The sequence below is a fragment of the Hemicordylus capensis genome, chromosome 4, assembly GCF_027244095.1.
Source record: "Hemicordylus capensis ecotype Gifberg chromosome 4, rHemCap1.1.pri, whole genome shotgun sequence".
In the NCBI taxonomy this organism is placed as follows: domain Eukaryota; kingdom Metazoa; phylum Chordata; class Lepidosauria; order Squamata; family Cordylidae; genus Hemicordylus; species Hemicordylus capensis.
In genome coordinates this window covers 276,635,321-276,779,499 of record NC_069660.1, presented here as the reverse complement: position 1 = coordinate 276,779,499, position 144,179 = coordinate 276,635,321, and the positions used below count along the sequence as shown (strand labels likewise).

Here is a 144,179-nt window from a genome sequence, read left to right as displayed (position 1 = left end):
TGAAGAGCAAAATGCCCAAACAGGGCTCATGTTTCCGTGGGTTTCTTCACATGTAAAATGCAATGTTTGAGGCTGTGCTTGAGATATGTAAGCTCTTGATGTGGGAACAGTTTTACATTCCACAAATGTGTGAGATATGAACGCTCCATATTAAAATCTTTGTAAATAATTAATTTGAAGCAAGAAGAGAGAAGTTTTAAAAATATATTTTCATTCATATCTACATTTAGACAGGAATTACTAGGATAAATCCAAGGGCTGTATTATGTAGGCTGTCAGAATAGATGATTTAGCAATGCACTGGTTTTCACCAGCTAATACTTTAACTTTATCTTTAACCTTCTAGCTAGAAGGACCAGAAAGAAAGAAAGAAAGAAAAGAAATTTCAACCCGTATAAAGATATCCATGATTTGTTCACTGTTGGCCACTTGAGACCATCCAAAGAGATGGGTTCGGGATATAAATCAGACATAGAGTGATAACTGTGAGACTAATAAACTATGGGAATTCATGCAGTGTGTTCTCTGTTCCTTGATAACTTCAATTTATTACTGGTTTTATTATAAAAGATATCTCATTTTTAATGCTGCAATAGTAAACTAGGTTCCTATGATGAAAACTAGTACACATGATTGAATTTGATTGTATTTATTTTGAGTTAATAGTCATAGAGTTTGGTGCCCACTAATGGACATTCAGTGCCAAATTTACTTATGAACTCTATATTCCAGGCATCATCTGAGTCCTGTGAATATTATATTTATCTGTATATTTGCCATGTCTAAACACACAGACAGACACAGTTCTACTGTATCTAGATCCTAAAACCTTCATTGTCATAATTTTATATTATTACAGCCACTTGATGATTGTACTTCTGTTATACAGATTGCTGGTTAACAATCCAGAATAGTCAGCTGATGGAAGGTCATGGTTTAGGACATGGTATCCTGATACCAAAGATCTCTCTTGAGTGATTTGAAGGAGATCACCAACACAGTTGATGGTGTCTTTGGGTACAGAATCTCTCTGCTGATTGATATAGGGTTGTGTGTCTCTCCTGTACAGTTAGAGGTCCAAGCAACGCTTGTGCAAGATATTGCACTAATTGTGCACTTGGACATGATGCACTACAATAGCTTCTCATGCTAGTGAAAATTCCTGACTTCCATGACTGTAATAATAATAAATACGTGCCAACCTGATAAGCAGCCCCCATGCCATTGACAGTAGGGACCCCCTGGGGCTGATGCACTGCATAAAAGGCAGAGTCAATGGTTAGCAATACAGCTAGTATGGAATGATTTTAAACCACTGCCAAGCAGCAGTGCAGAATCTTTTCCTTTGGAAACAATGGAAAGGAATGTGCTGCTGCTGCCAAGAAGTGGTTCTGCAGCAGCACTGACTCTACATTGTCGGGGCTGCCTTTTAAGTTTTGTAGGAGCCCCTGTGGGTTCCTATGGTTAATGGAGCACTACTTGTCATTGTAGTGGGCAGCCAGCCAGCAATTATTAGGTTAACATATCAAGTGGATTCCCTTGATTGACAGTATGTTGACCCTAGGTCATGACTCAATTGGTTGACAAGTTGGGTGGGACGAAAGGGCTCCTGAGGGTTTTCTGCAAAGAAGAAGGGTGTGCCTAGGTGAGGGGAGAGCAATGGAGTCTTGCCAATGTATCTCAGGGTGAGTTTTTGCAAGTCCCTGGGATCAGGGGTTGCAGGGTTGGTCTCACTTAAGTTCTGGTGAGGTCCAAGAGAAGGAAGCCTAGGCATATGGCTTTGGGAGGTTAGACTTAGGAAATGTATTTTAGTAAGGCTTGTGTTAGAAGTTGTGTGTGTGTGTTTGCAAAGACCCTCTATCTACTTTATAAGTAGCTCACTGCAACAACAGCCTAGTGATGATTAAGTCAAGTACTGCCTATAAACATCTGGGTGATAGAAAAAACCTTTTGTAAGCACTAAAAAGCCAATCTTATTTGCAACAACTATGCTTCAAATCCTGAACCAGCTTATTCTTTTTTGTGTGTGTGTGGTAGTAAATCAATAATTTGTTTTCTTTGTTTACAAGCCTTCTCAGAATGTTTGACTGACTTGGGGGGGCGGAGCTTCTAGTTCCCATGGCCTCAAAAAAGAATGCAAAGCCTGCTATCTCCCCACTTAAACATAAATAAGGGGAACCACGTTTTATATTTGCCTGCTTGCAAAGTAAAGAGAGGAGTGGAAGTTTTATTACTCTCTTCAAGTCAGGGAAAATTCTGCTATCTAATGAGCGGTTGGTGGCAGCAATACAATCTACTGGATTTAAAAAAAAATTAATTTAAAATCCAGTCAGCCCATGAGGCTCAGAGAGGGGCGTGACAAAGCTGTAGTCTCCTCTCAGGTGTTCTGGGCTTTCGTTTGGGTTTATTACACTCATGCAAGCCAAAAAATTTTGAATAAAGTAAATATGACCCAAACACTGCAAGTGCCCAGTACTCTCTCATCCAGTGGAAACAAAATCTAATGATACCCCTAGAATGACTAGTGAGGGAGCTGGATAGTATGCAAGAATGTTTATTCACATGCATCACATTTCCAGGCTTGTGAATTCATGTGAACCTACATTTGGCTACACTGAGCACAGCCCATTTGTTGGGAGAAGGGTACTTCTTGCCTTGAAGATAATTTTGAACTATCTTCTTCAAAAACGGTGAGCTTGTGGGGTTTTGTTTTTAAAAAGATAAAGAAAAGAAGGAGCAATCATCCTTGCGTCAGCTTTCAGGCTTCAGTTCCATTGGAATAAGCTGGGCATGAAAACTTGAAGTTTAACTAACATCGTATTAGGAAATACTAGAAGATGAACATGAACTACAGGGCCAACCCTCTAACATTCCCTTAGCAGGTGACTGCAGTTAGTAGTTTCTCTCTTAACAAGAAATAGCTGAACGACAATAGTTCCAACTGGAGTCAATGGAGTTGTAACTTCACGTCCTGTTCTTCCATCCAACATGAATGGCATATGCCACTCATTTAACAACTGGAAATCGGATGCATTAGAGGTTGTACTCCATTGCATGAAAAGGACATTAAGGCAACAAGCAGTGCACTAGAGATGTTATCCTTCACCCTTTCCACCACTGGATGAAGACTAGAGGCTGCATTGTACAGCAAGACCTGTACATGGACAGTGTCATCTTTAAATTCCAGCCACAAGGTGAGCTGAGTGTACCCTGCCCTTCACCTAGTTACTTAGACTGGTAGAACTGTGATAATGTGAAACAAAAGATGCAATTCATATTGTTAGAGACCCTAGTCCTAGTTTTAGAAATGCATTGACCAGGTTAAGAATACACCAAATGCTGTCTGCAGTTTTTGATAGCTGCTTCAGAAAAGTAGTTCATGACACCGTTCTCTGTCCTTGTGACTCTGCAGAAGATGTCCCCAATATCTCTTTCATTGTTCCAGTCCATCAGTAGTTTGTCTAAAATTATTAGATATCCTTTTGGAGGATCTGAACTTCGGAAGATTGATATAAGAACAACAACAACAACAACAACAACAACAACAACTTTATTTGTTAGCTGCCCCATAACAAATTGTTCTCTGGGTGGCACACAACACAACATTAAAACATCAAGTAACAGATAACTCATGAAATCACAACACACACACACACACCCCAAAATACAATACAAAACCATTTTAAAACTGTTTTTAAAAGTCAGTTTTTAAAAGCAAATTTAAAAATCAAAATTTAATTGGTCTCTCATGATAAGGTGACTCTGTTGACAGTGGTGGGCTTTGTCTGGGCTTCCGCAAAGAGCCAAGTTATATTTTTTTAAACTCACCTTGTCTGTTTGAATTGTGAACATTTTATTTTTCTGTAAATTGATTCATGTCCTATTTAAAACAACAACAACAAAAGATTTTCAAAAAGTTAAAATCAACTTAGCTGTTTTATGGCACAAATAAACCAATGGTGAAAGAAAATGCAAGCTTTCAAGTTACAAAGATATATTCAGCAGACAGAAGAGAATGGTGGCTAACATTCTAACTAACAGTGCATGTGTGCTTTTAAGAAAAGCATGTGTGCAGCACAAGGCTTGCTGCTTCTGAAGTGCAGGTACTCTTGTGCTAGAGTGTGGCAATTTTTGCCACTCTTCCCTGGCTCCAGAAGCACTCTTTGACCAATGGAAACAGTCCCCAAGGGCAGTGTGACCCTCAGAGATGTTTCCAGTGTCAAAGAGAAATTCCAGAGCAATAGACAGGATTCTATTTTTGTGACCCCAAAGCTTGCATTTTCTTTCCCTATCAGATATTTGTCCGATAAAATAGTGGAGATATTATCTTTACAAAAAATACCTTTTAGTAGAGAACATCAGTGTGACAATACTATCAGTTCATATTGAAAAGAGATCTGAAAAATCATGCTGTTGGATGATATAGAACAACAGGGAAAGTTATTCTGAGAAAAGACTTTTTGAATCTATAGTTTAAAATGACTTTAAAAAAACATTTCGTTATATATTATAAAAGACTAGTTTTTTAAAGAGAACTCTGTAGCTATTTAATATCACAAGAAGTCTTGACAGCCTGAAAACTTTTCTTTTCTTTCATATTATTTAAATTTCCTGCATGGAGTTCTATACCAAATCCCTAAGAATGCTTTCAATGTGTTCATGAGTGAGTCAAATTCTGATTGTATCTGTAAATGTCCACACAATGGACATGACCTTAAAGAGAGATAGTGTATGATTTCAATAGGATTTGGTGATATCAGCAAATCTTACACTTGTTAGTTAATTATTGCTGCAAGGGAATAGAAATTGCTTCTCTTTATTTTATCTTGTAGCTCAAGATTAAAGTAATAATAATTTTAAATGATTCCCCCCGCCCCGCCCCTGCTAAATGCACAATGAATTACCAAGGCATTTTGTAATGTTATTTTTTCCCCAAGAGAGATGCTTGGATGGAATTTGATGTTCAAATAGGATTGTGTGTGGCACTGTTCATGAAACATGTATGGATTTATAATGCCAGGATGTTCCCATAAACTATTCTCTTTCCTTTAATCATTGATATCTTTTTGGTCATGTATGTTGCTTTATCCACTGAAATTTACATACTGTCAAGGTTTTTGAAACTGTTGCATTTATCCTAATTCACTTGTAGTCCCTGTTAGTCATGCACCAGACGAATACACAGATTTCTAAGTCATTCACTACTAGCTTGCCACTTTCAGCTTTCACCTCTCCCTTGAAGCACCTATGGGTAGAATCATACTTGAACATGAAGACCATGTAGTGGCTTAGTGGTCACAGCACATTGGGGACCACTAAGCCACTTAATCACAATATGTGGTTACAGAGGAGTGAAAAATTGCACACAATACAATTCTCTTTCAACACATTGAAATAGTTAAATTTGAATTTGGGCACTGGTGAATGAACTCAAAAGGGGGGGGAAATGTGGGTTGAACAAAGTTGAATGTTAAAAAAACAAGATGACTATTTCCCCAAAGGAAACCAGAACACAAACATACTGCAGACATCTGGAGTTTCTCACTACTTGGGGGAATACAGCAACTGGAGGAAGTGTAACAATGGTGTTGTCTATAGTGGGATAGGAGAGAGAAACTGAGCTGGTTTGTCTGAGCAAGGATGGAGGAGAAATATGAAACAGTAAACCCAGAAGTAGAACTGCCACACACAGCTTTAAATTATGGAAGCCCAGTTATTAACAGCCTGCTTGGCTTGGAGAACTCAGTTCATTGTGAAGGCCCTGGGCATTGTTCAGCAATGGATCAATAACTAGTGGGAAGAGACTGAACATCAAGAAAAAGAGAAAGCAGTCTAGCATCAGAAAAAGCAGCAGCTGAAAAATCTGCAACAGGGAAGGAGAGTCTGAAGGCTACACAGAGAGAGGCGAAAGATTCAGTGATTTGCAGCTACAAGAAGTTAGGCTTCATCCTGTAGCCTAGCAGCAGTATGCCCAGGAATGGCTGAAGAGGTCCATGGCATGGAACAGCTACTGTAGGAGCTTGAACTGTGAAACTTCACGGCAACTTTACCTGTCCAGGTGCCTGCTGGTGATGTGGAGAGTGGAGAACTAGAAGAAACATCTTAAGACTGGCAAGGCAGCATGGCACAGTTTTCCAGAATCAAGTATCTTCTATCTAATGCAATCAAAGAGTGACCCCCTAATTTATGCCATAACTGTACATGTGGTTGAAATGTCAACTTTTAGAACAAAATCTGAAATTTGCTTTTTTATATTACCGTGCATTTACTGTGCACAAACATTCTGTTTGTGGATTTGCAATTAGTTTTTCATCTCATTCAATTAATCCCTTTCAAAATTATACATTTTTGATATTTTGCTAGACACTTTCTGTATATTAAACATGAAACATGAATAATTAAATTATTTGAGAAAGTAAATATGAATGCATTTGCATTTTAACTAAATGAACTTGTGAGCTTGTTGGTGCAGTAGTATCAGGCGACACAACCTGCCATGGAGAACCGCAAGCAGGATGGGAGATCCCCTGAGGCTTTCTAAGTAAGGCTTCACAGAAAGCAGGATGCTGGGATGTAAAGTGCCATGCCCCATGGGAGGGCTGGCAATGAAGCAATGAGTATCAGGGTGACACTTCTACCAAACTGCGTCCCATTACATGTGCAGAAGACTGAGACCTTGTCTGAATATAAACTCCTGCTGCCACTGAACTCTAATCCCATCACAACTCTGTTTTCAAAAATCCAGACTAGGAGCCAGCCATTAAAAGATGAAGTTGTATATTAAGAACATAAGCACAGCCCTGCTGGATCAGGCCCAAGGCATCTAGTTGAGCATCCTGTTTCACACAGTAGCCCACCAGATGCCTCTGAGAAGCCCACAGGCATGCCCTCTACTGCTGCTCCCTTGCAACTGGTATTTAGAGGCATGGAGGCTGGAGTTAGCCTATAGCCACTGGACTAGTAGCCATTGATAGACCTGTCCTCCATTAATTTGTCTAAGCCCTTTTTAAAGCCATCCAAGCTTGTGGCCGTCACCACATCCATGGCAGAGAATTCCATTGATTAAGTATACTTCCTTTTGTTGGTCATCAGTTTCCTGGCCATCGGTTTCATGGGATGACTCCTGGTTCTGTTGTTGCGAAAGAGGGAGAAATTTTTCCCCTGTACAGTCTCTCTGCTCCTGGCATAATTTTATATACCTCTATCATGTCTCCCTATAGTCACCTCTTTTTCAAACTAAGAAGCCCCAGATGCTGTAGCCTTGCCTCAGAAGTAAGCTGCTCCAGGCCCGATTATCTAGGTTGCCTTCTTCTGCATTTTTTCCAGTCCTACAACGTCCATCTTAAGATAAAGTGACCAGAACTGCACGTAGTACTCCAAACATGGCCACACCATAGATTTGTACAGTGGCATTATAATATTAGCATTTTTATTTTCAACCCCCTTCCTAATGATCCCTAGCGTGGAATTTGCCTTTTTTGCAGCTGCCATGCACTGAGTTGACACTTTCAATGAACTGTCCACCATGACCCCAAGATCTCTCTCCTAGTCAGTCACTGACAGCTCAGACCCCATAGGTATATATGTGAAGTCAGATTTTTTTGCCCCACATGAATCACTTTACACTTGCTTATACTGAACCACTGACCCAGTTTGAAGATATCCTTTTGGAGGTCCTCATAATCTGTTTTGGATTTCACTAGCCTAAATAGTTTAGGGTCATCTGCAAATCTGGCCACTTTGCTGGTTACTCCAGCTTTTAGATCATTTATGAACAATTTAATGCACACTTGTCCCAGTATGGATCCCAGTAAGAAGCCCACTTCTTACTTCCCTCCACTGTGAAAACTTTCCATTTGTCCACTCTGTTTCCTGTCCTTCAACCAGTTACCGATCCAGATATGAACCTGTTCCCTTGTCCCATGACTGCTAGGTTTACTCAAGAGCCTTTGGTGGGGAACTTTGTCAAATGCTTTTTGGAAGTCCAAGTCAACGAGATCACCTTTATTCACATGTCTGTTGACACTTTCAAAGAACTCCAAAACGTTAGTGAGGCAAGACTTGCCCTTGCAGAAGCCATACTTCAGCAAGGTCTGTTCTTTTATAAGTTTAACAATTTTGTTCTTAAGTAAGCTTTCCATCAATTTACCTGGCATGGAAGTTAAGCTAACTGGCCTGTAGTTTCCCAGATCCCCCTTGGATGCCTTTAATTTTCCCAAGACATTATAATAGATCCTCTCTCATTACCTCAAACTGGCCCAGTTCTTTAGCCTCTAAACCTGAGAAGCTACGTTCCCGAGAGGGTTTATGGTCAGTATCTTCCACTGTGAAGACAGATGCAAGGAATTCATTCAGCTTCTCTGCAATCTCATCCTCCTTATTAATCCCTTTCGTGCCCTCATCATCAAAGGGTCCCACAGCCTACCTGGGAGGTTTTCTGCTTCTGATATGTTTAAATAAGTTTTTGTTATTCCCCTTGGCACTTATAGCTATATGTTCCCCAAACTCTTTTTAAAAAAATCTCTTATTGTCTCCTTGCATTTCTTTTGCCAGAGTTTATGTTCCTTTCTGTTCTCTTCATTTGGGCAGGACTTCCATTTCTGAAGGAAGTCTTCTTCCTTTCTTTAGCTTCCCTACTTGTAAGCCATGCTGGCATCTTCCCGAACTTGGTGGTACCTTTCCTCCTTCTTGGTATACATGCCAACTGAGCTTCGATTATTTGAATAAGATCCATGCTTTATTATTTATTTATTTATTTATTTACACAGTCAGACAGGTGTTATTGACTGGTTTGTTTTATCCAGACATTGAGTCCTTCCCAAGGACCTGGGATGGCTGAATTTTATCATCAATGTGTTGCTGTTACTATAGATATCGTCGCAGGATATAGGCTGCTCCCAATAAAGTTGCTTTTTGTAATTGGCTGATGGTGATTTCTGTGGCCCCTATGGTGTTGAGGTGCTCATCAAGCTGTTTTGGAATTGCACCTAGGGCGCCAATTACCACTAGGATTTATTTGGTCTTCTTCTGCCACAGCCTTTCAATTTCAGTTTGTAGATCTTTGCATTTTGTTGTTTTTTCTATTTCTTTTTCTTCTATTCTGCTACCCCCTGGTATTGTTATGTCAATTATTTTAACTTGTTTTTCTTTCTTCTCGACTACAGTTATATCTGGTTTATTGTGTGGCAGATGTTTGTCTCTTTGTAATTGGAAGTCCCATAATATTTTTGCATCTACATTTTCTACAACTTTTTCAATTTTATGGTCCCACAAATCTTTTACTACAGGTATTATTATTATTATTTCTTGTTTACACTGTCAGATAGGTGTTATTGACTGGTTTGTTTTATCCAGACATCGAGTCCTTCCCAAGGACTTGGGATGGCTGAATTTTATCATCAATGTTGTTGCTGTTATTATTATTGTCGGAGAATATAGGCTGTTCCCAGTAAAGTAGCTTTTTGTAATTGGCTGATGGTAATTTCTGTGGTCCCTATGGTGTTGAGGTGCTCTTCAAGTTGTTTTGGAATTGCACCTAGGGCGCCAATTAGCACTGGGATTATTTTGGTATGGTTGTGGGGCTTGTGTGCTCTGAGGAAGGTGAGAGCTATGCCAGAGTTCCAACCATACTGGACAGGTCTCACCACAGGAGCCAGACAAAGAGTGCCTCTCCCATCAATAATATGGTGAGACGTAACTTTAATAAATCTATACCGGAACAGTCGTCGCCCGGGTCAACAAGGACCGCGCCAGGTGCTGGAGTCCCTGGACATCTGGTGGCAAGTGGGCAACAGGACTCAGGATCTTCAGTTGAGCAACCAGGGCTGGAGACTGCAAGGTTACTGGAAGAAACGTCGCTTAACCGGAAAAAAAAATACGAAAAATGCCGGCAAGGAAATAATGATCTGCTATTACAAGTCTAGTCCAACTAGAAGAGGTTATTTAAAAAGAATGTACCAAATTTGGAAAGAGAAGCACCCAGACACAGAAATCACAGAACAAAGGCTAGCAGACCAGAGAAGATTCATAATAAGAAATAAAGTATTCACAGAAGTTTAGCTGGAAGAACTGCAAAGTGCAACACAAGCTCAAGATATGGAAGAAGAATTACCACCAACTAAAGAAGTTGCTCAGGCGCAGGTGGAGGAGGTGTTGGAAATCGAGGATGCCACTGTTGCTGAACCCTTCACCTCAAAAATCCAAATGCCGTTTAACAGAAAAGCAACAAGAACTAAAGCAAAAAATAACTGAGCACATGAACCAAACAACCACCAGGGTTCGACTTCCAGCTCTAAAAACAGTTGCCAAAAAAAAACTTGCTCAGGCATTAAAAGATGTCAATGCTGCACTTGCAGAAATAACAACCAATCATTTGCAAGAAACAAACCAACTAATGTACAGTGCAGCAACAATAACAACACAAGAGCTCGGATATAAGATCAGTGGACCTGTCAAAAAAGGAAGCAGTACATCACCTAAATGGAAGATTAGATTAGAAAATAAAATCGCCAGGCTTAGATCAGATGCTAGTAAAATGAAAGCTATGAAAGACAAGAAGCTGAAGAATGAAAACACCAAACAGTATCTGATCCAAAAATACCACCTAGATTCAAGGAAAATTAGAGAAGTCCTGGAAATAATAAAGCAGCAAATAACAGCAGTGTCAAAGAAGATTAGCAGATACGAAGCCAGAATTACACAACACAGACAGAATCTCCAATTCCAATCGAATCAGAGACGTTTCTACCAAAGCATAGAAGGAGAAACTACAAGAAACGTAGAAACACCAAATAAAGAAGAAACAGTGCAATTCTGGGGGCAATTCTGGGACAATCCAATAGACTATAACAAAAAAGCAGGCTGGATGAAAGAGGTCAAAAAATGTAACCAACAAATGCAAGATCTAATAATAACACCAGAATTAATAAGTGAAAGAGCAAAGAAAAATTTTTATTATTATTTATTCGATTTCTATACTGCCCTTCCAAAAATGGCTCAGGGCAGTTTACACAGAGAAATAACAAATTAATAAGATGGATCCCTGTCCCCAAAGGCCTCAAAATCTAAAAAGAAACATAATTTAGACACCAGCAACAGTCACTGGAGGTACTGTGCCGGCGGTGAATAGGGCCAGTTACTCTCCCCATGCTAAATAAAGAGAATCACCATGTTAAAAGATGCCTCTTTGCCAAGTTAGGAGGGTTTGATTTACTGAATCAAAATGTTCAAAATGTCTGAGAATATAATTGTTTTTAGTGAATCTTCATGGGCATGATTTATAGACCACGAGCCTATTCCCACGATCACTAGAAAGTTTGCTAAGGGAGCCTAGCCTACTTTCCAGTGATGGTCTAGAAAGCTAGCCTGCCTAAATCCCTCTCCCCTTAAATGATGTTAACAGAGTGGGTGCTCTGTTAACCTTGTGGGTTTTTTTTAATTGAAGGCACGTGGTGTTTTAACGTGGTGTTTAACGTGGTGTTTCTCTTTATTTAGCAGGGGGAGAGTAACAGTCTAAAAAGAAACATGAGATAGACACCAGCAACAGTCACTGCAGGTGCTGTGCTGCGGGTGGATAGGGCCAGTTACTCTCAGATTATATTCTCAGACCTTTTGAACATTTTGATTCAGTAAATCAAACCCTCCTAACTTGGCAAAGAGGCATCTTTTAACATGGTGATTCTCTTTATTTAGCATGGGGAGAGTAACTGGCCCTATTCACCGCCGGCACAGTACCTCCAGTGACTGTTGCTGGTGTCTAAATTATGTTTCTTTTTAGATTTTGAGGCCTTTGGGGACAGGGATCCATCTTATTAATTTGTTATTTCTCTGTGTAAACCCCCCTGAGCCATTTTTGGAAGGGCGGTATAGAAATCGAATAAATAATAATAAATAATAATAATAAATAAATAATGGTGAGTGCCTTATTTTACTTACAGGTCTAGAAGTCTATGGATACACCTATGGGTTTCCTGGCTGACATACGGAGCAAGTTTGTAGCAGTGCAGCGAGACAGCAGCCTAGCAGAACTTCCCAACTAACTGCATTGGTGCAGTGGGGAAGAGGCAAGTTTAGACATCCTCTCCTTCCCCTGGAAGCTCTCTGTGCCACCTGAAAACATGTCCCCAAGGGTTGTGCAGCCTTCAGAGCATGCTTTGAGGAAGGGGAGGATGTTACAAATTGCTATTTTCCTGCTGCACTGGTGCAGTTAGTTGCAAAGTTCTCATAGGGTGCTCTCCTGCTGCTCCTGTGCATCCTTGCTCTGTATATCAGTCCGTGGTTGTAATGTTACAAAATATTTTGAATATTTTTCATCAAATCCGTGGGGCTCTTCTTTAGAGGTTCTAGTTTACCTGGTTCATTTAATAGTGACCTGCGATTGGGCCTTCTCAGTTGTCACCCCTGAGTTGTGGAAGGTTGTAAAATGGCATCCACAACATCAGTACTTGTTTCTGTAGTGCACTGTGTCATGTAACTGTCCATATCAATAGGTATCCTGGATAATGCAACAGCATCCACATTCGGTTTTCATGGGTGAAATTGTATGCTGAAATTAAAATCAGCCAGTTCTCCTACCCATTGATGAGTTGTGGCATTGAATCTTGCAGTCGTAAAATATATGTTAATGGGTTGTTATCACTGTACACTGCAAAAAAGGGGGCATCATATAGATTGTCACAGAACTTGTCAGTGACTGCCTATTTCAGGGCCAGAAACTCTTGTTTCCCTAAGTGCATGTGCTAATTTTCCTTTGCTGCTGTTAATCTTCTTGACCCATACCCAATAACATGGAGTCAGCCTTGCTTTCTTTGACAGAGATCTGTACCAAGTCTTTGTTGGAGGCATTTACATGTAAAATTAAGGCAATGACCTATCTGTTTATTCCATTAGTGGTCAATCAACTAGGTGGTCAATCAACTCATTCAATATCCATTGGTGATGTTCAGTCCAAATGACTGGTTGTTTGGAGGGCATAGGCTCTGAGTTCCCTTCTGTTCTTGCCATCTTTGTACCGTTTTTTGTTGCTCTTTGAGAATCATTCATGTTGGATCCTAAAGGAGAATTTAACATGTCATACATAAGAACAGCCCATGGGAAGAATATCTTTATGAGTATAACATTCGTCTCTAAATAAATGCTATAAGTAAGGACAGCACAGGAGGTGAGACTTCTGAGTGCGTCCACACCATGGTGAGGCTTGTGGGCACACTCTTGGGACACTGTATGAGGTAGCGTGCCCCCCCTTTTAAACATCTGAAGAGACTAGAAAGGTGGAACTATTTTTTTAAAAAGCATGTGAAAAACAAAAAGAAGAGAGTCAGGTAATGTCAGCAGATGTCCAACTTGGTGAACAATTATATTAATTGAGAGTACATTATTTTGTTATCTTCTGGCTTGCAATGTTTGGAATCGATTAACAACTACAGTTCTTAAAATGATCTGAAGAATTATGCTCTGTAAACAAGCAGAACAATTTCAACTTAACAATAGATTTAATCAGTATTTCAGTGTGACAACTCAGAATTATCCTATTAACCTTGTTATTACAGCCTATAGCATCAGCAGCATATAGCTGTTGCCATATAACTTCATTTGTAGCTAAGTGTGAAAGAAGATGGATTTTCCCTTTGCTTTGTTTAATACTATCCTCTCTGGTCTTATAAATGCCAATGATTGTTAAATAACTGCCTCATGAAGCGGATAGAGCTTCATTTTTATTTGTAAAGAACACAAAACCATCTATTAGTGCTTTTTCTTTATTGTATAGCTCAAATAGAAAATTAGAGTAATCCAGAATTTGGGTGTTTGTTGTTGTTGTTCTGGTGGTGGTGTGAGTGGATAATTTAAGTTCTTATTTCTAACCAAATACAGAGGTTCAGAAAACAGGCACTGGGATTCTTTTTTCCCTCTTTTCCCCCTCTCCTAATAAATCTTATTGACAACGTCCATACTACTAGAAAATGGCTAGAAAATAAAAAACACAGTGACACAAGGAAACACAAATACACTAGACTTCTCCTGATATACCTTATCAAAATATGAGATAGCATAATGTATAGAATGACAAACTCTATTTATGTTATTGAAAGTAAAAATAGTTCATCATCCACACTAAGTGGCTCACATCCACACTTAGTGGCTCGTGGTACTGCCATTGAAATTAATGGGATGAGTAAGCATTAATTTCAGTGGGAGTACTCAGTGCTAATTTTCTAAAGCCTGTCAGTCAGGCTGAGGGGAGGCGTATGCTGAGCTTCAGCACAGTCAGCCAATCACTAGCAGGGAGGATTTTCACCTTCCTCCTTGCCAGGGGCATAACAAGACCCCTGGGGGCCAGGGGACAAAATCTTCTTCGCTCCCCCAGCACCCTAAGCAACCCCCCCTGCATCTGACAGCAATGCCCCCTGCATCTGACATCAGATGCAAAGGGCGGGGCAACCAACATCTCCCCGCTGCCACCCCTACTCTGCCTTGCGCCGCTGCCCCCCTGCTCCTCTGCTGCTATTTCTGTTTACTTCCGGCCGAGCGGCGGCGGGTATTATAGCTGGCTGGTCAGCTGGCCTCTCCAGCCAGCCTCTTCGGCCAAACGGTGCACCTGCACCGTTTGGTGCTCTCCTCAAACACATGTTCAATGTTTTAATTCTACATCCTTGATAATATTTTACTATTGATCTGATCTGATCTGATCTGTTAGTAAGTCAGTAGGACTTATTCATGAGTACTCCTGTATAAGACTGCAGTGCATAGCTGAAATCCTAAATGTGCTACCTAGGCACTAAACCCGAGGTACTTACTTTTCAGTTACATGGCCAGGACTGTATTGTAAAAGACTTTAAATATCATCCGCAATAGTGCATTTATTTCCCTTGTAGACAATCTTTGAATTCTATCTTTTGGGTATGATTTTTCAGTGACTGATCTATATGATCTGTTGGTAAATCTGAGTAAACATGGGGAGGATTGAGTTGGAAAAGACTTTTAAAATAATCATTAATCCCACATTTCTTTCACATTGTCGCAGTCTTGGAGTTCTGTGTTCTTCGTATGATTTTTTCAGCAGTCAAGCTGGTGTGAACTGTTGGTAAATCAGGCCTGTAATCTTCTAACGTATTCCCTGGTCCTTGAATCTAAAACCATCTGGACACTGTGACAGTGTTCTATTTATTACGTACAAATGCTTGGATACTACTGGTGCATAAACAGTAATTAAGCACACAAGGCAGCCATGCATGCCAGATTTGCTAGAATTATCCTTTGAGTATCTGAGATTTTCCATGCGAGTGAGCTTATTGAGGCATTGGCTGGTGATTAAACATTAATGATTTATGGTGCAAGCAGGGTTCATTTACTGCTTACTGAAATATGTTTGACAGCTTCTCTGTGATTTCCCAAGAATTAATACCTTCATAGGTAATTTTTTCCCCTGAGCCATTTTCCAAATTGCTTTCAGCAAAGGCATGACATAGCAACTTGTATAATAATTGCTTATATGCATAATTCTAATGATACTGTTGATTGATCAGAACTATGAAATAAATAAATAAAATCTTCAAGTTCAGATTTGTTATGATAGATTCATTACATCAGAGGCGTAACTAGGGAAAACGGCGCCCAGGGCAAGCACTGAAATTGCGCCCCCCCCCCGAAATTGCGTGAGATTATAAGAAAAAATACCTATCAATACTTTAAAAACAATAAGTTGTTTATATTCCTTCAGGGTTCTAGGACAAGCTTCTTCTCCTCTTTCCTCTCCACCCCACCTCCCAGCTCAAGTGCATAAAAGCCCCAAGTCACCCATGCTGCAAATGACAATACCAGTATTTTTATGTATGAGGAAACCACTTCTGATGTGCACAGACAGACTTCTTGAATAATATTCTAAGCACAGAGACAGACTTCTTAAAGCAATCTCTTGAGCATTTGATTGTGGAAATGCTACAAGACTAGCTGTGAGCAGGTTCCCTAGTTTTCCCTTCAATTTTGTTTTATCTATAGACAGAGCTCCAGAAAAGTTCTATAGATTGTTAATTCCCACATTACATTTTCACGTGGAAGCACCCATGTTGTGATTGCTCTAAAATATCTATCTGTGCACACAAAACATTTTGTAGAAAATATTCCTAAAATAACCTACAAAATAATTTGGTATCATGTGGAAGAAAACTACTGCTGTTATACAGTATTAATTCCTAATTTTTCACATGGCTGTAATTAATATATATCATTATTATGCTGGAATAATATAAATCTTAAGAGAAGGAAGGAAATTGGGTCAAAGAACTCTGAGTGAGCTGACAAAGCAAACCACTCCTCTTACCAAAAACCTCTAAAATCACAAGATGGTTCTCTTGATTCTTTAATTATTCTGTGTAAAAAGAAGTACCAATTAAGGTTGCCTTTCCAACTGACTTTGCACCCCAATGTGGCAGTACACAAATGTCACTGGTACAATCAATTAGATGTTTTATAGGTTAATTATATTGCCACCATCTCTTCTATCCACTTAATAATGCAAACAAAACCAAAATAAGTGTTTTGAAGCAAAAAGCAAGTTGTCTTCAACTGTACTCTGTGCTACTTTCCATGAAGTTTAAGGGCTATTATTATACTTTTACAAGATTCCTTCTAAGGGAAATAAACACCAAAGGTAGGATTCCAAGCAGAGGCGTAACTAGGGAAAACGGCGCCTGGGGCAAGCACTGAAATGGTGCCCCCCCGCACGCCCCCCCCACATACTACATTATACTTAGGTTTTTCCTCACAAGTGCCCACTGCCGCCGCCAAGCCAGGCCACCAACTGGCCGCCAGGCGCCAGCAAAGCAATGGGGGGGGGCGCGGGCGGCGCGGAAGGGACCGCTCGTGGGGGAGGGGGTGCCGACGCGCTCCCTTGACTGCTGCAGCACTGCTGCACTGAGCAGGAAACATTTGTATTAACAAAAAATAAAAAAAATTAAAAAAAAATTGTCATGGTGGCGCCCCCCCCCATGACCAGAAAAGATGGCGCCCGGGGCACGTGCCCCCCCTGCCCCCCTATAGTTACGCCTCTGCATTACATCCATTCAGGAGGTGTTGGTTATATTCCAGCAAGTTGAATCGTGCTTGAGAACAGTGTGTTAGTATTGTCTGCTGTTTTAATCTGTACCCTCTTCATCAACTCTCTCTGCCAAATCAAAAACTGCTTTTTAAATCTTCGAGATAGGTCTCTGAAAGGAATTGTGGATGTAACTCACCTTGTGATGACTTTCCCCCTTCAGAAATGGTTGTATAAATAAGACAGTGGAGGGAGAAGAGATCAGTATGGATATGATGTACAGCAATAACCTTAACAAATGTATTTAATTAATATTAATAATATTTTTAAAGATATATATTGTCTAAAAAAATCTAGAGTCTGACTATAATGCTGATGTCAAGGGTAAAATTCTGCTTCCATTAAAACAAGAGTAAAATCCAGTCGCTCTCTGAATATTATAATTTTGCATTATAACATAATTCATTTCAGTTGTTTATTATTATTATTATTATTATTATTATTATTATTACTACTACTACTACTACTACTACTACTACTACTACTACTACTACGACAACATTTATATCCCGCTCTACCTCCAAGGAGCCCAGAGCGGTGTACTACATACTTGAGTTTCTCTTTCACAACAACCCTGTGAAGTAGGTTAGGCTGAGAGAGAAGTGACTGGCCCAGAGTAACCCATCTAGTTTTATGGCTGAATGGGGATTTGAACTCGGGTCTCCCCGGTCCTAGTCCAGCACTCTAACCACTACACCACACTGGCTCTCATATTGGTGTTTATTCAACATTAGTCATGGAACTAGATGCTGAGGCAAGACTCGCCGGGAAGGGGTTTGCGGGGAGAGGGGGCTTAGCCCGCTCTCCCCGCAGATGAGCAGGAAAGCAGCCCTGGGCGGCCGGATTGACCGCCCACACAGCTGCCAGCTCCATGACAGAGCCGGCGGGGGCTGTGGGGATCGGGGGGCCACGTGGCCTCCAGAAGTTCCAGGATGCAAGCACTTGTTTCAGCCTCCTGGCGGGGGTCTCCAGGAGGCTGATCTCCAGGGGATCTAAAAGATGGGGGTTAGCAGAGCACTCGCTCCGCTAACCTCAACTAAGAGGAGGGGGAATTAGGAGGGTTTGCTTCTGGGAGTCGTGCAACTCCTGTGGCAGCAGACCTTAGCCTGCTTTTGCCTGATTGTGAGAATCCCCTCGCTGTTCTAACCTATGTCTATACGATCGGATGACAAATTTACAGTTTCATATTTAATTTATGTACATGACTAAACAATAGGGAAGATATCTTCAATCCACCCAGAGTGAAACCATTGTCAACCCATGAAGCTATTTCCTATGAGTTGTTCACACTTTAGAGGAACAAATCACACAGCACTAAATTTTTGCATTGGCCCAGATCTCTGACAAATTAAACTGTAATAGTTTAATGGAATCATATAGGTTTTATAGTAATCTGCCTTATACTGAGTCAGACCATTGGTCCATCTAGCTCAATCTTGTCTACACTGATTGGCAGTGGCTCTCTGGGGTTTCAGGCAGGAGTCTTTCCCAGCCATACCTGGAGATGCCAGGGATTGAACCAGCAACGCAGCAGATGTTCTTCTACTGAGCCGTGTTCTTTCTTTCTGCTTTTGATGATACTGCTTTTGAAACAGCCCCCATCTGAGTTATACAGCAAGGAATTATGCTAGACTGTGGCACACTTATGATAAATATTCACAATTCCAGCCAGCAGTTAACTGCACGTTTATTTTCTTCCCAGAACTAACTTTGCTTTACCAGAATCCCAAACTAGTCTTTTGGATTGAGAGAGGCTAACTTTGTTTTTCTAATACCTACGATATCAGAAAATGGCATAATTCAGTTCACCATTGGATCCAGTGCAAGCCTGCAATTTTCCCATGTTTGCTGGAGTCTGGTATCAAAATCTTAGCCTCTAGAAATAAAAGTAATCAATCCATGTTTAAGTCATTTCTGTGGCCATCCTAAATCTTGAGTAACATTGATGTTACCTCCAACAGAATTACCTCTTTCCTTTTTTGTTTGTTTGTTACAGTCCCCTCCCACTTACATGTAACTTAAACTATAGACTTTTCTGAACAGAGGATTTAATTAAGATACAGTTTCCCCCAAAGTCAGGCACATGCCCCATTTGCTGCATAGAGAAACACAGTGGTGAAATGCCATGGATTATCTGGCACTTTTTCACAAACCAAGAAGTGGCAGAGACAGGAAACAGGAAGATAAAGTAGAGCAGGCGAGTTTGAGGTGCAGGTGAGACTAACAGGAAATGGAGCAGTATTTGGAAAGTGCAGGGAAATGGAACCTTTTCCTTCCACCTGCTGTTTAGGGAACTCATGTGCAGGAGGCCCTCTGCAGAACATTCTTTAGCTTCATTCCAGGGGATCTTCACACATTCAAAACATGTGGATCAAGGGTGCACAACTCAAATGCCCTGATGGGCCAGAACCAACCATGACACACCTTCTCTCCTGCAGGGAACAAGGTAGATTTTCAGCACATTAATCATCATCATCACCACCACCACCATCATCAATAATAATAACAATATTCTGTTGCTGCAGGATAGTCCTACCTGTGGGCCAGCAAAAGGTTTCCAGCAAGCCAGATCCAGCCCTGGGGTCTCATGTTGTGCAGGCCTAACAGCCTTGCTGGATCAGGCTCATGGCTTATTTAGTCCAGCATCCTATTTCCCACAGTGGCCCACCACATGCCTCTGGGAAGCCCACAGGCAAGAGATGACTGTTGCTCCCCTGCAACTGGTATTCAGAGGCATCCTGCCTCTGAATCTGGAGGTAATGTGTAGCCTTCAAGACCAGTAGCCATTGATAGACCTGTCCTCCATGAATTTATCTAAACCCCTTTCAAACCCATCCAAACTGGTGGCTATCACCACATCCCATGGCAGAGATTGCCATAGATTAACTATGTGCTGTGTGAAAATTGTATATGGTGGGGAGAGAGCTGTGACAGGAGGCTCCACCCTACCAAAGCTCTATTCACGTTATGTTAAATGCTTTGTGCAGTGCACACATGGACAGATATGTATGCACATATAGTTATTCACACATTATATCCAACATACAAATGCTTCTTATCTGTATGCTGCATTTGAGGGCACTTGTAGGCAGGTTCATTTTTAAAATAAATGGTTGTACAGTCATTCATGCACAAACATGTACATATGTACTAACACCTGTAAGCTAATGTCTGAATACAGTATATGTATGTTCAGAATGAGGTGTGAACAGATCCCATGTGCATACAAACTGTATACACAGAGGCTCTGTACATCCAGTTGGGAAGCCTATAAAAAAACAGTGTCCCAGTGGTGTGAACAGACCTTTGTGCATATAATTTGTACATTCTATGCTGAACACAGCTAGATCGGGGTGGGAACCTACCACTGTGATTCCACTTACACCATTCACTCTGAATGTATGAAAAGGGCTCAAGTCAGTGTCAGATCTTGGAGCAACCAGAGGCAGCAGTAGTGAAAAACCAATGCTGCTTGCTCTAGCAAGTAGCTATGAATATTCAGGGACTCTTGGCCCAGACTAGGGCTGGACCCTCTGTGGCATGCTAAGAAGTATAACCTTTCTCCATCTCTGAATGATGGCATTTTCACACCCAGTTCTGAAGCCTCTGACTTCTTGCTTTCATCTCTCTTCAGTACTTTCTGATAATCATCATACCAGGTAAATTCCAAACTGCCACCGATCTACTTTGCCTCTGCCAGAAGATATAAAAATGCACTAAAAGGTAAGCTGTGACTAATTAATAGGCAGAATGTGCCTAACACAGAACGTGACTAAGGCATGAGAATGTGCAATTGTATGCATAAAGACCATAACACTTGAAAATTGAATGTTACGTATCTTATAGGTAGGAAGCCATGGGAGCCACAGTTAATTATGTACTGTATGCAATGAGCCATACAACTTGGCCAACTGTGGCAGAATTTTTTAAAGGATGCAATTTTAAGGAAGAGGAAGCTAGGAACACAGGTAGCTGCCTTATAGGGAGTCAGATCATTGGTCCATTTAGCTCAGTATTATCTACACTGACTGGCAGTGGCTCTTCAAGGTTTCAGGCGAGGGTCTCTCCCAGCCATAACCCGAGATGCCAGAGGGGACCTTCTGCAAGCTAAGCAGGTGCTCTATCACCGGGCTATGGCCCCAGATATCTTACAGCAGACAGCGCTCACATGTAGTCATCCATCCAAATGCAAACCAGGGCAGACTCTGCTTAGCAAAGTGTACAATTCATGCTTGCTACCCTTCTATTAAACATGAAGTCCCACTTGGCAGCCTGCTGAGAACTAATGAGGCTCAGATACATAGAATTCATCCAATGTCTACAGGGCAGTGTAAATAGAACGACAACTTCTGTTGTTGCTAAGAAATAGGGATGCAAACACCCTTGCTGAGCCACTGCAAATACCTCAAACATCTGTATTTTGTTTGCTCCGGATATAGGTAGCTGATGGATAGCAGAATTCAAACTCCTAACAAATCTCAAACATGGAACCCTGGTGATGACAAGGACATCTCACCTTGCATGTAACTGACAAGTAGCATTATTTATCTGTGTTTCCTTGTGTATAACAACATTATACATGATCCTTGCTTACAACTGTAATTTTCTGGGTTGCCCTTTCCATTTGTTGAAAGAGTCTTTTCTCACGAGCAGTGAGAAAGGACAAGAGGGTTAGCCGGGAGGAAGCTCTAAAGAGCTTAAAGACGGTGTCCTCTTCAGTAGGTGGATCACCTGCCCAGATGACTACCGTCTCCTGCTGTTAGCTTGGAGGGCTGGGGTGCCAGGATGTGTCTTAGCCCTTGGAGCTCCAATAATACATCGCGTGTGCATGTGGTGCATTATGGGGATCCCTGTTCCCCTTCCCAAAGCTGCCCGGGATCTCCTCAGTCTGTCAGACATGGCAGGCAGACGATCACAGAAATGGGGTTAGGAGAGCGCTTCCTCTCCTAACCTCATTTTGGAGGGTAGCTGCCTCCGCAGGTTTGCCACTGAGGCACCGCCGGGATCGGGCCTGATCCCAGCAGTGTACACACACACACACACACACCCGAAAACCTGGCTGGGCTTCCTGCTGTCAGTTATTCACCTTCTATAAACCACTTGATTCATATTAATTACAAACTATCTCCTAATTCTCATTCCGCTGGCTGAACTGATAGTCTGAACAATTGAATAGTATAAATCAGTAGCATAGCCACCATTGGACAAGGAGGGAAAAATGTCCCTGTGCTGCTGGAGACCGGGGGGCTTCCACAACATCCCTTGCCCCTCCTCCAGGCTGTCCTTTGCCCCTCCCACACCCAGCTGGTGGATGAAGCACTCACTGGCTTGGGGCAGGGGAAGAAAGCATCCAGTTGCCGCATGAAGTGCTGTCTGGGAGTGGGACAGGAAGCACAGAGCACGTCCCAATGTTGGCCATGTCCCCCTGTGTCAGTGTGCATCTGCATCAAATGCATGCTGACACAGGAGACATGGCCCACATGTGTGTGGTGTTGGTGGGCGTGGGCAACAGCCTGTCCTTGCACTGCTGGCAAGCTCCTTACATCCCTGGTATAAATATGCTAAGTACTGCAGTGATATAGGGGTGTGAATGGATGAATGGTGAAATGGATTCATGCAGGGCTTCTTTACCTGGTGTAACAGCATTGCGTGCTCCAGCTGATCCAACTGATGTCAGAGAAACGATAATGATGTAATAGTTATTCATTAATTGTGACACAAAGAGCGAAAAGATAATAGTTTCTGAACTTTGCAAATTAATTATTCAAGACCAATAGAACATTATTTGACCGAATATACAACTGACACAACTAGAAGCACAAGGACATTCAGAAAAAAGAATTGTTCTCTTCTATTTAGCTGTCCCTATCCATCCCCAGCACAGCATCCCTCTAGTGGCTGTTGCTGGTGTCTACCTTATGTTTGTTTTTATACTGTGCTCCCTTTGAGGACAGGGAACCATCTCCTTCTTCTTCTTCTTATTTTTTATATGAACCCTTGTTGACAACTTTTGTTGTTGTTAAAAAGTGTTATCTTCTCTATATATAATTCACTAAGGCATACCCATGGTTAATCCCATGCGTGGCAGCTCTTGTGAGAGTTTGGAGAGCTGCTGGATAGGATAGCGATGGGTATGGGTGGGGGTAAGAAAAAGCTGTTGGCAGACAGCCGGTCAGTCGGCAGGCCTGGGAGTTAGCAGAGGCGGCCGATGAGCGGGTGGCTGGGAAAACGATGGCGCCGCAGCCGGGTGGAGAAGACGGGCTGTTGGCTGGCAGGCAGGTGGGCGGGTGGAGGAAGGAAGGAAAGAAACAGTGGTAGAGGTAGGGGAGGAAGGAAGGAAACAGTGGAGAAGGCAGATAGATGGGGAAGAAGGAAGGAAATAGTGGTGGAGATGGGTGGTCGGGCAGGAAAATGATGGTGCTGGCGGGTGCCAGCAGGTGGGAGCAGGGAGAAGGCAGGGGCAGGCAGGACTAGAGAGGGGAAAGGCGGGGGGCAGGTGAAGCAAAAATGGTAGCAGCGGCAGCAGGCAGAGGAAGGAAACTGTGATGGAGGCAGGCCAAGGGGTGAGGAAAACTAGAGGCGTAAATGCTCTGTGCCCGGCCCAGCTAGTATAAATAATAGTAGTAACAGTTTAAAATGGTAACAAGAGAATTGACCAAATCTGAGCTGTCAGGACTGACACAAAAGGAAAATTCCAGTCTGCTTCTCTTTGGGTACATATGTGACTTGTTTTGCAGTCCACTATTATTGGACGATAGTGCAGGCCACTATTGTGAGGGCTCAAGCCATGAAGTCGGTGGTGAAATGTTTTGTGTTTAGCCTTTTCTGAATGAATTCTTAATAAGTGGGTGAAAAAGTAGAGCATATATACATGCAATATGGCAAGACCTATTCAGTGAAGTATCACATTTTTAATATGTCAATTGTTATCATCTTGAAGTTAAAAAAACTTTGGCATCCGAATACTCACCAACCGAGATACATCCCCATCTATTTTGAAGTGTAGCCATGTGTTTACTTAACTTAGTCATGGCCATTTCTCCTTATGCTGCCTCTATTATCAGGTTGAATTTTAAAGATATACGTGTGCTAACTCCTGTTATACTTGGGGCTTACTCTCATTATCCCATGACAGCAGGGATCTGGGACTCAGGAGATTCACAAGCCATACATGCTCTTGATTTCTGATCATAAGAACCTGGAAATTTGGGGTATCGACAACCCTAAATCAAACCCCACTTTAATGTCGGGTTGCCATGATACAACCTGACATTGCTGAAAATTTCCGGGTTCTTACGATCGAAAATAGGAAGTGTGCATGGCTTGTAAATCTCCTGATTCTCAATTCCTCACCATCTTGGGGATTTTGAGAACCAACCAAAGTGTGACAGGAGTTAGCACACTTTTGCTTTTAAAATTAGACCACAAGGAAGAACCATGAGGATTGTGAGAACCAGTCCTTTGTCATGGGTCTTTGAACACCTGTCTAGACTTGTCTACTATTTGAAGAGCACCTCTCATCTACAGTATGATGAGCAAAGAACAAATGTTCTTTGTTCATACCCAGACTCTGACATTCCCTTCCTGAGAAGCCCATCTTGTTCCTTCTTTTGTTGGTTTTCCAGCTCCATGTTAAGTCATTTTTGTGCCCATAGGCCTTACTTGTCAGTTGCTAAATTTGTCCATCTTATAATTGTTTTAACTTGATTTTAGTAAATGCTATATATAATTTTTTATTGTTATAAGCCACCTTGAGTATTATCTTGACCATGGCAACATAGGTTAGAAATAATTAAAAATTAAAAATAAATAAATTGATTGCTACATATATTTAACCATCTTGGGACTCCACCATTCCTAGAAAGGCAAAGGTTTTAAAATGTTTATTATGGTTTTAATATTGTATGTTGTTTTGGGATGTCAACTGCCTAAAGATACAAGTTGTTGTTGTTATTATTATTATTAACATTTTATATCCCTCTCTTCCTCCAAGGAACCTAGAGCGGTGTACTACATACTTAAATTTCTCTTCACAACAACCCTGTGAAGTAGGTTAGGCTGAGAGAGAAGTGATTGGCTCAGAGTCACCCAGCAAGTATTATGGCTGAATGGGGATTTGAACTCGGGTCTCCCCGGTCTTAGTCCAGCACTCTAACCACTACACCACACTGACTATAAAATAAAATAAAATAAATAAAAAGGTGTACTGAAAGGACATGAAGGAAATTACCATACCCATCCCTAAAAAATAATAAAACTAGAACTTTCTTTTGCACTTTTATAATATTATCTATCTGCAGATATTTTAACTACCCTGTTTCCCCGAAAGTAAGACCTACCCCGAAAGTAAGACCTAGCAGTAATTTCTAATGTACCGCTAATATGCCCTAGTGCATTTTGGGGGGCTAAAATTAATATAAGACACTGACTTATTTTCGGGGAAACACGGTAGTAAAAAAACCAATTTCATAATAACTTTAGAAAGCTTTCATCTGACTGTCAGAAACTCCATTTTAATGAACAAAGCATAATTCAATAATTTTCCAATCAGGATTTTGACATTTTTGTGTGTGAAAGGCAGGCACGTAAGAGGCTCTGTAATTACCTCAACTCCAATGGCGTCCCATTGCTGTCTGAATTCATCTTTTGAGCTGAGCAACTATCTATTGGGCACATAAAACTTTACACCGCAAGTGAGCGAGTGAGCGAGCTTGGGCCTTGGGGAACATTGGTCTCTTCATTTCGAGTTACAGCTATTCAACGTGCCAGCCTTTTTTCTAATACTGCTCTTGGAATGATTAAATATTAATTTTCTTTTCCCTTTTTGAAGCACGTTAATTAAACCTTTGGATAGTTGTACACTTTACTGTATATCTCTGGGTTTTATCCTGCCTTGGAAGAGAACGTTAGTGAAAATGGCATAAAATATTTGTTTATTTAAAAAGCAAATACATGCACTGTTGAAACAGAAGATACACTCTCTTCTGGTATATTAAGAGCAGCCTGATTATAATACTTTGGTTTGAGTGATGTTCCATTGATTTCAGTTGAATGTGCTGAAATATGGAGAGAAGGCTATAATTTGATGCACCTGTATATGAGAAATCTAAGTTCCACTGAAATCCATGGGGCCTTTTGCCAAGGACAAAATTTATTTACTACTTTTATATTCTCCTCTTCTTCCAGGAAGACCAGATGAGTTATATTTGTCCTCTCGACAACCCTGTGTGGTTAGGCTGAGATATAAGTGACTGGCCCAGAGTCATCCAGTGAGTTTCATGATCGAGTGGAGATTTGAACTCAGTTCTTCCTGGTCCTAGTCCAATCCTCTAATCACTGCATCACATTGGACTGAAATGTCATGCCAGTTAAAATTCTATGCATACTTCCCTAAAAGTGTGCTTACTTATACTGTATGCACTGTGGGGCTGACGGATCATGTTTTATCTGCTCATACTGCCTCCACTCATTTGCTGTATCTAATTCCTATGAACACATGCCTATAATGATGGTCACAATTATTCCTCAAAATCTATACCTGTGTGATCACAGAAGATCATTACATGTGTAGAGACTGTATGCTCCTTTTATATGTTAGGAACATGAGAAGAGTCTTGTTGGATCAGACTCAAGGCCTATCTAGTCCAGCATCCCATTTCCAACAGGCGCCCACCATATGCCTCTGGGAAGCCCACAAGCAAGAGATGAAGGCATGACCCCTCTCTTGCTATTGTTGCTTTGTTGCATGAATATGGGTGCAGGACAGGTGGTGCCATCCCATGCCTATTCAACTCTTTGCAGAACATTTGTCCTGAAATTACTTTCATCACTGTAAAACTGTATTGATTTCACACAATGTTTTTGCATTAGAAAGGAAAAATATTAGCTAACATTTCAGTGAGGAATCTTCAACGATATAAAAGACTGGGTTCTGGAATGTAAGTCTATCTGTCACCAACACTCAGAGTACAGAGCTAAGAAAAAGTTTGTGAACCCTCTAAGATAGTTTGTATGTTAACACAATTCTTATTCGAAACGTGATTATACCCCAAACTAAACCCTGATAAGAGAGAAAGGCAACCCCAATGAATAAGTAACTCAGGCAAAAAGAATATATTTTGAATATTCATGCAACAGAAATATTCAACAACAAAAATCCTTGTGTGAAAAATATGTGAACTCTTCATTCAATAACTGGTGGCACCGGTACTCCTTGAGCAGCAGTAACGGCAACTAAACATGTTCTGTAACTGGTGATCAGTTTCTCACATCAGCTTGGAGGAATCTTGGTGCATTCTTCCATACAAAACAGTTTTAGCTCTGTGATATTTGAGCGCTTCCTTGCATGGACAGCTTGCTCCAGGTCTTACCACAACATTTCAATAAGAGTTGTGGTTGGGATTTTGACTTGGCCACCCCAAAACATGAAATCTCTTCTTCAGCCACCCTATGGTAGACTTACTTGAATGCTTAGGGTCGTTTTGCTGCATGACCCACTTTTAGCTCAGCTTCAGCTCACAGACAGATGGTCTGATGTTGTCCTCTAGAATTTTCTGATTTGCAGCTGAATTTATGGTTCCACCAATGATGGCAAGCCATCCAGGTCCAGATGCAGCAAAGCAGCCCCAAAACATGATGCCTCCTCCACCATGCTTGATGAGGTTCTTACTTTGGAAGCCTGTGTTTGGTTTTCACCAAACAAAATGTTTGTGATTGTGTCTGAAAAGTTCAATTTTTGATTCTGGATGACCCATTCTGGATTATACTGGGCATCTGGATAAGGTGTTTCTAGAAAAAAAGACAGATGAATAGAAAATTGAACTTTTTTTATTTTTCAAGGGAGAGTCCACGCTTCCATGTAATTGGTTCCATTGTTGAAATGTGCTTATAATTAAGATGTTTCTCCTAATATTTAGTCAAACTTTATAAAGCACATTAGATCTAGTCCTATCATCTGGCAGCAGGGAACAAGTTTTGTCCTCTTTTATGTGGCAGCCTGTCTGGTATTAGATAGATTCTTCAGCCTTAACATTCCTTTAATCTTTCCTCATATCCATAGACCCCTGGCCATCCTCATTGCCCTCTAATGAACCTGTAGAATTTGTCTATATCCTTCTTAAAATGTGGTCTGATGAGGTCTAACTAGTGTGGAATAGGGCAGAATGATTTATTCTTGTGATTCTTGTGTAGTGGGTCCCCTGCTAACTGAGCACCTTTTAAAAGTGGTGATTCTCTTTATTGAGCAGGGGGAGAGCAACTGGTCCTATCCATCCCCAGCACACATCCTTCCAGTGGCCCCTGCTGATTTCTTTTTTTAGATTGTGAGCCCTTTGCAGACAGGGAGCCATTTTACTTATTTATTTTTATATCTATGTAAACCACTTTGGCTACTTTAGTTAAAAAGCGGTATATAAATATTTGTCATATTTGTAATGTATTCATATCGGGAACTATTATCTAGTAAAGCTGCTCAATGTCCTATTTGCCTTTTTTTTTTTTTGCACCTGCATCATATTTTCATATTCAGATTGACTTGTGATTGACTGCAGTCTCCAGATCATTTGCACATTTAGTACTGCCAAGACAGCTCTCATCCATTTGAGCATTCCAGAATAAACAAATTGTGTCCATTATCTTAATCGCATACATATAACTGGAATCAGATACTGGGCTCTTACACACGATCAGAAGTAGGTGGTTTTGGACTGGAAAGGGTTCTTACCATATTTATTTATACGTATTTATTTATCACATTTATATACCGCCTGATATTTGTATCTCAAGGTGGTGTACACAATTTAAAGCAACAAATAAAAAGCAGGGTAAAAATGAAACAATTTCACAGAATAGAAAAATTAAAACAGTTTCATAGCATAAAAAAAATTAAACAGTTAACAACAGTTTTAACAGTTTAAAATTGATTTCAGTTAAAAGCCGGAGAGAACAGGTGTGTCTTTAGGGTCTTCCTGAAAGCAAACAGAGATGGAGATGCTCTTATTTTGACAGGGAGCATATTCCAAAGCCCATGGACAGACACAGATAAGGCCCAGTCCGAGTTGCCACCAAATGAGCCTGTGGCCAGAGGCGTACTTGCTACGGACCTTGGGGATCAGGTCCACGGCCTCCTGTCTCTGGGGGGGCCTCAGCAAGCGGCCTGCCACAACCCCGTGCCCACCCTACTTCTGACCTCGATCTTTGCCATTTTCGCCAATGCCCCCCAGCTTCTGGGGTTGGGGGGTTGGGGAGAGCCTGGAGGAGCCGTTGCTGTGCCCCTTCTCACCCAGGGCAGCAGCAGGAGCAGGTAGTCAGGAGAGGTGCAGCCTGCCTTCTGCAGGTTGGAGGTGGTGGTGGTCGACAAGGCGTGCCCCAGGCTGAGCCACAACGGCAAGAGTGAAGAGGCTTGCTCGGAGTCCAGCTGACCCTCCTTGTAGCCAGTGTGGCAGGGCAGGCTGTGGCCACCATTCCTTGCTGCCAGTGCCTTGCCTGAGAAAGACTTGGGCACCACCGGGAGGCCCACTCCAGAACTGGCCCGCAGCAACAGCTACTGTGCTTCCTGCACCTTGGCCAGTGCCTTATCCAGCAGCTGTCCATCTGCCTCAGTGGCCATGGTTCTACCTAGATGCCCATCAGCCCAGGCAGGGAGTGGCACTGCATCAACACTTCAAGTTGTGCACCTGGAGGGGAGGGGTGGCTCCTCTTCCTCCTCGGACAAGGCAGGAGAGGGCCAGGCTCCTCCAGCACTCATGCACCACCCACCACCTCCTTCAGAGGGCCAAGGAAGGCCAGAGAAAGTAGCCTTCATGACCTTCTCCCTCTAGTTGTGTCCTCCCTGAAAAGAACTGCTGAGTGGGGTTCACAACACTAGGGTGGGCTGCACTTTCCACCTTGTTCCTTCCTGCAGGTGGGGAGGTGGCAGGATTCTGGGGAGGCCCCCAAAATGTAGATTTCTTTTATTTTCTCATTAAGGGGGGACCTTGTGGTGGGGGAGGGACCTCTGAAGCCCTTCAGGTCTGGGCTCCAAAATTACCTAGGTCAGGGTTTCTCAACCTTGGGCCCCCTTATGTTGTTGGACTACAACTCCCATCATCCCCAGATATGGCCTTTGTGGCTGAGGATGCTGGGAGTTGTAGTCCAAAAACATCTAGGTAATGATAATCACTGCCAGTGACAATAATAACCAGACCTCTCCATATGATATCAATAGGCAACATGGTTCATGACAAAAAGGCGCTCTCTTAAGTATCCTGGACCCAAGCCATTGAGGGCTTAATAGGTAATAAACAGCACTTTGTATATCACTCAGAAACATATCAGCAGTCAGTGCAATTTTTAAAAAAATCATATGGAATGTGATTGCCAGGAGTCGACATTGACTCGATGGCACAATCTTTCCTTTCCTTTTCAGCCCCACAATGCATACAGTATAAGTATGCAGGTTGTCCCAGAGACCAATCTGGCTGTCACATTCTATACACATTGTAGTTTCCAGACCACATACAAAGACAGCCCCTTGTAGAGTGCATTACAGTAGACAAGCTTGGAAGTTACAAGCGTATGTACCACTGTTTTGAAGTCAATTACCTCCAGAAATGGGCGTAGCTGATAAAAAGAGCTCTTGGCCACTGCCTCAAACTGAGAAACCAGAGAGAGTTTTGGATCCAGGAGCAATCTCAAGCTACATACCTGAACATTCAGGGGGAGTGTCGAACCAGGCCAGTTCTATTCAAACCAGGTTCACACAGAACCAGCTCTGCACAGCCCTACATACAGCCCAAAGCAGTTTGTCCACATTCTCAGGAGTCACACTCAATGAAATTTAAAGCAGAGGAGCAGAGCCTCTGGTCGACTCTGTATGCCCCACTTTCAGATGAGCATTGAGCACCACAGCCGCACTTTCTATTGCTGCATTTGGGAGCTGGTAAAGAAGGAGCCTCCAAGCATTGGGGAAGTCTCCCCAGTGTGCTCCACCCTGCCAGGACAAGGGAATCCTCTTTATGTTCCTACAGATTGGCCACGAGGGGGAGGAGGTGGGGCAAGTCCATTAAAGCCATTTTGAGCAAGCGATCATAGAGTGTACTGTGCAAAGCAGCACATTCATAGATCCAGTCCCTCTAGTCTCAGTGCTCTCTGACAAATATGGCTGCTGGCTGCTGGGACCTGCAAAACCCAGGAAAAGTAGAAACACCATTATAATGACCTAAGGTACGAGTGCTCCTTCTCTTCACTAACCTGGGTTACAATTGAGGGTTGGAAGCAGGGTTACCCAGATTTGGACTACCAGTGCTTAGAGGATTTGCTCTGGTTCACACGAGCATGCACACCTGAATTATCTACCTCTAACCTAGGTTAGATGATTCTGTGAAGAGACTTACTAGCTGCATATTTTTCAATAATATCATAATTCTGGAGCAAATTAAAGGAATTCTGTAAATCAGGTTAATGTTGGAATGGTAAAACTAAAAAAAAGTTTCATTTATATTATATTTTTCATTCTGCTTTTTTGCTTATTCTTTAATAGGCTTGGTTCATTATATACACATGTAATCCTTTTAGGGGGGAAAAGTGCTTTCCCCCTAATGAGCTAATACCAGTGTTCACTTCCTAATAAGCTGCATCCTGACAGAATTTCTGTATACATTAAAATCCTCGATAATGTAATTTTTATCTTGTAAGTATAATCCTGTAAAGGACTACATCTTAAACAGTAAATTACTTGAGGCTAATTGCAATAGCCTCACATCGGGGGGTTTTTTGTTTCTCTTTCTTTATCTAATAAGTGCATGTAAAATATACAACATTTCTTAAATCAATTAATTAATTGCTTCTCTGACCTGGGAGTTGTTTGTGAAAACCCACAACTCAGAATTCTGTAATGGTTGATCTGAGCCTAAAGATATATTACTTAATGCAAATCACAAGGCTACAGTGGATCTATAGTTTACCTTCATATAAGAGCAATTTATAGATTGTGTGAGAACTCAGGAAATAAATGAGGTTATTTCATCAGTTAACTAGCACTATGTTTTAGTTCTGACATTCTACTATGAAGACATGATGCATCCTGATTTAGCAATTCCCATACATGTACTTAGGAGCACTGAATACACAGAGGCCGCATTCACTTGTAACATGAAACCGGAGGTTGCCGAACCCATGGTTAATTTTTCTAACTGTGAATTGCATTGCAGATATTCATCCAACCACAGTCCAACAGCTGACAGGGCAGGGGAGCCCCTCCCTCTTCCTGGTCCGCTGAGGTCACATCCTAGCAAGTTCCATAGTGCTCATGTCACCAGGCTGTGGGCAAGGCATCAGGATGTATCCCGGGTGGCAGCCATTGGCCATGATCTTCAAGGAGGTGTTCCGAGCACGATCATGCTTTTTTGGAATGGTCCGCCCGCCCTTGGTAGGGAAAAGGCTTTTAAATCTCTTTAAATGCCATGCGGTTCCAGTGCTTCTTCTGACAGCAATTGCATTGCTGCCCTCCAAAAATGTCTTAAACAAGCACAATTTCGGGGTGGGGGGGATGGGGGTGGGGGGGAGGTCTATTCCAAAAAGGTACGATCATGCTTGGCATGCCTTCTTGAAGATTGTGGTGAATAGCTGCCACCCTGGATACGTCCTGATGCCTTGCCCACAGTCTGGTGATGTGAGCATTATGGAGCTTGGTGGGATGTGGCCTCAGTGGACCACGAAAAGGGAGGGCCAACACTCCCCCAATCAAGTCTCTGTAATACACACCAGGTCAGCCCCTTCATCCATGATGAAATCATGGATTACTTCAGATTTATTTTGGACTGACCTGGCGTTAAAGAGGAGCAAGGCAAGGCTCTGCAGGTAGTTGGCACTGCTCCCCAAGGTCAAAGAGCTTATAGTGCAGCTGGAAGGGGAAACAGCTATTAAGTTTCTTATTTCCCTTCCCCTGTAATGGCCTGCTGACCTGCCAACATAACTTCTTCTATTCCCCATCACCACTGGAATAGTCGCCTTGAAACCAGTGAACATGCCCCTCTATCTCCCCATCTCCAGAAAGACTCAAAACAATGAAAACAATCCTAACCAGGACAAACTCATCCCCACCCCCAGCCCAAAGATACCGAACCGGGGGTGGGGTGGCCCTCGCCGTCACTGCTCACCAAGGCGGCTCCCCAAAGGGGCGGCCTGCTGGTGGCAGGCCTGGAGGTGGGCAGGTGGAACCAAAACTGCTCAGTCTTGCAGCCCAAGGGCCCCAGTCCTGCCAACACTCACACAACCAGTGACTGCAACAATAGCAGCAGAGGAGCAGCACCCAGTAGTCAGACACAGTCTCCCACCCTGTGCCCTCCTGCTGGTAGATGGAAAGTGGTCTCCTCCTCTGCTGGGCACAGGTAACCGGCAGCAGCTATATTGCAGCGTAAAGCAGCAAGGGCATTTGCATGATAGTGGTGGGGCAATTTTCACTGATCTCCCTTCCCCTCTGAAGTGTTCTGTGAGCCCTGAGCATATGCCCCCTAAGGTCATGCAGTCTCCAGGGACAGATTATCAGAGGTCACAGTGTGCTTCAGAGGGACGGGGAGCTCCACCAGAATCAGCCCCCCATGAGTGTCCACACTCTGGAATTATTATTATTATTATTACATTTATATCCCGCTCTTCCTCCAAGGAGCCCAGAGCGGTATACTACATACTTGAGTTTCTCTTTCACAACAACCCTGTGAAGTAGGTTAGGTTGAGAAAGAAGTGACTGGCCCAGAGTCACCCAGCTAGTTTTATGGCTGAATGGGGATTTGAACTCGGGTCTCCCCGGTCCTAGTCCAGCACTCTAACCACCACACCACGCTGGCATAAAGAATAAAGAATGCAGCAAATGCACATGTGCTTCCTTTGCTGCATATGTGCTTCATTTTTAACTTAAATGGTTTTAAACTGTTTTAATATTTGTTTTATATGGTTTTAAGTCTATTGTTTTAAATTGTTTGTTCTTGTAGTAGTACACTGCCAAAGCCTTCAGATAGGGTGGCATAGAGCCGTAATGCATAAATAAATAAATAATAAACATAAAATAAACCAAGATCTCAGTCAGTGTGTATGAAGATACATGCTTGAAATTGTATATTTATTTGCATTGTTCTCCATGCTCCCTTCTTTTTTGCATCCCTCTTTGTTACATAAATTCTGCTTCCTCTTTTAATTTAGTGAGCTTGAGGCTCCACATATTAATTTGGGCCCTAGCATTATTTTCTGACCTCATGTAGTCTCCTACAGTTTAAAATAGAACCCAGGTCCCACAGTTTGTTTCCTCACAACCAGATGCTACTAGTAGGGTAAGTGGTGTTGCAGCTTGGATGAAGTGTTAACTACAGAAAGGTCAGGCAGCTTTACAGGTCACTACCATCGAAAATATTCTAAATACCATACTACGGATGACAACAGAGCTCCAGAAACCAGAAGGGTCTTTGGTATTCTCCACATTTCCTCATTTTTTTTTTGGCCAAGTCCTAGTTGGAGTGTAGTGATAAGGGAGTCCCCTTTGTTTGGTTCAAAAATGATGGCTAAAAGTTGCTTTAGGCAAGCGATTTACCAGGCTGTTCTGAATGACCGACAAGTTCTAGCGGGAATGCAAGCAAAGGGTAATGGAGCACAAATCTAAGAAGCCTAAAATAGAGGAATAACTTCTTCATTTAAAAAAAAGTGATGGCTGAAAAGGCTTCTGTGGAGATGAGATGCAAAAGACATACTGTGCAGACATAATAGACTGAATATATTTATCACCCTTTGCTGAAGGAATATCTGAGCAAGGCTTAAACAATGCTATTCCCGAAAATGCTTTGTTGCGGCCTTTTAGAGCAAGCCATGAATGAGAAGGAAATGTTGCTCAGCCTATTATTGGCATATTCCTGAAAGAACAGATCTGTTTCATAGATATTTCAGTTTTCTTTATTTCTAAAACTCTCCCTATGCCACCTCGGGCAAAAAATGGTGGCTTTGCCATTCCTACTTCTTTTGACTCTTTGAGCCTCTTCTTGTGAGCAGTGAGAAGGGCTCGCATGCAGGCTTTGGGGAAGGCAGGTTAAACCTACCTTCCCCACAGATGATTATCTTCCCTTCCCTGGGTGGGTGGATCACCCGCCCAGACAAACAACGGCTGCTCACCATCTCCTCCCATACAAATGTACTCTTCAGGGATCTGTGACTGTCTGTGGGTCTCTGTTGCATGTTCAGTGGCAAACCTGGATTTGTCTCTGCATACAGATTTTAGGTATTATATTGAACACTTGTACAACTAACGAACAATGTATACAGGTACAGATCTATATTAAGTTTTGTCAAGTCGGTGTCGACTCTAGTGACCACATAGAAAGATCTGTATACAGGTACAATTATTCACGCATGTACGAACAGCAGTACACATCTTTACCATGCATTTCAGGGGTTTGTACCCATAGCCCTCTTGAATCCAGGTTGCAGCTCATGGATTCTCCATGATTGTCCTTATGGCGCCACCCCTTCAGATGAACAGTGCCATTGGCCATGATCATTGGTACGAGAGGGTGATTGACATCGTGGTGGCGGGACTTCCTACCCGCTTTTGTCCGTTGTAACCATGAACATCTGGGGTGCTCATATTATCTGAAGAGGGCTCAGGTTCACTTTTTAAAGGAACTCAGATACTGTCATTCACACAAAAAAATATACGAGTATACAGGCATCTGCACATTTGTAGAACATAATGTCTGATTAGGACTATTATCAAAGGTCATTTGGCATTCAGTGAATGCCAAAGGCAGAGGGGAAAGTCATGCAAGTTTATTCTGTTGCAATGTAACAGCACTTTCATCATTGCATAGTATCGTGTGCAACATAATAAAACAAAATGACATACCTAACTGCCTTGTGGCTCTCTATGATAGGACAGTGCTTTGGGGCAAAACACATTGTGATACAGGTCCCACCAATTTAGACTGCAAGATAGCACAATTTTTTGTTTGACCCAGACGTTTGCCAGCTAAATGCAGCACACCCTTCTCATGGGTTTTCTTGTGATATATTCAGACACAACATAAACATACATCATGAAAAACATTTCTAGTTAAGTCAATGAGAGTTAGTTGGGCAAAGATTAAATAAATATCTGAGCCAGCCAATTGCTCAGTAATGTGGAGTATGTGGCAGAGATGAACAATATACAGTAGCTGCTCTGTACCAGGTCTAAAGGCTATCGACTGAAGATCTGCTCTGTGGAAGAGAAATTTGTATGTGACACTGGTACACCACCCATTTCCTTCTGGAGGGGGAAAAACGAGTGCCCGAGGCTACATATGCCTCAGCTGATACAATTTAGGCCTACTGCAGAATAGCCTTTTATTATGGCACTGGATCATGAAGCAGTGTCACTTTTGATTTCCTACCCACAAAGGAGAACACTAAGTTCAAGGGATTTAGTTCTCTGAATGTAAGATTGCAAGCTGGGCCCTGCAAGAGAACTGCCTGACACAATTATGATCTCCTGGCCTGGAAATGAAGGTTGGATTTAGCTGCTTTCATTTGCACCCTACCTTTATACTCTTTGAGAGAAGACCCTTCCTAATACTGCTTTATCTGCTGTAACCACCCTCAAGTATGTGATTTGGCTGCTATAGACACACAGGCCACCTTCAGACATCACATCACGTGGAACTGTGGGCCCAATGGATCCACACACCCCACTCTCCCTGCTCGGACGTTCAGTTAAGCTCCCTCTCTGCAATCTCGCTGACTCGCAGAATGGAGGGGGAACTAGCTTCCTGGGCTTTCTTCTTTCTTGAAGGACAGCCCCGGCAGGCAATAGTAGCCTAAACAAGGGAGGAGCTTCCTCCCTCAAATCTGTGGTGCCAGCATTTGGATGTAATGCTGGCACTGTAAAGCCAGAGGTCCAGGCGGCAGACCTCGCTATGGACTGAAGTTGCAAATCTCTGTCTGTGGAGGGAAACCACACGTCCATTTTATGACATTTGGGTTGCCCACATTTGGATGTACAGTTTTTGAAACCAGAGGTCCCTTCACCTCTGTTTTCATGTTATGTGCAAATGCAGACACCCGCGCCCCCCACCTACACACTATTCTTCCATGTAATGAGGGGGTTCTGAGACTAATAGCTGCCTATCCTGGCTGTTCAGGGCAGGGATTCTGATGTCTATTGTTGTTCGATGCACTTGTCTCTTCAAATTCCAACAATATATTCACTTTAAAAGCACATAGGTCAAACAGAGAGATTTAGCACAGATTTATATATTGATCAAATTAATGGCCATGCACTGCAAATATACTGATTAGACTGTCCAGAAGCTAATTATTTTCTCTCCTTCTTTTCCTTCACCACAATACCTGAACAATACAAGTAGTTAACAGTTGCAACTTCATAGCACTTCACCCGCAAAAAAGAAAAGAAAACAGAGAACAAATAAAAGGTGTATGAAGCTTGCCAGCAATGTACTTGAGGCCGTCTATGAAAAATTAAAGATGTGAAGCACTGGATAATTTATTGTTATTAATTGTTTCTAAAGCAGCATGTTAAGAAAAAACAGAGAAGAATAAACAATGTTATGTTTTTTCTGTCTTTCCCATAGAAGAAGAATTTGAAACCCAATTTCCCAGAGCAAACTCTAATGTTCTATTTGTTGTTCATTTGCCCTGCATCTGTCTACAGTTTCTACTGGCGTACAAAAGAAGAATTACCACTCAAAGCCAGTGGCATAGGAAGGCTGGAGTGTGCCCTGGGACAAGAAGGAAAAGATGGACCTTCTTCCCTCTGCCACCATGTCTTTGATGCAGAAGGACAGTAAGGACAAGATGAAAAACAAAACATTCTTGGCATGCTCTCTCTCCATCATGCTCCCCTCCTCCTGTCTTCATGTTTGGAGTTCGCATGACAGCTGATCAGAAGTGTGCTCTCCTATCCAGGACAGGCCCTTCTGCTGCCCTGTCACCTGCACAGTAGAGCACTAGCGTAACAGGGAGAAAGTCCAGCATGTTCCCTGCTGTATGGGTTCTCTTCTTACAGCAGAGAACGTTCTGTGCAAGGGAGAATTTTATAAATCCCTCCAGCCACAGCCTGATATGGTCTACCTCAGGACCGATTCCCATGCCGCATTCCCTTGGTCTGCAGCATGAGTGGACCAGGCCCCCACCCCAGCAGCACAAGCACAGGTTGCTTTAGCCTGCCATCATGTGTGCTGTGCGACATACAGCAGGGGGCTGCCACTAATACTAGTATTTATCCCACTAGGCCAGGCCTACTCAACTTGGCCCCCCCAGCTGTTTTTGGACTACAACTCCCATAATGCCCAGCCACAGTGGCCAATAGTCAGGGATTATGGGAGTCGTAGGCCAACATCTGCAGGAGCAGGAGGGCGGACGTTTAGCAGCCCTGTGCTAAACTGAAGCATCAAAAAGTTCATCATGGGGTGCGATGTTAGGCTTGTTCACATGACCACCGGCAAACAATATCACTCCGTTCCTACACAGTACCCCCCCTTTCTATCAGGGCATGGGGGCATTTGTCACTTTGTTCAGTCATAGCTACATGCCTGCTCAATGTTCTTTAAAACTTGGATGAATTGGAGGATAGGAGATGAGGACAATTCTAAATGTGTGGAAGCTCCTAGTAAGGAGCAGTGCTGAAATTCACATTCTCCAGCCCAGCATAGCCAGAAGTTGGCAAATTAATATGGAGAAAAGCACTGTAACAAAGCAGACACATGGGCATTACTTGGATAAAGAGTAGGGTGCCAGCTCTGACTGAAGCTATTCCTGATTATTTGTCTCCAATATTTTTTCACAATATTAAGCCACTACATTCTCCAAGATTATTTTCAATAGTTTACTGTAGATTGATACCTGTTTCTGAAGACTCCAGGACACCAGGCCAATCCTGGACAATCTTACTCAACAGCATTATGATATTTTTCTCTACTACTTCTTGCTGCTTTACCAGTTATTCCAAATATTCTGTCAACTGTGTTTAGTGTTATAGCACTCAAGCGTCTCCTTGTCTGAGTCCATATTGTACCAAACAATATGGCAGAGAAATGTCAGTCAGCAAGTTCTTTGAGTTTGAGAAGCTCAGCCTCAGGAACTCTTGTGAGATATTTAGTAAACCATCACTTGTAGGCCTTGCATCTGAGGAAGTGGACTATAGCTATGCTTATTGATTGTTAGTTTTTAAGGGGCTACAAGACTCTGTTACTTTTGCTGTAACAGATCAATATGGCTCCCTCTGGAAACCATGTGTAACCCAGTTTCCTAAAAGGCCTACATTTTAAAGAATGATTCTGGTTGTTTAGTGACAGACTTCATTGTTTCTACACTGAAATCAAGAGTTCCTGAAGCACAGCCACAGTCCTTACAGAGTTAATTTATGGGTTTTACTATAATCAAGGTGAACAATGGTTAGATCAGTGGTTTTCAAGTTTTATAGCTTCACTCTTCTGGGGAACCCATTTCCTGTTTTCTAGGGTGCACATTTTAAGCTGTCAAGCACAGAAAGAGAAAACAACCCATCAATGGCCCGCTTTGGTCCTATCTGTTGGAAGTTAAGGACTTTGCGCTGTCTCGTCTCAGACAGTGGAGGACAGACTAGTAAGTCAGAGGGCTAGAGGGTCAAGACATTGGTCATCCCTTCTCTACTGCTCTGACACTATCCCTTTGAAATGTAGATTGCTAATCTCAGGGACTAACTTCCTTCCTCTCCTCTCTCTTCCCTACCTGCCCTTCTACCTTGCAACATGGCAAGCCTCTCTCCCTGCACCATATGTGTAGAGAAGATGCAGAATCCATCTGCATCCAGCTAGATAGATAGATTAGAGATCCTAACTCCTCACTTTCCTATCTAGAATGGAGTTCCTTAATAAATGCCTTATATATTGATTTGAAACTATGAATTGGCTCCAAGTTACTTTACTCTCAGCATACACACATGCCTAACTAAATCCGCTGTGTTGTGCCTCTGTGCACTCTGCTATAATGAGAAAGGGATTTTCTCACCACAGAGAATTTCCAACACTATCTCCTTAACAAAGAGCTGATATGCAGAAATCAGCAGGTGAAGCATTTCATAGCATGGAGCTAAACTTTATCAAAAGCTAATTGTCAAGACTTCTTCAAAGATGGCTACCTTGTGCACACAGAATTTCAAAAGCTTCTGGCCTAATAGTTGCTGCTCTGCAGTGACTAAAAGTACACCCTGGAGTTCACCTAAAATTCTCCTGTGGATGAACATTTTCGGACAAAATCATTAATGGAAGGCAAACTGCCTTTCAGGGAAGGTTGCCTCCCCTAATTAATCTTCTCATTGAGGGATTCTGATGAGTTAAAAGGGGGGCCCTTCTGGAGTTTCTGGAACAAGGTGTATTCAATTGGGATTTGTGAATGTTATCACTGATATGTGATGCAAATATTATTTCACCTGTGGAAGTGGCTACATTTGTACTATTAATGTGAATAGAAACTGGTTCTTGTGCTCTGTCTTCCACAAACCATTGAACAGAAGAAGAAACTATGATATCTTCTGGCCCACAGCAGGAACTGTCACAAAAGCCTCTAGAAGACAGGGAGTTTATTATCCCTGAAGAGATAATCTAACCAACAGCTGGAAGGAGGATGAGAAGATCAAAGGGTTGGAATGCTCGTCAATCCAACCTTTGGTTTGCAAAGCTGGCTGAGAGCTCAATCAGTATTTTGAGGTTATATCTGATGGCTCTTGTCCATGCAGAAAGACAAGAAGCTCTAAAGCCAGGCAGTAACCCAGCAAAAGCAGTTTTGCCTAGGTGACCAATTCTTAAAAAGTATTTCTTCAATTTAAATAGATAGAAACTTTTCATACTTAAGAATACATTTCAGTTCTACAGAAATGTTGGGCCATAATGTTCATGTCAGGTTGTTCACAGTCTCTACCACTTTGTTCTCTTCAGTGTATGATTTAATTTGACTTCTGTCATAGCTAGTTTCTCCAGGCTGCTTCATACACTACAGGTTAGGCAGGCACAGGGGTGTGAGATATGGGCTTATGTCCCATACCATATGAAGCAGATAAATGTATTTCTTTTCCGACATGTATACATCATTTAAAGAAACACGTTGTAAGAAGCTGGGGTGAACTGTGGATCTTTGCAGATTCTTTACAAATCCATTTCATAGATTAACTTTGACCAGAGTTCCCTATAGACATTTGTGGCTTAACATCTGTACCATCCTTTATAGAAGCCCTTAAGACACACTTTTTTGGCCAGGATTTTAGTAATCTCTGAAGTTTTATATTTTTAATTGCTGTTTATTTTTTTTTTTAAAAAATTGCTGTAATCTTTGAATGTTTTAAATTTTTAATCTTTGCTTAATAGTTGGTTTTTATTCTGTTTCTATTTTGTTTATTTTTGTAAACTGCCTGTAGCCTTTGGAGTCAGGTGGTATATAAATCAAATAAATAAATAGATAGATAGATAGATAGATAGATAGATAGATAGATAGATAGATAAAATGATACAATCAATTGTTCTGCACAGGTGGTTGGTTGGTTGGGATATCAGCCAGAGAAGACTCGGTACTCTCACTAAACTAGTTTCTAGGACTCTTTTGGGGAAACCATGGCAGTTACATTGATCTCAAAGAGATATAACTCTTTGTTGGAAGTATGAGTGAAGTACAACATGGAACAAGGCCTGCTCTGGGGTGGCACCAAAGCTATGGAACTCTCTCATTTAAATGTCTGACAGGCCAAGATGCCACCTTCCAGAGAGCTAAATCAGGCTTGCCAGACTTTGCCAGAAAGCTTTAGAATCAGTTCGAATATTGCTGTGAATTAATATCTAAAGGATGCCTATGCTTTGATATTGTTTTCAGTATAAAAAAACAAGTCTTTTTAGCTGCCCCAAAGACCTTTAGCTGAAAAATGGGTTTCAAATATTTTAATAAATAAAATAGTATAGATATGCCCTCAGTGTACATGCTGATAAATATATATTATTTGTAGTGTATATGCCATATGCATCCAGACAAATGCTTGCTAAATTTGTAACCTATAAAAGAGCCCTCAGAGAATGCTGTATAGAGAAACAAAGAAATTTGAGAAATTATGTGTTGGTATGAATGCTTACGACGCAGTTCCAAGTATATACAGAATTGCTGATAAATGTGTACACTAATCTCTGTTTAAATCAGCCGAGAATGTATCTCAGGGTGACCGGATGCAAAGGAATACAGGGTTGTATCTTTAACAGTTATGATAAGGGGATGTTGAGAAGTGCAGTTGTACCTGCTTAAATCCTTTTGCACAATATTAAAATTATAAGAGCCCTTCTGTGCATTTGGTCACCCTTGTGACCAGATACAAAGGGCCCTACACAGGTTTGTGTGTTTAAAAAAACACAGCTTTCTACATGTAGCCAGTTGCTGTACCTTGCTGCCCAAAATAGACCCTAAGCATTGATGCTTTAAGTCTATTATTTCTGCAGTCTAGGAATTTGAGGGTGCATAAGCCAAAATAGCAGGTAGCACAACAGAGCATTTATATTTGTTGGTAGGTGCTGAGGTTCAAAACCATAGACAAATTGGTTCAACAGACAAATAAGTTTCGTATTCAGAAACTAGAGCTCTTGGAATTCAAAACATAATAGGAAAGAAGGTCTCTCAGAGCAGTTCTAATCCAGCCATTTGAATTCTGGGCATAGCTGAAGAAAAAAGAAAGACAATAAAGAAAGACAATAGAACCAAAGGAGTAAGCTCTTGCTCTCACCTTTTAAAACAATCTAAATCATCAGGACTGGGCAAAAGGATATTCCTGGGATGTTAACAAAGCAAAGGACAAGAAGCAGTGCTTTTTATAGCTTTTATGAATAATAAACTCATTGGACAAACCCACCTCAACTGGTATAGCTGTAACAGAACAAGGGTTCCCCCTGGGGTACAATGAGATACAAATGCCCCTGGGCTCATGAGAGTTGGAGGGCCACTGGGAAAACACCCACTCTGATTGGAGTGTGTGTGTGTGTGATATTATTTTTCATAATATGCAAATAATGTGCCAAGAATGTCTTTATAACTGCTTCCCTCATAAACACAAAGCGATCTTATGTGGATTTAATGAAGGCTTTATTCCAGAAACTACTCAGTTTTCTCCTTCTCCGTTGCCCACTTATCTTTCTGACCCCACCTCCCACACTCTCTACAGGATCCCCCTTGGGACAACCTTCCAAACCACAAAACACAAAAGATTACTAGACAGAACCCAGCAAATGTTTTATTTTTCATCCTGTCCATATAGTTCTTCTGCAGCAAAGATATGTGCTGGGGGTGGGGGAGAAAAAGGCAGGGCCCCAGGGGCCCATCTTCACTTCTTGTCCCAGGACCCACTTCAACCTTGCAATGCCCCTGACTGGGTAGCAAGCTTATTAGCACTTCTGTTGGAAAATCTATTGGATTTTATGAATCAAACTTTCAGAAGTATAAAACCTGATGATAATCTGATGTTTGTCCCTTGGGTGACAAAACACACACAGGAGATACAGCACTCGTGCCAGTTAAAAGCGCCTTGTGAGCTTTTGCACTATAAAATGGTAGCCACTCATGTCAAGGTGGCTTATATATAAATTAGATTCATGTACAACTTTAATGTAGCCTTATATGTATTAAATACATTCTAGATAATCTGATGTATAAAGTTACTTATGATGATATCTTATAATTAGAAGCCTGGAGTCCAAGATTTAGGCTATAAACTCCATTCAGTTCCTTACAGCTGTAGTCCAGTTATTTGGTTCACAGCCTATCATTTTTCTTCCAGACTATAAAATTTCCCTTGTGTGTTCTCTTGTCCCTAGGCTGCGGTAAAAGATTTTTCCTCAGCTCTACTTAACTTTTAGCCAAGTGTTGGCAAATCATTTATTTAGGGTCATCATTATAGAGCCTCAAAAATCTTGGGTTTTGTTCAAACCAAGTTCAATTGTTTATATGCAAACACTTGATTGTGGACGAAGGAGCCAACCTGATGTGCATCATGGAGGACCAGGTTGTCAGGAGTAGCTCAGGAGTTCATAGCAGCCATGACGTCTATGGCCAGCTGGTTTCTGGACTGATGCATGATGCCGGTCACATGCTTGATTTGGTCTTTTGCTCTGAGCAGGGTGGTGTTCCATGGGTGGGGACTCCTGTCAACTCCCAATTGTCATGGATGGACCACCATCTGGTTAAGGTAGGACTAACAATCACAACCCACCTCTGGAGTGGGGAAGGACCTATTAGATTGGTCTGCCTGGGGGGGATATTGGATCCAATAGGATTCCAAGAAGCCTTGGAAGGGTTTAGAGTTGGCTCTGCTAGTGATTCTGTTGATGGTCTGGTGGAAACATGGAATAATAAACTCACTAGAGCAGAAGACACAATCACTCCTAAGCATCCTCTCAAACCTGTTTCAAAGTAAGCCCCGCCCCCGAGGTATTCAGAAGAACAACGGGAGCTGAAGCAGTGAGCCAGACTACTAGAGTGCAAATGGAGGAAGACTCGGTGCGAGTCTGATAGGTTTGAGAGCACAGAGCACATTTGAAGATCTATGATCTGGCAGTGTGGGCAGCAAATAATTTTGTCCGCATTGCTTCCACAAATTCATGTCCAGCAGAGTTATCTAGGGTCGTGAGGGGGCTAGTATGTATCCCCTTCCTCTTGAATTTGAACTTGGGACTATCAGTCACTCCCTGTGACATCTTTAATGACTTTTTTGTGGATAAAATCACTTGTACTCAGGTTGAGCTGGATTCCATAATTACTGCTGAGTCTATTGTGGAGGTGTGCAGTAACGTATCTTCTATGATTAGATTGGATCACTTTCAGTTTGTTCAGACTCCCGAGGAAGTGGACAAAATGCTTCAGACTGTACATCCTACAACCTGTTCTCTTGACCTTTGCCCAACTTGGCTTATCCATTCTGGTAATAATATATTATCAGAGAAGGTCCAGTAAGTATTATAAATGCTTCTGTGAGGGAAGGCAGAATGCCTCCTTGACTTAAGGAGGCTATTATTAGAAACCTACATTGAATTCCTTGGAGTTAGTTAATTACAGACCCGTTTCTAATCTTCCATGGTTGAGCAAGGTAATTGAGCAGTTGTTGGCCTCTCAGTAGTATTGGATGATACAAGTAGTATTGGATGATGCAGTATTGGATGATACAGGCAGAGGTGCACCTAGGTAATTCTGGAACCTGGACCTAGAAGCCTTTGGAGACCCCCTCCTCTGCAAATTAAGCATCATCATGCTCGGCTGAGTGACCACATCATCCAAGACAGAGTAAAGAGCATTTTGAGAGCCCCTGGGGCTATGGAGGCCCTGGACTTTGGCCCCAAAGTCCACAGGTAAGAGTGCCTCTAGATACAGATTATCTAGACCCATTTCAAACCAGCTTTCAAGTGGGTGATGGGAGTGAGACTGCCTTGGTTGGCATGATGGATGATCTCCAATTGGCTGTCAACAGAGGTAGTGTGACTCTGCTGGTCATTTTAGATCTCTTGGCGGCTTTTGATACCATTGATCAAGTTATCCTTCTGGATCGTCTGGGGTGGGTGGCACTGTTTTACAGTGGTTCCATTCCTACCTCTCTGGCAGATTCCAGATGATGTAACTTGGAGACTGCTGCTCTGCAAAGCGAGAACTACTCTAAAGTGTGGAGCTGCACAAGGATCCTTACTATCTCCAATGCTCTTTAAAATCTACATGAAACTGCTGGGGGAGATCATCAGGAGGTTTGGTGCAGGGTGTTATCAATATGCTGATGATACCCAGATATATTTCTCCATGTCAACCTCATCAGGAAATGGCATATCTATTTGCCTGTCTAGAGGTGGTAATGGGCTTGATGAGGGATAACAAACTGAAGTTGAATCCAAATAAGACATAGGTACTAACTGGGGAGGGGCAGGACTCAAGAGATGGTTTATATTTGCCTGTCCCTGGAAGATCTGTATGTAGCTTGGGAGTGCTCATGGATCCCAAACTCTCCCTTGTTTTTAGGTTTGAGGCAGTTGTCAGGAGCGCTTTTTATCAGCTTTAGCTGATACATCAGCTACATCCATTTCTGAAGGTAAATGACCTTAAAACAGTGGTATATATGCTGGTAACCTCTGGGCTTGACTACTGTAATGCATTCTACATGGGGCTGCCTTTGTATGTAGTATGGATGGGGTTACATAATCTGGAAACTACAATTGGTACACAGAATGCGGCAGCCAAACTGAGACAACCCAAAGGGACCACACAAGACTGATTTTAAAAGAACTGCAGTGACTGCCGATACGTTTCAGGGTGAAATACAAAGTGCTGGTTATTACCTATAAAGCCCTTAATGGCTCGGGCCCTGGGTATTTAAGAGAGTGCCTTTTTTGTTATGAACCCTGTCACCTATTAAGATCATCTGGAGAGGTCTGGTTATGGTTGCCGCCAGCTTATTTGGTGACTCGGAACTGGGCTTTCTCTGTTGCTGCCCTGGAACTTTGGAATATGCTCCCTGTTGAAACAGGAGGCATCTCCTTCTCTGTTTTCAGGAAGACCCTCAAGATGCACCTGTTTTCACAGGCTTTTAATTGGAATTAATTTCAATAACCTGTTTTATGGGATTGTTTTTATTGTGTATTGTGGAATTTGAATATATTTGTACTCTTTTATATTGTGTTTTAAATGTTGTCAACCTCTTATAGATGTACTTATCAGGCAGTATAAAAATATGATAGATAAATAACAATTAATAAATATGGATGAGGGAGGAAAGGGGGGAGTGCCAAAATTGAGTTAATGAATAGCATTCATCTTATAGCAGTATTTTTAATCACTTCATCTCAGGAAAATGCCTGAAAGCAGCATGGCTGCCATGCTCCTCAGTGATATTTCTTCTCACCCCAATCAGCAGCAACTTTAGGGATACAAATGAGAATGTTTAACCTTGTTTAAAAGGATATACTTTTTTAATTTTTAAACAGGGGAGCTGGTCTTGTGATAGCAAGCATGACTTGTTCCCTTAGCTTAGCAGGGTCCACCCTGGTTGCATATTAATGTAAGGCCTGATGTGTGAGCACTGTAAAATATTCCCCTTAGGGGATGGAGCTGCTTTGGGAAGAGCAGAAGGTTTCAAGGTCCTTCCCTGGTTTGGGTAGAAGCAGGACATATGGTCTGACTCAGTATAAGGCAGCTTCCTATGTTCTTATGTACACATTCCTTATGCCTTCTTTGCCTCCCATCTATTCTCTTGAAGCACCTTAGACTTGGTAGCTGATTGTAGTCCTATTGAAATTTTGTAGTCCTTACAAGGACTACAAAATTTCAATAGGACTACAATCAGACACCAAGTCTAAGTCTAACTCCCAGCAAGTCTAACTCCCAAGCAATACTATTGATATTTGATATTGATATCGTGACTGTTGATGACTCCAGTTGCCCAATAGCACTGCTAGAAAGAACCTTTCATTTGTCCCATGATCCTAGACATAGTTTTCAGACACAAGACACAACATCTATACTGAAGCTAAACAGGTTTGGGTCTTATCAGTGGCCAAAAGGTCAGACATGTATTCTTGCTGCCTTGAATTCCTTGTTAGAAGTTGAGGATATAATTATAAATCAAAGAAAATCAATCAATGCATTTGAGAATAAACTCTACGCTAGTGGTCTTTACTATTTTTTCAAGCGGGGCCTACTTTGGCAAAAAACCTTCAAAATTTCATCCATGTCATTCTCACTGTGCTGATCTCTGCATAGTACTGCACTTTCCTCAGTGCTGGGTAGGCCCTTTAGGAGAGACCAGAGCCGACAGTTAAGAGCTCTATGGGGAAAGTGCTGGGAAGGGCTACACCTCCCATGGCCAGCATCAGTGCACACCTTCCAAAATGGTGCAGGAACTGGGCAAAGCTCAACACTGCACAGTGAGAATGGTTGTCCCCATATGTGTCAAGGGGACTGTGCAGAGTATTCAGCTTTTGTGAAGCTTCACACAGGCCCAGTAAAGCACTTAGGTTTGATGGGGGTTGCCACTGGCCTCTGGGCCTTACAATGAAGAACAGTGCTCTACAGAATAAATAGGACTGGACTGTAAAGTATAGGCACTCTTACCCCTGGACTTCTGGGCCAAAGTCCAGGGCCTCCACAGCCCCCCCCCCCCACAATCCTTTGTAGTCTGTCCTGGGTGGTGTGGTCATCCAGCTGAGCATGACGATGCTTAATTTGCGGGGTGTGTGTGTGTGTGTGTGGTGCTCCAAAGGCCTCTAGGCCCAGGCTCCAAAATTACCTAGGTGCACCTCTGCGCAAAGTGTGTATGTATGAATAAGAATATGCAGCTGCTTCTCCTGGTAGAAGAAAGTGAGAGCTTCTGTTTCTTGGTGTCAGGGCCATATACAGGTGAAACTCAGAAAATTAGAATATCGTGCAAAAGTCCATTAATTTCAGTAATGCAAATTAAAAGGTGAAACTGATATATGAGACAGGCGCATTACATGCAAAGCGAGATAAGTCAAGCCTTAATTTGTTATAATTGTGATGATCATGGCGTACAGCTCATGAAAACCCCAAATCCACAATCTCAGAAAATTAGAATATTACATGGAACCAAGAAGACAAGGATTGAAGAATAGAACAATATCGGACCTCTGAAAAGTATACAGTGTACTGTGCTTGATTGGCCAGCAAACTCGCCTGACCTGACCCCATAGAAAATCTATGGGGCATTGCCAAGAGAAGGATGAGAGACATGAGACCAAACTATGCAGAATTGCTGAAGGCCGCTAATGAAGCATCCTGGTCTTCCATAATACCTCATCAGTGCCACAGGCTGATAGCATCCATGCCACACCGCATTGAGGCAGTAATTGCTGCAAAAGGGGCCCAAACCAAGTACTGAATACATATGCATGCTTATACTTTTCAGAGGTCCGATATTGTTCTATTCTTCAATCCTTGTCTTCTTGGTTCCATGTAATATTCTAATTTTCTGAGATTGTGGATTTGGGGTTTTCATGAGCTGTACGCCATGATCATCACAATTATAACAAATTAAGGCTTGACTTATCTCGCTTTGCATGTAATGCGTCTGTCTCATATATCAGTTTCACCTTTTAATTTGCATTACTGAAATTAATGGACTTCTGCACGATATTCTAATTTTCCGAGTTTCACCTGTATGTGTGTATCACAGCCTGCAAAGTTCAAGCAGCCCAGACCTCTCTGGAACAAGCAGTTTTTGCCTGCTCTTGGGACAGGTAATCAGAATTTTGTTGTCAACTACCCTCCAAGCAGCGCCATTATTGGTAAGGGCTGCAACAGTTGTGCTCCTAGCCACTATAATTTATGTGCTGTTGGCGGTGAGGCTGTATCAATGTGAGTGCAAGGCATTTTTTTTAAAAAAATATTCTGCTTCTAAAGCAAAATACTTTAATTATTACCCATTCTAATCTAAATTCCTAGACTGCCAGAAGCAGAGCATCTGGTCCTGTGCTTGTAGCACCCATATGCAACCTTTTCTTTATGTACATTTTCTGTAATATACTGTGAAAGACAATCTGTCAAGTAATACATTTCACAGTGATTATTTCACTTCCTGGGTGGCTAGGGCTTTTTGGCCCACAGCCTGATGCCTTCCCACTGCTATGCATAATTCTGCTAAAACTGTCAGTAATTATAGTGCCTAGTGTGTCTTATTACAATAAGACTCTAAAAAAAAAAATTTAAAAAAAGGAGGGAAAAGACCATCTGTCTCACACTGTTTGCTCTGCTTTGGTTAAGACTTATTCAGTCTCTTGGGTTTTCAAAATGCTTCCTACATCTTGTGCTTTCAAAAGCAACCTTAGCCATCCTTCTGATGTGGTCACACATACCCCTTTCATCCTATTTTCGCCACTTTCCATTTGTATTGGAATGGAACCCAGACACTGTAACCCAGACACCTTAACCTGAGCATCATTCTAAAGTGGATCACTTCAGGAGCTCACCTGCATCTGCACAAATAGTTCCTTCACTCAGAATTTTTGATGCATTTCAATGCAAATGATGACCATTTTTTGTAGGAGCTTTATAGGTACCAAGCCAAAGGTTGCCAGTTCAAATCCCCGCTGGTATGTTTCCCAGGATATGGGAAGTGCCTGTATCAGACAGCAGCGATATAGGCAGATGCTGAAAGGCATCATCTCATTCTGCATGGGAGGAGGCAATGGTAAACCCCTGCTATATTCTACCAAAGACAGCCACAGGGCTCTGTGGTCGCTGGGAGTTGACACCGACTTGACGGCACACTTTACCTTAAGGAACATAAGAACAGCCCTGCTGGATCGGGCCCAAGCCCATCTAGTTCAGCATCTTTCGCACAGTGTCCCACCAGATGCCACTGGAAGCCTACAGATAGGAGTTGAGGGGATGCCCTCTCTCCTGCTGTTACTCCCCTGCAACTGGTACTCAGAAGCATCTAGTACATGAGCCAGGTGGGGTGGTTGATACAATTTGGGGGTGGGGTGATAAAAGTTATGATTTTTGACAAGGTCTATGCTCCTAGAGATGGAAAAAAGGTGATCGCATTGCAGTACTTTCCTTGTGTTGTCATGCTTTTGTTCTGATCATCTGGCTTGCACTGGCCAAATTTGCAATGGTGTTTAAAAAGTTTTAAAACAAAAAAAAAACAAAAACCCTACTATAAACATTTATTGATATTATCAGAGGAATGGAAATGAAAATTGGCAGGAATGGCCTCCAAAGATTACTCCATGGGGAGTGTACAATTTGTTCATTGTTATCCTATCCCTACTCTAACCTCTTTGTACAAACATTTTACACAAATGGTTTGGAGTTAGGGATAATGAATGGGTGAGAACACACAGAAAGCTGTAAATGCAACCTATAGGAGAACCTTGATATTTGTGGGGGTTCTATTCCCTGCTGCAGCTATGGATATGGAAACCATGAATATCAAATCATTGGGGCTACAGGATGGCAGGGGAGGGGGTTAGGTTCCTGGTCATTGGTAAAATCATCCAAAATTGGCCAAATATTTTTTTGGGGAGAGAAGCTGTCTAGCTACATGCTCTGCTGGTCCCCTTGAGTTGAGCTGTACCCCCAAAAGGCTGAAAATTGGCAAAAAAACCATGGGTTTTTAATTTTTTTCAACAAATGGAGCCATTTTGAGGCTCATAAACACAAAATGGCAGCTGGAAATTACCTTCAAGGTCATTTCCAGCCATCTCCGACCCATGGATATGTGGAATTAACCCCTTATTATTATTGTAAACAAACAAACAATTAAATAAATAAATAAGAAAGATGGATCTTATCTCCCACCCCACCCCACCCCCACACATTTACTGAGGATGTGTGTTATTTACCCAACCGCGGATACACAAATCCACAGATGTAGAGTCCATGGATATCAAGGTTTTACTGTATTTTCCATTTCAAAGGGGGTAGGTAGCCAAAAATCAACACAAGCATTCATCCTCTGAGATGGTTCCAATGGCCAAAATGTGTGGGCCTGGCTCATGAACAAAAGAAAAAACAAGCTTTGGCAGAGGACTTTGGAGTGAGAAAGTGTCAGGGCTCCAGTATCCTTAACCCACTCCTACCCTCTGTTTTTCAGCTGAAAATCTTGCCGAAGCCATGCTTTCTACCTGGGATTCTAGCCATGTATTTACACCACATATTTGGAACTCTGAATGGAACCTGGAAGGATTAAGCATTCATTTCCTCAGTTGCTTCTTCCTTGCAAGTAGCCATCTATCAAAGTTGCTTTCCTACATGAAGTAGGTGTGCCGTTTTGTCTCATGCATTTGTGTGTAATGTGTGGTTTCACCCTCGGACACTACTTAGCAAGAAGAGATGAATAGAAACATATTTATGAATATAAACAACCACAGAGACACATTTGTGTCTCCAAATGTGGAGACAAATGTGGAGACACAAGGGAATATTGAGAATATTTTGTATTTGTGTGGAGAATCCATCCATAATATAAGCCTAATATTACTTAGCATTTATATAGAACCTTAGAATCTCAAAGCATTTTATGCAAATTATGTTGTTATAATCTTGACAATGACTTTTCCTTGTGATTGTTGATCACATTTGGTAAATTCAAAAGATATATGCTGCTGTTTGTGAGACACTGGCGCTTAGAGGATGGAGGATTGATTTTTTCCCCCTTATTCCTTTGGGGTAGAATTATTTGTTTTTATATCCCCCTCTCCCACACAGAGACATACAAGCACAGGAACAGCACAGCATCTGAGGAAACTGAGAGAATAAGTTGAAAGGTGAATGTCCTATTCTATTCTATTTTATTCTAATGCAAAAATAATCAGTGTTTTTAATTTGGCTAAAGCATATGCAGATGAAATACCCTTTGTAGTAGCTGTATGCTAATTCATTTGTTTACATAGTTACATTCAGATGCAGGCAGTTGAATATGGCATAATATTGGTCTTGGGATTTAAAATTCAAAACTAGCATGGATATAATTTAGGAATATTTGGTACTCATTACCTTTATCTTTTAGAATGAAGACTCTGACTGCAGACTCAGCAGATCCATGTAAATGCACATTCTTATTACTTTTTCTGTCATTCATTCTTCCCCTCTACATTGCTCTGCAGACAATAATCAAAGAATAGTCCTGTTTTAAGACATCTACAGATGAGAACATCCCAGTCTTTATTAACTCCCCAAGGAGCAATCATAATGCAAGTTAAAAATATTGCTTATATATACATTGCGCAGTAATTAAAATACAAATTAATTACACAAATGCTGCAATTTTGCCATAGCAATTTAATTTAGCAATGATCTCTCTGTTTGCCTGGTGCTTCACAGCCTTTTCTTCAGCAAAGTAGTCCTGGCAACGGGCAGCAGATCAGGTCAGAGATCTAGAGAATAATCTGGTTGGTTTGTCAATTAAAGCTGAATCCATTGCACAGGTAGCTTGAAGGAAAACAATAACTAGTGATGGGTTAAATATCCACTTTATTAATACAATAAACTTAATAAACAGGAACTGTGTGATTTTATCAAGCTGGCCAATAATACAAAATCAACTATCCTTATTAGCCAGGTGACTTAATAAATCAATGCTAAGAATCCCCCCAAGATTGAATTTCCCACTCATTCTCATCTCCACGCTTTTACCACCCACCCACCCCCACACACAAAGGGCCATGGAAATGTATTAAATTGGATGCCATGAAATAAATTGAATAAATTGAATCATATCCTTGAATAATTGAAATCAGGTCTCTTTCTATTTATTTATTTTTATATTCTTCTCTCCAGTCCTTTTTATTGCGTACCTTAAAAGAAAAAATAAAATAAAAGCTGCAAGCAAAGCACAAACATTTTGACGTCCAGACGCCAACTTCAGTGTTCCATGTCTCACTGTTCCAAAATCCACACTCATAAATCCCAAACACTCTCCCTAAATCTAATTAGGCACCTGATTAGCACATGAAAAAAAGAGGGGAGGAGGGGGAAGGCAGAAACGGATGACTCACAGCTTTGCCTGCTTATCAGTAACTCTAACAGAAAAATGAAAGAGGGGAAGATGTGATCTAAATTACTGCTTACCCTTTAATAACCTATGCATTTCAAGTTTTCTTTCCGTTCTTCCTTACCATTGACCTCAGACTGTAATTTGTTGAAAAACAATGCTTCCCTTATCTTTCTTTTGAGTGTACACGGTTCAGATTCTAAGATGTTTATTTTAAGGTGTATTGTTTTTCCATTGTGTTTATTTTTCAAATGAACTGAGCATGGCCTTTCCCTGTTTATGTATTTGGCATCTGCTAGAGGGTCTTTAAATCTAGTAACCGAATGTCTTCCTGTTTCCCCTATATAATTTCCACCACATTCTGTACAGGTGACTGATTTTGTAAAAACAACAACTCCTTTTTGCTTCCAAGACCCTTCCCCATTTTCACAGACAGGGCAGGCTTCAATTTCACACTTTTTATCATATAGACTAGATCTTACTAAATGCTGCTTCAAAGTCTTGGTAGTTGTGCATACTACATTAGCCTTGATCCCATGTGTTCTTAAACTTTGCTGGCACTGCCTAATTAAATTGTTAGAGATAAAGGGGATCTTAAGCACTGGTAAACTTGCGTCGCTAGTATATCAACCATTTTTATACTTATATCCTGCTTTTTCTTCTGAAGAGCCCAGAGTGGTGAACATGGTTATGTTTATCCTCACAGCAACCCTATGAGGTAGGTTTGGCAATGAGATAAGCAACTGGCCCACAGTCACCCAGTGAGTTTCATGGCTGTATGGGGATTTGAACTTAGTCCTCATCTAACACTCTAATCATGACACCACACTGCTGAACACAAGATTCCAACACTGGCATAATATAAATACCCAAATAAAACTATTTCATTGTTTTGTTGCCAGTATGGTACACAAAGCCAATCCAGGATTTTACTGCATTTGTACAGAAAGCTCAAAGCTGACTCCATATCCAGCCCCCCCCCCCACAAAAGAGCTAGTGTGGAGCAGGTGGAGCATGGGAGAGATTCTGACTCAGTAGTATTTTTAACCTTTTTATATCCATGCATGAGTCACATCAAATTACATAAACTGAACCTCAAGTGACTGAATCAAGAACTGGAAGAACAATTCAATGGCAAACTGGAAACAAAACAGATTAGTTTAGCTTCTTGCAGAGAATGCACATAGACCATCTCAGCTGAGCAAAGTGGCTGTTATCTGCAGCTGGTCCATTGGGTAAACTAAGTCAGGTAAATTAAGTCAAAGAGGTGAGCAGCATAAAATTTTAGGGATATTCAAAGCCTTCCCATTTATTATCACAGGTGTTTTTTCTATCGCTTATCACACATTTGGTATATTTATTCACAGTAGTGGATATGTGATTTTGACAATGGTAACCACCTAATGGCACAGTGGGGAAATGCTTGACTAACAAGCAGAAGGTTGCCAGTTTGAATCTCCACTAGTACTACATCAGGCAGCAGCAATATAGGAAGATGCTGAAAGGCATAATCTCAGACTGTGTGGGAGGAGGCAATGGTAAACCCCTCCTGTATTGTACCAAAGAAAGCCACAGGACTCTGCGGGTGCCAGGAGTCGAAATCGACTTGACGGCACACTTTACTTTAAATGTTTTCCAGATCAGCAGCTTGTAACTTTGTTGCACATTGCATGTACAATTGGCTTCAACTGTGTGGTGTTGCCCATTCAATGACAATCGGAATCATTATTATGCATTGTATTAAGGGGCAGCATCAGGAGCTGACTAGACCAGGCATGGCCCGGGGATCCATGTCCATCAGAGGGCCCACTGGCTAACTGCTGCTGCCTACCACTGCCCAGTAAGGTTCCTCATTGACTTCCTGAGCAATGTTGGGCAGCAGTGGATGCTCCTACCAGTGGTGGCACTATTTTACATTTGTGGGTGGGGCATGGAAAATTGAAAATGTCACAGCCGCTGAAAGGAATGTCCACTACATCTGCTGCTACTGCCCACCATTGTTACCAAGAGAGCCTGTTTGGGGGCTCCCCCAAGGAGCAACCCCTTCTCATTTGGAACTACAAGCTTGTAGTTACCACTGTTTGCACTTTGGATCTTATGGGACCATGAGATCCCCACTTTGTTTTACCTGTAGCTTACTCAAAGGGCATGTCACTTTGGCATGTAGTCTGGGAGAAGGAACTCTTAGATCAAGTTCAAAACGCAGGACTGAGGGAGGACCTCTCAGCGCTGTCAACCCTCTGATTCCTCACAGGTGGGAAGCTGGGAGTAAACGTGACTTAATCAAGAGCTATTCTTTAAAGAATAACCCAAGTATTCTCCCTGTGTTGGCACAGTGGATCAGGTCCCACATAGCACCACCTCAGGAAAGAATGAGAAGAAAGCTACAGGTCAACTCCTTTGCTAACAAGTATGTTAATGACTGGCTCGAGCTGAAGGAAGCTAGCTTGCTTACATTTTAGCCACCCCCAGATATTCTAAAAGACATGAGATATAATATTTGATACTTTCATTTCGCTTCTTCCTACATGGGTCTTTCAGACCTTCCCTAGTCTTTGTCCAAGAAGAAGCTCACTCACTCATCACTTTTGAACAGAACAATGTTGCATCCTGTCCTTGTACCTTGTACAATCTTTGCATGGTGCGATTAGCAAAATGCCCTCGGGCAAGACTTTTCCTATAACTGGTCAAGACACGATCAATCTGTGTGCTTTCTGTGTCTCCTGGAATGTGTGTGTCTCCTGTGCCTCCTGGGTCACTGTGTCCCTACCTCAGATTCACCAGGTGGTTCTTCCTTGAGCCCATCATTTTTTCCCCTCCGTCTTGGCACAGGCACCTCATTTTGCCCTGCCTTGACTCTTGCTCCTGCTTTGCTTTTCACCTCCAGTCTGGCCCTTTTCCTAATCCGGTCTGCACAGCATGCCTGGTTGTGAGATTTTGGTTCATTTTTTAATTTTGGCTGGCTGACGGACCTCTGCCTGGTCCTCAGTTTCCCGCTCCCACCTGCCTTCCTGCCTGCCTCTGAGGAGAGAAACCACTTGGCCACAACTGAGCTGCAAGGATTCACGGCATTCCTCTGGGAAGGAGCAAGGTAGTATATAACCCCTATTCTCAAAACTCTTCCTTTCCCCCTCATTCCTCCTGAAATCCAAAAAGTCTGTTTCTCTCTTGTCAGCCTTGAGTGAACTTAATCACGAAACCCAAGCTAAATGGCCTCCTAGTGAGCTGAAACATAGTCTTTTGTAACTTGTGGGTCTTGCTAGTTTAATTTAATTGCTCTTTAACCATTATTTCATCTTTGTGTACCCCCAAACCCTTCAATAAACCTCATTTTATTTGAACTTTACCCTCTCCATTCAGTTCTTTCTGCAACTGAAGCTTTGAACAAATTTATTCTGAAGGTAGGACTGCTGCATTCCAAGCTAGCTAATTTCCCCACGCATGTCTTAAACATAGCTTGGGGTTCCTGCCAATTCCCCAGGAGCAGTTCCATTAACACCATCACTTAGTAAAGGCAGGGCCAAAGGAGAGACAGCAGTGGGAAGTAGCAGATGCTCCTTCTTCAACACAAACAGCTGCAAGTAGATTAACGGTGCTGAAGAAGGATTGTTGTCCACTACCCTTTAGCTTTCCTGGATGGCCAAACATAATTGGGAATGTGGAGGTCCCCTGTTCCATTAGATGGTCCAGAGCAAGGTTTTGATCCAGGGACCCCAAGAACCTGACAGTTTGTGTAAAGAGGTGGACCCTCCACCACTGAAGATCTACTCATACTGTTGTGTTGGCTAATCTGTTGCTTGTTTAGGACAGTTACCCATGAGTGTGACTACCTGATTTTGGCTTTGGATATATCCCCATAGAATATTATTGTACATGTCAGTTCTGAAGCCCAACTCATCTAGATGTGCCTAGTTGGAAAATTAGGAATGTCTATTCCCTCTAGGCCTTTGTTGATAGAAGGAATGCAATTCTGAATTGGCCAAAGGCAATTTGCTATCACACATAACATGTTCATCTAAAAAGCAGCGGGAAAGGATATTTATAGTACATTCTTCTAGGGATGTGCAAACAAGTTCAGTGTCGAATGTGTACAACATTGAACCTGTTTGGTTCGACTGTTCGGGGTTGAACTGAACCACCCCCTGTGGTGTGGGGCTACCTGTTCAGAATTTAGAACATAAGAGTAGCCTTGCTGGTTCAGGCCCAAGGACCATCTAGTCCAGCATCCTATTTCACACATGACCCACCAGATGCCTCTGGGAAGACCACAGGCAAGAGCTGAGGCATGACCTCTCTCCTGCTGACCTCTCCCCTGCAATTGGCCGGATCAGTATGGCCCAATCAGATATGTCTGTTGGCCCTCTTAGATGTGTAAAGAAAGAGTCTGAGTGAGCACATGGTGAGCATGGAGTGTGAGCATAGAGGACTGTGTGTGACTGTGCTACATGATTATGCAGTGGCAAGATGACACATTCAATGTAGAGAATGTGTGCACACCATGCTCCTCTTCTGCACATTTGAGAGGGCCAATGAATATATCGTCATGTGTGTGTGAGCTCAGAGTATGCAAGTTCTACCAATATCTACCATGAGAGAGGAAGACTGTAAGGGTGTGCATGGAACTGGCTGGTCTGGTCTGGTTCGAGTCTGAACTGGATCCTAACTGGGCTGGGCCAGTTCAGTCTGGCACCCCTTCGAATGCCCCCAGTTTGGTACAGTCCAGGGGGCTTCGTGATTTTGTATTTTTAATTTTTATATATATATATATATATATATATATATATATATATATATATATATATGTGTGTGTGTGTGTGTGTGTATGGTAAGTTAAATATATATATATATATATATATATATATATATATATATATATATATATTTAACTTACCCCCTCCAGGGGAGTTGCTCGAAGTGGCACTGTGTGTGTGTCCACGGAGTTTCACCCTCCCCCCGCCAGCTTCGCTTACTGCTCAAACTGGCCCATTCAGCCAGCTCTTTGGCCTGTTTGGACCTTCCCTTTCCAGTGCGGTGGCCATTTTGGAAGCTGCCACACCTGCGCAATTGGCTCCTGCATGGCTTGGGTCATGCCAGACCATGCAGAGGACAATTGCGCAGGTGTGGGAGCCTCCAAAATGCCCACCACGCCGGAGGAGGAAGGCCCAGATGGGCTTAAGAGCCAGTCAAATGGGCCAGTTTGGGTGGAAAGGGAGGCCACCGGGGGGGAGGGGCAATCTCCACGGACTCCCCACTCCACCTCCTGCTCAAGCAATTTTCCCGAGGGGGTAAGTTAAAAAATATTATTTAAATGTTTTTAAAAATTGCAGCTTCCTTCGTTCCTATGAATTATGGGAGGAGAGCTGGTCATGTTTTAGCAAGCAATTTGTTAAGCAGGGTCTACCATGGTTTAGATTTGAATGGGATACTATGTGTGTGAGAAGTGTAAGATGTTCCCCTTAGGGGATGGGGCCACTCTGGGATCCACCTGCATGCTTGCGTGCAGAAGGTTCCTTCCCTGGCATCTCCAAGATTGGGCTGAGAGAGATGCCTACCTGTTAAGTTGGAGAAGCTGCTTCCAGTCTGTGTGTACAATACTGAGCTAGATGGACCAATGGTTTATATGGCAGTTTCCTGTGTTTTTATATCTTCCACAATATTATGCAGTAAAGGACAGTGAATTCACAGAATCAGCTGAACAACTTGCTCAGCACCTGCATTTAAGCCAGCTGAACCAGGTTTTTTAAAAAAATATATAAAGAACTACCATAAACAAATTGTTAACCAAGCCAGAAAAGCTATCATATTTGAGTATCACTTGGTCCTTATTAGAGAGGGGCCCTGACTTGCTCTCTTCTATCCTTAAATTAAAAGAGACCACTGTGTGCGATAATTTAGAAAAGAAGCCATTAAAGTCCAGCCAAAATTAAAGCATGCTGTCATAAAAGGATTAGTTATATTTTTCAATCACAAAACTGATGAGAGAAGCACAAATAATAAATAAAGTCAATTTCATTCTGAATTTAAAAGAGGAAATTAGCTCTGCAGGTAGAAGGTAGTTTTGCTCAGGAAGCTGTAGGCTGGATATGCCGGGTTTTTTATTGCATCGCAGAGAGCATTTTTAAAAGGCAGAATTAAAGATGAGTGAAATGATAGCTTTATTTTGTGGAGGAAGAAGTTGGAAAGAACTCATGCTAACAGGGAAATCCTATAGTCTCACTATACTTGGTGGAAATGGATCTTTGGAAGCTTCCAAGTGAAAAAGAACCCCAAAGAGCTGCAGAAGGGGAGACTATAAGGACAAGAGGGTTAGCAGGGAGGAAATCCTAAAGAGCTTACCTCCCCACAGATGAGTGTCAAGCTTCCCTTGGGCTGGGTGGATCACCTGCCCAGATGACTACTGGCTCCTGCTGGAAGCTCAGAGGGCCAGGATGCGTCGCCCTGTGTCCAATAATCTGAGCTCCAATAATCGCCCTGAGCTCCAATAATCCACCGCAGGAGTACGTGGTGCATTATGTCAGACCTTTGTTTGAGGATTCAGAAGAGGAGTGGAAGGCAATGAATTAACCTGAGGATCCCGAGAGCCAGCTCTGTGATTGGAGGGAGGAGGCACTCGTGGTGGGCCAGGAGAAGGGCTTGGTGCAGGAGGCAGAGCAGAGTAAAGAATCCTAGGAGGAACTCTTGCTGCCGGTGTGATCTCCCAGGGCACGCAGGGGCGAGAAGCGACGTGACCAAGTCAGAGAGCTGAGATGCAGCTGTCGCTGGCAGCGTGCACGAGATTGGGTGGAGCGCTGATTGATTCCAGCTGGCCAACTGCTATAAATTCTGCAGCTTCACTCAGGATGGGCTGCTGGAGACAACTCGTCAAACAGCCTCAATACCTCCCTCTGTGAAACCTTGGACACTTGGACTTGGGACCTGGTGAGCGACCTTGGTTGCGGGGAATACAGGTTGGACTTGGTACTCAGTTGTGATTCGTTCTCTTGTGCTTCTTTACAGATGCTGGACGAAACCTTGTGCCTGCCTGGAGGAAGTGTGTAACCGAAGACAACTCTTCACCTGCTACTGCATCGTAAATTACAGACGGCCTCATTGACTGTGGCGGGTTTACGACACATTATGGGGAATCCCCCTCCCCAAGATTGCCTCAGTGTGCTAGCAGCCATGGCTGGCAGACAATCAATAAAACAGGGTTAGGAGAGTACTTGCTCTCCTAACCTCATTTCAGAGGGTGGCTCTGTAGGTGGGTTAGCTGCCGCAGCACCACACACGCACATGAAAAACTGGGCTGGGCTTCCTTAGGACTAGCTTCAGTATTCTGTTCTGTGTTAACTTCCTGAGCTTCAAGAGCTCTAAAAAGCAGCCTACCCCTTCTGCACCAGACCTGCAATATTTCCTTTCCTGTATCGGCAGTAGTGGGGTAGCATCAAAAGCAGCTGCCGCCGCTGCAACAGCTTGTGGGGATGAGGAAGGCTTTCCTTTCCTTCAGTCTCTCTCACTGCCCCCCACCTCCCAACCTCACTCCATTGCAATAGTCTGTAGGAAGGCTCAAAGACCAGGGCCACTACACCTTGACTCTGATGAGCTGCAGGGTGACAGCAAAGTGGGGAAGGGAAGGGGGAGAACTTTCTGTAGTCCCTGTTCAGCAGTACTCATGTCATCCTTTTCCTGGCACTCCGTAGCATGCTCCTGGGGCTGGAGGCAGGCAGGCTGGGGTGGTGATGACAGAGAAGACATTTGTGTGCAGCTGCTGCTTCAGCTGCTGCCTCTGAGACAGGTAAGGAGCTGGCTCGTGAAGGGTTGGGGAACTTCTCTGAGCTATCTTTGATTGGCTAGGTGAGTTATCCAAGTGGTGGTGGAGAGGGACAATTTCCAAAGTAATTCAAGATGAACTCTCAGCCGTTTACCCATCACCCTTTATAGTTCCCCAGGGTCCAGTCTGTGACTCACCGCTCTCCTCTGCCAGGGAACCCAGCCATATAGACCAGAACTAAAGGGGCCAAATATGAGGCAGTACATCAAAGGATCTCTGCTTATGGGCTCAGAGGAGAAGGATTAGAGAAGACTCACATACCAGATGAACTAAGTGATATAGTCATGCAGAGGGAATGGTAAAACGGCAAACAGACTCATTTAGGTAACTGTCAGACTTTACAGTGCCTTTCATTATGCTTTGCTCCTTTCATCCTTCAGTGATGTAGTTGCAAATTCAGAAGTGTAGGTGCTCTCCATGACAGCTCCCATGGCCATGCCTACTCCAACCGCCAGAGAAGCCAAGAAGTACCTGTGCTCCATCCCTGCGTATCCCCCTTCCACCACACCCTGTCAGTCACATGTTTCCATGTTCCTCTGGTTGATTCCTAGTGAACATGGATTTCCCATCTTCCCACATCATAGCAAAAGGAGCTTTGTGTGACCATCCATCCATTCCATCCATCCTTTTCTAATCCTTGGACTAGGCCTCACTGACAGCCTGACCTTTCTGTTTCAAAGACTGGTTTCTTGCAGAATCATTGTCTTATGACCTTCTTGGTGTTACGGAACCACATACCCTTGGCAAGTTAATGAACTGCAGGAAACTTTTGCTTTATTTTATTCCCTGGCTCCTTAAATATTTAACAGCATCTTTATAAATATGTACAAACCTATCCAGAAATAAAGCATGTACATCTTTATGAAGTGCTGAAGGGCATTTACTAGGGAAAAGAGGACAATCTAAAAATCTTCATGGAATAAAACGAGTCAAATAAAGTTGCATATTATTATATATAAATTTGCTTTATCAGTGCAGAATTCAAAGGCATTATTCTTTATCGTGTTGGCATCAAGGCTATTTGTACTTTTACCACAACTATAAATCTAGTTCCCTATCTCTTCACCTACATGTACTACAGATATTTAAGGACTTGTTTTCACCTTCAAAAACACTGGTGTGAATTCTGTTTCAGCTTTCCTGTCCATATATAACACAGTGAGAGGTGTGAATTTCTCCCCTGTTCTCCTGGGACTGATCTACCAGGAGCAAAATATTTTACAATGGAATTTTCAACTGCAGCTACGAATATTCATTTCATTTCCTCACTTCTGAGGACCTGATCATAGAAACTTAACAAAGGACAGGGGTGACATCAGTTGATTTCCAGCCAGATATAATGGTGACAGTCTCTTGACTGATGTAAAGCTTGGCAAAACCTGTTAACTTGGTAAGGAGGTTCTTTTGAGTTCTGGTCTCACAAAAGGAGGACAAAATACTGAGAGCCAGGGGTGTATCTAGTGAGCAAGTAATGTATGCAGTTGTTGGCTCCACTAGCTAAGAGAGGTTGGCTTCAGAGAAACTTGCTGCACCCGTAAGATGAGGTGCATCTCTGTTTCAGTACAATGGTAAAAGCTTTCAGCTGCTGCCTTTTTTTAGTTTTCTCAATGGAGCTGTTCCAGTATAGTTATTCTGAGTAAAACTTTGAGAAACCATTCTGAGATTGCCTACAAACATATGTAAAAAGAGGATGAACTGAACTCTGGAACGTTCGACGCATCATGGGCAGGACCGGCCCATACACTAGGCAGAACTAGGTGGTTGCTTAGGATGCCAACTCTTAGGAGGCATAGCTGCAGTCCAGGGGTGTTGCTTAAAGGATCTGGGCCCTGGGCCCACAGAACCCCTTTTTATAATTAAACTCAAGCATACCCTCCCAATAATAATTACACGTGGGGGTTTTTTTTTGTCTCTAATATTATAGTACAATAATATATATTATAATTGTCCGGTGAGGCCGGCTGTCCTTACCTCCAAGGATGGAGTGGTGAGGGGGCCCAAGGAGGCAGGGATGGGTGGCAGCCAGGGAGAAGCAGAGGAAAGACTGCCAATGGGCAGTGACTCAGCTCCAGTGGAGGAGGGTCAGAGCCCTGAAAGGGCCAAAGGGGAGGCACAGGAGGATAACATCAGCAGCACGCTCCCCGAAGGGAGGGGGTCTGAGCAGGAGGAGGGAGAAAGGGGAGAGGCATTGGCAGCAGCTCTAAAGGGTAGACAATTTCAGGGAATAAAGAGGGTGTTGGCCCCGTAATTGGGGGCGGGTGATGCATAGTCCATGAGCAGGCATATAAGGAGCTGGCCGGGGATGAGGGGCCGGCTGTAGGAGAGTGTCAGGGGGCCCAGGAGAGAGGCAGACACAAGGAGCAAGAAGCCTGGGATGCAGGAGGTACAGGGTGATGCTCAACCCCCTTTCTTGTCCCTGCTCTGAGGCCAGATCCGATAAGCCCAGTCAGGCTTGGTAAAGGGGACAGGGACGTGTAGCCGGACAATAATATTATAGTAACCTCTGAGGGTGGAAGCAGCAGAGAGGTAGAAGAGGCTAGCAGCTCTCTCCCCTGCTCTGTGTAGGTAACTGGAGGCCTAGAATAAGGGCTGATCTGGAGGTGAAAAGCTGGACAAGCATGAGAGCCAAGCCAAGGCACAGCAGGATGGTATAGCCGGTGCTCAGACGCACGCACACGCAGTAGGTGAATCAAGAAGAGACACACTGCTTGGCGGCCTCAAGGACAGATATAGGCAACATTTTGCCCAGGGGCCAAATGTTGACCACACCTTTCTGCTGAATAGGGTGATAGCCAAAAGAATACATTATATTCTGTTCAAACTTTGGTGGGTGTGCTCTAACAGCTCAATCAAGTGAATAGGTTTGAGAAACCTGCGTGGGATGGGGTGAATGGGGGCATTAGTGCTTATCTCATTGTCAGGAAGGATTTTGATGGATGCTTGGAATTATGGGTGTGCATGGAACCGTCTGGCCTGGTTTGGTTCGAGTCCAGAGTGGCCTCAAATGGAACCAGGCCAATTTGGTCTGGCCTCCATCGAACCCCCCCCCCCCCGGTCTGGTCCCAGACCGGTCCATGAACTTAAAAAAAATTTTTTTTAATGCAAAAAGGAACTACCTGTAGCCCCTTTGGGGGGCTTGCTGTAGCCACGGGGTGTGTGTGTGTGTCTGCGCTCCTCTTCCCCGCCAGCCTCCCTCATCACTGCCGCGGCCGGGTAAACGTACTCTTTTTGGCCCTTTTGGGCCTCCGTAAAAGCAAGTTTTTAGGCCATAGGCCATGCCAGTCATCACAGAGGGCATTTGCGCATGTGCGGTGGTGGCCAAAATGGCAGCCGCTAGCTTTTACGGAGGCCCGAAAGGGCCAAAAAGATTACGTTTACCTGGCCACGGCGGTGATGAGGGAGGCCGGCGGGGGGGAGAGGGAACCCGCTCTGATCCCGCCATGGCTACAGCAAGCCCCCCGAAGGGGCTACAGGTAGTTCCTCTTTACATTAATTAAAAAAAAAGTTCACGGACCTGCCGGACCAGACGGAACTGGGGGGAGGGTTCAGTTCCATCACAAACCCACAAACCCCAGGACCGAACCGTCAGACCGCGGACCGCCGGACCGGTTCTGCACATTCCTAGTTGGAATGTGTTAACAAGCAAACCTCCTGAGCCTAGAGCCAACCCATTAACAATTCTTGTTAGAGAGGTGAGCCTGTTGCCTCTTCCCTGTTCTTCCTGTGATAAGCTGGGGGGCTAGATGTGTCGACAGAGGGGAGAACTTGGCTATTCCTGCTTGAGGAATAACTCAATTAACTTGTGTCTGCTTTAGCATCCTCACCTGGTTTTAAATGGAGAGGAGAGCATGGGGGCTAGCCCCCGCTTTCAGTTGCATGTTTGGCTTGACCAGGGATTATTTTCCACGTGCAACCTGCTAAGCGACTTACCCTCATGAGTTAGCTCATGGAAGCAAATGGTGAGCCGTTAGTTCAGAGAGTCCAAAGTGGAAACTACAAGGCTGTAGCTCCAAATCAGGTGTAGGGGTGCCGCAGAGCCCAAACAAGCTGTCCTCATCACAGCTGGTTTATTACCAATAGGCACCAATGCGAGTTTTTTTAACTTGTCAAATCAGGTCCTGTGGTGGGACTTGATCCAGATCGCATCCATAAGAACATAAGAGAGCCAGCATAGCATAGTGGTTAGGGTGTTGGACTAGGACTGGAAAGACCCAAGTTCGAATCCCCATTCAACCATGAAACTCACTGGGTAACTCTGGGCCAGTCTTGTATCTCTCAGCCTAACCTACCGCACAGGGTTGTTGTGAGGATAAAAATAAGCATGAGCTCCACATGAGAGCGGGATATAAATGTAAAAAATAAAATAAATAAAAACATAAGAACAGCCCTGCTGGATCAGGTCCAAGGCCCATCTAGTCCAGCATCCTGTTTCACACAGTGGCCCACCAGATACCACTGGAAGCCTACAGGCAGGAGTTGAGGGCATGCCCTCCCTCCTGCTGTTACTCCCCTGCAACTGGTACTCAGAGGCATCCTGCCTTTAAGGCTGGAGGTGGCCTATAGACCAGTAGGAAAAATACTTCCATTTGTTGGTCCTAAATTTCCTGGCAATCAATTTCATGGGATGACCCCTGGTTCTAGTGTTATGTGAGAGGGAGAAGAATTTCTCTCTACCCACTTTCTCATCCAAAGTTGTGGCAAAGGTTTACAGCCTACTCCATGAACCCAGTCTTTTGTAGCACTATATTTATTCAATCTGATGGATTGGATGTGGCCCTGATAGGGAGGAAAACAGGATTGGACCCTCAGAGGTGCTTTACTATAATATTATACTATATAATATTGTACTATAATATTAGAATATTATGGAAGAACCTTACAGATATTGGGCAGAGAATAGCAGCATCTAGAGACTATTGGGCTATACCAACAATATGTATACAGAGCAGCTGAGACTTCTTGATGTCAACATGTTTTAAAGGAAACGGAAACTCTGTGGTTTAGCTGTTTGGCAAGGAACATGTGATGAGGAACACTGAATTCAGACTCACCCTTGCCTGACAGCTGATTGGCAGGATCTCACCTTTATTTAAAAGTTTTCTTGATTCCACAGTTGAGGCTCAACCCGCCAGTAGTGTGTATCTTTTTGGCACGGCCTTCCAGGGTTTTTAAACTGTTTTTTAAAATGTTTTAATTGTTAATGGTTTTAAACTGTTTTGAAATGGTTTTGTAATTATTGTATTTTAAAGGACTGATTTGCGGGTTTTATTTGTGTTGCTGTGCACTGCCCAGAGCTGTTTTGATGGGGTGATATATAAATGTAACAAACAAACAAACAAACAAATGCATTTCTCTAAGTTACCTTCAGTTTAATATCTCCATACATCTATTCAAATAGCATATATAATTTTTAAAAGAATATTCCTGCAATGGAATAGCATAGGAGAATATTTTTACTGGCTACGTTTTCAGAAAGTAGCAGTTACTATTCTAAGAACCATCCTGCTTTTCCCCAACATATTATTATGTTGTTGTTTACACAGTCAGACAGGTGTTATTGACTGGTTTGTTTTATCCAGACATTGAGTCCTTCCCAAGGACCTGGGATGGCTGAATTTTATCATCAATGTTGTTGCTGTTACTATAGATATCGTCGCAGGATATAGGCTGCTCCCAGTAAAGTTGCTTTTTGTAATTGGCTGATGGTGATTTCTGTGGCCCCTATGGTGTTGAGGTGCTCATCAAGCTGTTTTGGAATTGCACCTAGGGCGCCAATTACCACTAGGATTTATTTGGTCTTCTTCTGCCACAGCCTTTCAATTTCAGTTTGTAGATCTTTGCATTTTGTTGTTTTTTCTATTTCTTTTTCTTCTATTCTGCTACCCCCTGGTATTGTTATGTCAATTATTTTAACTTGTTTTTCTTTCTTCTCGACTACAGTTATATCTGGTGTATTGTGTGGCAGATGTTTGTCTGTTTGTAATTGGAAGTCCCATAATATTTTTGCATCTACATTTTCTACAACTTTTTTAATTTTATGGTCCCACAAATCTTTTACTACAGGTATTATTATTATTATTTCTTGTTTACACTGTCAGACAGGTGTTATTGACTGGTTTGTTTTATCCAGACATCGAGTCCTTCCCAAGGACCTGGGATGGCTGAATTTTATCATCAATGTTGTTGCTGTTATTATTGTCGGAGAATATAGGCTGTTCCCAGAAAGTTGCTTTTTGTAATTGGCTGATGGTAATTTCTGTGGTCCCTTTAGCTACAGGTAGCTTGTATTTTTTGCAGATGTTCCAGTGTATCATCCCTGATACCTTGTCATGCCTTTGTTTGTAGTCAGTCTGTGTGATCTTTTTACAATAGCTGATTAGGTGGTCCACTGTTTCATCTGCTTCTTTACAAAGGCGGCACTTGCTGTTTGTTGTTGATTTTTCGACTTTGGCTCTTATTGCTTTTGTTCTTAGTGCCTGTTCTTGTACAGCCAGTATTAAACCCTCTGTTTCTTTCTTCAAGTTGCCATTCTTAAGCCATTGCCAGGTCTTGGTGATGTCTGATTTTCCACTTATATTGTGCAAATATTGACCATGCAGTGGCTTATTTTTCCATTTTTCTGCTCGGTTCTTGACTTGTTCTTTCTTGTAGGCCTGCTTTGTTTCATTGGTGTTGAATAGTTTCTCGTTATTGACCATTTGAAGTGCATCTTCTTCACTGCCCTTGATATATTCTTCAAGGCCTCTTTTCTCCTCCTCTACTGTTTGATGGACTTGCAGCATTCCTCTTCCACCTGAGCTGCGAGGGAGGTATAGCCTATCTACATCACTGTGGGGGTATAGAGCATGATTGATGGTCATTATTTTATAACTTTATTTTCCTGGTCTTACGATCTAGCGTCTCTAGCTCTGCCTGGGTCCAGTCTATTATTCCTGCAGTGTATCTGATAACAGGTATAGCCCAGGTGTTTATGGCTTGTATGGTGTTCTCGCCATTGAGTTTGGACTTTAGGATTTTTCTCCTGATGTATTCACTTCCAATTTTTCTTTTAACTTCAGTGTGTGCGATGTTATCAGCCTGGAGAATGCCCAAGTATTTGTAATGTTCTTTCTCTTCCAGGTTCTTGATCTTGCTTCCATTGGGCAGTTCTATTCCTTCTGTTTTTCTTATTTTTCCTCTGTTCAATATTAATGCAGCACACTTGTCTAGTCCAAACTCCATTGCTATATCGCTACTCCAAGGCCTGTTTTGTTTAGTATTTGTGAAAGTGGAGTCATGGCTATTACAAACAACAGAGGGGATAGTGAGACCCCTTGGAAAATACCTCTTCTAATGCTAACCTGTCCAAGTGTCTCGCCATTGATTGTTAACTGTGTACTCCACATGCTCATTTCTTTTTAAATAAATATCTGAATGTTTTTGCTGACACCAGTTGTTTCTAAACATTTTAGTATCCATGTGTGAGGCAATGAGTCGAAGGCTTTCTTGTAGTCAATCCATGCAACACTTAGATTTGTTTTTCTTCTCTTGCTATTTTCTAAAATCATTGTGTCAATCAGCAGCTGGTCTTTTGTGCCTCTGGTGTTGGGGCAATTTCCTTTCTGTTCAACTGGAAGCTGTTTGTTAGTTAATAAGTGTTGCATCACTTCATCTGCTATTATTCCAGTTAATAATTTGAACATGGTTGGCAGGCAGTTTATCGGTCTATAATTACTTGGAACTGCACCTTTTGCTGGGTCTTTCATTATGAGATGAGTTTTCCCAGTTGTTAGCCATTGTACAATATCACCTCCTTGCAAAATGTTTATGAAGGCTTGTTAGGTGTTTAAGCCAAAAGCCATGCAGTTCATCATCGCCTGGTGCAGTCCAATTTTTAATTTTCTTTGCTCTTTCACTTATTAATTCTGGTGTTATTCTTAGATCTTGTATTTGTTGGTTACATTTTTTGACCTCTTTCACCCAACCTGCTTTTTTATTATAGTCTAAGAATCATCCTGCTTTCTCCCAACATATTATTATTATTATTATTATTATTATTATTTACATTTTATATCTCGCTGTTCCTCCAAGGAGCCCAGAGAGTTGTACTACATACTTCAGTTTCTCCTCACAACAACCGTGTGAAGTAGGTTAGGCTGAGAGAGAAGTGACTGGCCCAGAGTCACCCAGCAAGTCTCATGGCTGAAAGGGGATTTGAACCCGGGTCTCCCTGGCCCTAGTCTAGCACTCTAACTACTACACCACGCTGAATCTTTGACTGTTTGGGGGATTTCAGAATTTCATATGAAGAATGTGCAAAAATGTGGACGAAGCTGTCTTTGGGATAGTGTGAATGCTGCATTGATGCAATTTCAAAGAAAAAGAAATAATGAGAACAATCCACTCTTCCACATATGCAGCTGTTTACATATCCAATTCTTTATCACCAATAAATACATGAATCTGATGGCAGAGCAATTGCAAAAATCATATCCAAGTACATGGTGCTTGAAATATGGGAGAAGAAGGAACCCCTTAATGAAATCCCCTGCTAACTGGGCAAAGAGGCACCTTTTAAAGTGGTGATTCTCTTTATTTAGCAGGGGGAGAGTAAATGGCCCTATCCACCCCCAGCACAGTACTTACAGTGACTGTTGCTGGTGTCTATCTGATGTTTCTATTTAGACTGTGAGCCCTTTAGGGACAGGGAGCCATCTTATTTATTTATTTCTCTATGTAAACCGCTTTGGAAACTTTTGTTGAAAAGCGGTATATAAATATTTGTTGTTGTTGTTGCTGAAATCCACAAGACCCACCTGATCCTCCCACCAGTTCGGCCACATTATGGTTTCCTTAGCAGGTAAGGGGGCCAGACATCTTCTGCTCCCACCTGTAATTCAAGTGTTGAGAAAAAAAATGCAAGAATTGGCCTCAGCTGGTAGTTTGCTGAAAATACACACACAAATTGAAATGAGAGTGAAAGCCCTTTCATCAGGGTGGTTCAGCTTTAATGGCAGCATTAAAAATGATGGTTGATTGCTCAGAGTATAATCTCTTCTTGTGGCATTGTAAATACTGAGCACCAGAAGAGAGCAAAGCATGTGTAACATGGATAGTCTGGTTAATGGCTTGTTCCATTGAGTCAAAACCAAATACGTTGCTTAAGTGCCCAAGCATAAGGAGATTTTACTTGTATTTTACTTGCAATCCCCTTAATTCAAAATAGTTAACACATGCCTATCAAGCAAGCATCCCACTAAATTATTATATTGCAATATGTAACCTCATGAAAAAGCATTAGCTCTTCATAAATCAAAGTATGCAGGTTTTATTATATATATAAAATAAAAAATAGATAATTATATCTTGACAGCTGCAAGAATTTACTACTCCAATAAGTTTCACTGAACTTTATGACATGGGGATATGTAATGATGTAATTTATTTTATAGTGATGTCATTTATATATAATTATTATACTTTTCATTGTATTATGAAAACTGGGAATTAGCATAAAGTACAATCAAAATAGACTTAACCCTGTTTGAGAGAGAAATCCCAAAATGCAGATGAGAAGAGAACTGGTTTGGGAGAGGAGAGCTGGTCTTGTGGTAGCAAGCATGACTTGTCCCCTTAGCTAAGCAGGGTCTGCCCTGGTTGTATATGAATGGGAGACTAGAAGTGTGAGCACAGTAAGATATTCCCCTCAGGGGATGGAGCCGCTCTGAGATGAGCAGAAGGTTTCAAGTTCTTTTCCTGGCTTCTCCAAGATAGGGCTGGGAGAGATTCCTGCTTGCAACCTTGGAGAAGCTGCTGCCAGTCTGTGAAGACAATAGTGAGCTAGATAGACCAGAGGTCTGACTCAGTATATGTCCCTATGTTCCTAATCTGTGGTTTCACCACCTAATCTGTTGTCTGTGCTATAGTCTCACTCAAGTCCATTTATTTTAAAAGCATGCTATGGTGTTGAAATGGTGGTGAACTATAAGCTAGAAGAGGAGGGGATTTCCCAGATGGGCAGCTTTACTGCGGTAGGAAGTGCCTAAAATTAAGTCATTTTGAGCACTGCACCAAAGTGCTACTTTTTAAGGATGCATATGATGCACAGTAACTGTGAATTGTCAGATGCGAAGCTGAATAATGTCATTGGCTGTATGAACAGCACCTTCTTTCACCATCCTGATTTTGCTGTAAATGGTCCCTTCATCTGAACTCGACCCCACCCCAGTCTAAGTATAGCAAAGCTGTGTTCAGTTACCCTTTGGAAAAGCTCCAGTTGAACAATGGGACTTCAGGATTGGCAAACCACCAATATTAGATTGAAGTCTCCAGGAAACAGTCCTGGAAATTTTAATGGTTGCTATTGTTAAAACATTGGAAAAAATATTGTGGGGAACATTGTTCAGGGATAGAACATAGGAAGCTGCCATTTACTGAGTCAGACCATTGGTCTATCTAACTCAGTATTGTCTTCACAGACTGACAGCAGCTTCTTCAAGGCTGCTGGCAGAAATCTCTCTCAGCCATATCTTGGAGAAGCTAGAGAGAGAACTTGAAACCTTCTGTTCTTCCCAGAGTGGCTCCATCCCCCGAGAGGAACATCTTAAAGTGCCTACATGTGGTCTCCCACTCAAATGCAACCAGGGCAGACCCTGCTTAGCTAGGTCGACAGGTCATGATTCTGCCACAAGACCAGCTCTCCTTATCTAGACCAGTTTCAGAGTGGGCTGTGGGTGGAGACTGTCTTGATCGGCCTGATGGATAATCTCCAATTGGGAATTGACAGAGGAAGTGTGACTCTGTTGTTCAGAGTCAACTTCAGTCAGAGCTGGTAACCCAGTCAAGAAAGCTGTCTGGGAAAACTTCTGCATTTTACATAAATGTTAAGATGATTATTATTATTACATTTATATCCCGCTCTTCCTCCAAGGAGCCCAGAGCGGTGTACTACATGCTTGAGTTTTAAGATGCCATGAATCTGACACATTGCTGAGTATTGGGTTTAAAAACTCAGGGATCCACAAATTTAGGCTTTGCTCACTTTTGTCATTGCCATCAATTCCCTTTCTTCCCTGGGATCCTTTTTTGTCATTGCCATCAATTCGCTTTCTTCCCTGGGATCCTTTTTTGCACACAGGCAGAAGGCTTAGGAGACTAGTGGGTCTTCTGTCATTTTCACTGAGATCTGGAGATGGTATGAAACAACAGTGGGAGACCTCTCCTACTTCTCAGAAATGGAAGTGGAAATGAGACATCTTGGGAGGAGGAGGTCTCTGTGGTACTGGATGTCCTGTTTGCCAGAAAGCTGGAAGCACTTGCCCCTGGCAAGTGGATTTGTGGATGCCTGAAATAAATGTATATGTGTCTTTCAGATAAATATTTCTCTAATACATGCTGACTGACACTGCATGTCCCCATGGATGCACGTGAACGGACAATCACAGGTTGGCTGGGAACCAACAAACACAAGGCACCTCCTGTGTCCAGCATATGCAGGAGTATCTTAGGAACAGATATTTTGTTTTTCCAATGAATGGGCGTGTTTTTAGGAAGACTTAATTTCATTATATTTATATACAGCTTTTCTGCCAATGCATCAAAGGTGTCTTATAACACAAAGTAATGGCATACAGTCTAATAGACATGACACAAAAGGGGAACAAGATGGGGAAGAAAGAGGAAAAGAAGCACATTCAGGTACCAATAATGTTACGTAATTGTTATAACAACCATGTGCAAAGTCACTAAGGGAGACAGTTCTGCAAAGGGAAGGGGCAAACAGCTACTTCCAACTGGAGTCAGGCCAATGGAGTGGGGCTTCCTGAGTCACCACTTCTTCAGAGACAGCCAGATGTAATGGCTGCTAATAAAAACAGTTCAGGAAGAGGAAAACCAAGCTTGGCTCAGGTTCTGGCTTAGCCGAGGAGCTTTGCTGTATCAATTCTGTCTCTCATGCAGCCAGGTGGAATGGTTGTTGAAAGGACAGGTCTGAGAGAGAAGGAACCAAAGGGAGATAGTCCCAGTCTTGCCAATGATGTGGGCCTCATATATACCTCTATTCCTTATTTTGCAGATTAGGTAAATCTGATGAATAATCTGCATGGGATAATGTGAAAAATAAGGAATATTTCAAAGGAACATAGGAAGCTGATCAGGGCCCTGCTGGATTAGGCCTAAGGCCTATCTAGTCCATCATTTTGCTTCACACAGTGGCCCACCAGATGTCTCTGAGAAGCAAGAGGTGAGGCATGCCCTCTCTCTTACTGTTGCTCCCCTGCAACTGGTATTTAGAGGCATCTTGCCTCTGAGGCTGGAGGTGGCCTATAGCCACCAGACTAGTAGCCAGACTAGTCCATCTAGCTCAGGATTGTTTACACTGACTGGCAGCAGCTCTCTTTGATTTCAGACAGGTGTCTCTTCTGGTCTGACCTGGAGATGCCAGTGGTTGAACCTGGAAGCTTCTGCATGCAACCATGCAGATGCTCTTCCACTGAGCTATGGCCTCATCCTCTAAGGAGTGCTATCTTGCAGCACTCACGTGTCATCACCCATCCAAATGCAAACCAAGGTGAACCCTGCTTTGCAAAGGGGACAATTCATGCTCTCTACCACAAGACCAGCTCTCTTACAAGGACCGTCAAAAACATAGTGGAGGATAGAGCCATAACTCAGTAGTAGAACATCTGCTTTGCATGCAGAAGGTCCCCCTGATGTATCCAAGTAAGACTAGGAAAGATCTTTGCTTGAACCCTGGAGTGCCACTGCCAGTCAGAGTTGGCAACACTGATCTAGATGGACAAATGGGCTGATTCAATTTGAGGTAAGCTTCCTATGTACCTGTGCACATTAATATACACTTTATATGTGAATGCTATCATGCATGGTAACTCTTTAATGTGGAGCTCACATTGTGCTTCAGTCATTTCCTTCTCTGCAGCTAAATGGATGAGCTATGGTGAAAGAGGCTCTGCTGTGCTGTGAACAAATGGCTTGACATCAGCACTGTTGCCAGTAAGCTAGAAAGAGCCAATACAGTAGCATAATAAAAAATTAGGCCAAGATTACTTGTACCGGATGGCATGCTTTAAATTAGTGTGGGTTGTTAAAACCAATCAGCACAGCCACTGCTTTCTGGAATGTTTTACATTCCACATGTTCTCCTTCTCAAATTGCTTGGTCCCTTAACAGACTATAGTGAGCCCAGGGGGAAATAAGCCATTACCTTAATTTGTATGTAACTTACGATCCTTTAAAACTCGCTATCTAGTTGAAGATTGACACATATTTAAAGATAAGCATTATATACAATAGAGCAACTTCTATGGCCACAGAGTAAATGAGCAAATGCCAAGTTTATTATTTTCCTGCTGTTAGTTCTATTCACCCAACATATTGGTTTCTGAATAGGGTTTAAAAAAAGAAAAGAAAAAGAAAGGAACGGCGTTTTCTTTGTGTTCTGTCTTTTGCTTAAAAGTGAAATTAGATTGTTGTATAAATACTTCCGGTTTTCAACTTTGAAATTATGTTTCACAAATGTTAGGGATTTGTCGTTTCTGATTCTTAAAACTTATCCATGCACAGAGGAGCAGCTAGGTAATTTTGGAGCCCAGACGTAATGGCTTACCAGGTGGGCAGGGCTTGCAAGATAAACATCCTCTCCCTATTCTCTCTCTCTCTCTCTCTTTCTCTCTCTCAGGGTAATGTTGAAAATTCATTATTATTATTTTTAGAAGAAATGCTGAAGAACATACTTCTCACTGACTTGCAGATACCAAATTTTGCATGGACAAACCTGCCATTTAAATTAGCCGAATGCGCTACTTTTTACACCAGAATACACTCAGGGAAAGGTTGGCTGTTTCATTTTGTATTTTTAGAAGAAATTCTGAACAAACCTGCAGATACCAGATTTTGCATGGACAGTCCTGCCACTTTTGCCTGTTCTCTCTCCCTTTCAGAGATGTCGCTAGATACTTTAAAAATCTAGTGCCTGGGCCCACGGGGCCTGGCTGAGGGCCACAGCCTTCCCACATTTTGATAAGTAAATCATTTCATGCTCTCTAAAGATATCCAACACTCTTTCCCCCACTAGTTACCTTCAATACTGAAAATGAGGGTTTGAGTCTCCTTTCCCCCCAAAACAAGATTTCTCCTGCAATCAATACCCACACAGTTGAGAACAAGAGTGGTGTAGCAGTAGTTAGAGTGTTAAGACTAGGATTGGGGGACTTGCGTTCAAATCCTTCTTCATTCAGTCATGAAGCTCATGGTGAGACTTTGGGTAAGACACTTTTTCTCCAAACCTGCCTCACAGGATTGCTCTGAGGATAAAAGTGGGGAGGAAGAACATGTATACTACCCTGAACTCTTTAGAAGAATAACAGGATGCATGTCATAATAAAATATATGTATTGTATATGAGTCTATAAAATACATATTTATGTTGATTTTTAGCCACATGCACTCCAATCCTAAACATGTACACTCAGAGACAAATTCAAATAGTTATTTTTTATACCAATCACAGCAGCAAACAGCCCAGTTTGATCCCTTCAATGAATTACATTTAAGCAAAAAGCATATGAGACTACAGGTGGCCTTCATTAATCATGGGGATTTCGTTCTAGCCTATAGACGCAAATACGGAAACCGCAAATAATGAAACTAAATAACACAAATAACTTAATGGGAATTGGGGGGTTAGGTTCCTAACAAAAACAAAAATGGGCCTGCAAAAGAAAGTGGGGCAGAAATAGGAGAAGAAAAGCACAGTACCTTATTCTCAAGCTCTTCAGCATTGCCTCCAAGCCACAAAAATGGCCGAATTTGGGTGAATTTTTGCCATTTTTTAAAAGAGCCACAAAATGGCTCTCTGCTGGAAAATGGCAGCTAGAAATCACATCAGAAGTCATTTCTGGGTCATTTCTAGCCCCTCAAAATCATGGATAGGTGAATTTTGCCTATTTTTCTACCTGGGTCTCTAAGACTCAGTCATGGATATGAGAAACCACAATCTGCAAGTCCACAGAACAAGGGCCACTTGTATACTGTATGTCAAGCAGAAGGAAAACCCACCAATTTGCTCTCAATTTATATTATCCACCATCCTGACTTCAAACAGGACAGCAGAATGGCATATGTGGAGTTACCCCAATTTCTTAGGATTTAAGCATATGCAAGCATTTCAAGGGCAAGGGAGCTTTAAAAATGAGTTTCCTGTGATCTGATTTGCAAAGCTGTATTTTGGTCTGGTAAAAAAAAACCAGACCAAGAAAGATGTATTTTTGGCAGGGATGGAAGAAATGCTTAATGTTCATTTTAGCAATTTGTGAAACTTTCAAGAAGTTGGTGTATTTTAGTCCACTAAACGCTTATTAAAAAGACAATATGCAAGTTATTTATGTTAGTTATAGTTATGAGCTACTGTTACAGGCACAAAGCAAAGCAAAATAAAATAGTCAGTAAATATTACAAGGAGAACCATGTTGGGATAAAAAGCAATTTTCTCATATATTTTGCTATGTAAGTCATTTTGAGAAAGTTGTTTCTAAAAAATAAATAAATCAGTATATACATATTTTAAATAATATGTCAAAGACACAAGGAACCTCCCCTCACACCCTAGATTAGATCTATAAGCACTTCAGTATCTTCAGTGGTAAGCACATGATCAACCAAAAGGCAAAGGCAAAAACCAAAAACAAATACGGATCCATTTACTTAGTTAGAGCATTTTTTCCTTTCCTCTTATTGTTTTTAAAGCTTTTGATACTTCTATAGTGACTAATTTCCTGACAAGAAGGTATATTGTTGGGGAGAGTTTTTCTTACAAGTATGTATTAGAACAGCTTTGGTTATATTTGGCATCTTGTTGTACAGCTTTGGAAATGATTTTTTTTTAAGTTTAAAAAACCTCACACACCCAAACACGAGGAGGTGGGGAAGAAACACATGCATACTTATGGAGGCTTCAAGTGCCCCCCCCTCTCTCTCACACACACACACACAGTTCTAAACTGGGGCAGGAGGTAGGTGGGGAAGAAACACAAACACACATTGAGCCCATTTGCACATAACACAAAACTGGAGTTGATACAGGGCATACAGGGACAGAGGTCGCCAGACCTATACATCCGAATTTAGGACACCCAGGTGAAACTCTGGTTCTGCACAGAGAGCGACCTCAGGTTTCGCTCTCCAAACTCCAGTTTGAAACCTTGGGTTGTTGTGAGTTTCACCACTCCAACACAAGGTTAACAGCCGCTGGTGTTATGTGCAAATGCTGAACTGCAGGCCCAGCTGTCTGAAACTGGAGTTGAGGGAAGGAGCATGCATAGCCAGTTCTCCCTCCTCTCATCAGTCTGCCTGACTGCAGAGAACCTGTTTTCTGTTATATCCAGATACGGAAAGGAGAGTGGGATGGGGAGCAGAACTGTGGGTCCATTGGACCCACGGTTCCTTGTTATGTGCGAATGAGGCCCCTGGCCTTCAGATGCACACACACACACTGTCACTACCACACACAGGTTTTCAAGCTGGGAGGAAAGAAACACATACCCATAAATGGAGGTTTTCAAATGGGGGTAGGACTTCTTTCATATGCCCACAAACACCATGCAAACATGGGGGACAGAGAGAAACACCATGACTTAAACTAGGGGAACAAATCATACACACAACAAACAGATAACAATTTTCCTTTCCTTTCCTTTTACTTTCCCTGAGGGAGAGAAGCCCAACAGCCAATTTCCACTTTCCATTCAGCTCCTCTTCATGGCTTCCACACTCTGCAGTTACATTCAAGTGCTGAGCAGGGGAGGACTTCAAGACTACAGGAGAACCAATTAGGCTGCTGCTGCTCCCACTGGGGGAAGGCAGGGCTAATGGTAGGAAGGAAAGTTGATTAACTCTTTTGTTCCTCTGTTACAGTATTTCCAATGGTGGCAGCGGTGGGGTGATGGCACTCCACTTTGGTGGTGGGGATGGGGGTGAAACACAGTGGCAGCACCAACCAGCCTCAGATAATGGAGAGGAATGCCTCTGTTTTGGTGGGTGCCACACCCCTTGCTGGGGAGGGGGAAAGAAACATATTGGGAACCAGCTCCCCATCTAGCATGAGCTGTGGCTTGTGCCTGCCACCACCGACTTACTACTGCCAGATACTTGGGGTTGGGAGTGCTGGGTAGCAGGGGTCCCATAGGGTCTGCGGAGCACCATTACAATCTGGACTTGTGACCCAAAATCTGGTCAGAAGGGTGCCATTGTCCATGCATATATGAACATGGAAGCTGGGACAGTTTATTACAAAATTTCATATAGGCAAACCTGGCCGGCATGAAACTCTATTGCTTTGAGATGCTAGTGAAAAAAAGGCATTACAAATGCAAATCTCTGGAACATTCTGTCAGAACAACTGGCCAAGCCAGTTGTTTCATGTGTTCCAAACGCCATTTTGGAGGCCTGTTTTCCCCTTCCTGTCTGGTTTTGGCATTGGCTTCCAATTGGCTATCGATTTCCTTGCTTCTTGTATGATAACAAGCCAACAAAGAAGCAAGGAGATCGCAAGCCAATCAGAAGCCAGTTCCAAAACCAGTCCGCAAGGAAAAACAGGCCTCTAAAATGGTGCTCAGAACACTTGGAAGATGAAATGTCTCTCTGCCAGCAGGTAGTGCTGTAACCTACCACTGTTAGGGAATGGATAATCTGTAGGGATGTGCACAGAATGGGATTTGTGCCTTGAAATGGGGTTGTTCCATTCCAACTCAGAATAGGGTCATTCCATTCTGAGCTCAAAACGGGCCCTTCATTTGAAGGGTGTTTCGAGCTTGAAACACTTGAAATGGCCCATTTCGAGTCGGAATGTTTCGAGCTTGAAATGTTCTGCACATCACTAGAAATCTGCTAGTTCAGTTTTTTATTCTTGCTCTTTGTTTCAGACTTTCCGATATCCTATTATAATTTCCTGTTGGTTTTATTTCATTTACCCTGCAGCATCACATTGCACAGTATTGTTTGCAGTTGCTTGTAACAGCAAAGCACTCTAAAGAAAGTGTCAGCTCTGTGTGACCGGCTGATTTGTTAGTCATAGTCATAGTCTTTATTTCGGTCTTTGACCAGCACAGATTTGTTAACTTTGATAACACTCTCAACCCACACATATGATGGTGTGCGAGACCCATTCCTGTTCTTCTTTTGCAGCAAGACCAGTATGTGGTTCACATCCATAGCACCTCTTCCATGAACTTCCATGCAGGGGCGTAGCAAGGTTGGAGTGGGCCCAGAGACAAGATTTTAAAATGGCCCCCCCCCAAAGTCCAGGGCCTCCACACACCCCAGGCCCCCAAGGATTTAAGTCTGATATTCCAAAATAAGTATGCTGCCTGCAAATACATTTCACTGAATACACACACACATGTCACAATATATAGTGATATACATTGAGTACTATACATTTGTATTACTTTTAATGCCTAGAACACACTAGAAAGATGAATTATTAAAATGGGCCCCTCGCTGCAGATTAGCAAAGGAGACTTTCAACCATGCAGGGTGAACCTATGTTTGTTTTCTCAGAATTCTGAACAAATTCAGTCAAGTTTGATTGCAGGAGGTTTTTCACAGGAGGCTTTTAAAGCCCTTTAACACACATCTCCTCTGGAATGGAGGTGCTGCACTCACATGTTGGCCAGATTTACCCTGAAGTCCCTGCAAGTTATTGGGGAGCAGTTCACACACAAGAAAAATAAAATAAAAGCACCACACATGCTTCACAGTTCTCACTCAGACCTTCTGGGTTGCAAAACAACTTGAACATAAGTGCATTTATAAATAAATGAATGAATAAATAAAATTAATATAATACTGTTCCAGAAGTTTTTGCAATTTTCTGCCATGAAACAAGCCACTTATAGGACTTTTTAGATAGTTTTTTTTAAGTCAGCAAATTTTCCAAGCTGTTTCAAAATAAATATTCAGAGACTTCTCGGTCCCTCCTCCCCCCTATCCAAGCCCTATGGCAAGCAGATCCCTATATATGGGGGGGGGGGGGCGGGAAAGGTAACCACAAAAAGGAGTTCACACTCTACCTGGCAAATGCTGGTCTGGGTTAAGCAGGGCAGCAAGGGATCTTCTGCTGCAGAGAACACTCTGGCTGCCTCCTCCTTCCTGGCTGGCTTGGGCCCTACTCGAGTTCAGGCTTCACTGCGGCCTACACGGAGGCCTCCGTGGAAGCCCCGCCCACCCGCCGATCAGCTGAGAGGCGGGAGAAAAGGAGCTCTTTGCAGCTTGCCTGCTGCTTCGATTGCCGGCCAGGAGAACAAGCAGGAGAGACGGCGAACAGGGCAAGTGGCTGAGGGGCCTTGGGGCTGGGCAGGGGGCAATGGGGAGTCACGTGAGGTGCCTCTGGGGGGCCCCTCCAGGCAGTGGGGCCCCCAGACAACTGTCTCCCCTTGCCCTATCATTGTTACGCGCCTGCTTCCATGTTTTAGGGCAAATGTCAGACTTTCATTTGTGCTTTAGGAGTTTGTGCACAGCCAATTGAATGTGTACTTGTGTTAACTGGCTGCTTGCAGCATAGTCCTTGCTTTTGATTTCTTTTCTTCATATGACAGTTTTAGACAAGACAATAAGCTCTAGATCAATTTTGAATTGCCAAAAAGCACTTACCCTTTTTAAAACCCAGAGCAGCTGATCACTTGGTCCTGATTTCAAGTTTCTTTCACAGAAGTTCTCGTTAATAACCACTCTGTGTGGGGTGCTTTTAAAATAAGCATTTCAAGATCATCAGCTGATAGAATTAGTTTTGGCTGATTTTGCCATGGCTGAAATAATCATTGGGGAGCAGAGCTGGTGGGGAGGAGAGCTGGTCTTGTGATAATGAATATGAATTGTCTCCTTTGCAAAGGAGGCCCTGCTTTGGTTTGCATTTGGATGGGAATTATATGTGAGCTCTGTTTGCTGTAAGTTATTTCCCATAGGGGATGGGGCCATAGCAATCAGGAGCCTATGCCTGCAGTCAGGAGGTCCAAGGTTCAATCCCTGGCATCCACATGGGAGAGACTCCTGGCTGAAGCCTTGAAGAGATGCTGCCAGCCAGTGTAAACAATTCTGACTCATATTCATTAAATTTTTTACTTTAAACCCACTCATAAATTTAGGGAGGCAGCTGGTTAAGTGGAAGCACTTCGGTTTAAAAGTCAACTTAGAGTCCAAGTTCCAGTATGTGATGGTATAGAACTTCGCTATAAGAAACCAGGGGGATTAGTCTGAAATCAGGGAACTCATCCAATAGGGAATGGGGGATATTCAGGAATAGGGCAAGAGGTAGATAAGGAAATCTTTGCATACACCACTATCTAGATTTCCTGATGGAAAGAGCCTTGAAATATATTCGATGTTCATTTAGTGTCAATGGAAGCTTATCTTCTGTGGCGAATAGCATCTTCAGGGGTGCAACTATTCATCAGAAATAAGGAACAAGAAAAAAGAATTCAGTTCCCCTGTCCATGTGCCATTTTGATCTATCCTGATCTCCCCCTTCATGCTCATTAACTTTAAAACAAATAAAACATGCAAGGCCAAATTATATGTTTAAGAAAATGTGTCTTTTGGTCCTAAGTAGCTCAAACAAGACGATTGGTGGGTCTTAAACATTTACATGAATTACAAAGGAATAAAAGTAACATCTGATATCATTAGAGAATGGATGCAGAGATCCTGCCAGTATGAGCCTGATAACAGTGGGTAGCCTCCACAGTTGTCCTTAGTTTGGAGTAAGCAGTGCTTGCTCCACGATAAAGTCTCCTGTTAAAGATGTGCAAATCAATTCATTCAGATTGATTTGAGCTCAAAACAGGTATAAGAACATAAGAACAGCCCTGCTGGATCAGGCCGAAGGCCCATCTAGTCCAGCATCCTGTTTCTCACAGTCAGAGGCGTAACTATAGGGGGGGCAGGGGGGGCACGTGCCCCGGGCGCCATCTTTTCTGGTCAAGTGGGGGGCGCTGCCATGACAAAAAAAAATTTTTTTTTAATTTTTTTAAATTTTTTGTTAATACAAATGTTTCCTGCTCAGTGCAGCAGCGCTGCAGCAGTCAAGGGAGCGCGTCGGCGCCCCCTCCCCCACGCGCGGTCCCTTCCGCATCGCCCGCGCCCCCCCATTGCTTTGCTGGCGCCTGGCGGCCAGTCGGTGGCCTGGCTTGGCGGCGGCGGCGGGCACTTGTGAGGAAAAACCTAAATATAATGTAGTATGTGGGGGGGGGCGCGGGGGGGGCGCCATTTCAGTGCTTGCCCTGGGCGCCGTTTTCCCTAGTTACGCCTCTGCTCACAGTGGCCCACCAGATGCTGCTGGAAGCCACAAGCAGGAGAGGGCGTGCCCTCTCTCCTGCCATTTCTCCCCTGCAACTGGCCATTTTGAATGATTCGAACCTGAAATGAAACACTTTTAAAATAAAAGGGCCTGTTTACAGTTTGAATCGAAATGACCCTGTTTTGAGCTTGAATCGATTTGAGTGTTTAAAGCACCATTTTGGTGGGCTCCCCTTTGCTGATTGGTTTTCTGGCACTGGCTTCTGATTGGCTTGAGATCTCCTTGCTTCTTGGTTGACTTCTTATACAGATCAAGTGTTGTCATGGGCAACTGTGATCCCATTGATTGGGGTGGAGGGGGAGCAACAAAAAGGGAGGACATTTCAAAATGTTTTCAAAGGGCCTGGGGTGGGGGAGAGGCAGAGAGAGCCCTTGAAGTGGAAATATCAGGAGAGGGAGAAGGAAGGAATCAAGAAAGGTTTGATTGTGTGGGTTTTCTTTTCTGAACACTGAGTGTATACTATGCTGTGCTTTTGCTGAGCTATTTTGTAAGGGCGGTCTAAAAAATGAATAAATAAATAAATAATAAATAAATATATTGCTGCTATCTGGTTTTGCTGGATCTCAGATTGACAGAGGCAGAACTTGGGTTCCTCTCTCCCTCCCTCCCTTCCTTGAGTTGTGGTTTGTTTTGTTTGTGAGATAGTGTGGTGAGAAATGGACAGTGGCAGCTCAGCTCTCTCCCTCTCTCTCTCTCATATTTTTGTGGTGATTTCTGTGATCCATGTCTGGTTCTGAGACTAAGTTGTGCTTCACTCACTGCTCTGGTCTGCTCTGCAATCTGCATTGCAAGGTGTACTCAGTCAAAGTGTGGCTGAAGTTGCTCTTGTTGTGCTTATGGCTATGCTTGCCACTAAGGGTTCTCCTGTGGCAACTGTTGTAATGGAATCATAATTGTGTGTGAGAGAAAAAGCTTGTGCCAATGATGTTAGTGTAATGCAGGCACTGTGGCTGGCAGTGGATTCTGGGCCAGTGATTCTTTTTTGGCCATTTTTGGACTGTGTTTGAAAAAATGTGTTGGATTCTGTGTTGGGAGGGACATATTCTCTTTTACTGTGTGCTTCTAATCTGCAGTGTTTTGCAAGGCAGGGATGCAAAAATGCATTGCAAGTTGCAGTGCAAAACCTGTGTGAGCACGTTATGAATGCAGCTCTCTTGGCCATAGGGAACAACGGGGAACTTGAAACACACTATTGTTTGCCATGGGGAAACCAAAGTGGTTGGGTGGTTGGGCATGATGGGTGCTATCTACCACACAACCTACAAAAGAAATAGGCAAGCAGGTGATTTAAAAAACAATTTTAACTCCCCCCCTCCCCAAACCCCATAGGATCCTTTGCCTATTTATTTTTTGGATTGGATGGTAGGTAGCACCCATCATGCCCTTCCACACAACTCACTTGCATGTCCCTAGAAGCTACCCATGGGGAGCAATGGGGTGTTTCAAGTTCCCCATTGTTCTCTGTGTCTGAAACGCTTGAATCACTCAAATCATTTTGAGGTTGATTTGTTGAAACAGCCAGCTTGGCTGCTGTTTCAACGGATTGATTTGAGGATTTTATTATTCATTTCGAGCTTGTACCAAATTGCAAAATCCATTTCGTGCACATCTGTACTCCTCTTTCAGACTAATGCCTTGTGTTCCAGATTAAGACACCTTTAGGTGTCTTCTTGTTTCTAAAGATAGTGTGAGCTCCAGTTGTGGATGGGATGGTTAGCTCCATTGTACTCAGTAGGGCAAAATTAGCTTACATTCAGTGGGTAAAATCTAAAGCCAAAATGAAACATTTTTGGTCCCCATTGATATCAGTGGTGGAGACTTAAGTTGTTAATTAATCGTCTTTTTGGACTTAATGCTGGATTGTGATTGTTTAATTGGGTTGTGCTGGCAGGATTATAGTCCCCCCCCCTTTAAATCATGAAAAAACACAAGCCTTACAAAACGTAGGGAGGAATGCCTGAGTGATTTTGTTTTGTTTTGTTTTATGCAAGCCTGGCAAATTCATCTGTTACCTCTGGAAGCTGTGGCCCTGACTGATTTAAAACTATGTTTTGAAGGACAACTGACAAACCCCAGCAAAATTGTTTCAGAGATAATCTGACCACAGAAGGGTACAACACATCATTAAGTCCTCATGTAGGCAATGAAGCAGAGATGCAGAAAACAGTTGAACTGGGCTTTGAGAAGTGTTTATGAGAGATAACAGAAGGCGGCTGGTTTTTGTAGGCATGAGCGCTGAGCATCCTTTCTTCCCTGACAGCAGAAAAATGAATATGTAAGAAAATCTGCTTGCACTTGTGATAATGATGTGATGCCTTCCACCGATCCCTAGAGAGCCTGACCCATGGGAGCAAGGGAGCAAATAGCACAAGGATGCAAGACAGTCTAATATCAAGGGCTTTCAGGTCATGTTGTCCATAAGCAAACTTAATCCATGGAAGATCAGTCTTCACTCCTTAAAATGCTTTCATTTGCAACATGCAGCCAGTCAGTTCCAGATGTTTGGCATTCAAAATGCTCACAGAAAGATCCATCCTATATCTATTTCTCTCACTCTGATTTGTGAGAACCGTAAGACACCAATACTGAAGGGAGAGCTTATGAGGCATATTTTTCCCACACAGAGAAAACAATCTTGTTATAGCTTTTGGAGGCCCTAAAAGATTTAAAGGGCTAGCTCTGAGACAAATTGCTATTTTCGTGAGGTAAGAACTGCTGAACAAATGGTTATCGTCGTCATGGAATTTAAATGACATAGCTATGAACTAATAATAATAATAATTAAAATGCATTGCAGTACACCTGGTGTTTCCTCTAAGGGACTGTACCACATCAGAATGCACATGGGCAACTGTTTATTTGATAGTAGCCCTACATCAAAGCCTCCCTAGACATATAAAAACTTGCATATCAGGGACTAGGATTGATCAGAAACCTCCTCAGTGTGTGTACTTTTCATGAGCAGTGAGATTTTGACATGCAGGTCCTTTCAAGCCAGTGATCCACAAATCCCCTGTACATGATTGTTGTTGGAAAGTGAGAAGAATGCTTATTAGTGGTAGTGACAGTTAACGAGAACATAAGGCCTTGGTAAGAGCTGTGCTGGATGCCCATGTAATTTCCCACACAATTCAATGTACTGGTCTTAACAGCCCTAAACATTCTTGTTCCAGTTTATCTTAAAGAATGTTTCCTCCTGTATGACTTTCACCCTTTACTGCGACACTTACCACCTGCAGAGGTGTTGCAAGCATGCAAGAATGGGCACTTAAAAAGTGAACATCCCTGCGTGAATCAAATCCCTGCTTAAATCCCTGAAAGTAGAATTGAAATGGGCACAGATTATTTGTAGCCTACACTTACCTTGATCTCGTGAGAATCCTTTTTGGGGAAAACTAGATCTTCCTCTGTTAGCGAAATGGCTTGTCTTGGGGCTGCCGGTAGGACCCCTCTGTGAGATTTGGAGTTGCAGGCTTGCAACATCCATCTTTGATACTTGAGCTCATGGGATCATGAACTCTGCACATGCTCAGATATGCTATTTGGTCACTTGGCACAAGCAAACATGGGGCTGCATTGCCCAGGGTCAGAAGGACAAATGACTGTAGGTAGTCCCCCATGGCCTCTCTTTTGTAGAAAGGGGAGAAGCTAGCAAGCACACCTGAATCAAAAAAGAACCTCACAAGAGAGATAGTTAACTCCCTTTTTTGGCAATGGGATTTACTCCACTAATTGCTCATACAGCAGCTCAGATAAGCATGGAACATTCCCATTACTCCATTAATGAGCTGGTAGGGACCCAAGACAGGGTTGTTAACAAGAAAAGAAACCTATCCCACTCAGGAAGAGAAACCCCAGTCTCAGATAAAGTTTTTTATGGCGCCCACTCAATATTCCCCACACAGCTAGACCAGCCATTTCACCTTTTGTTGCCTAAAGAGCACACCTAGTTGATTAGTTCATGCAAGCATGGATTTCTTCATTACAAATGAGTTTTGCCTCTTGCAGCTGGAGAGCACACCTTTTTTGCTCCGGGACAAATTTTCAGGTACAAGTACCCAGGGCCCAAACACACATATGGAGAACACAAATCACAGATCATGGAGTAGCCGGAGCCCCTTGAACTCCAGAAGCTCTTAGACTCCTTGGAACATCCAGGACATTTTGAGTACTCTCATCCTCATCTTCTGATCTCCTTGTGGAACCGAGTGCCCTTCTGGTTCCAGTACTTGTGAGTGGCTACCAGGTGCTGCTTGCCCTTCTTCCTTCCCGTCTTTCTGCTTTGCCTGTGTGGAAAGAGACATCAGCTCACCCCACCCTGCAAGTGTGACTGACACACCGCCAGATATTAGATTAGGTATTACGTATTGCCAGGGGCGTATCTAGGGTGGGGCAGGCAGGGCACGTGCCCCGGGTGCCACTTGAAGGGGGAGCACCATTTTTCTAAAATCAAAAAATTTAAAAAATGGCTGCTGAAAACAAAATGGTCACTATGCATGCTCAAATGGCCTCTGTGAGGCCCTAGGCCATGCCAGGCCATGCAGAGGCCATTTGAGCATGCATGGTAGCCATTTTGTTTTCAGTGGCCATTTTAAAATATATATATATTTAAAAAACTGGCCATCGCACATGCTCAAATGGTCCCTGTGAGGCCCTAGAGGCCAACAAGGGGAGAAGGAACCTTTGCATGCCCCCCACAGCCTTTAGGAAGCCCCCAGAAAGTATTGTTACAAGTATTTTTTTTAAAAAAATAATATAATATAAGTCATTGTACACACATTCAGTTTGGCACTATGTACAGAGAGTCAGGGCTTGTGAATAATGAGCTGAAGCTTATGTGCTAGAATTGTATTCATTTGCTCTTTCTTACTTTGCTTCTAGTGATAAGTGAGTTAAATGTGATGTCTTAATAATATGGCTATTAATGGTGAGTTTGTCTTTGAATTGGTGTGAAATCGTTAGTATTAAGGCCCACTGGAAGTTTCTTGCTCTCTTTCTCTCATTTTAACTGTCTTTCTGAAATACTAGAATATATTCCAAGCAGAGACACAGTTTACTCTGCATATCCTTTAATTATTTCCAGAGTATATGGGGAAAGTCAAATTCTCCATTTATTTTTAAAACTTATGTAATAGTGATGCTACAATGCATAGTAGAGAATTATACAGGCACTTCTGTTTAGTTTTCCAAGTACACCTCCACATAGTATTTGGGTATTTCATGAGCTCCAGCATACTGAAATTTGTAGTTTCCCAGCATTTTTTTGGTCTGGCTACATCCACTGCTAAATAGTTTTTGAAATATTAAAAGATTAGCGAGCTTGACTTGTATTTTTCAGCTGATATTATGGTAAAGTTATCTGAAAGATGTGTGTCAGATGTTTGGACAGGAGGCGCAATTTCAGTGCTTGCCCTAGGCGCTATTTTCCCTAGATACGCCTCTGCATATTGCCTATCTTTCAAACTCTCCTCGCCTCCTTCTCTTTTCTCTTTAAATCTAAAGCTGCTCTCCAGACCTTTTCGCTAGCCTGCCCTGAGCTGATTCAGTAATAATTTGAACCTTAAGCTAAAATGTCTCTTTGTGAGATTCCAGATTAGCATTGTTCATTAATATTTTATTGCCTCCTTGCCTTCTTAATTTTTCTATTCCCATAAACCTAATCTGATTGTACCATATCTTTATCTCTCTCATCATTTTCCAGATCAAAACTTTGCACAAATTTATTCTGCAATGAGCTGTTTCACCTAGTCATACTGATTCCCCCACATCAGAGCCAAAGCCCAATTTTGAGTGTTAGCCAGCACTCCGGAATGTTTCATTAACACCTCATGCTGCCAGCTCATTCCAAATTACCTCCAGTGGCCTGAAAGAAGATATCTGGAACTCCAAATTGTCTACACTGGCTCCGAATCAGTGACGAAATTAATGACAATGGAAGCAGGGACTTTTATGCAGTGCCACCTTTTTCAAAGAAGCCAGATTGGTTTTTTACCTTTACAAGGCAAGTAAAAAGTAAACTCTCTTCTTCCAGGGCATTTGGGAGATAAGATCTTATTAGTTAATAGATATTTCTCCTGTCTTTGAATCTTCCAGACATATTTTTCTATTTTGCGCTGCTGCACTGATGTATTTGAATATACTTTAAATGGAAAATGGCTTTCTACTAGGTTTTTACTGTTGATTTCTATAATGATCAGCTGAGTATATATATTTTAATATAAATATACAAATGCTAAAGTACTACAGGCCTCTGAGAGCATCATTTAATATGCCAGAAATTGAGCATTTGAATTAGCTCTAAGAAACTGGGTTAGAATAATCTCATGCAATTGCCTTAGTGCTTAAAATTCAGCTAGATAAAGAAAAGTAAGTGGGTTTAGATCAGTAATGATTAGTTATAATGTTCAGGTCTGATGACTTTATTCTTTCAGCCTATCCATGTAGCATTTACTTCGAGAATCGTAGGTGCTCATTGAGTCCACATAAATGAGAGCTTTCCATTTCCTTCATCCCATGCCATTTTTTTCATGGCTAGCAGGGATGAAGAAACCATCAAAAGTCTGCCCGGTATGTGTTACCATTTCCCAGGACATCATGGAGGAAAAGGTATCTACCAGTGATATTTTCAATGCATTTACTTGGGCATTTCACCCATTCATATTCCAATCTGCAAAGTTTTTAAAAAAGAGAGCCAAAGATTCAGAAAGATGATGATAAGAGAGGGCTCAGAGGCAACATCACGGCTGAACTTTTGCCAACAGATGAAGATATTTCCATTCTCCAAGGATCTTTAAATGCTGCTGCTTTTGGTACTTGCGGTGTGAATATCTTTTTATGCTGTATTTTGTTAGCTTGGTTGATATAATTTTATTTTGTGTAAATAGGAGCACTGTAGTGGCCCAAGTCCCCCTGATGCTTGCAGTGGTGTGGTCGGCCACTTTCCCCCAGCAATGCACTCTTATGCTGCCCCACACCGATGCCCTCCCCCTACGTGTGATGCACACTGCCAATCTCCTCCCCCTTGGACAATTCTGTTAATGAAACTGTTCCGGGGTGCTGGCTAAACACACAAATCAGGCTTTTGGGCTAACATAGGGAATCAGCATTACTATATGGAACAATTCATTACAGTATTAATTTGTGCAATGTTTTGGTCTGAAAACTGAGAAGGAGGCAGGAATATGGTGCAACTAGATTTATTTAGGGATTATCAGGGTACAGGAAAATAAAATTATTGACTAGGCAAAGTGAGGAGGCATTAAAAGCTTAACTAACAGTAAGAAATAACCTGAGCTTCTCTGATGACACTACTCTGATAGCTGAGAATGTGGATGATCTGCAAGCTCTAGTAGTGAAAGTCAAGGAGCACAAAAAGTGAAAAAACTGGACTATGACTAAATGTAAAAAAGACTAAACTAATGACAACGGGCACAGCAACCAGCCTCAGAATTGATAATGAAGACACTGAAGTGGTGGATAGCTCCTGCCTGTTAGGATAGACCATCAACCGTAAAGTATCCAGCAGTCAAGAAATATGCTGCAGTCTAACACTTGGGTTGCATGAAGGCCTTGGAAAGGATATTTAGATGCCATGACTTGTCTATACCTACAAAGATTAGAATCACTTGGACAGTGGTTTTTCCCGTGACACCCTATGGATGCGAAAGCTGGACTTTGAAGAAGCAGGACAGAAAAAGTATTGACGCTTTTGAACTTTGGTGCTGGAGATGATTTTTGAGGATACCATGGACAGTCAGAAAAACAAACAAATGGATCATAGAACAAATCAATCCAGAATTTTCACTCGAGCCACAAATGACCAGGCTCAAACTATCATATTTTGGATACATTATGCAAAGACCCAGCTCCCTTAAGAAGTCCATAATGCTGGGAAATGTTGAAGGAAAGAGAAGTAGAGGATGATCAGCAGCAAGGTGGAGGGACTTGTTTACGATAGCAATGAATGCACCACTGAGAGACCTTAAAGTCCAAGTTGGACAGATCATCCTGGAGAGAATCTATGTGGTCGCTAAGAGTCAACATCAACTTGACAGCACTTAATCAATCAGTCAATCAATCAATCAATCAATCAATCAACAGAATTAACTAGAGCCTCACATAGAGGCATTTTAGATTAAGGTCCTAATTGTCAATGAATTAGCTTAAGACTTTGCTTGAGAAGGGCCAAGATGTAGAACTGAAGTGGAGAGAGAAGAGAGCAAGGAGATTTAAAAGAGATAGGAAGTTTATTATTTATTTATTTATTTATTTATTTAATTAATTAATTGATACCCTGCCCAAACTTACGTCTCTGGGCAGCTAGTTAGTATTACCAGTTGAGATCTGTTGGTGTGTTGGATACACTTGCAGGTTGGGGTACACAGGTAGACTTCCCTGCAGGGAGAAGGCAGCAGAAAAGCAGGAAGAAGAAAGGATCAGGAGCAAAGGGCTACCACTTGAACCCTTGAGAATGAGCAAGGCAAAGATCCGTGTGCAATCTGATTCCAATTTTGATTCTGAGGCCATGTGGCTGGGCCAGGGGTATTACTCAGAAACATATCCTGAGGCAATGCATAAGTCAGGCAACCTGGCTGCAGGGGCTGAAACACGCATGTAACAAATAAGTTCATGGTTATATGAACCAATGAAGTGGGTGTGGTCTTTAAGAAACAAAAGATGGAATGGAAATGGTTTGTGTACTGGATGGGTGAACTCAAAAGCCTTATCTGAGACTGGGACATCTCTTTCTGAGAGATAGGTTTCCTTTTCTTTTAATGATCTTACCTTTGGGTCCTTACCAGCTCATTAACATTGTGAGACTGGGGGTGTGCCATGCTTATCTGGGTAGTTGGAGGAGCGGTTAGCGAAGTTAATCTGATTGCAAAGGGAGTTAGCTATTTAACTTGTGAAGGACTCTTTGTCCCAGGTCTGCTTGCTAGCTTCTTTCCTTTTTGCAAGAGAGGCCAGAAGATCTCCCTGCAGTCACTTGTTGTTCTGACCTTGGGCAGTGCTGCCCCTGTTTGCTTGTGCCAAGCAAGGAGTCTGCATAGTTTTCCAAACATGGGCATGTGCAGAGTTCATGATCCCGTGAGCTCAGGTAGCCAAGATAGAAGTTGCAAGCCTGAAACTCCAAATCATATAGTGGGGTGCCATTTGCAGTCCCAAGACAATCTGTCTCAGTAACAATTCCCTTGGACAAACAAGGCTACATCATCTGGGGCTTTTTAGTTTGGAAAAGAGGTGACTATGGGGAGGCTTTATAGAGGTTTATAACATTATGCATGGAGTAGAGAGAGAGGACAGAGATGAAATTTTCTTCCTCTCTCACAACACTAAAACCAGGGGGCATCCTGTGAAACTAAAGACTAGAAAATTTAGGACCAATAAAAGAAAATACTTTTTCCACACAGCACATAATTAATCTATGGAATTCTCTGCCATGGGATGTGGTGATGGCTGCTAGCTTAGATGACTTTAAAAGGGGTTTAGACAAATTCAAGAAGGACATGTCTATCAATGGCCTCCAGTCTGATGGCTATGGGCCACTCCCAGCCTTAGAGGCAAGATAACTCTAAATGCCAGTTGAAGGGGAGCAACAGCAGGAGAGAGGACATGCCCTCACCTTTTTCCTGCGGGCTTCTCAGAAGGATCTAGTGGACCACTGTGGGAAACAGTATGATGGACTAGATAGGCCTTGGGTCTGATCACGCAGGGCTGTTTTTATGTTTCCTTATCTGTTGGTGGCGGCTGCTGCTGCTCTTCTTTCTGCTATTCCCTCTTTACCCACTATCCTTCCGTTTTTAAAATATGACAAGTGGTTGTGCAAGGAGGAGGAATGGAGCAGTGGCAGCCAAGACACTCTAGTGCCTGTGGGTAGTGGCAGCTGCCTACCTGCTAATAGGGTAGTGTGAGGCAGAAGGAAGTGAGCTGCCAGAGGTGGCTGATCCACCAACTCCACCAATCTGCCAGTGAGGTGATCATCTCACCATACCTCATTAGTAGGTCGGCTGTTGGAAAGGTGGTTAATACAATTTATCAGTAAATATGTACTATTTCATGCACTCCAGTGAGGCTTTGATTATGCTTTTCTGAACAGCAGTTCCATTTTTTAATGGCAATCTGCTGTAGCAACTTTTGATATGGCATAAGAGAGCTGATGTTCAAAGAAAAATAATCCCACTGAGTGTATGGAAGCGCTTGGGTGCACCCAAATTAGCTCTCTGGATCTCAGCTAAGTCTGCAGCAGACAAAGTCTCTTTTCTTTTTTCAGAGATTCTTACAAAGAGGGAATATATTTGCTCAAAAACCATTGAGAGGTGGGCTGTCTCCTTTTGTAATTTACCAAGCTATTAGCAGCATGTCATGCTTTAAAACATTTCTTCAGAACTGAAAGACCCTACAAGAATGAAACGTTCCTTACAATTAATTCTTGTGAGCAGTTAATATGGGACTTTTTTAAAAAAGCACATGTTCATTGCAGGATGAATTTCTGTTCTTGCACACTCTCTATTCCATGGCTGAAGATCAAAAGGAATATTTGTAATGAGCAATCACCTTTGATATGCCCAATATACCCCAAATGCAGAGTGGGGTGAAATTCTTGGATCATGGACTTAATTAAAAATGTTGTAAGCAGTAATTGTATAAGAATGTTTAAATTAGACTCATGCCACAGTGTCTCACATATTAATTATGATATGGCTTTTTAAACATGGACGCCCAATGGCTTATGAAGAATATAAATGAAGGTCTTAATATTAACCTGGAGAGAAAGGCATCCCAGTCCAGTGATACTATTGGCACTGCATTATCATATTCTTTGTTTCTTCATAGGCTGGAAATACTGCTGATCGCACGTAGTGATTGGCAAACTTAGTCCATCAGTAATAAGTGTGTATAGTTAGCTTAAAGGAAAACATGATTGAAAGCTATCATCTAATCTCAGCTTTTGAATTGTTGTTGCTTTTTAGTGTATGCACTTTCCTGAAGTACACCGTGGAAATGGGCATGCCAAGGCAACTATGCAGCATTACTTTTCTATCCCTGTCTCTCACACCAACATCCTATGTCACAATGCATTGACTTCTGATTGGCCACTGTCACATGTTTTTTTGGTGACTGTTGGAAAAATAATGCCTGCCCACTTTCTGTACGAAAAGAAACCTGCTCAGTTGAATTAATAACCTGCCCTTTGTGTTCCAGGAAAATGGGAATATGTATGAACCAGTCTTTTCTGTAAAAGAATTTTACAGTATTTTCTGTAAAAGAAAAGAATGAACCAGTCTTTTCTGAAGCCATATTCACATATTATGTTCAATCTAGCCATATCCCGACATTGTATTGTATGTGCAATACAGGTGTCTGCAGAAATATACATGTTCTTTCTTTCTTTCTTTCTTTCTTTCTTTCTTTCTTTCTTTCTTTCTTTCTTTCTTATGGCTGTATATTTGCTGCTTGGGAAATCCTAGAAAATCAGGTGGCAGTGGTGGTCAGGAGTGCCTTTGCACAGTTTTGGCGGGTGTGCCAGCTGTACCTCTTCCTCAAGAAGGCAACTTCTTTAGTTCATGAACTATAGAGTACTTACTATGATAGCGGTCAAAGAAATATGAGTCAGGCAAAACAATGCACAGTAAATATAAAATGCAGTTCATGTGAAATTTCACTGTGAGGTCACACAGTCAAATCTGAGGTCATTCAGACAATCAAAAACTGTGTTCTGCCCGGGTTTGGTAGAGCTGTTTGTGCTCCCAATTTTTGGTTGTGTAGAAGCAAGGTAAGAGGAAAACCTGGGTAGAAGTGATTGTGTGGAAGCAAGGCAGGAGGAAAAGCTACCCGGGTTTTCCTCCTACCTTGCTTCCACACAACTGAAAATTGGGAGCACACACGACTACCAAAGCCAGGTAGAACAGAGTTTCTGATTGTGTGAATGACCTCTGTGTCATTTCAGTTGTGAAAAGTTGTACCACAAAAGGGGGCTGTCTGCTTTTCTCTGGGTGATGGTGGGCAGTTAATAAATAAATAATGGCCAGCATCTACACAAAATTAATCATGACTAAGTCCCATTGAAATTAAAGGGACTTTAGTTAGTCGTGTGACTAACTTGCATTACTGATTTCAATCATGCTTAGTCGTGACTAACTAGTTGCACTTTGAGAAACGGAAGTTAAGATTGTCATTTTTACATATTCATCAACCTTTTGCAACATGTTTATGAATTTATTAATTCTGTCTAATGACCTCCGAGTACATCAACAGCTCTACCACATTTCTGTCCCCTTCCAAAATCAAAGTTATAATTTAAATATTGTGATTTGTTTTAATGGTTGTAAATTTTTGAATGTAATTAGTCATTTGCTTGCTTTTTATGAGTAATGGAGGATATTATATTACAACTTGTAATAACTCTGTTTGACTGAATGACTTTGATTGTTCCAATATAGTATAAATGGTAGACAGTTCCACAGCAACATTTCAAAACAGACAGTAGCTCTGAAAAAAACAACACATTGCTATAATTTAAGAAGGTATTTTTAAAATTCTTTTTTGATCTTTCCAACACAAATAGTTTCAATTGCTAAATAACCTTTGAAATGCATTTGCAATATAATTATTGCATATCAACTGAGCTGTGTCTTCACTAATTTTTCTTTTGATTTAATTTGACATGTCAGGAGCCTGATCTCAACATGTGTTACCTTGTAATATATTAATGAATGTATCTAGAATCCATAAGCAGTTTCATAACTCTAATCCAACCTTGGCTACATTATAGAATTTAAACACCAGCACAATTATTGCATTTCAGTTTGGGGTGATAAATTAGAACTGACAAAGTAGAAAGAAAATTAACAAACTTTGAAATGGAAGCATGTTCACCCTAATGGATTAATCTTTACATTCACCTGCCACCTTCTGCTCTTGGTAGTAATTTGGATGGACTAGATTGCAAAGGAGAGGGGGATAGTGGCAAATGCATCCTAATATTTCTGCAAAATGCATGTATAGTGTTGTTAAAACTAAGGTCTTCAAATACCATCTTTATTTCTGCTATTTACAAATGGATATGGAACCCACAGTGGAAGGTATGGAAGTTAATACGCAAGGCAACTGTTGAATTCAGGGGGTCTCAAACATTGGCCATTGTGGCTGTGGATGATGGGAGTTGTAGTCCAACAACGTTTGGGACCATAAGTTTTATCAGATGCCCTGATAAAACTTATTAAATGCTATACATGATTTGCATCATGTTTTTCTCATATGATGCAGAGAATATCCTCATATATTAATTCTTTCAAAAGCTGCCCATATTTCAGATGTGCTTCCAGTCGTCATACCATTTACTTAAAAGAGTCCCATGCAAATTTCCTTCTGAACTAAATTACTCCAGTTTCATTTGCATTAAGTGATGACTGGAGCTCACTCCTTTTGTCTCTTATGTTAGCTAGTCTGGATGATTGTATCTGCTGCTTCCCCCCTCTTTTTAGCGAGTGATACGCATTCCTTATCAAGAATAATTAGTTAGTGATCCATAACTGATGCCCCCGGGCCCTATCTAGCCCACTGAGAAATATCATGGCTTCATTCTCAAGTAATAATCCAGAGACAAGTGAGATATGTGGGTAGAGTGGAAGCTGTAGTGATGGAACTTTCCTGCAGGTTGCTTGGGATGTGTGACCTGCTATCTCCCCAGTGGCCACCTCTGTGGGCCTCAACTTCTGAGATCAGATGGTTGGCAACTGGGTAACAGGGCCTCTGCTGGTGTGAAACGTTGCATTTACACATGTTCATATGGCTCACCTCTTTAAGATCCTTTAGCCATCCAGTGAAAACCATTGTTTTCCCCCAGGACCTTTGGGAAATCTTAATTATCCCTAGTCAAAAGCCCTGTTCAGCCCTTTTGTTGTATGTGTATACAGGTATCTGTACATATGTACATGTCTTTGAGTGAATGACTGTAAATGTATTTATTTTAAGAGTGAATCTGGCTACAGGCCCCCAAGCTACACTTAGGAAATCTGCTAGTACATTTAACATAATGTGTGAATATCTGTACATGTGTACACTCTCTAGAATGTATATGCATCAAAAATAATGCATGAGTAGGGCTTTAGTTCATCTGCTATGATGCTTCTCCTTGCCTGTTTTGTATTGGATTCATGTATATTTTGGCTAATGTTTTTATGAGTTTTCTATAAGTCATCTTGGACATTAATTGAATGGTAGGATATATATTTCTAAATAAAATAAATAAAAATAAATATCTCCTGCCCCCTCCTAGAGTGGTCCTTTAGTAAAACTATCAAGTATTTCATATAGTCCAACCACCTAATGGCACGGGGAAATGACTTGCCTAGCAATCAAGAGGTTGCTGGTTCGAATCCGCACTGGTATGCTTTCCAGAATATGGAAAACACCTATCTCGGGCAACAGCAATATAGGAAGGTGCTGAAAGGCTTCCCATCTCACATTATGAAGGAAGGGGCAATGGTAAACCCCTCCTGTACTACCAAAGACAGCCACAGGGCTCTGTGGTCACCAGGAGTCGACACCGACTTGAGAGCAGAACTTTACCTTTATTTCATATGGTCACAGTCCAAGCACCCACATGGCCAACTGTGCAGGCACAGTAATAATTGATTTCTCCCCTCCAATCAACAATCCCGGTATAAATGGACATTTTTATCAAAGTCCTAATGCCTTATGCCTCTGTGCAGAATTTTCTTTGCTCATCTGAAAAATCAACCATTTGTCCGGGGACTGCAGTGACTAAAATTATGTAGACATGTTTATAGCTTAATTATCCTCCAGACAGTGTGCTGCTTCACTAGGTATAATCATGCAGATTGCTGTCTAGATGATGTAGTATTTACCTTTCCTAACAGATTTGGGAAAAGTTACTGCATGGCCAATGAAGGAGTAACAAAGACGACAGGTTTCAAAACAGGAAGCAAATTGCTAGGCAAAGGTTGTAAACTGTAGCCTGATGAATTTTTACAGACTATTAAGTCTGTGGTAACGTTATATTTACGCATAATTAAATGTGCATATAAACTGGGGCTTCTGCCATTTTATCATCCACACTCACACACAGCTATAATTTAACACATCTTTATTAATATCTTAAAGAAATAGGAAGAATAACTGCTTCCTTCTAAGACCCACCAGGTTGGCAAATAAATGCACAGAATTGAGCTTATTGACAGCTATACTGGTGTAGGATCACAATCTGTGCTACTAGTTGGGCTTTGCACTGGTTAAGGAAGTCTTAGTTGCAGTTAATTGCAGATTTAGTGTAATTTGTGAATTTAGGGAGTTGCTTTTATGAGAACTTTAGTACTAGTCATTCTAGATTGGAATCTAAGCCATCTACTGGTGGGAAAGTGGAGTAGAATACATTTAAAATCAATTAATCAGTTTTTTGTAAAAAGCCTGTTCAATTAATCAAAGTTCAATAACACACCAACATTGCTGAAGCTAAGTAGGTATATTTCTGGTCGGTGCCCAGATAGACTTTCACCAGGGAACCTCATATATATTGAATTCCATGATGGAAGAAAGGCAGCATATAAATTTGGTAAGTTAAATAAATTTCAATATAAGTAAAGATGTCTTTCTATGATAATAAAGAAAGTGCAAAACAACAGAGTTTAATAATTCGTTCATATTGCTAGAAAGGAAGGCCCCATTCTGAATATAGTCTGTTTCATTTTTTATGACAATAACATGCCAAATCAGTGTCAAAATATGAAGAAGTGTGCTTCAGCTGTCTTCTTTGTTAATTAACACTGTCCCACACTGATTAATCAATGCAATATTTGGGAGATAAATGTTGCAGAGAAATTACTTATCCTTTATAAGTAATTGAACAGGAAGCCAACTTTAACTGAGAGTAAGAATTTGATATTTATTACTTATTCAACATAGGCTAAGAAAACAATAAAGAGAGAGATAAAGAGATAAACAATAAAGAGACAATATGTCTCTTATGCAGAGAGAGGGAGAACCTCTCCGTTTGAATATAAGTCAGCAAGTGAGGAGACAAACAAAGATTGTGACTCCACCTGCAAGCCAGAAAACAGACACATTCAAATAGAGAAACATGCTCCATACAAATACCTGAGAAAATGTCTATGGAAAAATCCCAACAATAAACCTAATAATTAAACAATTTTTATCTTGTACCTTTAATGTCAGGCCTCCAGAGGCCTCGAGACTGAAGGCCATTTTCAACATTCTGAGCTCACGGTTTTTCATGGTATAATGTGGCAACTGTAGTAATTAGGAAAGAAAGCAAGGGATGCTCTTCCCATGCATTAAACATTGGCTGAGCACAACTATACAGTTCATAGAAGGTGCTTCCATAAGCACAGCGGTAAACTGGGATCCAACCTCAAAACATGTTTTTGTTTGCAAAGGTTGTTGGTTTATATGGTTCTGTATGCTTTTGTTTAATTAGTTATTTATTTTGATTACTTGCTTGTTTTTGTTATTAGTTATTTTAAAGTTTTAAAGTTTTATTTATGGTAATTTAAATCTGTTTTATATGATATTTAGGATTTTGGTTGTTGTTTGGTTGGATTGTAAACTTCCCTGACATTTTATATAGGGCAGTATATAAATGAGACACATACATAATTATTGATTCACTGATAATTATTGATTGCATCATTTTGCAAAATCCATTTAAAGTGGTAGCACTGAGTCTCAAAGCAAGCTTCACATTTAAAATTTATAGCAATGTAGAAATTTAAAACACAGAGAATTCATATCAGTCATTGTGGTATGGTGTAACTGTATGTGTGGAGTGGGTGGGGGTGGGATATAGCCAAATTAGTTTTATCTATATTTTAAAAAATTTGAATGGACATCTGAATAGGTATGGTGTATGTTCTGCTGTCACCTGTTTTTCAACAAATCATCCCTAAGACATACAGAAAAAAGGTTCTTCACAAAAAACTGAGCAACAAAAACAATAGAGATGCTTTTGAGAAGCTTGTATTAAAATGTAGCCCACCATTTTTGTATTTTACAGCAAACATTGTTGACAAATTGATTTGATGCAGAGGTCCATCAGTTGTGCATAACTTCGTGATAGAATTACACAATCAGTTTTGACCCCAGTCTGTGACCCAATGAGAGGAAATCTCACACCCATAGATGTAATTCATTAAGTGCAAGCGCTTGGAGCACAAAGAGTTTTCAACTGTCACACAGTGAAATATTTGGATAGCATGTGCACATATTGAGTGACACAAATGAGTGGAGCACATCTTTCTTACTATTCCAGTCTCTCTCCCAGAGGATAACGAACGCTGAAGCTCCCATACATAGCTAAGACAGAATTGTTCGTTAATTATTTCCAGAATCACTTTAAATAGTGTTTGCCAATGTGAAGTGTTGCCAGAGAAATGAGAGAAATGGGTGGTGGAAACAATTAAGACAATAGTAGAGGAACAGTTAAAACATAAGATAAAGCTTACATTGTTCAGTAATCTTAAACACATTTACGCAGAGATAATAGGTCTTGTGTTAAAATAAATCTGTTGACAGTTAGGGTGGACATTATAAGCAGGTTGGTTGGTGAACTGGTGACAAAATATGTGCACTGGCTCACATGCAGCACAACACTTGTGGTGAGAAATCCTGTCCCTGCCGCTGCACGGCTTTGACACCCGTGCCTGTGGAGGCAGGGTGCTCTGTTCCCTCAGCGCATTGCACAAGTGCACAGTGAGATGCTTCTTCCACTGGGAATAATGGAAGAAGCATCTCACTGTGTGGTTGCACAGTGCTCAGAGGAAGGAGAATACCCTGCCTCCCCAAGCAATACAAGCATGTGTGAAAACCCATGCAGGAGGACAGGATCCCTTTCAGTCTTCATTGAAACAAATGTGAATAAACATATTTCACTTTGGCTGGCCCTGTCTTTTCCAAAGAATGGCTGACATGATGCGCAGTCTTCATGGGGACAAAAGGCATTAGCACCACCACTGCCACCATAGACCTGGAAACCGTGGCATCGCTGTTGAGTGATACCATATTTATTCCCATTCTTATGGGAAAGAAGAGAGCTAGTCTTGTGGTAGCAAGCATGACTTGTGCCCTTAACTAAGCAGCGTCTGCCCTGGTTGCATATGAATGGAAGACTTGAAGTATGAGCACTGTAAAATAATCCCCTCAGGGGATGGAGCCGCTCTGGGAAGAGCATCTAGATTCCAAGTTCCTTCCAGGCATCTCCAAGAAAGGGCTGGGAGAGATTCCTGCCTGCAACCTTGGAGAAGCCGCTGCCAGCCTGTGTAGACAATACTGAGTGAGATGGACCAATGGTCTGACTCATTATATGGCAGCTACCTATGTTCCTATGTTATGAATGGGGGGGAAACTGTGGTAACACTTGCAGTGCTACTGCTGGTTCTGTACAGTGGCACTCCTGCTTCTGGACTTACAGTGGCAATGGCACCAATGTTATGCAAGGAGCCAGTGTTCCCTTACTGGGACTGCTGGGTGAAATTATAAAACAGGCAGTCTTCCCAGAGAGTCACAGCTACAGGCTTAAAGTTCAAATAGAATAAAATCTTTATTGAAGACCAAGGAAGAGGGTTAACTGGAAATTACTACTGCTGAGATTCCCACATGATGCAGACATGCAAGATGTATAAGGGTCCAGGCTTAATGCTTTACCTCTTCTATAACTTTATATCTGCTGTAACTAACTAATGTGATTACTACTGAGGCGGATGGGGGGAAAGCAAGCAGTGCTGAGTGGTCTGTTGAGTGGAGAACTTCAGTCAGAGGACCTGGTCAAAATCAGGGAATACGTGAGAGATAGGACAGCCAAAGAAACAACATGAGATCAGGGATGTGAAAGATCAGATCCCAAGGATGTTTGGGGAGAGGAGGGAGAAGGAGCCAGTCAGGGAACCAGCGAAGGGAGTGAGGACAGAGGAAAGAAGACACTGGGAGAAACTGGGAGAGCAAGAGAAAAGAGCCAGTCAGAGAACCCGCAAATGGAGTGGGCAGTGAAGGAAGAGAGTTGGAAGGAGTTGAGGAAAGCTGGGGAGAGGAGGAAGGAGGAAGCAGCTTCTCCTACTGTTGAAGCGTAACAGGTTGCTGGATCTCCAGCAAGGGCAGATCAAAGGGCTGGACTATGCCCTTCTATCCTGAGAGACTGCTAGGAATCAGGAAGTGGAATGTGAGAAAGGAGCATTTTCCCACACTTGTTTGCTGGTCAATGACCGAATAAACTTATAACTTTTCCCACACTGGAACATAGGAAGATAGGAAGCTGTCATGTTCTGAGTCAGACCATTGGTCTATCTAGCTCAGTATTGTCTTCACAGACTGACAGTGGCTTCTTCAAGGTTACAGGCAGGAATCTCTCTCAGCCCTATCTTGGAGAAGCCAGGGAGGGAATTTGAAACTTTCAGCTATTCCCAGACCAGCTCCGTCCCCTAAGGGAAATATCTTACAGTGCTCACACTTCTAGTCTCCCCTTATTATGCAACCAGGGTGGACCCTTGCTACCACAAGACCAGCTCTCCTCTCAAATAATTTTCCAGGGGCTATTGCCAGGGAAATGGTGAATGGTCTGGAAGTGGTTGAGGGGTTAGTGAGTGGGAAAAACAAGAACAAGGAGGATGTGGGAACTTGGTCACCTGCACTGGAAGGACACCCAGTGGATGCCCTTGGATGGAAAGTCGACTAGGGGCTATCTTTCCTGGGCCTTGCCTGTGCTCTCATGTGAAGGTACACTAGTGTGTGCTATTCCAACATGGGAGACCACATCTGATCACAGCCTCCATTTGAAAGAAGTGGTCTGTCTGGGTGGATCCTATGGGATTTAGAGCCCTGGCAATGCTGGGGAGAAGTTGACTGCCCACCCTGCCAACTTTACTGGTAAAAGGTAAATCTAGCCAAAAGCCCCTAGCCTAGCCTGACACTGTCAGAAATACCCACTCACACATTTTCCCAGGGGAGGGGAGGTGGAACCAGGGAGAGAAGGGGAAACTCCCAGGAGTGCAGGAAGCAGGAGATGACTCCCTATACTACCTGTCTGATATGAAGGAAGGGAAAATTGGGTTTTCTGCAAGGAAGATGGGCTGTGGGGATGGAGAAGCAGATGGCTACAGCTGCTAGAATAAATCCCAGGGGCTGTGCCAGTTGGAAGGGTTTGGCTAGTTAGTTTTATATGGTAAAATGGTGCTCTGTGTGGTGGGCCTATGTGCTGGGGAAGGGTGATATGGCTAATGGTTTCTGGGGGTGATCTGTAGTGAAAGATAATGGGTTTTGGAGCAGTTAGACATAAAGACGGGATTTCCTTAGAATGGAGGCAAAGTGTTGATATTGGCTTGCTGATGCTGGGGATTTGGACGATCCAAGAGACATGACTAGCTGGCATCAGTGTCCAGGTCAGGCTACAGTCCCAGGAAGGCTAGAGTCTTCATATTGCCCCTGCTAACTTGGCAATGAGGCACCTTTTAACGCGGTGATTCTCTTTATTTAGCAGGGGGAGAGTAACTGGCCCTATCCACCCCCAGCACAGTACTTCCAGTGACTGTTGCTGGTGGTTTTGTTTTTGTTTAAGATTGTGAGCCCTTTGGGGACAGGGTTCCATCTTATTTGTTTGTTATTTCTCTGTGTAAATCACCATCTGAGCCATTTTTGGAAGGGTGGTATAGAAATCGAATGAATGAATGAATGAATGAATGAATGAATATGAAAAGCAGATTCAGAGTGTCAGGTTGCCCAAGTCAGGTTACCCTAAAAGAGGAAGCAATGGCTTGGCTCTTTTGCTGGCTTCCCTGTGAGGCTTCTAGCCCCAGGGGCAGACTCTGCTTGTCCCTGGACCCTCTGGTGGGCTAGTCTGGACTACATGCTCCCTCTTTGGGGTGGGTTTGACGAGGGGCCAATTTTTGGGCCTCCTAACACTGACGCTTCTGGGTCTATAGCAATGGTGGCACTGATGTCTTCTGTTCCCATGAGTACTGTGCATCATCTCAGCCAATGTTTATAGCTCTGGGTGTATGTGAAAAGGCCTGCCATTCTCCTTTACTCTAAAAAGGAGGATACACATGTATGTATGTACACACACACACACACACACACCCACACCCCTGAATGTATACATATAAATCTGAAAAATTCTTATTTCTCAATATACATGCCCAGAGAAGAAATATTGGCAAATAAATTCTTACTAGAGTGCATTCCCTTGTGAAAACTGAACTGGTTACTGTTTGATAAATTATTTGGGGGAAATGTAGATATTTTAATTCCCAGCTAGGAGCAAAAAGAACAGACAAGAATAAATGATGCAAGGAAACTAAATTGTAATGGAACCTGTGGGAAATACGAAAAAGGGGATAGGTTGTCAAGGGAAAAACCCTCAGATTATCCTCTAGTATTGATATCAGGCTGGCTATATCAAAATGGCAAAACGCAGTAATACATTTCCCCATGTTTGTGAAGTTTGTCTTAATCAGCCAGTCTTTAGTTAGGGGAAAAGTGCAGCCTTCATAAATCACCATTCTTCCCAGGCAGGAAGTAATACTGGCAAGCTTGATTTATCAACTCTGAAAGATACTGTATGCACCAGGGCCGTCATCTAGGACCAGCATTGTTGGGCCATCCACTGCCCATCTTGACCCTCTCTGGCCAAAGCCTTTGTGACATGGTGGTGTAGTGACTCTTTAAGAAGAGTGGCTTTATTGTCACCTGCCCCATCCCATCTACTAAATTAAGTCCCGTCACAACTTTACAGGGCCCCAGTTACTAGGGGTCTAATGAAGGGCAGCTTACAAAGGGCTTTCTGAAAGCTAGAGACAGCCCCACTGCACACAATGAGGCTGTTCTCATGCGCAGCCTAACCCAGGCTAGGGATGCCCGGTCTGGCTTAGGCTGCATGCACGTGACAACCACTGTGATCGGGCCTGATCCCTAAGCGCCACTTAGCCTGGCTTTTAAGCCTGGCTGTCAGACAAGGCTAAGGGAGCGGGTGCTCCTTTACCCTGGCTACCTGCTTGTGTGTGAGCATGGGCTGCTTCCTGCCTGGCTGCATACAGAGACAGGCTCCTAGAGTGCCCATCCCCTGGGGGTATCCCCCAATGTAGTGTGTATTAGGGGTGTGCACAGAACCAGCTAGTATGGCTCGATTCGAGTCCGAATTGGACCAAAACCGGACTGGGCCAGTTCGGTCCGGCACCACCTCAAACCCACCCCACCCCCCGGGTTCAATTCGGTCCGGGAGTGAGGTTCATGAAGTTTTTTTAAAAATCATTTTTTTAAAACTTACCTTTCCAGGGAAGGTGTCCAAGGTGGCTGCGGGTGTGTATGTCTGTGGAGGTTCCCCCTCCCCACACCAGCCTCCCTTACTTAAGAAATTGATCATTTGGCCATTTTTCGGCTGGTTTTCGGCCTTTCCCCCTTGGGTCATGCCATGCCATGCAGAGGCCCATTGCACAGGCAGAGCAGCCTCCCAAATGGCCACTGTCGTAAGGGGGAAAGGCTGAAAACCAGTGGAAGAACAGCTGATTAAATTCCCCCCCCATCCAGGGGTTTGTTCCGGGGTCGGACCAAATAGGGGGTGGTTTGGTTTGACCCCGAACAGTCAAATCGAACTGGTTCAATGTTGAACATGTTTGATGTCGAACCTGTTTGAACATCCCTAGTGTGCGTGTTGCACACTGCATTGTAGACTTCATGGAAGCAATGTGTCCTGGCCTCAGATCAATCTGCCCTGCTCCGCACTGCACCGAGCAGGGCTGATTGTATGGGAACATGCAGCTCTCTTCCACCAAGCAAAGAAGGGTCATCTGGGGAGAAGGTAAGGTTTGGGAAGCCTCCTCCCCACCCCAGTAGGTCGGTTTGGAAAGCCTCCCTTCTCACCCAGGCCTGCATTCATGGTAGGTCATGTGAATGGTTGCACTCTTTTCAGATCCACACATGGAAGCCTCCTTGTGCAGCCAGGTAAACTTTGCTGAATCAAGCTTTTTGTCCGTGTATACTAGAACCAGGATCCCTAACCTGTGGTACTCCAGATGTTGCAGAACTAAAACTCCTATTACTCCCAGCCAATAAACTGCAGCAGGGGGCGATGGGAGTTGTAGTTCAGCAGCATCTGGAGTACCACAGTTTGGGAACCCCTGTGCTAGACGTTTCCCCTCCCCCAGAGATTTTCGTCTTCTGAAGAATGTAACATACTAGTATGCATTTGTGATTCTTCTACCACTATGTATATAGTCAGAAATAATATATGCATTTGTTATCATATATTTCTAGCTGGCTATAGAATATATTTCTATGCTACAGAAGTTGCTATAGACTTCTATACAAAAAGATGCTAGAATATACTTCTAGCTGAAACAGAAGTAATGACATCGGGGAGGAGGGTGCTAGTGAAAGATTTCCCAGGTTAAATATGCAATATTTCCCTATTTATTTCATCTTTATCTCACTCTTCTTCCAAAGAACATGGAATGCCCCCCGCCCACTGGCTAGTGTATTGTCAAAACAAACCTATGAGGTAGTTTGGTAGTTTAGCCTGAGAGAGAGCTGACTGGTTCAAGGTCACCCAGTGAGTTTCATGGCTTTGAACATACGTCTTCCAAGTTGTAGTCTGACACTCCACTATGCTGCATGGGGGAAACAGTGATGAAGGTAGATAATTTTAAAAATAGGCTGAAGATAAATTGAGGCTGTTCTCATGTGCAGCCAAACCCAGGCTAGGGACGCCCAGCCTGGGTTAGGCTGCACATGAGAGATCCCACCGGGATTGGGCAGGATCCCAGACTGGCTTTATAGCCCACCTGTTATCCAAGGTTAAGGGAGTGAGCATTCCCTTAACCCAGGCTATTGGATCGTGTGTTCACAGGGCCTATGTTTAGCCGCAGCAGACACAGAGATGGGTGCTAAGAGCACCCATTTCCTGGGGGAATCCCGCAATGCACCATGCGGTTGTGTGGTGCATTGTGGATTCCCAGAGGATGGGACATGTCGTCCTGGCCTCCGGAGCTGCGCACTGCGCCAGGCAACACTGCTCATCTGGGAGTGCACTCTGTACTCCCAGAAATCTGCAACCATTCATCTGGAGGGGGGGGGGAGGTGAGTGTAACCAGCCTTCCCCCCTGCCCATCTAGTTGTCTGAATGACCTCTTTGTAGAATCCCAACTGCCCACCTGGTCATCACGACCTCCTGCCTGTCACTACCTCCTGCCTACCTCCTGCCTCCCTGGTCTTCTGAACAACCTCCGTATAGAATCTCTGATTCTCCACATGACACTGTAAAGTTTGTTACATAGCATTTTCCTGCTACTGCATTCCTTCTCATCCAATTTTACCCCAGGATGGATGTAAGAAACCATGAGGTAAGAAAGTTTAGAACAAAGTGAGGTAACAAGGCCATATCCTCTTAGTAGCCTCATCTCTTGAGGAAATCCCATGGATTTAGCTATGTGTGGGAAAGAACTTCTAAATGGACTTACAATTTGACTCATGAAATTATTTTCATTTGGTTAACAAGCATGCAGATGTCAAAACAAACTGAAGAATATCCCCCCCCCCATTTTTAGGAGTGCCAGATACAAGCTCACACACCACTCATACACACGTTTTCTCATTGCATAACCTGGTTTCGTGGAATTTGCTGACTGGGAAACATGTTTATGGTTGCAGCTTTAGATCCCACAGAGAAAAAATGTGATTAATTTAAGTAAGTATCTAATCCCCCATCTCATCAGTGGATTTACGTATAGCAGAGGATGTAGTGGTCTAATTAGATCTGATTTGTAACAGCATTATGTCTGATTTGTAAACACACCTGCCGATTTTGCTGATGCAAATTTTAATATCTTTAATAAAATGCTGTATAGCTGCATTATTACTTTTTAAATCTGAGATCAAATTGAAGAGATAATTTATCTTTGCTATAGGTCAAACATATAACCTCTCCTAACTGGGCAAAGAGGCACTTTTTAAAGTGACGATTCTCTTATATTCAGACGGGAGAGAGCAGCTGTCCCTATACAGTCAGCAGCATAGCATCCCTCCTAATTGCTGTTGCTGGTGTCTTTGAGTGTGCACATTTTAGATTGTGAGCCCTTTTGGGACATGGAACCATTTTATCATACTTTTTTGCAGTGCAAATCACTTTTAGAACTTTGTTTTGTTTTGTTGAAAAGTGGTATATAATACTAATACTCACTGGTCCCTTTAATTTCAGTGGCACTATTCATGAGTAATTTAGTCTAGCTGTCAGATAATAATTAATAAAGCCAACATATTGACTGACCCTGCACCAGCATGCCAGCATTTTTCATCATGTGATTTTCAGGAATCCTTCCTTCCCATTGCTGCCACTGATATCTTTAAGAGGGCCCCAACCACTGTTCCCTCTAACAGGGATTCCCAGATGTTGTTGACTAAAGCGTACAGCATCCCCAGCTGCAGTGGCCTTTGGCTGGGATTCTGGGAATTGTAGTCAACAACATCTGGGAATTTCTGTTAGAAGGAACCCTCAGGGACATAGTTTTGGGAGGCAGTGGCAGTTGAACAGGAAAAGGGAGATCAACAAAAATGTTCTTGAAAACTGTGCTACCTGATAGAAAACACTGCTATATTGGGGCAGGGTTAGTCTGGATGCCAGACAATAATACTCATAATATGTGCCAGATATTATTATTATTATTATTATTATTATTATTATTATTATTATTAATAATTCGATTTCTATACTGCCCTTCCAAAAATGGCTCAGGGCGGTTTACAAAGAAAAATAAAACAAATAAGATGGCTCCCTGTCCCCAAAGGGCTCACATTCTAAAAAGAAACATAGGACACACACCAGCAACAGTCACTGGAAGTACTGTGCTGGGGGTGGATAGGGCCAGTTACTCTCCCCCTGCTAAATAAAGATAATCACCATGGTAAAAGGTGCCTCTTTGCCCAGTTAGCAGGGCAAACTGGCTTATATAGATATTAGATAGCTTATATAGATATTAATCCCTTTAGTAGTAATATTGAATAAGCTAGTATTGATGTCAGTCATTACAACTACTTTAAAAACAAACAAACAAACCCAAGTACTGTTTTATCAGCCACCTACTGGCACAATGGGGAAATGCTTGACTAACAAGTAGAATATTGCCGGTTAGAATCTCTGCTGGTAATATATCGGGCAGCAGCGATATAGGAAAATGCTGAAAGGCATCATCTCATACTGTGCGGGAGGAGGCAATGGTAAACCCCTCCTGTATTTTACCAAAAAAGAAAACCACAGGGCTCTGTGGGTGGCACTAAGAGTCGAAATCAACTTGATGGCACACTTTACCTTTACTGTTTCATCTATTTTGCAGATTGAACATGTTACTGAAAGACACTAGAAGTGTGCAGAATTAGTTTGAATTGAACCCGGTTCGACTGATTCAAGATTGAACCAGACTGTCCCCTCCAAAGGGGGTCTGGTCCTAGTTTGAACCAAACTGGGCCCAGTTTGGATCGAACCATTTCACCTGGTTCGACCGTTCTGGGATGCTTGTAAAGGGGAATCCGTAAGGATTCCCATTACAAACAAAGGGGGATACCTAGCAACTGAAACAGTTTGAGAAGAATGGGTGGGAGGTCATCAGAGGTGATGGCAGGCCGCCGCCGGCTTCTCTAGGCCCTGCCAGTGCTCCACCCATCAGTTCGGGCTAGCAGGGACCAGATTCAGGCCTCCATACATGCATGGAGGCCTTTGTGTGACTTCCACGCATACTTGGAGGCCATTTGCACCACCACATAGATGTACATAGTGATGCAAATGGCCTCTGTGCGTGCACGGAAGTCACACAAATGGCCTCCACCATGCTCAGAGGCCCAAATTGGGCCCCTGCTGGCCTGTGCTGATGGTGGGGGGAGTGCCAGCAGGGACTAGAGGAGCTGCTGCTACCCTGACACCACCCTGCCACTGCCAAGGAGCTGCTGCCGCCACAGCACCTTCATGCAAAGGTGACCTCCTGCCCACCCCCACCCCCACTCTTTTCAACCCCTTTTAGTTGCTAGGGTAGGGATCCCCTGGATTCCCCTTTACAAGCATCCCCAAACAGGTCCAACTAGACCAAACTGGTTTGACCCCGTTCGAGTGCACGAACTGAACCACCGGCCGGTTTTAACAAACTGGTTCGTGGACTGGTGATTCAGTTCAAATTAAGTTTGAATTCAAACTGAACCACCCTTAATGGTTCCGTGCACACCCCTACAAGACACTCTCTGGGCTGACTGTCCTGAGTTGGGGCTTTTTGGTTTGCCATCTTCAGATAACTAAAGAAGCCCATTGCAGAATATAGGCTATTAGTATTACATTATGTAGCCTGCCAATTTGAATTTTATTGCCTTTTTTAAATAGGGTTCATAAATGAAACACCAAAAAGTTAATGTTCATAGGTTTTCTTTTTATCATTTATCAGCAGGAACCTAGAAAAGCATGGTGTTTTTTCATAACAATATGGGGACCAAATAATATAAAATATATTATTAAAATATTAAAATATTAAAAATAAAAATGCATACAAGACAAAACACTTAAGTATATTTTGGGAAAATAGGGAAAGCCATAAACTGAGCCACATCAAGCACAATAAAACACAGGGGCGTTCTTGGAACAGTAACAACAATATAAATGGCTGATCTTAAGTTATTTCTGTTTGCATATGTAGACATTTATTACTCTTTGGGGGGATGCTGAGCCGTGGCAGCTGGGGGAATTTTGGTGATTTTAAAAATTAGACCTGGCCTTCCTTGCCCACCCTGCCCCAGCAAGCATCAGCGGCCACTGCGTCTTCTACAGTTGGCTTTTAAAAAACAGTAGCTGAGGAATCAAAAGCATGATTTAAAAAACAGCAGCTGGGAGGCAATCAGAATTTGATCTGAGATCATGACATGGGGGATGGGATGGTGTGGGGAAGAAAGGATGGCCTTTCTTCCCCACACCATTTTCCTGATGAATGCCACCCACCTCCCTCACTGCTCCAGAGCGGACCTCCAATAGCAAGTTGGTTTCCCACTAGAAGCTATTATTGGTGCTAATAGCAGTTTCCCTTTTGGTATGAATTGTAGCATGGAGAGTGAGTGATTTTTCCAGGAAAATAGTGAGGGGAAAGGATCAAATTCCCATCCTTAGTTGAAAGTTCTCCCCTCCCAACTGCTATCTATATTGATATCTATATCTGTATCAATAGCTATATACTAATGCTCTAGTATATATCACATCTAGATTGGCTTCCACCCCCGCACAAATGCACACACATCACAGAATACTTGCTTAATAGGTATGCCCTGCCACACTTAATGAGATAATAAGGATATTCACATGACCTACCGGGCAGGTGGGGGAAAGGCAGGTTTTCACTTGCCTTTCCTCCAGACAATAAAACAAATGTTGCCTGGAGCATGGACCATGCTCCCAGATGATTTGCACTGTTCCAAGCAGTGCAGATCTCCTCTGGGAATCCCACAATGAACTGTACGCCGAGCATGGTGCATTGGAGGATTCCTCCATCAGACGGGTGCTCTAGGCTGCACAATCCCAGCAGCTGGGTTAAGGGCACACTCATGCCCTTAATCTCAGCTAAGAGCCAGGCTACAGAGCCAAATTTGCTAGTGTGGCAGTGCCGGGATCCATATGGATCCAGCCTAGGCTTGGCTGCTTGTGGGAGCAGCCTTAATATCTTCCAAACAATGGTCTTATTGAGGCTATTAGCTAACCAGTAGATTAAAGGTCATCTCCTCTCTTGATACTGCACAATAGTATTCTCATTATATAATGGTTAAAAATGGTATGCTGGGGTGCGTACAAACCAAAAATTGTGGTTCCACTCAAATGTGAATGGAATTCGAGCACAACCATGCGCTGCCAAATCAGTTTGGTCGAACCGGCCAGCTGGTTTGAAGGAAACAGATCAGCAGTTCGGGAGGCTAATATATTATACTAGTAAAGGGGAACCCTGTGAGGATTCCTCTTTACAAGAGGAGGGGTGGGGGACCCTGGCAAGGGTAAGGGGCAGCTGGGTGAGGGTGGTAGTGAGATCCTTACCCAGCTGGTGTGGCTGCCAGTGCTGCCACTCGCTGTCTTGGCACAGCTCCAAGTACATGCTCTGCCTCTTTAGGAAACTGCCCATGTAGCGGCAGAGCGGTTCCAGTGTCCATGCATGCACAGTCGCTGGAACCACTTTGCCACCATGCAGGCAGTTTCCTAAAGAGCTCTTTAGGAAAGAGCGTGTGCTTGGGGCCGTGCCAAGGAGGGCAAGAGGCAGTGAGCAGCGATCACAGCAGCCGCACCGACCAGGTAAGGATCTTACTACTTCCCCGATTGTCCCCACCTGACCACCCTTCTTTGCTGAACCAGTTCACTTGAACCAGGCCTGGTTCATTTCGATCACAGACTGAACCGCCCTCCGGTTCAGTCTGCTATTGAACCTCTGAACCGGCGCAGTTCAAAGCGAACCGGTTTGGCAGTGAACAGTTTATGCACGTTCCTACTCTATGCGCGGTGGAAAACAACAATCACATGGTGACATTTTTATTTTATACTAATTCAGTTATAATTAAGCAGTTAAACAGCACCCTGGAACAATAGCTGCTTGTTACTGAACAATAGTATTTTATTGAAAGTGATCACATTCATTTTTGTCAGACTGGACAAAGTTCTGGTGAATATATTATATTTAAAATTCCTGTGTTAGTAAGAATATTAAGATAGTCCAAAAACATTAATGTTATTTCTGTTTGTAAATGCTATCAATAATTGCTCTACTTAATAGTGCTCCCTTTCAAATGGAATTCTCATTATTCCAAATGAAATGCTTCTTAATATAATGTGTTCTAATGTGCAATAGAGTAGCTGCTATCAGTGATGATGTTTTTCATTTAGCTAAACCAGAGATCTCATAATGCAACACTTGTCTAGCAAAGTCCTAGGGAAATCAATATGTAATTTGTCGGCATAAGGTTTTGGGGATCAGACTCTTAATTTATTTCAAAAGCTCAATCTAGTTTACTATATAGTCTGTTGTGGCTTTTACACAAGATGGTTATGGGAGAGTATGTTTTAAAAAATGCAACACAGATCTCAAAAAGCAAAAAACCAAGCTGTTATTTCCCTTTTCTCTCAGAGAAAAGCTGATAATTACATTATCCAATTTATCACCCCTTCTCACATGGCATTTGGCACAGTATCTTCTTTGCAATCAGTGTTTTAAATATGTAACAGTGTGTGTGTGTGTGTGTGTGTATATATATGTATGTGTATATATATATATATGTGTGTGTGTGTGTGTATGTGTGTATATATATATATAGCAAGTTGTCCAATAATTAATGGATATGGTGAGAGTGGCAGCTCTTAAGTTGTGTTTTTAGTTCTTCTGAGGTTGCTGTGAGTAGTTGGTTTCCCTTTTGTACCATCTCAAACCTCAACCTCACTGCTTTTCTTCTGTTAGAACCAAAAAGCATCCTCAAAACGCATGCACTACTTTCCTAAGTATTTGGAAGATGACATGGATTTAACACCTTCATCTGCAGTCTAATAACTGGGGCTTTGTAGACCTTTTCTAGATTCAGAGCAAGTGTTGTGAAGTCTTCTCTGGACTCCAAGACTGAGCATCAATCTTAAGTGTTTTCCATTATCAGCAGCAACTTGTTTGTAATCTGCAATGCCTTTCTTTCCCCTGATGTCCCACGGCTTAAGAGGAGAGCCAGCATAGTACAATGGTTAGTGTGTCGGACTGCAGAAACTACATAGTCAGAGGCCTGCTCAGCTACAAAGCTTATTGTTTGAGCTTGGGGCAGTCATGATCAGACCAGACCGTCAGAGAGGCTGTTCTCACGCACAGGGGAAACCAGGTTAAGGAAGCCCAGCCTCGTTTCCCCTGAGTGTGAGAGCTGCCGGGAGCGGCTCCTGGTGGCACCACGGCGGCAAGCCCACCTCTGGAGCCCATCTCCAAAACAAGGTTAAGGGAGCAAGCACTCCCTTAGCCTCATTTTTAGGGTCATCTGCCAGCTGCTGGCAGCATGGGGGGGATTCCCATAATGCACCGCACACTTGTGTGGTGCATAATAGACGTTGTGGGTGGGGCAACATGCCCCAGTTCCCAACCCTCCACATGGCCCAAGGGAGCAGCTGCACTTCTGGGTGCGCAATTTACGCACACAAACCATCAGCCCAGATCGTCTGTGGGGAGGTAAGCATTTCAAGGTTTCCTCCCCGCTCACCCTGTAATCCTTTCTCACCGATAGTGAGAAAAGGCTCTTACAGTCTTCTTGAAGGCAAAAGAGAGGAGGCAGCTCTGAGCTCCTTGGAAGAAGGCAAGAAAAAAACAGTAGTCGTGGTAGTAGTAGTGGTAGCAGCTGGTGACAGTTACTATTAAAAGCCTCGATTACTTACCTGCTATGTCATCCTCCTGCAGCATTTTGATGGCGGTTGTGCTGCTAGAGACATCAAAGGGCAGAAATATCACGTCATGATTACTATTATTATCTTTATATATAATTCTCTTAAACATACCCCTGGCTAATCCCATGCGTGGCAGCTCTCGCGAGAGTTTGCGAGCAGCTGCTGGATAGGATAACAATGGGGAAGGGGGAGAAAATAGCAGTGCTGGCTGGCTGGAGCAGGAGGCAGGGGCGGGAGAAGGAGGAGGCGGTGGCTAACCTGGCTGCTGGGAGGAGGCGGTGGGGGACTGGCCTAGCACAGCTGGTGGGAGAGCGACCGCTGATGGGAGTTGGCAGGAGGGTGGGAGGAGGTGGCGGGCCGGATTTCCAGCTGGCTGGCAAGCCAGCCAGAAAGTGCCAGGGCGGGGCAGAGAAGGGGGCAGAGAAGAAGTGGGCCAGCCGTCCAGAAAGCGGAAAGCCTGGTCAGCTGGGTTGGGGGGGAGAAGAAGGGGGGAGAGAAGAAACAGGCCGGACACCTGGCCTGCCAGCCAGAAAACGCGGGGGGGGGGGAAGCGGGCAGGGCAGAGAAGTGGGCTGGCTAGCTGTCCAGAAAGCCGGGTGGGCTGGTGGGTGGGGGGTGGGGAGAAAGAGGCAGCGGCAGTGGATGGTCTGGATGCTCTGCTCCCGGCCCAGCTAGTATATAAATATTCACATATTGCATTTCAACAAAAAAAGTTCTCAACATGGACACACAGACAAAGAAATAAGATGGCTCCCTGTCCCAAATGGCCTCACAATCTAAAAAGAAACATAAGGTAGACATGAGGTAATCTGTGCTAGGGTTGGACAGGGAAAGTTGCTCCCCCATTGCTAGATATAAGAGGGCCACAACTTGGTGCCTCATTGTTTAGTAGGGATCGCTCAGTTAGCAGGATGGTTTTTAATTCCTTCCCTAGCTTTGGTGCCACGGACTTTGGTGCTTGCTGATTCACAGGTGGATCCCTGTGTACATCTGTCTGTCTGGTGCCCCACGCCCAAGAGGAATAGGATTATGTATGTGGCTTTCTGCTATTGTGTTATTGCAATAGCCCTGAAAGATAGTGGCTGCATGTGAATCGGCTGACTTGGATTAAGGAGGGTGGCACTAAACAGGTAGTGGCTTGCAGAGAAGCGGAAATCAATATGATAATGCTTTCACAGACTATGTATTCATGTATGTACATATACATGTATGTATGCATTTTGTGAACCACCTAGAGCCTTTGGAGTCAGGCGGTATATAAATAAAATAAATAAAATAAAATAAAAATATGGATGGGAGATGCTGCTGGAATATATATTAAACTCTGGGGTGGGGCAGGGCTGGCATTTGTTTCCAATGATATTTTGAAATGCAGAAATTAATGCAAATTGCAATACCATGTAAGGCTACTGTGAAAAATAGAATGATCCATTTATTTTTTGTTGGAAGTACAAAAGCCTCAGCTTTCTGAAGATATGAACAGAAATAAATGTGCACTGCACATTTAAACAGCTTAGATGTCAAGGCAAACAAATGATAAATGTAGTATCAATCAGATGTAAGTACAATAGTACATCTTAGCTGGAACGGGAAATGTATCTCTGAAATAGAAGCAGGCTTCAGAATGATTAGCAGAAAAAGGGATTAGAGAGTTATTACCAAGAAATACACAGTGCTTTCAATCTAATATGCAATTGTAGAAAACGAAGCAAACATCATACTCAGTTTTACTGGAGGAGAAATATAGTATAAATCAAAGCAGAAGCTATTAATCTATTAGTTGTAACCCATGCTCAGCACTATGTATAATAAAACTCCATAATATACGAAGGCTGAAAAAGTTCCAGCTGCCAGCAAATGTAATATCAAAGTTGTAAGAGAAGAAAAAGGTATTAAAGAGCTACAGCAGAAATGTTTCTGGGATTGCTCATGTCTGTGGGCAGACTGAGTTAGTAATGACTAAGCCTCATTGGCGGACATAACTACTCTGGCTGCCTTCGGACGTCATGGGGAACCTGAGGCAAAATCACCTCAGGTTTGACCCCCATGATGTCTGAATGATCATAACCGTGTTTCCTGGTCCCAACCGCAGTTCTGATTTCACCCCACAAACCTCGGAATGAACCCTCAGTTTGGATTGAGTTCCACTCACCCAATCAAGGGTGTGTTGTCTGCCGCATGTCACCCAGTTTGTGCAGTTTACACAAACCGGAGTTAAGGGAAGTAAGCTCTTCCCCCTCTCAAATGCAATTGGCTGCCACACGGCTGTCCATCTTGTGTTGAAGGAAGCCTGAGCACACAGTTACTTCCCCTTTGCAGTTTCCCAGACTGCAAAGGACGATCGTCTGTTAATGCTCCAGAGGAATGCAGGAAAACTGCAGGTCCATTGTACCAGCAGTTTCTGAAGTTGGCCAAGGCAACATTGGTGTTTCTGACCTTCTGGAGCCACTGTTTGTGTGAAAGCCAGCCTGTGGGCACTTGTGTTGTGCTACTTTTAGTGTTTCCAATGGAAGTAATGCTGCAGAAATGCCTGCGTGCTAATTTAAGTTGTTGAACAACTGTCCTCCTCTGCAACTCTGCCAGACTTGCCTTTCACGTGATCAGCAGCACTGGTGGGTTGGAAACACCGACTTCCATTTCATGTCCTGTCAGTCACAGAAACTAATGTGACTTGTGCTAGTGATGACAAACTTGTCTCATTGATTTCAACTGTGCTGAGCCATGACTGACTAATCTTTATGTTGCCCAGTGATTGCTCCAAAACTGCTACTTTTCACTTTACAGTATTTTATTTACATTACTATCACTGGTCTATTTCAAGAAGATGTCAGTGAGTGTGAAATTCAAATTCTAGATGGATAAATTTTACTTAGAATAAGATTGACATCCTGTAGAAGGAAAAGCTCTCTTCAGTGTAATGGTTCTGGATAGCACTCGTATGTAGTGCTTGACAAACATTTACAAAAATTAATTTAAAGATATGGAGGATGACCTCCCATCTGGCTATATGTTTAAAGAAAAAAGTAGGGGAAGCACTTTCTTTTACTAATGGCTATTTGACACACATTGTAGATTGTCACACACAATGCATGAATGAGAGGGACATAACAGCCCTACGGCAACAACCACTTTGAAATAGTTAAGATCTCCCCTGTCGTGGCTGGAAAAAACAAATGTCATAAGAACATAAGAACAGTCCTGCTGGATCAGACCCAAGGCCTATCTAGTCCAGGATCCTTTTTAACACAGTGACCTGCTAGATGCCTCTTAGGCAAGGGCATACCCTCTCTCCTGCTGTTGCTCCCCTGCAACTGGTACTGAGAGGCATTGTGCTTCTGAGGCTGGAGATGGTCCACTGACACCAGACTAGTAGCCATTGATAGACCTGTCCTCCATGAATTTGTCTAAGCCCCTTTTAAAGCCATCCAAGCTGGTGGCCATCACCACATCCCATGGCAAAGAATTCCGTGGATTAATTATGCGCTGTGTGAAAAAGTACTTCCTCTTGTCAGTCCTAAATTTCCCGACCTTCAGTTTCATGGGATGACCCCTGGTTCTAGTGTTGTGAGAGAGGAAGAAAAGCTTCTCTCTGTCCACTCTCTCCACTCCATGCATAATTTTATACATCTCAATCATGTCTCCCCTTATTTGCTTCTTTTCCAGTTAAAAAGCCCCAGATGCTGTAGCCTTGCCTCATAAGGAAGGTGCTCCAGGCCCCTGATAATTTTGGTTGCTCTCTTCTGCACCTTTTCTCTATAATATCCTTCTTCATATATGGTGACCAAAACTGTACACAGTACTCCAGATGTGGCAACACCATGGATTTGTACAAGGGCATTATAATATTAGCATTTCAATTTTTAATCCCATTCCTAATGATCCCAAGTATGAAATTGGCCTTTTTCACAGCTGCCGTGCACTGAGTAGACACTTTCAATGAGCTGTCCCCACACGACCCCAAGCTCTCTCCTGGTCAGTCAGTGACAGCATAGATCCCAGCAGCATATATGTGAAGTTGGGGTGTTTTTTTTGCCCCAATATGCATCACTTTACACTTGCTTACATTGATCGCATTTGCCATGTTGTTGCCCACTCACCCAGTTTAGAGAGATCTTTTTGGAGCTCCTCACAACTTGTTGAGGATTTCAGTACCCTAAAGTCCTATGGTTTAAAGGTGTCTCTTGCTTCAATGCAGTGTGTATCCAGCACATAAAACAGTGGTTTTATGGGGCAAGTTATCTTGTGGGCTGCAAGAGTGGGACTACAGAGTTGAAGGGCAAATAGAATCTTGAAAAGATGGAACTTTCTTCTCTTCACCAGCAAAGAGATGGGTGAATTGGATGCCCCTGGTGAGGACTCTCATTGCCCTCATCCTAATAGGACTTGGGAAGAAGGAATTTTAGGAAGAGCTGATGGTAGTTCTCTGCTTGTGTGTGTTTGTTGTGGCATCTGTTCCAGTCTTCTTATGCCAGTATAGAACGTCCCCCTTGATCTTATTCCTTCCCAATCCACAGTTTTTGGCACACAGCAGTAGGCAGGCTATAGGGATGTGTGGAACATTTCAATTCAAAATGTGCCATTTCACAGTCAGAACAGAACATCCTTTAAATAAAGGCCTGTTTCAAGCTCAGAGCAGAAAAACCCTATTTTGACTGAAACATTTCAACATTCTGAGTGCCATTTTATATGCCTGTTTCCCACTTGCTGATTAGTTTTCTGGCACTGGCTTCTGATTGGCTTGTGATCTCCTTGCTTTTTGGTTGGTGTGTTATACAAATCAAGTGTTGTCATGGGCAACTGTGCCCCCATTGGCTTGGGGAAGGGAAGGGAGGAGGGAGGCGGAACACAAAAGGAGGGAATTTCAAATTCAAAATGTATTCAAAGGGACTGTGAGGCAGAGACAGTCCTTATGCCTCTCTTGAAGAGGACGCATCAGGAGAGGAGGGTTTGATTTTGTTGTTTCCTTTTCTCAGCACTATAACTATCTGGTTTTTCTGGATCTCAGATTGACAAAGGCAGAACTTGAGTGCCTACCTTCCTTGAGTTGTGGTTTAGTTTGTGAAATAGTGCTGTGGCAAGAAATGGAAAGTGCAGTTATCTCTCTCTCTGTGTAATATTTCTTGGTGATTGCTGTGGTGAACTCCATGTCTAGCCTTGAGACTAAGTTTTGCTTCACTCATTGCTCTGGTCTGCTTGCAGTCTGAATTGCTAGGTATACTCAGTCAAAATGTGTCTGAAGTTGCTCTAGTTGAGCGTATTGGTTGAATGGCAGCTAGTATCCATCACGCCCTACTACCCAATCCACTTTGGTGTCCCTAGGAACTACCCATGGGGAACAATGGGGTGTTTTGACTTTCCCCATTGTTCCCTATGGCCAAAACACTTGAAATTTCAACTTTGTTATGTCAATAGGTTGGACTGGTTGTTCTGATGGACTGTTTCAGCCATCTACATTTCATTTTGAGCTTGAACCAGAATGCAAACTCCATTTCATGCATGTCCCTAGCAGGCTGTACATGGCTACATGGAAATATCTTGGAATTATCTGGAATAGGTGGTTGATGCTGGGAAAACGTGGTTGATGCTGAGAGAAGACAGTAAGCTAACATTTTATCTAGCATGAAAAGAACCTCAGTTTTTATGCTGTTCTGCTAGTTTTGCCACTCAACCACATTTCTGAAGGGGCTGATGATGTTAGCTTTGCCCCATAATAACCAGAGATGAAACTTTCCTCATGAGTTACAAGCTCTGCTTTGTTTTACTGATGTATTGATTTTTTGGTGAATAATTATGTGGGTGTGAGTTGTATTCAAAACTTGCTTTGAAATATGTTTGTTTTGGATGGGAGTGTTATTTTGTAAAACTTAGACTTGTAAATGTTACAGCATTCCAGAACTTTCTGTCTTATCATTTCACCATAATGTTGACACTTTCTTGCTGTTATTGAGCAGCATGGCCTTCAATATGCATGCTATCTCATTTTGCTTTTTTATATTCAATAGAAATGATGTAGCCTTCTGGTGAGTTGAAATATCAATCACAATCCCTTTTAATAAATGCCAAATGTATATCATGCCCACTCATCCATTTTATGCTGCTCTGCATTTGCACAACACTTTATACAACATCCATTTGATTTTTCAGAACAGGACCTTTCAGTTAGCTCAATGAGCTCTTAAACAAATAAAAGAAAATATTGGCTTTTCACAAACCTCCAGTGGCTCGGTCTGTGACATGGGCAATACAGAGCAAGGCAGTGCATAACAGGTCTCTGCTAATTTGGTAGCGCAGAATTTCAGTAGCTTTCAATAATTCTATTTTTCAAAATTTAATTAGATCCTTTGCAACAACATGTTCTTTGATTTGAGCTAATTGATCAATGCATTGTATTTTAATGGCTTGCATAATAATAAAACTTGGCACTAATCTAGACCTTCACATTTTCAAAGTGCTGTACAAACATTTAACTAATTAACTCTCATGAACTCTTGTGAGGTAGGCATTGTAGTTGATTGCTATGATCTAGTGCTAAAAAGGCAAGAGGGCATGATCCAGACAAAGTTGAGAACTTTGTGGTCCCATTGATTTCAATGGGACAGATTTAGGTACATGCTTAACTCTTTGTCATTGAAACAAAGGAAACTTGAAAGTTCTAAAGTTGCTTTATGTCAGTTCTGCAAGACCATAGAGTATGTCAGTGGCAGACATCCAAATCCTTTTGAAAAGATCAGGCTTGAGCTGGTGAAGCATTGAGAAGACTGTAGAATTTAGCTCCATTTTTCTTAATCCAGAACAGGGTTAGCTTAATAAATCTCCTGGACAATTAATATATGCCTACATAAAACAGGAAACAACAACAACAAATTGAACCTAGAACAAATTAATCCAGAGTTTTCACTCGAGGCACAAATAACCAGGCTCAAACAATCATACTTCAGACACATTATGTGAAGATCCAGCTCCCTTGAGAAGTCCATAATGCTGGGGAAAGTTGAAGGAAAGAGAAGAGGACAACCAGCAGCAAGGTGGATGGACTTGATTATGACAGCAATGAATGCACCACTGAGAGACCTTAAAGCCCAAGTTGAAGACAGATAATCCTGGAGAGAATCTATCTATATGGTCACTAACAGTCGACACCGACTTGACGGCACTTAATTAATCAATCAATCAATTAGTCCATCACATAAAATAGATAAAATACAGGTTTCCTTTATAGGTTAGTGAAGCATTTGGACAAGCATCCTGTGTGAATGTGCTTTTGGAATCCAGAAATGTTATTGGGAGTATGGTGAAAGCTCATATTTTCATTCCCTTTTCTCTAAATATTGCTGTTGGGGGAGTTGACACACAGCAAAGGAATGCTTGGAAGAGTCAAATCCAGAATCACTATTCTTTAAAGGCACACATTACATACAAAATATGCAGAATTATGCATGTGGAAATATCTATAAACATTTTAAATAAACAAATATCTTAGTATTGAAAGACTTAAAAACTTGCTGCTCACAACTATTTTGGTTGGACCTAATAAAGTTATAACTGTAAAAAAGGTGATATATTTTTGTTGGTCCTAAAAAGGTATACTCACACTACAGCTTTTGGATGTTAAATCAGTGTGTCTTCATCCAAGGCAATAAGGAAAATACTGAGCAGCCCTGGGACCAGGGACAATATGTGTGACATCAAAAAGCCATAGATAACATAAGAACAGCCCTGCTGGATCAGGCCTAAGTTCAGCATCCTGTTTCACACAGTGGCCCACCAGATGCTGCTGGAAGCCTACAGGCAGGAGTTGAGGGCATGCCCTCTCTCCTGCTGTTACTCCCCTGCACCTGGTACTCAGAGGCATCCTGCCCTTGAGGCTGGAGGTGGCCTATAGCCCTCCAACTAGTAGCGATTGATAGACCTCTCCTCCATGAAGTTATCCAAACCCCTCTTAAAGCCATCCAGGTTGTTGGCTGTCACCACATCTTGTGGCAGAGAATTTCACAAGTTGATTATGCATTGTGTGAAGAAGTACCTCAGTTTGCTGATCCTAAATTTCCTGGCACTCAATTTCATGGAGTGGCCCCTGGTTCTAGTGTTATGTGAGAGGGAGAAGAATTTCTCTCTATCCACTTTCTCCACACCATGCATGATTTTATAGACCTCTATCATGTCTCCCTGCAATATAAAGTTGATAGATAGATAGATAGATAGATAAAGTCATCTTTTTTCTAAACTAAATAGTCCCAGGTGTTATAGCCTTGCCTCATAAGCCTTGCTCTAGGCCCCTGATCATCTTGGTTGCCCTCTTCTGCACCTTTTCCAGTTCTACAATGTCCTTTTTAAAAGGTCATTCTCTTGATCAGGTCTACCCAGGCTAGTGCAGCTCTACCCGGGTAGACCAGGTCATGAGGAGTGCCAGGATCACTCCCGATCTGTTTGTTCCTCAACTGGATAGCCCATGTTTTGTATGCACCCTCCTACCCCAATCCCCCATTGTATGCCTGACCAGGCTGCCAGCAGCTCCTCCCAGGCTGCTGAGCCATTTTAGTAATATAGGCTGGGGGAATGAGTGACAGCCTCAGCATCACACTGCTTGCATGGTGCATTGTGAGATTCCTGGAGGCCTTCAGAACAGTACATCACTCATTGCAGCAGCAACTGTGTAGATGTGCAAGAGACACAGCTTACAAGGCACCAAAGATCATGTGGGGCAAGGTAGGACCAATCATGCTTTCCTCCCAGCCCAACGCAAAGCGGTTGTGTGAACGACCATATAGTGTATGTGTAAAACCCTACTGGAAACCCCCTTAAGATGCTCATTTTTCAAGTTTAAACTGAAGATGAACTATACAAAATACTTTATTGTAGTAAGTGTATCACATTCACTGCATTTTTTTTTGTCTAAAAGTAATTACCGCAGTTGCGGACATTTTAAAGAAGGTAGCTTAGAAGATATTCACATATTTATCTTAGAAGATATGGACATATTTATCAAGATGGGGAGAAGGATATTAATCTTTCCTCCTTGGTCTCCTGGTTTCTTTAGAAAGTCTTATAACCTTTTTGCTTGATCAAAGGAGGACTCCTTGCTTGTCCACAGAGGAGTCCACATAAACCATTCTGAAGTCTACAGAAACCATTTGGAATCTGAGTATTTTCCAAATTATTTCTGTGGACTAGGACCGGGGAGACCTGAGTTCAAATCTCCATTCAGCCATGATACTAGCTGGGTGACTCTGGGCCAGTCACTTCTCTCTCAGCCTAACCTACTTCACAGGGTTGTTGTGAGGAGAAACTCAAGTATGTAGTACACCACTCTGGGCTCCTTGGAGGAAGAGCGGGATATAAATGTAAAAACAACAACAACAACTCATATTTGTTCTGCTGAAATTAATGAGGAAAAGGAAGCAATGGTGATCACTAATGAGTGCATGAATGAGGCAAGCAAAGCTGGGAAGGTCATGAACCGTGATGGTAGAGTACTGTATTCCCAATCGAGATTTAGGGTCCTGGAAGGCTCTGGAAATAATTTAGACTCTTCAGAGAAGATCTCTCATATTCAGTACATTTTTATTTCACCCTTCTCCCAAGGAACTTAGGATGGTGTACATGGTCCCCCCATTTTATCATCACAACAACCTTTAAAAAGCGGATAAACTCTCTGAGAGAGAGTGGCTGGCCCAAGGTTATCCAGTGAGATTTTCATGGCTGAGTGGGAATTTGAAACTTGGTTTCCTAAAGAAGAAAATGTGTGCACTTTCCTACTAGCTTCTGAAACTAGTTGAACTCCAAAGGGTAAAATTCATTTGGGGCATAAGGCAAGCATCACTGTAATTGGTAGGGGTCATTTTTTTAAGAGTGTGTTTATAACTTGCATTTTTATTGGTGTATAATTTTCAAAGTAAATTGTACTTTGGGGCGGGGGGGATGACCTGCATTTTTGTGCAATCAATTTTTGTTCGTAATATTGAAAAGAGCTGGTCATGTTCACAGCAGATATTAGCACAGACGTTTCTCCAGCATGAAATTTAAAGAAGCAATTGATCATGGGCAGGGGGTCTAGCTGTATACTGAAGCTCCTGTGCAAGCAAGGAACAACTGGATCATGGAAATGTAGAGTTGTATAGCTTGTATGAACGTACCTGCAGATGGATCCTATAGAGTCCTATAACTTGCATAAGTGCACCTGTAGACTGATAATCTGTGGAGTGCCATAGCTTGTATAGATGTAGCTGTAGGCTGATTACCTTGACAATCCTGTGCTCAGCCAGCTTGCAAAATTGTATCTATTTTTCATGATTAAGTAAGTAATAAAACTTGAAGAAAGTGATAGAAACACGGCTTCAAATATCTTAGAAATCACCAAGTTCTGAATAGCCTCAGGAAGCTTTGCAGATTCAATGTCTGAAAGATTTACAGCATGAAAAAGAGAGATATAAGAAAGAGATAATCAATACTCCATTTAATAAAGCAAAGTGAGGGGGGGGGACCCTATTGTCATTATATCCTGTATCTTATAATATACTGCAGCTCACACTGAAGAACAATCACCCCAACTACAAGGATCAATTGATGGTAACAAAATGGCTTAACTTTCCCAGGATCATAAGTCCTTCATTAGAGATGCTGCAAGAATTCATCAAAATAGGGTGACACATCACAAATGTGTCATATTATTTGGCAGAACAGGATAAATCAGGATGTTACTGTGCAGTGCACAAGGATTTCTGCAAGACCGGTTTTCTTTTCCTCTATTCTTATTTTTAATTTTTGTAGAAAAATACAAAAGGAAAAAAACCACACCAAAACACACACACACACACACACACACCCCAGAATTCAGCTCAGGAACATTTCATGTTTTTATTTATTTATTATTATTACTTCACTTAATTTAGAATATTTTAAAATACAATTATAAAATAAACATCATTTTCAGTCTTTCAGGTCTTGTATACAGTACGCAGATTTATTTTGCATCAATAAAAATTTTAAAAGGGTGACCAATGGTCCCAAAAGAAACACTTATAAATAAATAGGTTATAATTAGGATGAGCAGAGGCTTTTAGTAAGAAAGAAAGCTTGTTCTGTACCAGCAACTCCCACATTTTTATCAAATGAACATTTATTTTTGGAGGGTTCCTCTTTTCCCATTCCTTGGCAATACAAAACTTTGCTGCTGTTAATAAAAGCATAATCAGTTTTCTGCATAAATCGGACACTGATTTATGAGACACTGGTGGCTCCTCAAAGGTGAAAGGTTTTCTTGGTGGAAAACCTTTTCTATAGCCAAATTTTAAACCCTGGACAAATTTCAGCCTATTGAGCAATGCTACATGGCCACAGAGATACCAATCATCTGTCTACCTCCTCTCCCTGTGTGCTTACAGACAGAAAGACTAAAGTAAAAGAAGGAAATAGTGTGCCTTGCTCTTTCATTCCTCTTACCTGATGCAGGAAAGGGGGACTCTGCCCACCACATCCCTTGCTCTAACCAGTCTTGGCAAATGAATTGCTGTCCAGGGTCCTGCACACTTTGAAGGATGTGGGCTTTCATTTCTCATAGACTTACAGACAAACAGAATATGAGGGGTGGGGGGTGGGGATGTGATAGTTGGTGTAGTGTAGTGGCTAAGAGACTGGGATATAAATCTGGGAGTCCCCTGGCTCAAATCTCACCTTTGCCATGGACCGACTAGGTGGCCTTTGGCAAGCCACTCCTTCTCACCCTCAGGCCTCTAATATGGAGATTATAATATTTACTTAATAGTCACAGGATTTCTATGAAGATTAGAAAACTGGATATGGATTGGAGCCTTTCATATGCAGAAGGTGTTTTTCACTGAAGGAAGGGCTGGTTTACATCTCATACTAGAATGCTGCATAAAAAAAGTAAAACAAAATCCAAAGATGCCCTTCCTCTTGAATAATTAAAACTGCTCTAGAGCCTACATATCTTAGCACTGTGTGAATTCTTGCTCAAAACCTTGCACAAGCATTTGTGGAGCAGTGCTAGCAGCTATTTTGTCTTTCCCCTCATGGGTGTTTTTTTAAAAAACCCAACCCCATATGTGTGGGGAACTTTGGACAATCAGAAGTGTGATACAAATGCTGTGTTTTATTTCTGGGGTTTATTTCTTCGTGCTTCTAAGGAGGCCCATCAGAATACAGACCTCAGGCAGCTAGGAGAGAACTCCTTCACTGGCCTGGACCTCAGGTCTGATCTGGTGCCACTGCTGCTCTTGGAATCCTAAAGCAGGGTGGGGTAAGCTCCAGCTGTCCCTCAAGGGGTCATCATGGGGTCTTCATAGGTGCTATGAAGGCCAGATTTTCCCATCCTCCTCAGAGGTGTTGTTGGAATAAGGCATTCCATCAGGTGAGGCTCACTCTGAATGTGAAGTGATAGAGTCAAGCTAGTTGATCACTTCTTTCTGAAAACTAGGGCTTACTTGAATGACATTGGCACTAGCCACCTAATGGGGCAGTGGGGAAATGCTTGACTAACAGAGGGTTGCTGGTTTGAATCTTTGCTGGCACTATATTGGGCAGCAGCGATATAGGAAGATGCGGAAAGGCATCATCTCACACTGCTCAGGAGGAGGCAATGTTAAACCCCTCCTGTATCCTACCAAAAGAAAACCACAGGGCTCTGTGGGCTCCAGGAGTCGAAATCAACTTGACAGCACGCATTATATTAGCACTAGTGGATAAATACTGTACACTTTCTGTTCTGTTCTAGTAAGAGAGCTTCCAGCTGGTGTCAAAGAAAAATAATAGCTGAACAGCAATATATCCAGGAAGTTCTCTAAACTGAGAAGCTCTAAACTGAATATGCAATTAACTTTTTCGGTAATAATACTTTTTGTGGCAAAAGAAAAATATAAGGATTCAGTTCCTTTCAGAAAATGACAGGTTTCTATTTTGCAGTTGACTGAATTAAATGACGTTTGTACAGAGTTTAAAAAAGAAGAAGATTATGACCTGTGGTCTCTGGGTAAAAGAACTCTTCAAATAAATACATTGTAGTTTGTAGAATATCTCTGCAACAACACCTTCATTCCCTGTGGAAATGCCACAGTTTAGGATAAGATTCCCGATGCATTTTTGATGTGGTATGGTAATAAAAGTTCAGAATAGCTCTAGGGTGCCTTATACTGACTGTGACTGTTACCCATCATTTTCACATCTTCTGAATGTGCTGTCCTGAGTGAGTTCTGAGATGTACTGCATCCTGGAAAGCACTGGCTTTTGCTAAATCTCCAGGAATTAGCCAGACTTGGGTATTGCCAAGTGCAGGTACCATCAGAAGAAATGTTCACAGTGTCAATATGCCATGGTGGCTTGACCACATTAAAAATGGATGTGAGAACGACACCTTGGAGAATATCTTATCTTCAATCTTACTGTAAGTAAGGTTCCACAGAACATGCTTTATTCTCCAACAACACAGCACAAAAGAGAAAGAGGGCAGATTTAAGGTAGACTTCTGAACAAACTGAGGAAGCCCCAACAGAACAAAATCGATATGAAACATTGCCTTCTCATTCTATATCATGACCAACATCCAGTGGCGGCTGGTGGGCACTAGGAGGGTGGAGGAGAGCTCCCCCCACCACGTGCTTTCTTCCATTCTGGTGTGGGGAAAGCTTACTAAGATGGAGAAAAGCAGGAAGGGAGGCAGAAAAGCAGGGGTGGGTGGGAAGAATAATCCAGAAACAGGGGGTAGCAGAAAACAGGGTGAAAGGAAGAAACCAGAAAGGTGGCAGGGGGAGAGAAAGCAGAAAGGGGGGAGGAGAAGGCAGGAGCCTAAAGGCAGAAAGGCACGGGGGTGGGGGAGAAGGCAGGGGACAAAAGACAAGGCAGAGAGCAGAAAAAGAGGGGAAGGGGAGAGGAGAGGAGAAAGAGGAGCAGAAAAGAGAACTCAAGGGAGCTGAAAGCCAAGACTTGCATCCACCCAGCAAAGAAACAAAACAAACAAGCCACCAGAGAAACTCAAACTTACTACTACAGGCAGCTGCAAATCATCCAAAGTATGAGCTTCCTCCAGCCCCTCTTCCTTGCCTGTTGCTTCCTTCTTTGGTCTTATTGGCTGGAACAGCTGCTAATCAGGCAGTTCCAGCCAGTCTGATCCCTAGGGGGTACTGGCCAGTCATGAACCACTCCAGGAACTAAAAGATAGGTAGAAAACACAGTCCCTGAAGCCAGCAGGAAGTGTATTTTTAACCAGCTCTGTGCTTTGGAGGATTTGCTGCCTGCACTGGTAAGTTTGAGTTTCTTTGGTAGCTTGTTTGTTTTGTTTGTTTGGTGGTGGGGGGACACAGCCCCTGCTGCCCTTACTGATGAGCCGCCTCTGCCAACATCCCCTTGCTATCTATTAAAAAAATTTCAGATGTAACATTTTGCATATACAGAATAACCTTTAGAGTGGTTCTCATGGGGAAATTAATGTAAAAAGCGACAACATTTAAAACATGGGTCTTCACATTCAGATGTCCCTGTTCAAATCTTTCCTCTACAATGAGTTCATAGGAAGCCTTAGGTAAGCCATTTTGTCTCAGACTCAGCAATCTAGTGACAAATAGGAATAATACATTACTTATTGTACAGGCCTATTTCAAGAAGATAATTCACATGAAGCGCTTTGAACACTTAAAAGCACTATGAAGATGCTAAATGGTCTTATTATGCATGAGTAAGTGTTATTATGTGAGTACAGTATCTCAAAGGCTGCCTATTTGATCCTTTTGTACCAAAGATGGATTCCTAAATATATCCTGTTCAAAAGACTAGATTTGAGTAAGCTTTGTGGATGATATATTCAGATGGACTGTTTCACATCCAGGCACCAATGGGCATCTCTCTGAAAGTCATTTGAGGGAATCTGTGTAGTCCATAGTGCTATAGCTCTACAAAATCCCTCCCATGAGTGGCCATGATCCAAAATTCCATGAGCCTTTAGTGCACCTCCTTTGTTAAGAGGTCTTTCTTATTCACATCAGTGTAGGGGAGGCATGTCTGTGCCTTTAGAAGCTCTGTGCCGTCAGAACATTCCCTGATGCTACAGTGAATGTGATCAAGTGCCGTTTTATTTGCACATACAAAACCTGCATGCACGCTCTACCTGCTGGCTTTAGACAACTAACTGCCTTGAAACCATTCCCCTCATATTGCCCTCCTACAAATTGTGTTCTAGACAGGAGTATAGAATTAGAGAAACAGGAGTAGCATTTGCTGAATAGATTCTGAAAATGAGAAGAACAATGTACTGTAGTCACATTCAAGCAAAGGGCTACAATCCAAGCCTTCCTATATTCATTTTAATGCAGTTACCGCTTCTCCATGCTTCTTCCTGTCTTTCTCTTCAGTCTGTTAACTTTGTACATTTAGAAAGAAGTTCCCAAGATGTGTCTTTTGAAAATCTGTTCTGCTGAAGAATTTGGCAGCAGTAGTGACACACATCCATTTTAAAGATGGATTTCTGACATCAGATACAAAATTGTTGAGCTGCAGCTGTCTGGTAATTCAAATGACAAGGTGAACGAAAAGGGCTTTTTATACGGAAAGTAGTCATAATCAGTCATTAAATCTGCAAACTAATTTTGCAACATGAACTTCTTTTTCAGCATTGGGTAGGATTCCCTCCACCTCCACCCCCCTACAACACCCCCTATATGAAACCTAATGTTGCTATATTTTATTTTATTTTATTTTATTTATATATTTATTAAGAGATTTAATATACCGCCCAATCCACAGACTCAGGGTGGTGTACAGAACAAGAACAGCATCCGAGAATTTTTTAAAAAAAAGATTTCAAGGGCAAACACCTGGAGGAAAAGAAATGTATTCATTAAGGTTTTAAAGTCTGGAAGGGAGGAGGCAGATCAAATCTGGGGGAAAAAAAATTCCAAAGTGAAGGGGCAGCAACAGAGAAAGCCCTTCCATGGGCCCTAGTACTATGGACCTCTCTCAGTCCAGGGACTGAAAGAAGGGCAACCTGAGAAGATCTCACAGAATGGGGCAGGACTGGCTAGGAGAGGCTGTCCTGAAGTTTAAAAGGCACTAAGCCCTTTTAAAGGTGAGAACTAGCACTTTGAATTGCGGTTTCATGTAGATGTTAAAAAGAATTGGTACAAGAACTGAGCCCTGAGGCACCCCACAAAAGAGTGGCCACAGGGCACAGCACTCGCCACCAATACACACCGACTGAAACTGCCCACTAAGGAAGGAATAGAACCACCGCAAAACAGTGCTCCCAGTACCCAACCCACGCAGGTGCTCCAGAAGTCGATGGTATCGAAAGCTGCTGAGAGATCCAAAAGGACCAAGAGAGGGGTGCTATCCTCAGCAAGGCCATGATACAAGACATCAACCAGAGTGACCAATGCTGTTTCCATGCTATGTGTGGCCTGAAACCCGACTGACAAGGATCTAGAAAATCAGCTTCATCCAGAACTCTTTCAAGCTGGGCACATACAACCTTCTTCAAAACCTTCACAAGAAAAGGGAGATTGGAGATTGGTCTATAGTTATCAAGGACCTCAGGATCAAGAGAAGTCTTCTTCAAAAGAGGGTGCACCACAGCCTCTTTTAAGGCTGCTGGCACAGACCCCTCACAAAGGGAAGAATTCACTAACTCCCGAAGCCAGGATCTTACATTCCCACCGGCTACTCTAATAAGCCAGGAGGGGCAAGGGTCTGGGCTACAGGTCTCAGCACCTATACCAGAGAGAATCCTGTCCACATTTCATTGGTTAGGTGACTGAGGCCACATACCTATGCAAGCTTCCCTGGAAGTAAGTCTCACTGCATCCAGCTTTTCAGGAGTAGTGCCAACTCTCCCTTTGATATGAGGAGATGGGTTGGGCGATTGACACAGTCATGCCTAGGCATCCTCTCCCAACCCACTGAGTCCAAGTGACTCCCTGGTATACAGGTGAGTTGCGGACAATGAAGCAGGCTGGTAAACAGCTTGAGCGCTGTTGGTGGAAAACTCAGAATGTATGTGACCGAACACAAGCTAGAGCCCATATTAGGGCCTACTCTATTGCGGTGATGGTGGTGAAGAAATCCTACTTTTCCACCACAATTGAGTTGGCTCAATGTCATCCAGTAGAGCTTTTTCGAGAGGTTTGGGGCCTCCTAGGTGAGGACCCCAAAGACCATCAATCGGAACCCTCGGCAGCCCACTGTTTCTAATTTATGTTACTTTTTGCAGATAAAATTGCTCATATCTGTTCTGACTTGGATGCCAAGATTTTTGCAGCACTGGAACTGGATGTTGCCAATTCACCATCTGGTCTTGTTATATTGGATTGTTTTCAGACTGTGTTGCCTGAGGAGGTGGACAGGCTGCTTGGAAGGTTGAGACCTACCACATGTGACCTTGACTCTTGCTCTTCATGGTTGGTGAAAGCGTCTAGGGAGTGACTGGGTTCATGGGTGGTGGGGGTGGTGAATGCCTCTCTAGAGCAGAGGATGGTTCCCCCTCACTTGAAGGAGGCAGTCATTAGACGCCTCCTTAAAAGGCCCTCATTGGACCCAGATGACTTAAGTAACTTTCGACCAGTTTCAAACCTCCCCTTCTTGGGCAAGGTGTTGGAGAGCATTGTGGCATCTCAGCTCCAGGCAGCCCTGGATGAATCTGATTACTTAGATCATTTCTAGTCCGGCTTCCGACCTGGATATGGGACTGAAATTGCCTTGGTCAACCTGGTGGATGACCTACGGCAGGAGATAGACAGAGGGAGAGTGACTCTGTTGATCCTCCTGGACCTCTCAGCAGCTTCTGATACCATCGACCATAGTATCTTTCTGGGACGTCTCTCTGGGTTGGGACTTGGGGGCACACTTATATGTTGGCTCTGCTCCTACCTAGAGGGTCATACTCAGAACGTGGTGCTGGGGGATGCTTGCGCCACCCCTTGGCCTTTGGCTTGTGGATAGATCCACAAGGATCTATTCTGTCCCCCATGCTGCTTAACATTTATATGAAACCACTGGGAGAGGTCATCTGTAGGTGTGGGCTGCAGTGCCATCAATATGCTGTTGTCACCCAGCTCTACCTATCTTTTAAGTCAGCAGAAACCAGGGAGGCAGTGGGTGCTCTGAACTGTGGCTTGAAGGCTATTCTGGATTGGATGGGGGCAAACAAGATGAAACGTAATCCAGATGAGACGGAAGTGCTGTGGTTGGGCAGAACTGATCATCGGAGTAATGAGGTAAATCTGGTCTTGGATGAGGACAAGAAAGACAAAGACCACAGCTTGTGGGGTGCTTCTGGACCCAACGTTGAGCTTGGAGGCGCAGGTGGCGGTTGTGTGCAGAAGCGCCTTTTACCAACTATGGGTGGTATGCAAGCTGTGACCCTTCTTGGAAAAGTTGGTCCTGACCTCAGTCACTCATGCATTGGTAACATCCAGATTGGACCACTGCAATGTGCTCTACGTGGGGCTGCCCTTGAAGACTGTTCAGAAGCTTCAGCTGGTCCAGAATGCTACTGCAAGGATGCTCGTGGGTGCAAGCTGTTTCATGAGTATCACACCCATCCTGTGGCAGCTTCATTGGTTACCAATCCGCTTCCAGGCTAGATTCAAGGTGCTAGTCTTGACCTTTAAAGCTCTAAATGGCTTGGGGCCGGGGTATCTGTTGGACCCATATGAATCTGTCAGGGCTCTCCACTCATCATCTCAGGCCCTTCTCATGGCCCCACCACTAACAGAGATCTGGTTGGCGGGGACTAGAGACAGGACCTTTTCGGTTGTGGCTTTGGAACGCCCTCCCTGAAGAGCTTTGCCATGCTCCCTCCCTCAGTGCTTAAAAAAAAAACAACAACTTAAAACACACCTTTTTAAGGAGACTTTTTAATGCTGCATTTTTGGTTATATATGGTAGGTTCTTTAGCTTTTCATAATTTTCAGATTTTAGCTTTTAAAATAACTTTTAATTTGAACCTAATAATGAGTGTGGTTTTAACCCGACTTTTAACTTGTTTGTTAATTTTATTACTTTTATTGTATATTGTATGTATTTTATTATTGTGAGCCTCCCTGAGCAGTAGTACACTGGAGGGATGGAGTATAAATATTTAAATAAATAAATAAATAAATAAATAAATATTAAATTAAATTAAACTATGTTGAAGATCATTTTTCTGGGTCTTGAAGAAATATGTGGGTTTTTTTCAACAAGTCTTTGGCTGACAGGTGCCTTTATAGTATAGAGAAGGCATTTTTGATGATTTTGGATTCTGCCCCCCTCCCCCCGACTTTGTCATTGCTTGTTGTGCTGCCATTATTTATACTGCTAGTTTTAGGAAGGCAGGATGTTTTGAAAATGCTGTACAGTCCTGTAACTGGTGGAACTTGGTGGTGGTGGGGGCACATTCGAATTCTCAAGTTACAATCTACGTAGAAGGCAGCAATACAACAGAGTATGGGCTGATCTATAAATCTAGATTAGATATCACATGGTACAGCCTTCCCAGAACTGTACCATTTGAAAAGGCGATTGGGGAATCACATAATTTGAATTTTCCCATTTGTAGACTCCTTGCCCATGGAAAGGTCACATGCCAGGGAGAATGTTCTAGGTTAGCTTTCTTACCAAACTGACATATTTCTATGTTCAGGAATTTTTTAAAAATATGAGAAAGAACATCCAAATATGTGATTCCCCACCTATTTCTGAAGAGATTTAGTTCCAGAGGGACTCTACCTATGCCCTGACTTTATTGAATGTGTGGATTTTAAGGTTCTATGACGTAATGTCACAATAAGAAAGAGGACAGCAGGTGGCAACTAACCTATAATCTAGGTAAGTGGTTGTTTCAAGAAGTGGCTATTAGCTGAAGTAGGCAAAAGAAGAGTCCTGACATCTAGACTCCTGCTGAGGAGAATAAGCAGAACTATACTATACTATACTATACTATACTATACTATACTATACTATACTATACTATACTATAGTGTACTATACTATACTATACTATACTATACTATGAAAAAGCTGCTATTAGCTGTGATCATTCTCTTTATCTTTTGCTTATCTTATATACTTTCTTAAACACACACATGCCAGCATTGCTCTTGTGTTTATTATATTTTTCTACTGCCATTATTTGGGGGGCGGGGGGCGGGGTGCTCAGGACAATGGGATGCTGAAAAACTGAATGTAGATTTCAGCATTTGCCTTGGGTATGATTTGCCTTGGGCATGAATATAGATTTCAGCATTTGCCTTGGGCATGATTCTTCAAAACTTGGGGTAGCTGAGATGGGAAAAGTCCACCAAGTGTTTTGCTGACTAAATAATATCGATCTTCTGTCTCACTCTCCTTTAGATACTGGAAGGCTGTGAAAATCACTTGCAATGCTTAGGAAAGCAGGAGGGGACAAAATTACTGTTTTATTGTTTGATGAGGGACTTCCTGCCCTATTTCTATCACATTGAAGGCATATGATGCAGCAAGCTTACTGAAACTAGGAGGGCCCAGTGCCTTGATGGAAAATGGCATTTGAAATGTCACCTTCCACCTGTGGAACATGAATATAACAATAATAACAAAACCTAGGAATTCACTCCTAACGTACATTTTGACATGGGAATATTAAATATATGCATTGCTATAATATTGGATTTGGGTCAGAAAAACCAGAGTTTGGGACTCTGCTCTCATGAGCACTTTGGAGGGAGGATAGAGTACAAATGGGATCTAATTGTTTTTTACCCAAACATTTTATATGACAGCTGAAGAATCTCAAGTAATGTAATTATCCTGAGTCCTTGCCAGTATTCCTGTTAAATTCCTGTCAGATGTAAAGCCCATTTTAATTAGGTATATAGCTATATTTATGATCTTGGGAATGAGGAACTAGTAAAAAAAAATTGTTGGGCACATATAAGTTTTATCATGTTGCTAAGTACCAAGTGAAACTAAAATACTAAAGCAATTACACCTATTAAACACCCATGCCAACTCAAAACGTTGCAGAAGCAAAGATTCATTACAATAAACCTACTATTTATGAGCTGCTGTGAAACAACATGCAGGGAATAAGAGGATGACCTTGTCAGTTCTTATGACAGTGCCATGAATAGAGGTTGTGCTTTATCTTCTCTTCACTTGAACTTCCCTGCTGTGCATGAAAAAGAGAATTACTGTGGGGAAGACTCATCCAGAACTAACACTGCAAAGATCCTTATGCAGCATCTTAATTTGGATTGTTGTGAGCATTGTGCTGTACACACAGTATTCCTCGGGGCAGGATTCCCAACCCTGAGTTTCATGGTGTTGTTGGGCTTGCACTCCCATCATTGGCAGCCACAGTGGCCAAAAGCCATTGCACAGATGCATAACCAGGCCTGTATTTCTAGATTGGATTCATCCACAGCTCTTTCAGTTGTGGCACAACAGAATTATGGAATTCATTGCTAGCCTCATCTCTTACCAGTTTTAGGATATTAATAAAGTGTGATTCCCACTAATGATTCTCCAGCAATTGTGTGATTAGGAGGAGGTCTAAGCAGGAGCTACAGAGGGGAAGAGTATCCATACTGGCATGGGTGGAGAAAGGACTTTAATTCTCTTCCCTCAAACTGGATAGGGTTCCTGAAGATCCTATTTCATATAGAAAAAAATAAGCACATCTGCCCTAGTGATGTATTTAACATATCTTATATTTTGGCTCTGCCTGACTTTCTAAGGGCTATTGCTTGCTGTTAAAAGGAAATAGAACAGCAAGCCTGATGTTTAAGTCATTTTACAAGTTGTTTAAAAATATTTTATTTTAATTTGTACACCTAAGTTGGCTGGCTTTTTTTCATTAAAAAGCAGCGTATGAGTTGATATAAGTAAATAGGACTTAATACTGTTGGAGCTAGGACCCTGGGAGCATCAGCTCTCAGCTACAATGTCTCATAGAAACCACTGCGGGGCGGGGGGGGGGAGAGTTAGGGTCATGGATAAAAGTGCTGGACTCTTCCCTTCCATTGTTGCCAAAACCTAAGGGGTATACTTGTGGCTCAAATGGGCCGTAACCCAAAGTTTGGCTTTAAAAAAGCCAAATCTGGCAACAGAGCTCCCCTCTTTGTAGTACCAGTGTTAGTTTCCATTTTGTCTCTCCAGAGATGGCTGTTTGTTTTGGTCTTTCTCTTCAGCCATGAGCTACAGCTGAAATTAAGCTGCAGGCTTTTTCACATTCATTTGTAACCTTTTCTTTAAATAAATCCTTGTAATTCTTCAATACTAAGAGGTCTCAAAACCTCTTGCTTTCCCACCAAACTGGTTTTGCACTGCCCTTTGGGGACTGAACTGCCATTCCTCAAATACCACTCAAATTATGGAGTTTTATAATTGAGCACAGGCCCTGTGCTCCAGAAGAAATAAACTTTTAGTCACTTTTTATTGCAGTCAGACCAACATTCTTCTTTGTTTCTGGGCATAACATGCACTAATTTAGAATAAAAAAGGAACTAGAAATAAAAGTCCAAGGCTAGAGTCCCATAATTCTAGCCCATAACAGAAGTTCTAATATTTAATTTTTTAATGATCATGCTACCACATCAGAAAAGTGTGATGAACTTCACAAGCCTCACCCACTTGTCTTTCCCCCATATTAGCCAAATTCTATCCATTTATCCAAATTGTAATGCAATCTACAAGCCTCACCCACTTTTTTTCTCCCCATTTTATCCATTTTATCCAATTTTTGGCTGAAATGATATCTAAAAGGGGCATCACAAAAGGTAAGGAGCGAGGTATCCTCTGCTCCCCCCATAATTTATTTATTTAAAAGTGGATTGTTTCAGAAATTTCTCCAGTGGTATTTATGAAGGACATGATTCAGTCAACAAGCATTTTTGAGTGCCATTGATCTCAGTGGAACAGTTGGTATGTGCATTGTCTGTTCAACTGAAATAATTGTGCTTAAAAAGTTCTTAACTTCAGCTGGATTGTTTCCCAGATGTTTCATAGTTCCTTGCAAAATATAATTTCCAAGCCTGAAGATGATAGAGATGACATGTTTTGCTTTCATATTGATTGAGAATTTCTTCAGGTAATGTGGCAGGCAATATCATGTAGTCATTTTCCTCTCCTCTTGGCTGCTCCCAACATATTTTACAACCTGTTAACACTTGGTCACATTTCAAGATACTACTCTAAACATTAACTTAGTTCAATCCTATGGCAAGATGCAGAGGTCATAATGTCCACGTTTGGACATCATGGTAAACCTGAGGTGAACTCACCCCAGGTTAGCCCCGCATGATGTCTGAATAGTTGAAGCTGTGGTTCCAGGACCCAACCATGGCTTCAATTCTCACCCCCAGCCTCTATATCAGGCCTGCTCAACTTTGGCCCCCCAGCTGTTTTTGGACTACAACACCCATAATCCCCAGCCACAGTGGCCAATAGCCAGGGGATTATGGGAGTTGTAGGCCAACATCTGCAGGAGGGCCAAAGTTGAGCAGTTCTGCTCTAGATGAACCCTTGGTTGTAAGTAAGGTTAACTTACCAAGCCGAGGGACTAGAGGATGGAGTGTGTCATCTGGTTTGGGCAAGCTGCCCAAACTGGGGTTAAAGAAGGAAGATCCTCCTGCTGCTTGAACTGTATTGGCTGGTGTGTCTTTCTTTACCATGTCCTAGAAAGCCAGCACAGCCATTTTCCGTTCCCTTCTGGGCTTGGTGAGTGAAGTACATTGGGGGACAGGGAAGAGAACTACTCACAACAATGTTACTTCGTAATAATGTCCAAATGGGCCCAGTACAACCATTCCTACTTAGGAACATAGGAATCTGCCATATACTGAGTCAGACCATAGGTCCATCTAGCTCAGTATTGTCTACACAGATTTGCTGTGGGTTCTCCAAGACTGTACGCAGGAATATATCTCAGCTCTATCTTGGAGATGAGGGAAGGAACTTGGGCCCTTCTGCTCTTCCCAGAGCAGCTCCATCCCCTTAGGGGAATATCTTAAATTGCTCACACATCAAGTCTCCCTTTCATATACAACCAGAGCAGACCCTGCTTAGCTAAGGGGACGTCATGCTTGCTACCACAAGACAAGCTCTCCTCTCAGCATAAAACAAATGATTTGCAGCAAAGTAACTCATACTATCTTTTTTTAAAAAAACAAGCTAAAAACAATACTGTATTTATAACATGCCATTAATGTAATTATTCTAGATATAACAAAATTCAAATCTTGAAAATAAAAAATGTTGCTTAATTCTGATGCTGTTTCAAGCTAAATCAATTAGTGAAGCACTGTAAATATCACAGCATGTTTTAAAAGAGAACAAATGTGAGTGCTGCACTTCAGTCTAGGCATTTTCTGTCAGCCTACAACATCTTGAATAGGATGTAATTGTTATCTTTAACCTGCCAGCATTAGGGTCAGCTTGAGCTAAAGTTCAGATGGAAATAATGAGATGTTAATAGGTCATAAAATGTTACTAACAAGAACTGGTAGCAAATGAGCTATGAACAGCATGGTTTAGCTGTATATAAGCCAGAACCAATTTCTTCTAATTTTCTAAAATGCTGCTGCTCAACCAGTGGGGTGTGACACATAGCACTAAGAGGATCTCTTGAACTTCCATCTGAAATGTAGATAAAATACTGTGAAATACTGTTAGGGCCCAACGGTGATGGGGAAAGGGACACGGGTAACTTTGGTCCTCTTCAACTTGAAATTGTTTGTCCTTGTTCACTTCCTGAAACAACATTATTATTGTTACTGTTATTTTATTGATTTCAACACAAAGGTTCTCCAAGTGGTTTACCCAGAGAAAAGAACAGTAGAGAAAAAAGATGGTTTCCCACCCCCAAAGGGCTAATACTTAAAAAAACAAAAAACCCTCCATAGAGGAAGCTACTCCATAAGTCTTCTGAGAGTTACATTTAAAGAAACTAACCAAAAGCCTATGAAAAGATTAGTTGACTTGAATCCACTAGCACCTTCACATGACAACTAATGTAATATAGTGTTAAGTAACTGACATTGTTGCACAGTTATGGAGTATTATGGAGCTGTGACTCTGTACCCCAGGGCTAGTGTGGTGGCGTAATGCAACCCTGACACTGTTCAGAAGCAACAATTGCAAGTAGTGCTACCACAGTTCCCCCCATCCATCACAATGAGAAAACAACGAGGCTGGTCTCACCAGCAGCCAAGACTGGACTAAGGCAGCCAAGTCGATTGAGTCGATTCGATCCTGTCGTGGTTGCCCATGATTTGAGGCAGAGGCCATGTCAGTCTGCAGTCTTGAGAGGTCCAAGGGAGCATGTTAATTTGAATAGAATAAGTCAGAATAGAAGCAGATTGGGCTCACTGGTGGACTCTGAGCTTAGACTAAAGCACCTGGATTCCACTTCACTATTTGGAGAATCAATGTCTTAAAGGGGTAGCCTTTTGGAGTCTAAGACTCCTCCTCTGTTGTATCTGCTCCTGCTGCACCTGTTGCAGGAGCTAGCAGGCAGACATTGGCACGGGGCGGGGGGAGGCCAACTCTACCATAGGTTCAGGTTCCAAGGTGCTGCTTTAGTTAGTTGAGTTGGGCGATGTCAGGGGACACCTGAGACGTTCTCAAATTCTGGTCCAGTGTCAACATCCAGGACTGTGGCTGGAGGTGGTACTGCCTTCTTAGTGTCAGATTCAGAGTCAAAATTGTGAGCAGGGGCTGTGACAATCTTGGGCATGACAAACTTGATGTATTAACCCCCTGTGCATCATCTGTCCAATATACATAATCAATATTAAATGTGTGAAACTCATTTTTTTCAGTGTACACTCCTCTCAGTGATGTTATCATGTAGCCAGTTTTTATTGTTTAATTGTCCCGTTCACTGCATGAATTGTCCCATCTGCTGTGGTAGACCGGGATCATCCCTGATAGTCTGGGACTGAGCTACCATTAGCAGTAACTAGAAGAAAAGAAATGCTACCAAAACAGCAGTAGAAAAAGGAAAAATTCTGTGCATCTGTTAAAGGTGGTAGGGACCTTTCCTCTTTTCCATATGGCAACCCTCTCAGATTGTTTGATCTAGAATCAAAACTGGAGAGCATTAGGTATACCTGTAGTGTATACTAGAGCAAAGAGAAGTTACCTCATTATATTAGTGGTCAAGGATTGCTGTGCAGGACTTCCAAATGTGTGCTTTAGCTCTTGAAAAATGGGTGTCCTGCCTATATGATCTTTGAATTGTGTTCTGTGGGGATTTTTCTAAAAATGACCTGTCAACCTATTTAAAATATTCTGAACTAATATTTTGTCAATAGCCCGAAATGTTATTTTAAAACATTTTCTTGCTTTCTGGATCAGGTGGCTTGATTTCTTATGCACGTCTCATACAGACTTCAGTTGATCTTTTCCTGAAACAACTTGAAATCATTACTGAGTCTGCTTGTTCTTTCCTTAATGCCCTTTACTAATGGCAGCCTTGCACATCTTTGTTCTTGCTTGGACTCTTTGGGAGAAATTCATTCAAGTGCTAAAGGGCTAAACTGAGCAATATTAAAAACCACACTTGCCCCTTTCTAGCTATATGTTCCTTTTCATCTTTTCTTTAAAATGCTTTAGAGTAACATCCTGGGAACCTGAATTCAAGTGTTCTGGTAAAAGCAAAAGCTTCACATAACTGCCTTTTTCTTCCAATGTTATTTTATTATTCAAATATCAAAAACCCTTTGGTTTAACCTAAGAGCTAAAGTGTTTACAATCTCACTCATGGGGGGAAAAAGCATGGAAATAATAAGTTAAGTTGGTCACAGTTCTCTTATATCATGCTGTCTTTACAACTTAGGTTCCATGCAACCACATTTTCTCTTAGTCTTTCTTTCCACATTGGACTCAGGAAGGCTTTATTCGGGATGTGCTCACAATGCGAGTCAGCATCTGAATCACAGGCACATCCCTTTAAAAGTGAGGGTTTACACAGCTCCTTTAATATGGAGTGCAGCAGGTCCATACCTGCACCTCCTACAATAGCTGCCACTGCCGTATCCTGGTGGTCCCCCCAACTATGCCCACACACCAGCAGGACATCTCTCAGCTATTCCTGCATGATGTCAGCACGTACATGGCCTCCGTGCATGTATGGCGGTCATTTGTGTGGTCAGCAACCATGCAAATGGCTGTCGCGCATGCGTGGAGGCAATGTGTATGCTGGCATCATGCAGGGGCAGCTGTAGCACAGGCATAGCTGGGGGGAGCTCCAAGATTATGGCAATGGCGGTGGAGGAGGAACAGGTATGGACCTGCTCTCCTCTGTGTTAAAGGGGCTGTATAAGCCCTTGATTTTAAAGGGATGTGCCCACAATTTGGATGCTAAATTGCATTTCAGCACATCCCTAGGCTTTATCCTGACAGAAATGCAACAGGTGCTGTTTCCCAATCACATGCAACAGATCTCTTGCTGAATTTTTGCCTGATGCTCCTGTGCAAGGCAAAATACTTCCCCAAAATCTATTTTAGATTTTTGAAATAGCCGCATCTATTAGGGATATGCACAAACCGGCCCGGAGGCCATCATAGAGGCCTCCAATCCAGTTGGAATGTGGTGCAGTTTGAAGGTTTGGCGCTGGGGTGTGTGTGGTTATTTAAGGGCGGGGGGTGCACTTCCCCCTCCCGCTGCTTTCCCCCCACTGGCGCTTCTTTAAAAAAAACCTTCTTCGGGAAGCAGCGTACCTCCCTACCGCCTTTGTCCCCATTTTGGGCCGGAAGTGGCTGGAAGTACTGTGCGCACGTGTGCATATTGGACGTGTGCACGCACGTGTGGTACTTCCAGCCAAAAATGGGGGCAGGGGTGGTAGGGAGGTACATTGCCACCCCAAGAAGTTTTTTTTTTAAGGAGCACTGGTGCGGGGAAAGTGGTGGGAGGGTAAGTGCACCCCACCACCCTTAAAGCACCCCCCCAGCACCATACCGCGGAGGCACGGTACCGTGCACACCACTAACATCTATTGTAAATATTAAGGAGAAACTGGATATTAGGACACAAATGTGGATTTGGATCTTCTGGATTGCTGGTGCACACTTGATCACAAATGACTGATCACATTTGGAGAATGTCATCTCAAATGTGGAGGTGCATCCACTATTTAAAGATAAGCCTTTAAATTTATATATCCAATAGGCATCCTGTTCTGCAACTACATTTGTACAATGTTACACCAGAGCAAAGCTGCCCCTGTGCAGTGTTGCACCAGAACACATTTGCACAATTTTACACCATTTGCGCAAAATTTAACTTTTGCACAATGTTGCACCAGTGCAGGGCTGCCCTGGTGTGCAACTCCATCAACGGTGTCATCAGCAGCAAGGGCAGCCCTCCAATCTGACAGAAGAAAAATAGCAATAACAATGGACTAGATAGACCTTTAGTGTGATGGAGCAGGGCTTTTATATTTTAATGTTCTGCATCAGAAGCTGCTTCTGAGATGTGTGTGCATGCATGTGTAGAGTAGCCGTTGTGGCAAGGAAACTGCTGTTGAGAAAAGAAAAGAATCTAAAAATCCAACTGTGTGTTTGTGAATAATAGAACTTCATGGACCAGGGCAAATTTATACAGCACTTGAATTGCATTCATGCTCATTCTGAAAGTCACTGAAGCACATATTAAATTCTGTCTGTACATATACAGTAGGGGTGTGCAATTCGGATTTTCGGGTGATTCGGCTCGGGCCCGAGCCGAATCACCCCCGTTCTGTTTTGTGCCCGAATCTGGGTCACCCGAATCACCCTTGATTCGGTTCGGATTCGGATTTAATCCGAATCCGAATCCGAATCGATTCGGGGGGGTAAAAAGGGGCCCAGGGGCAAAATTTTGGGGTGGGGTGGTAGTGCCCAATGGGGTGCCCACCTTCTGAGGTGTGAATTCTCATTCTATCATAGCAAATGAGATTTTTTTCAATTAAACAACTCTCATGACCCCACTTTCACTTTTTCACACTTTCCTTTACTATGAATAATATGAGGAAGTAATCAATTTAGCACACTTCACCTTATGAAGACAAACCTCATACAAATAAATTCACCATAATTCACCCCTCTGCCCAATCACTCTTAAATTGGGGATGGGTGGTAGCCTCCAGCCATCAGGCACTATCTACCAGCCCACCCCACTCCTTTGGGGCAGATCCACTTTCTGCCCCCAATCTGCCCCAAAGACACCCAAACTTCAAAAATTCTCAAAAAATCAGCCCTCTGCCCAATCCCCCTGAAATTGGTGTGGTAGCCTCCACCCATGAGGCACTACCACCCCACCCCACTATTTTGGGGCAGATCCACTTTCTGCCCCCAAACTGCCCCAAAGTCACCAAAACTTCAAAAATTCTCAAAAATCACCCCTTTGTCCAAACCCCCTGAAATTGGGGTGGTAGCCTGCACCCATTAGGCACTACCACCCCACCCCACTATTCTGCCCCAGCCCCCACTTTCTGCCCCAATATGCCCCAATCTGCCCCAAAGACATGAAATTTTCAGAAATTTACCAAAAATCAGCCCTTTGCCCAATCCCCCTGAAATTGGGGTGGTAGCCTGCACCCATTAGGCACTACCACCCCACCCCACTCCTTTTGCCCAAATCCCATGCTATGCCCCTGAACTGCCCCAAAGTCACTAAAACTTTAAAAAATCGCCAAAAATCAACCATGAACCGAATCACCCGAATTTTTTGTGCCCGAAATTCGGGTGATTCGGCTCGTGCCCGAAAAAATTCGGGGGGCATCGGGGGTGATTCGGTTCGGCCCCGAATCACCCGAAATTGTTCGTTTCGGGCACAGATCGTTCTGTGCCCGAAATTTTTTGCACATCCCTAATATACAGCACTATTCACTGTTTACCTGTAAAACAGCAAGCACTGTGGACTACAGACATAGGAAGATTGTGGAGGCCAGCAGGAAACTGGGAAATAGTGGTTTGCCTGAGGTCACCCACTGAGTTCACGTTTCATCTGGGACTTCCATGCCAGCTCATGCTTTCATCTGATGCACAGCCCTGGCTCACTTGTGTAAATGAGTG

At 42.5% G+C, this 144,179-nt stretch overlaps 1 long non-coding RNA gene across 1 annotated transcript; it reads right to left on the bottom strand.

The window, feature by feature from the left end:
* Window positions 1-27,187: 27,187 nt before the first annotated feature.
* LOC128324271 (uncharacterized) lies at window positions 27,188-80,577 on the bottom strand. Its single transcript, XR_008306760.1, has 3 exons — window positions 80,463-80,577; window positions 52,592-52,695; window positions 27,188-27,877 (listed from the first exon to the last, which is right to left on the bottom strand). It is a non-coding gene; the product is annotated as an uncharacterized LOC128324271 (long non-coding RNA).
* Window positions 80,578-144,179: the final 63,602 nt, after the last annotated feature.